Here is a 112,870-nt window from a genome sequence, read left to right on the forward strand (position 1 = left end):
TGCTATGGTCCTGAACCGGGTCCTGGTAAGTCCCGGTCTGTTCTCAAATCTGGCAGGAGGATTACAGTGGGAGGGAGTAAGAAACCCGCACTGTACATCTATTTTTTAGTTCCCAGAATGACAGGGACCCCCATGGTCACATCTATGCGTGACCTTATATTTCAACACTCTTTGAGGAGGCAACATCAGTGAATCCTGGGGCCTAACCGCCAGAAGCACCCCACCGCTCGGGAAAAGCACAGGCCCTAAAACTTAATGAAAGACGTGTGGCCTGAAACAAACATGAGCCATCTTCACCGTCTCACTTTAACATAGACATGTCTCTTACTTTACTAAGTCTCAAAATATATGGTTCCTTTGTACATACATACACAAACACTTTTAAACATAAATATCAAATTCAAGAAAATCAGATGGGTAGATAAATTTAGGAAGCAAACAGGATAGGATAGAAGGCCAATCACCAGATTTTACAAATGATCATCTGAAATCCTTCTCTGGACATTCAACTTGATATGTTATCCTAAATATCCCGTATCACATGGTCCGCAAGGTCTTCCTTTAGGATTCTGAAGCAATTAGTAGCCATACTTGTCGTTAAGATGGGTCCTGCCATCTCCACTTTGACCTACATCAGAGTATAAAAAAAGAAAGGAAGACATTCAATTTTCCAAGGTCAGGAGGGAAAAGAAAAGACATCAGTGGACCAAAAAGTAAGACACAGAGCACATAAAGGTTTCATTTGACTTTTTGCATACAATTTCAAAATATGGTCCTCTTTTCACTTTACCCTAACATTAGCAGACAAAAGAGCATATGTGAATTTCTATTAATTACTAATATATTAGAAACCCAATCCACAGAAAAATCAACCTGTGATAAGCATAGGGGAAACAAGAATCTTCTATATGGCCATAAGGATATATGTATGAATGTAAATGGCCACAATGTCTATAGAATTCGATTTATAATATCTTTAGCCCTAGCTGATTTGGCTCAGTGGATAGAGCATCAGCCTGCAGACTGAAAGATCCGGGTTCGATTCAGGTCAAGGGCACATGTCAGGGTTGCAGGCTCAATTCCCAGTGGGGGGGTGTGCAGGAGGCAGCCAATCAATGATACTCTCTTATCATTGATGCTTCTATCTCTCTCTCCCTCTCCCTTCCTTTCTGAAATCAGTAAAAAAAAAAAAAAAAAAAAAATGTTCATAGCCTCTGATCCAGCATGTAATTTTTATGAATATTTTTCTACACATGTAGCTCTGCACTTGTAAAATTACATGTTAGAGGTTACTTATTACAGAGTTGTTTGTAATGGCAAAAGAATGGAAACACAGCAAACATTCATTAAATAAATAAAGGTATATCCATACCATAAAAGAGAACTATGCAACCATACACACACACACCCCTATAAATAACTATGGAAGAGCCCCTATATAGCGATAAGTGCAAAAGAGCAAGGCACAGAATATGCTTCCAATTTTGTAAATTACATTGTTTGCCTTATCTGGAATAAGAAAAACATTTATATGAATAAGCATTCAAAGTGACATAATTAGAAAATATTTCATTGTAGGAAACCCCAAATAACACCCCTTTCTGCCTTATTTGGAAAACATCTCAACAACATTTTCTAATATAAGTTTTGTATAGTATGAAAAGAAAGGGTTGATTAAAAGGATAAACTTATTTCTATGATATCCTACTTGAGAAAAAAGGCGAATACTCTTATTTTATTCTTGTGTTATTATTTATTAAATATTGTATTATTTATTTGTATTAAATTATAAACCTACTTTTGTCCAGCCCTATATATTACATATTCATAAGTGTACATCACTAAATCTTAGAGGAAAAGAAAAGTAAAAACAATCTACCTTCAGGTGGGACCCACACACAGTAGTCTGGGTCATCTTCTGGATATGTGGAGGAAAGTGTTGGTGGAAGCTGGAAAGAAAAGATAGGTTTTTTTATTCAAATTTTTTTAACTCTTTAAAAAAATTTTTTTTAACTCTAAGAATTATTGTCCTATGCCTGTCAGAACATCCCCAGGTTATATGTTAGGTTTCTCTCTCCCTCTCCCTTTCTCTCTAAAATCAATTTTTTAAAAAAATATATTTATTTATTTATTTATTTATTTATTTTTAAGAGAGAACAGCCCAGCCGGAGTGGCTCAGTGGTTGAGCATCAATCTATAAACCAGGAGGTCACTGTTCGATTCCAGGTCTGGGCACATGCCCAGGTTGCGCGCTCAATCCCCACAAGGGACATGGAAGAGGCAGCTGATCAATGATTCTCTCTCTTCACTGATGTTTCTATCTCTCCCTCTCCCTTCCTCTCTGAAATCAATAAAAATCTATTTAAAAAAACAACAACAACAACAAAGAGAGAACAGTTCCCATTAATGATCTTGACATAAGTAATCAAAAAATGGGAGCATTCTCTCTCTGAAACTTGATTATTTTTTTCCCTGTAAAGCATCAACGAGCTGATTTCAGAGAGAGTGAAGTGATGTTTTTTAAAAGGGGCAGTTAACACGGGTCTCAGTTCTTTCCTGTAGAGAAAACTTTGGCATTTGCCTTTTGATCTAAGTACAGGAACAAATTAGCATAGCTGACTTGATGGTTATCCTTTGAAAGACCTGTTTGCAAGTTGGTCTTAGCTGGCATCTGGGAACTTGGATATCAGGAAGGTTCCTACTATCCTAACTGATAAGAGCGGCTCACTGTGCCTGAACTGTTAATAAAAACAACGTGATTGATGCTGAACACTTGCTTTCCTTCTGGGAGAATGGAATTTGGGTACATGCCAGTCATGAGGTGAGCCTATGTGATCTCAGTCCTTAATAAAAACCCTGGATACTGAGTCTCTAATGAGGTTTCCTGGTTAGCAACATTTCACAAATTGTCACAACTCGTTGTCAGGGGAATTAAACACATCCTGTGTGACTCCACTGGAAAAGGACCTTAGGAATTTTGTGCCCCAGACTTCACCCCGTGTGCCTTTCCCTTTGCTGACTGTGCTTGGCATATACTTTTGCTGCAGTAAATCACAGCTGTGAGTACAACCACATGCTGAGTCCTGTGAGGCTTCTTGTGAATTACCTAGCCTGAGGGTGGTCTTAAGGACCTCCCCACTCAACCCAGCAATCTCATTTCTGGGAACTTACTATATCCATACAAAATTATGTATATACAAGATTATTTATAGCACTGTTGTAATAAAAGACTGGAAACAACACAAGTGCCTGTCTACAGGGAGCTGGTTAAATAGAGTAGATTCATACAGTAGGAAGCTCTTGGTGTACTCATAAACAGTGATTTCCATGATAGGTTAAAAAACAAACAAGATGTAGCCCTGGCCGGTGTTTCTCAATGGTTAGAGTGTCGGCCTGCACACCAAAGGGTTGCAGGCTCGATTCCCAGTTAAGGGCACATACTTGGATTGCAGGTTCGATCCTCCGTTGGGGTGAGTGCAAGAGGCAGCCAAGTGATGTGTCTCTTTCACATCAGTTTCTCTCTCCTCTGTCTCTCTCTCCATCCCTCCCTCCTTTCCACTCTCTCTGAAAAACAATGGAAACAATATCCTCAGGTGAGGATTAACAACAACAAAATAAGATGCAGAATGCAGTACATTACATCCTACCTTCTGTGAAATAAAAGGAGGAAAATAAGAATATATTACTCAAGTGACTTTTTATGGCATACTAGGATATGAAGATTCACAAATTAATAAAAGCAATATGTGAGCAATTCTAAGGAGCAGGGTAGATGGAGATAAGAATAGAGAACTCAAAAAGTAAACGCTCAAAAATAAAAATAGAGCCCAGGCTTCTAGAAGTGGGGATATAAGGCAGTTGAGAACTCTGCTAAGACAGTCCCTTCAGATTCATTCGTTTGGATGTGGTCCATGACAAGGGGATTCATTTCTACTTCCAGAGAAGTGAAGATTATGACTAAAGCACTTACTTTGCCTGGACCAGGAGCTTTCTTTTTCTTCAATTCATCTCTATTTTTCCCATATTCATTCTTTGATACTAATTTAAGGAAAAGAAAAAAAAAAGGGGGCAATAGCTATTTCAAAATAAATAGAAAAAAACATTCTTTCCACAAGAGCATTATATTTATTGAAGAAAACATGTACCAATCAAATTCTCAAAAATTCCTTCTACTATTGTAAAGACTATATATTAAGATAATTTCCCCTTCACTAATAACCCTAGTTTTCAAATCCTAAAGCTATTCTACAAACTTGAATATAATCACTCCATTTGAATAGGTGAAGGAGAATGGAGCTGACTTTACTTACCACAGTTTAACCATTACAGTTAAAAGCAGTAGAAAAACAGAAAAAAGTCCTTTGACTAGGCCAAACTGTCAACCAATTTCTTTTAGTAGTTTTGGAATCACTCCCATGATAGGCACGCATTCAATTTGGGGAAAAGTAAAATTGTGGAGGGCTTTGCATGGCCCGAGGAAAAGAAAGACAAATAGGATGGTATCAAACATAAACCTCTCAGATATATTCCAGTTCTCTCCAGGGCCCGGCAGCAGCATCCACCCAGTGTCTTAAAGGCCATTCTCTGTGCTACCTCAGGCCAGCTGCCACCCCTCCGCTGTGAAGAGCAGCAAAGGAGTCGGCTGTGCTACTTGCCTGAGGGTTCCTCATGTGATGCAGCTGTTTCATTAATGTCTTGATCATCTTTATTCTGTTCCACTTGGCTGAGTTGAGACCTGTTTTCTATAAAACGCAAAACCAAAGCATATTGTTATTATTTAATTCCTGGTGGGAAACCAGGAAAACAAAAACAGAAGCAAGGAAAGCTAAATACACAATCATCCAGTTTTACTATCATTAGCTTCAACTAAAATTAAGTTTTCAATAAATGTGCCTCCAGATGTCTAACATAGAATCACCAATTTCCCACTTTAAAAACTGGCCACTTCTAAGATAAAACTTTTAGCAATACTTACCAAAGCCTTAAAAATGTACATATTCCTTGAAATGTACATATCCTAGAAATTCTACTTCCAGGAACATATTCAAAGAAAATAATCAGAGATGGAGAAACTAAGATGGCGGCATAGATAAACACCGGGAAATAGTCGCCTCCCACAACAATTGAAAATTAGCCCAAAGGACGGAGCAAACATCGTCCAAAACAACAGGAAGGCTGGCTGAGTGTAATTTCTACAACTAGAAGAAAAGAAAAGCACGCTGAGAGCCAGAGGAGCTGCGGAGGCTGAGTGCAGAGGTACGCGGCGGCTCGCGCGCACGGAAAGGGGGTGGCACCTGAGGACGCGGCTGTCTTTTTGAATCACAAGCTCCCGACTGCTCTGATCTCCGGTTCCGGGAAGTCTCTGGGGACCCAGGTCTCATACGGGCAGAGGCTGCTCTCTCAGGCGGCAGCGGGCGAACTTGGGGGCGGATTTTCCTCGGAGGTGCTTGCAGCCATTGCCGGGACACTGAGACGCGCGACTCCGGGCGCGGAGAATCAGCCATAGCTTCTTTCTCCGGCCTTTTGCCTCCCTGAGACCCCGCCCCACCCGGGCTGCGGCAGAGGCTTTTGCATGTGAATGCCCCAGAACTTTGCAACCTGATAATTACCTAACTTCAGCCGGGCCAGCCAGACCCGGAACTTCCAAGAGAAGGCCCAAGGCCCCGCAGCGGCTTGCATTGCTTCACAGCTGAGCCTCTTCGTAGTTCCTGCTGTGTGGCCTCAGGCAGGGGCTGAATTAGCACCTCCTTAGATCCAGGAGCCACTGTACCCAGTGGTCAGAGGGGGTCCATTCTCCCACTTCAGACACAGCTGCTTCCCACAGCCAATTGGCCTGGAGGTCAATTCCTCCCAGTGATCCTACAACAAGCGAGGCACCAAGAGTGCACCAAGAGTGTCCACCCCGGGTAACTGGGGAGGCTGAGCCACTGGGCCCTACAGGACACCTGGCGCGCAGGCCACTCTATCAACACAGGGAAGCAGCCAAAATGCGGAGACAAAGAAACAGGTCACAATTGGCAGAAACGGAGGAGGCCAGACGACTGGATATAGAGTTCAAGGCCACGTTTATAAGGTTTGTTAAGAATTTTATGGAAACCGCCGATAAATTTAATGAATCCCTCAAGGAGTATGGTGAGACCATGGAGGTCATGAAAAAGGACCAATTAGAAATTATGCATACACTGACTGAAATAAAGAATACTTTACAGAGCTCCAACAGCAGACAAGAGGATCCCAAGAATCAAGTCAAAGATTTGAAATGCAAAGAAACAAAAAATACCCAACCGAAAAAGAAAAAAGAAAAGAGATTCAAAAAATATGAAGATAGTGTAAGGAACCTCTGGGACAACTTCAAGCGTACCAACATCAGAATTATAGGGGTACCAGAAGAAAAGAGAGGGCAAGATATTGAAAACCTTTTTGAAGAAATAATGACAGAAAACTTCCCCCACCTGGTGAAAGAAATGGACTTACAAGTCCAGGAAGCGCAGAGAACCCCAAACAAAAGGAATCCAAAGAGGACCACACCAAGACACATCATAATTAAAATGCCAAGAGCAAAAGATAAAGAGAGAATCTTAAAAGCAGCAAGAGAAAGACAGTCAGTTACCTACAAGGGAGTACCCATCCGACTGTCAGCTGATTTCTCAACAGAAACCATGCAGGCCAGAAGAGAGTGGCAAGAAATATTCAAAGAGATGAATAGCAAGAACCTGCAACCAAGATTACTTTATCCAGCAAAGCTATCATTCAGAATGGAAGGTCAGATAAAGAGCTTCACGGATAAGAATAAGCTAAAGGAGTTCATCACCACCAAACCAGCATTATATGAAAAGCTGAAAGGTATTCTTTAAGAAGAGGAAGAAGAAAAAGGAACTCTTACCATTTGCCACAGCATGGATGGAACTGGAGAGCGGATAAATACCACAAGATCTCACTTATTTGTGGAATATAATGAACAACATAAACTGATGAACAAGGACTGATCCAGAGACGGAGAGGCATTGATTGGACTGTCGGGCCTTGGAGGGAAGGTAGGGGAGGGTGGGGGCAAGGGGGAAAGATCAACCAAAGGACTTATATGCAAGCATATAGGCCTAACCAATGGACACGGACAACGGGGGGGTGAGGGGGTGAGCGGGGAGAGGGGGGGTAGAGGGTACACATATGTAATATCTTAATCAATAAAAAATATTAAAAAAAAAAAAAAAAAAAAAAGAAAATAATCAGAGATGAGCACTAAGATTTTATTATATACAAGTATGTTTAAAATAGCCAAAATTAACAGATACCTTCCCTGTCTAACAACAGGGAGTTGATTAAATAAGTTACGGCACATGTATGTAATGGACCACTATGTCCCTTATTGAACCACATTTTTAAAGTATATTTTAAAACACAGGTTATAAAATAGCATGTACAATATGATCCCAATGTTGTTAAACAAACAAACAAATAAAAAGGCCTAAAGTAATTCTAACAGCTACAGATTTACTAATTAATGTATCTCATAAACCAAATTTAAAGTTTGCTATTTTTACACACACATATTTGCTTTGGTCCTTTAAACAAACAAAAATACAAAAGTACAATACTAACTTTTCCCCTTTCTGCTGTATGGATCAAAGACCAGAATTATAAAAAGTAAATATAAGAACCATTTTTGAAAAGCCTAAGCATTTTGCCAATAACTAAAGGAGAATGGAAAAAAAAAAAAAAAGATTTACCTCTCTCAGAGAAGGAAATGGTAATTTTTTAAACAACTGAAGGTGATTCAAGAGAAGGTCTCCATACCAGGCCTGGTGTTTTATGCAGACAAGACATGCACACACTCTCACACACATTTAATGCCAGTTCTTGGTTGTTTTTTCCCCCTTGCTCCCTATTTTCTGTGCAGACTCAATCCTGCTAAGCAGTTTGGCCATAAGGAAAATAACCCTGCAGTGGACCAGGATAAGAGGATACTAGAAAGATAAACAATCATCTTTCGGGATGGGATCATGGGCGTTTTCTATTTTCTTCTTTGGCCTTTCCTGTATGATTCAGTTTCTAAATGAGCATAAATGCCTTTTACAACTGAAGAAAATACTTTTAAAAACCAATCAATTCCCTTTTTCTTCAAACTTTGCTGTGGTGGGTAAATGCTATATGCAGGTTCTCTGCTAGGCACCATGGACAAAAAAATGAATGTCATGATGCTTCCTGAGAAGTATGTCCAGTGGGTATAATTATGCTTAGCATCTGCTTTGGGATGGGTGACAAATGAGTAAGGGGAGGCTTGTCTTGAGACCACCTGACCAGGACTCACCATCTACCATATTCCACTGCTCTCCAATCATATAGTGGCAACAGCTCAGGACTGACCACAGTAGCCAGAGTTTCAGATTCTATAGCTTTCAATTTTCCATAATTGAACAGACTGAACATACCTGCCCTTATTTTGCAATGAGGATAAAAAATGACTGGCAGTTAAAGCAAGCATGTTTACAAAATCAGTTGTATCACATATCACAAAGTATTGCAAAGTCAAAACGTGCACAGGCAAGAACTAGCTCTGCTTTTTCAAAGCTACCCACAATTAACTCAAATGCATTATATAAAGAAATACCTTACCATGCTGTTTTGTTTCTTTAGAACACGTGAGATCAATGGGAGGACTCATCTCCTGCACTGCTTCTTCTGGCCCTCTCCTCTGCTGTAGCCTACTGCTTCCAGCCTCCACTTTGCTCTCTTCCTGATCCTCCTTTTCTTTCTCTTCCTCCTCCTCTTCCTCCTCCTCCTCTTCCACTTCAGGCTCATCCTTCATTTTCATTAGAGCTGGTGGGAGTTCAGGACGCTTGGGGGGTAACTTCTGTAAGGGAAACAAAACCCTGAACAAGCTGTTCTACATAATGAGAAAGAAACAAATCTCTACAGAGTTAAGCTAAATGTGTAGAATGTCTAACCTCAATATGCTGATAAACCCTGCAGAAGTTTGCTGGAAGTGAGACTTTCACCTGAACTTTTATCCATCTATGAACCCTTAACGAGTATTTTTGTTAGTTTCTAGGTCAAAGAATATTAAGTATGAAACACTGGAAACAGCATGTAAAGAACTAAAGCATTGCCGAAACCGGTTTGGCTCAGTGGATAGAGCGTCGGCCTGTGGACTGAAGGGTCCCAGGTTCGATTCCGGTCAAGGGCATGTACCTGGGTTGCGGGCACATCCCCAGTAGGAGATGTGCAGAAGGCAGCTGATCGATGTTTCTCTCTCATCGATGTTTCTGACTCTCTATCCCTCTCCCTTCCTCTCTGTAAAAAATCAATAAGAGAAAAACAAAAAAAAAGAACTAAAGCATTTATTCCAGGTGAGTATCAGCTACAGGAATTCTGTCCTGTTACCCACTTATGATGTTAAAGGATCTTAATTCATTACAAAACCTTCTAGGGAGCAAATCAGACACACATTTCTAAGAAATAAATCAGTGATTCCAAAACAATCTTTTCATCTTAGATCTAACACAATTTCAAGGAAATAAGACATGTAAGTAAAATAGGTCCCGAGAAAGGCATTTCTTGAAGAATAAGGCCAACTATTCTTATATATATTTTGTTTTGTTTTGTTTTGTTTTTTTGAGAGGGGGGGAGGGGGAGAGAAGCACTGATGTGAGACAGAAACATCAATCGATTGCCTCCTGTATGTGTCCCGACCAGGGATCAAAACCACAAACTAGGTGTGTGTCCCGACCAGGAACTGAACCCCTACAACCTTTTGGTGTATGGGACAACACTCCAACCAACTGAGCCACCAGGTCAGGGCAAGAACTTTCAATAAAATTATTAGGAAAAGTAGATCACAGCTTAAGGAATAGAGAGAAGGTACCAAAGTATATGTTGGGTATATTATGTTTTAAACAAAGGATTTATTTCAGTAATCATCTAAGAAGAGCTTTTTAGTCAAGGTTTTTCTTCTAACTAAAGCCCATGTATCCTCCTCCCAACCCCCTCCCTCCCCACCCCACCCCACCCCACCCCTGACACACACAAGACAGAAAAGCTTCCATCTAAGATTGGGAAACCACATACTCACTCAGAACATATGGGTAGGACTTCAGACCTCTGCCACCAGAGGGCAGTTTTCCCTAACTGTTGGCTGAATTAGGTATCCCCAAGATTCATACGTTGAAGTCCCAATCCCCAATACCTCAGAATGTACCTATATTTGGAGATGAGATCTTTAAAGAGGTGACTAAGTAAAAATAAGGATGGAGCCCTAATCCAATATAAGAAGGGAGGTGCACATGCACAGAGGGATGACCATGTAAAGAGGCAGCAAGAAGGCAGCCTTCTATAAGCCAAGGAAAGAGGTCTCAGAGGAAGCCAACCAACCCTGCTGGCACCTTGATCTTAGACTCCTAGCCCCCAGAATTGTGATAAAATAAATTGCTGTTGGTTAAGCCACCCAGGCTGTGGTATTTTGTTATGGCAGCCCTAACACACTAAAACACAAGGTGTAGCTCTTTGGCTTGATGAAAACCTTTTAAAAGCTGAAACTACAAATAGGGATGGATGTACCTAAAACAAAAATATACATAAGTGAACTATTAGAGAATAGTAGAAAGATCACAAACTCAACAGACAGAAGACCTGAATCTGACTGCCAGTCCAATTACTTACTAATGATGTAATCTTATATGTAACCTCTCTGACCCAGTTTCCTCCTGGTGAGAGGTAATAATTCCCACACATCACAAGGTTTTGGAAGGACTGAATAAAGGAAAAACCACATGACAGAGCCAGGCGCATAGACTATGCTACTAACAAGTGTTAGCTGAGCCTGGAGAGAAGCATTTAATGCAGGAGACCCTTTCTTAAATGTAATAGTCATCACATATTAGTCCACTGGTATTCTAATTTATAAATCAGTTACATGTAAACTGATTGGCATAAACTGAAGAGAAAAAATCCAAGAGCCAAGACCTGGGAAAGATGTGATCATACCAAGTTCACAGCCCTTTTCCACATTACTATGAAAAAAAAAATATCTCATTCTATGAAATGAGTCATCTGAGCTTTGAAAAGAGAAAAATTAGCTCAGATAACTCAAAAGCTAGAAGTTTAACACCTTGACCCACAACTTACCCCTACTGTCCCAGTTTTTAATTTGAATTTGCTTCCTCCTTTCATGGCACCAAAGAGAGGCAATGTAAGCTTTTTAGCTTTGTTTTCAGCATCTATAGTGTGACTTTCAGTCCTAGAAATAAAGAATAATTATACAAATCTATTCCAGTGAGGCCAAGAATTTATCTAAAAACACAATGACACTGACAAAGAAACATTTAGCAAATCAAAAATTTCCACATATGAAAGAGGACTTCAGGCCAGCAGAGTCTGAATGGACAATGACACTACAGATAGTCAAATACAGAGCTATTAAGGACAAGAAGAGGCTCCGGCTCCTACCTTAGTCTAGTAATTTACACCATACTACATGATTTCATATTCATAAAGTGATGCTTACAGTGCAAAGGTCACTGGCAATGTGTAAGATGATCCCACCCCCACTAAGTGGCAGGAGATGGATCCATGGTGTAAAGCCCTATTTTCACCAACATCTGAACAGGGGACTCAAAGAACCTTACTTACCTGGAGTCCACACTTATAACCACACAACTCTGAGCACAGTTGATTAAAAAGAAAAAAAAAGTGTGTGTGCGTGCGCGTGTGTGTGGTGGGAGGCAGGATATCCTATGTAGTGAGTAATGACAAAAACATAATGAGACCCTACAATGATGAGTTTGTCAATGTTCTCATTGGCTTGACGACGTCATAAAAGCTAAGCCCACTAGGGTAAAGTTGAGGAAGGGCAAAATGAAGATACTGTAGAAAGTAGAAGAAAAAAATAGTCTCTCCCCACCCCCCGCCCCCCAAAGAATAGCAGCCTGGCCAGCATGGCTCAGTGGTTAAGCGTGGACCTATGAACCAGGTCACAGTTTGATTCCTGGTTGGGGCACATGCCAGGGCAGTGGGCTCAATCCCCAATGTGGGGCATGCAGGAAGCAGCCAATCAATGATTCTCTCTCATCATTGATGTTTCTCTCTCTCTCTCTCCCTCCCTCTCCTTTCCTCTCTAAAATCAGCAAGAATATATATTTTTTTAAAAAGAGGTGCCTCTCAATATGTAAATATTCATCTATGCAATGCACCCAGCATCAAGTGCACGTTTTGTACTCAGTGGTGAGTACGAAAAGAGAGAGGTACAGGAATAAACGCTGACAATCTAAAGCAGCACTGTTCAATACAGAATTTTCTGCATTGATGGGAATGTTCTATTTCTGTGCCATCCAATACAGTAGCCACTAGTCACATGTGCCTCTTGAGCACATGAAATTGCCTAGGGTGACTGAGAAAATGAAATTTGAATCTTACGTAATTTAAATATCATATGTGATTACTGGGTGCTGACTGGACAACACTGACCTAAAGGGAAAAAAACTTTCTGTAGTTAACTACCTTTGTAAGTGAATGAACCCATCTAGGCAACAACACCTTTGGAGATGCTCACCTGGTTTCTGTTTACTACGAGTTGCTTATTTCTAAAACAACCTAATCAACATTTTCAATATCTGTTGAGACCACATAGAATAAATCTTTTAAAAATATTGTCAAGTTGTAAGACTGGGATGGAGACTTGACTTGGGGTGGTGTACAGATTATGTGTTGTAAAAGTGTGCACCTGAAAACAGTGTCACCCCAATCAGTTCTATAAAAGGAAAAGAAAAAAAAAGATTGGATCTCTCTCTCTCTCTCTCTCTCTCTCTCTCTCTCTCTCTCTCTCTCTCACACACACACACACACACACACACACACACACTAGCCAACTTTGGGGAAAATTAATCTCGAAATCTTATTTATAAATTACTCAAAAATCTTCTGGATGTCTGCAAATGGATTTGGGTTAATCTCTTCTAATAATCTCCCCAAAATCAGTTCACAATAGAATCAACTTCAGGGGATTATGCTTTCTCCCCCTTTAAAGGAAGAAATTACCCATTTTTTAAAAGTATTTTTATTAAACTGTTATCAACTGGTTCTTAGGAATAAGAGATACAGGCATTAGCCCTGACTGGTTTGGCTCAGTGGATAGAGCATCAGCCTGCAGACTGAGGGGTCCTGGGTTCGATTCTGGTCAAGGGCATGTACCTTGGTTGTGGGCACATCCCCAGTAAGGGGTATGCAGGAGGCAGCTGATCGATATTTCTCTCTCATCGAGTTTCTAATTCTCTATCCCTCTCCCTTCCTCTCTGTAAAAAATCAATAAAATATATTTTTTAAAAAAGAGAGAGATACAGGCATTAAAATGACTATCTGTGTGAGCACACTATGCAATAAACAAATCATGTGTAATAGAATTGTAAACTTGAAACTTATGTAATGTTATTAACCAATATCAGCCCAATGAATTTAATTTAGAAAAAAAGAATTTAAATAGTCTGTATTCACCTGTGGTTTTAAAATCATAGATGGTATTACATTATAGTATTTGTATTTCTCTTATGAGTGAGGTTGAGCATCTTTTTATGTAATTAAGAGCTATTTGTATTTCTTTTTCAGTGGCTGTCAGTTGACAACCTTTGCCCATTTTTCTCTTGGGTGTATGGTTGTCTCTTTATCATTCATTAGTCTTTACACATTAGGGAAATGGGCCTTTTGCACACGTTGCTCTTTAAAAAGTTTACTCTGCACTAAAAGATGAAGTATAAAATTCAGAGCTTTCCAATGAAACAGATATTAATAGTTTCCTCTAAAAATCTGTAGGTGTCTAGAGTTCACAAATTAAATGAGTTTTTAGTTACTCTATGAAATGACTGCCTTCTGTGCTTTAAAGTGTTTCTTATATTCTATGTCTATTCAAAAATAATTATCTAAAAAGATAAAAATATAATTCAACATGTTATCTATGCAAACATGCTTATTTAAACTAGAGGCCTGGTGCATGAAATTCGTGCACTGGGGAGGTGGAGGGGGATCCCTCAGCCCGGCCTGCACACTCTCGCAGTCCAGGACCCCTCAGTGGATGTCCGCCTGCCGGCTTAGGCCTGATCCCCGGCAGGCAGACATCCCTTTCGCAGTCTAGGGCTCTCGCAGTCTGGGACCCCTCATTCCTTACTGTGGGAGAGGCTCCTGCCACCGCCACCGCACTTGCCAGCTGTGAGCCCGGCTTCTGGCTAAGCGGCGCTCCTTCTGTGGGAGCGCACTGACCACCAAGGGGCAGCTCCTGTGTTGAGCATCTGCCCCCTGGTGGTCAGTGCACATCATAGTGACTGGTCATTCTGGTAGTTCCACCGTAATGGTTGCTTAGGCTTTTATTATATAGACTAGAGGCCCGGTGCACAAAAATTTATGCACTCGGGGGTAGGGGGTCCCTCAGCCTGGCCTGTGCCCTTTCACAGTCTGGGACACCTCGGGGGTGACCACTTGCTGGCTTAGGCCTGCTCCCCAGGGTATTGGGCCAGGATGGCAATCAGACATCCCTCTGGCAGCCCGGCAGCCCTCGGGGGATGTCCACTTGCCAGCGGGGAGCAGGCCTACGCTGCAGTCAGACATCCTTAGCGCTGCTGAGGAGGCAGGAGAGGCTCCCACCACCACTGCTGTACTGGCAGCCATCAGCCTGGCTTGCGGCTGAGCAGAGCTCCCAATGTAAGAGCGCCCTGACCACCAGCGGGCAGCTCCTGCATTGAGCATCTGCCCCCTGGTGGTCAGTGTGTGTCATAGTGACCAGTCATTCCCAGTCTTTCTGCTGTTAGGGTCAGTTTGCATATTACCCTTTTACTATATAGGATAGAGGCCTGGTGCACGGGTGGGGGCCGGCTGGTTTGCCTTGAAGGGTGTCCCGCTTGGGTGCCTGGCCAGCCTGGATGAGGGGATGATGGCTGTTTGCAGCTGGTCACACCCCCTTCAGGGTGGGGGTCCCCACTGGGGTGCCTGGCCAGCCGTTTTCAGGCTGGCGGGCAACTGAAGCTCCCAACCTCTCCTTTTTTTCTTTCTTTTTTTTTTTTTATTCTGGGATTTATTTACCTTCTATGGCTGTCACTGGAGCTGAGAGCCGGCTCCAGCTCTGAGGCCCGGCTCCAGCTCTGAGGCTGTGGCTGGCTGAAAGCAGGTATCTGGGTTTGTTTACCTTCTATAATTGAAACATTGTTGCTGCCGAAACCGGTTTGACTCAGTGGATAGAGCGTCGGCCTGTGGACTGAAAGGTCCCAGGTTCGATTCCGGTCAAGGGCATGTACCTGGGTTGCAGGCACATCCCCAGTGGGAGATGTGCAGAAGGCAGCTGATCGATGTTTCTAACTATCTCTCTCCCTTCCTCTCTGTAAAAAAATCAATAAAATATATTAAAAAAAAAAAAAAGCCTTTAAAAGAAAAAAAAAAAAAGAAACATTGTTGCCATCACTGCTGCTCTAAGCTCTGAGGCCGAAGCTGGCTGAAAGCAGGTATCTGGAGCTTGTTTAGCTTCTATAATTGCACCTTTGTTGCTTAGAGTGTAGCTTAGAGCAGGGCGAGGCAGGCAGGGAACGTTGGCTTCCTCCGTCACTGGAGCAAGCAAGCCTCCTGTTTGCTTCAGCTGCCTGGCTGCCGGCCGCCATCTTGGTTGGCAGTTAATTTGCATATCTCGCTGATTAGCCAATGGGAAGGGTAGCGAAGTTATGGTTAATTACCATGTTTCTCTATTATTAGATAGGATTCCAAGTATATATCACTGTGAGCACTTTGTAAATTATATGAATGTCTAATCACTATGTTGTACACCTGAAACTAATATAATATTGCATATCAACTGTAATTGAAAAATAATTTTAGAAATTTTAAACACAAATAAATGAATAATGATTACAAAGAAAAAAATTTTTTAAATAAAACTTCAAGTATAACTAAGACTTACTTTTTTAGTTCTGGAATCTCTGCTGGCTTTACAATTTTTATCAACCCTTTCAGTCTCTGTTGTTCTTTCCTCAGTTCAAAAGTTCTCAGATGAAGTTTCTTCCGGGACACACCATCTAATGCACTCCCTGATTTCATTTCCGACATAAATGCATCTAAAGAGTCCTGAGATGCTGACTCAGATAGAGCTGTCAGGAAAGGGATAATGCATGTTTAGAAAGATGGTCGCAAATTTTTAAAATACAGCCAAAGTCACTAACATAGAGTTGGACAAATGACATTGATATTAGGAATAAGGAAACAGGTTATAGCTGAGAGGCTGTGAGACATCACCTTGCCTCATTCCCTTCATCTATTAAATAGAGAATTTACATTAAATAATGTATAATGTCCTTCCTAGCTCCTTAGAAAGGCTCCACATTCTGTACATCTTATTAACCAATGTAGTCCAGTGCCTACTATAATGCACTATATATGGTCAATACTCAATAAGTATTTGAGTCATTGCCTTACCTTTGCTTGAGGTTTTCAGTCTCTCAGAAATGTCAGAGAGTTCCCTTTCAGCATCATTCAACTTTGCAACCTGTGACGCCCAAAGTAACAGGGTTAGCAAATGTTTTTCTTCTTTCAAAATATGGTAGCTTCCTCCTCTTATTTTCACTATTGTTATAAGTTTTAAGAAGATTAATTCGAAGTCTGGTTAAATCTGTTCCTTACAGAGTTAACATTTTTCATTTGTTTATTTAATTCTAATTGAGCCCTAACCGGTTTGGCTCAGTGGATAGAGCGTCTGAAAGGTCCCAGGTTCGATTCCGGTCAAGGGCATGTACCTAGGTTGCATGCACATCCCCAGTAGGGGGTGTGCAGGAGGCAGCTGGTCAATGTTTCTCTCTCATCGATGTTTCTAACTCTCTATCCCTCTCCCTTCCTCTCTGTAAAAAAATCAATAAAATATATTTTTTTAAAAATTCTAATTGAATTAGTTCCTGAATTAAAGAACTCAGAATTAAACAGAATAAATGTATAGAACACAGACTTTATTTTAATCAAAATAAAAAGTTCAAGCTATCTGTTTTCAATAATAAATCAAAAGGATAGATGCTGGTCATGTTTTAAACTCTGAATACCACTTAATATAGTGAAAACACCTGCTACCTTATGATAATTTCATGAAGACTACACTGCTTAAAACTATTAAACATCAACAACAACAAATAAAAGACTATTATCAAATAATACTCCTCGAGCGTCCTACCATCGCGCGAGAAATAACTGCTCCTTGAGATTGTGCTGGCCATCAAAGGGAGAAACTAAGATGGCGGCATAGATAAACACCGGGAAATTGTCGCCTCACACAACAATTGAAAAATACCGCAAAGGATGGAGCAAACATCGTCCAGAACAACAGGAAGCCTGGCTGAGTGTAAATTCTACAACTAGAAGAAAAGAGGGGCACGCTGAGAGCCAGAGGAGCTGCGGAGGTGAAGTGCAGAGGTACGGCGGCGGCTCGCGCGCACGGAAAGGGGGTGGCACCTGAGGACGCGGCTGTCTTTTTGAATCACAAGCTCCCGACTGCTCTGAACTCCGGTTCCAGCAAGTCTCTGGGGACCCAGGACTCATACAGGGAGAAGCTGGTCTGTCAGGCGGCAGCGGGCGAACTTGAGGGCGGCTTTCCCTCAGAGGTGCTTGCAGCCGTTACCGGGACACTGAGACGTGCGACTCCGGGCGCGGAGAATCAGCCATAGCTTCTTTCTCCGCCCTTTTGACTCCCTGAGACCCCGCCCCACCCAGGCTGCGGCAGAGGCTTTTGCATGTGAATGTACCTAACTACAGCCCAGCCAGGCAGACCCGAACTTCCAAGAGAAGGCCCAGGGCCCCTCAGCGGCTTGCATTGCTTCACAGCTGAGCCTCTTCGTGGCTCCTGCTGTGTGGCCTCAGGCAGAGGCTGAATTAGCACCTCCTTAGATCCAGGAGTCACTGTGCCCAGTGGTCAGAGGGGGACCATTCTCCCACTTCAGACACGGCTGATTCCCACAGCCGGTTGGCCTGGCGGTCAATTCCTCCCAGTGATCCTACAACAACCAAGGCACCAAGAGTGCACCAAGAGTGTCCACCCCAGGTAACTGGGGAGACTGAGCCACTGGGCCCTACAGGACACCGGGCGCGCAGGGCCACTCTATCAACACAGGGAAGCAGCCAAAATGCGGAGACAAAGAAACAGGTCACGAATGGCAGAAATGGAGGAAAGCAAACGACTGGATATAGAGTTCAAGGCCACGTTTATAAGGTTTGTCAAGAATTTTATGGAAACCGCCGATAAATTTAATGAATCCCTCAATGAGTATAGTGAGACCATGGAGGACATGAAAAAGGACCAACTAGAAATTAAGCATACACTGACTGAAATAAAGAATAATTTACAGAGATCCAAAAGCAGATAAGAGGATCCCAAGAATCAAGTCAAAGATTTGAAATACAAAGAAACAAAAAATACCCAACCGAAAAAGAAAAAAGAAAAGAGATTCAAAAAATATGAAGATAGTGTAAGGAACCTCTGGGACAACTTCAAGCGTACCAACATCAGAATTATAGGGGTACCAGAAGGAGAGAGAGGGCAAGATATTGAAAACCTTTTTGAAGAAATAATGACAGAAAACTTCCCTCACCTGGTGAAAGAAATGGACTTACAAGTCCAGGAAGCGCAGAGAACCCCAAACAAAAGGAACCCAAAGAGGACCACACCAAGACACATCATAATTAAAATGCCAAGAGCAAAAGATAAAGAGAGAATCTTAAAAGCAGCAAGAGAAAGACAGTCAGTTACCTACAAGGGAGTACCCATTCGACTGTCAGCTGATTTCTCAACAGAAACCATGCAGGCCAGAAGAGAGTGGCAAGAAATATTCAAAGAGATGAATAGCAAGAACCTGCAACCAAGATTACTTTATCCAGCAAAGCTATCGTTCAGAATGGAAGGTCAGATAAAGAGCTTCACGGATAAGAAAAAGCTAAAGGAGTTCATTACCACCAAACCAGTATTATATGAAATGCTGAAAGGTTCTTTAAGAAGAGGAAGAAGAAAAAGGAACTCTTACCATTTGCCACAGCATGGATGGAACTGGAGAGCGGATAAATACCACAGGATCTCACTCATTTGTGGAATATAATGAACAACATAAACTGATGAACAAGGACTGATCCAGAGACGGAGAGGCTTTGATTGGACTGTCGGGCCTTTGAGGGAAGGTAGGGGAGGGTGGGGGCAAGGGGGAAAGATCAACCAAAGGACTTATATGCAAGCATATAGGCCTAACCAATGGACACGGACAACGGGGGGGTGAGGGCATGAGCGAAGGGGGGGGGGGGTAGAGGGTACACATATGTAACATCTTAATCAATAAAAAATAAAAAAAAATAAAAAAAAATAATACTCCTCAAAATTCCTTTCATGATTTTTGACTGCCAGAAACCTAAAGTCAGTTTCACCTCAGAATGTCCCAATTTGGAACTTTTTCCTTTTTCTTTTTTGTTTTGTGTGTGTGTGGGGGGGGAGGGGGGGGTGGAGTGTAACATCATATCCAAAGAATGTTCACTAACAGACCAATATTCACCTAGAGGTGGATAGAGACTCTAGCAGCAAGCCAAAGTTTTTCCCAACTTGCATAAGACTAGTTGTTTGTTGCCATCAAATTTGCAGATCACAAACATTATACTTCAATACCAGATTTCAATGCTACTGCTTTTGTGATTATAAAAATAATTTAAATATATTATTTTATTTAAAATATTAAACTACCACAGCTACTTCTATAAGTAAAACTTGCCAAGGATTCAAAGGTCTCTGGCTTCTCATCAATCTTCCCAGCCTTCTTCATTCGGTTCAGCCGTTTCTTCTCAACCAGGCCAGTCCGATCAAGAAATGTGTCATCATCACTGTCATAAAAGTCTTCATCTTCCCAGTTCTTTGCTTTCCTTTTCCGAGATACTAGAGGTAAATAAAATATATGGTAATAAAATAAGTTTTGAAAAAGAAAGAAGGCAAGTAGGTAAGCAGCTTAAAATATCACCACCTGCCCTAACTGGTTTGGTTCAGTGGATAGAGTGTCGGTCTGTGGACTGAAGGGTCCCAGGTTCGATTCCGGTCAAGGGGACATGCCCAGGTTGCGGGCTCGATCCCCAGTGGGGGGCGTGCAAGAGGCAGCAGATCAATGATTCTCTCTCATCATTGATGTGTCTCTCTCTCTCTCTCTGTCTCTCTCTCTCTCTGTCTCTCTCTCTCCCTCCCTTTCTCTATGAAATCAATAAAAATATATATATTTTTAAAGTACTTAATAAAAAAAATCACCATCAATTATTATCAGACAGGATTCAACAAAAGGCAAACTACATATGAAAGCAAAGGACTACACCTGGGAGACACTAAGCTAAGTGAAATAAAACCAGACACAAGACACGTATTGCGTGACTCCACTGATAGCAGGTACCTGTAATAGTCAAATTCATAGAGACAGGAAGTAGAACAGTGATTACCAGAGGCCAAGAGGGAAGTTAGTGTTTAACAGCTACAAAGATTCGATATGGGATGATGACAAAGTTCTGGAGATGGACAGTAGTGATGGTTGTACAACAATGTGAATATATTTAATGCCACTGAACTTTACACTTAAAAATGCTTAAAATGGTCAATTTTATGTTATGTATATCTTACCACAATAAAAAATTAAAACAAAGGGCTAATTTATTTAATAAGCAAAAGGCTCTAAAAAATCAGTGAGTAAAAAAGGGAAGTGATAAATGAGGAAAAGGCCAATAATCCAAAAGAATATTTGAAAAAGAATAACAGCAGTTCATGTTAAAAGAAATAAAATGATCAACAAACATTTAAAAAGATGTTAAACTTTTAAAAATTAATTTAATACAAATTAAATCAATGAAATACCACTTCTCACCTATTAGAGTAGAAAAAAACATTAAAAAGTAAATAACAATCTAATGAACAAAATAAACTGATGAACAAAATAGATACAGAGACATAGAAGCATCGAACAGACTGACTAATTTCAGAGGGAAGATGGGAGTGGGGTTGGGGCAGGGGGGAGATTAACCAAGGAATTTATAGGAATACTAGAGGCCTGATGCACAAAATTCATGCAAGAGTAGGCCATCCTTCCCCTGGCTGCCAGCACCGGCTTCCCTCTGGCACCTGGGACCTGGGCTTCCCTCCAGCCGCCAGCAGGCACCTGAGACCCGGGCTTCCCCTGCAGCCCCAGCTTCGTCCAGAAGGTTGTCTGCAAGGACGTCCGGTCTAACTAGAATATTATGCTTCTATTATTATAGACTAGAGGCCCAGTGCATGAATTTCTGCATGGGTGGGGTCCGCCGGCCCACCCTGATGGGGGCCCATTGGGCCGGGCCAGCGGGGGAGAGGGGCCACGGGCGGTTGGCCAGCCGGCCCCGCCCAAATTGGGGTGTTGGGGGTCGATTGGGAGATGGGCAGTCCAGGGGGTGGAGGGGGCCGATGGGGGCCCATATCAGGCTGCTGGGCTGCCACAGTGCGCTGTCATAACCACCACTGGTTCGGGTCGTTCTGGTCGTTCCACCGTTCTGGTCTCTGGGCTTTCATAGAGAGAGATATGCATAGCCAGGGACACAGACAATAGTGTGGGGAGGCCTGGGAGAGGAGGGTAGAGGGTGGAAGGGGATCAATGGGGAAAAAAACAAAGGGGACATCTGTAATACTTTCAACAATAAAGATACATTTTTAAGAAAAGAACCCCTTTCCAAAAAAATTTTAAGGTGTTGTAAAATTGTTTTATGGGGTGAAAAATGTTCATCATTACAGTAAATTAAAGGATTAAAGAAAAAGCATAATTCTATTACACAGAAAAAGTTTGAAGAAACAGTTTTGTCTGTAATACAGCAGGCCCGTGTATAAAGTTATTTTGTTTTAATGTTGATGAAAAAAAAGGTTAATAACAAAACAAACAACAAAAACGGTTAATAAGCAATTTGGCAAGAGTATGAGGAGATGGACTCTCAAACAGTATGCTGGGAATGTATACTGATATAAACTTTTTCATGTTCAATCTTACATCTGTCAACATTAAAAACATATTGATCCAGCCCTAGCTGGTTTGGCTCAGTAGATAGAGGATTGGCCTTCGGAATGAAGGGTCCCGGGTTTGATTCCAGTCAAGGGCACATGCTCATGTTGCAGGCTTAATCCCCAGTAGGGGGCATGCAGGAGGCAGCCAATCAATAATTCTCTCTCATCATTGATGTTTCTATCTCTCTCTCCCTCTCCCTCTCTGAAATCAATAAATATATTGATCCAACAATTCCACTTCTAGGAATTTATACTATGAAATCAAGCATCATTATTTCTAACTGAAAATGGAAAGCCCATCAACAAGGGACTATGGTAACTATTAGTTTTTTGTCTACTCTATACCATCTTACTTCCCTTGTTATGTTAAAATTTAGAAGTACCCCCTTTCCTGTAGAAAACTCTTTGACCAAACTATTCACTAAGAGTAAAGCTAGAATAATTATATTTTCAGAATGAAGGGTTTAATAGTTTACTTGCCGCATATCTTTTCTTTTTTCAGGAATCCACTAGGAGATGTCCACCAAAACAAGAGAGCAAACCAAGAAAAATGAAAAGATGTGAAATCCATTGAAGACTATCATCATCCATGCCCTCGACTGTTGTATCTTTTTAACCTGCCGAAACCACGGAAGGATGTGTCCCACTAAAACAAAGGAGTAAGCCAAGAAATCTGAGCATATGAGAATCAAGAAACAGAAATTCCAACCCCAGAGAGAGAGGAAGGGAGAGATAGAGACAGAGAGAAACATCGGTCAGTTGCCTCTCCTATGCATCCCAACTGGGGATCAAACCCGCAAGCTTTTTGGTGCCCAGGATGATGCTCCAACCAACTGAGCCACTTGGCCAGGTGCCAGTTTTTAAAATGAGATAAGCAATGTAATGATGTGGATAATTTCCACAATACATTCTTATGTTAAAAAAAAAATAAATCACAAAAGAATATAAATAATTTAATTGCATTTGTGTACAAGTGTTTGTTTTTTGTTAAAGGATCCAGTTCAAAACACACATCTGTATGCAGATAACATGTCTGAAAGAACATAAACAATGGCTACCTTAAGGTTTGAGGTAGAGAATTTTTTCTTCTCACTTCATTGAAGTCTGTACAATTTACATTTTCCCCCTAAAAAAAGGTTTTATCTTTTATGTTAAAATTCCCTTCCCTCTTTTTCTTTTCTTTTCTTTCTTTCTTTTCTTTTTTTTTTAACCATTTGCACACCATAAGCATCTATAGAGGCAAGCAGCAGACTTTTTAAATTCAAAATATCGTGGCAGTTAACTGGTTAAGAAAAAAGTGTTCCTACTCACCTGCCTCCTGCCGCAGCAATCCCAAAGTATCAAGGATTCGACAAGCTTCCAGTGAACACTGGATCATTGCTTCTTTTTTCTTTCCTAAGTGAATGGCCTCAGCCACCAGCTGTTTTCCAGTTGAATCATCCACGGGTAATCTGCATTGGTTTAGAGGAAATTATAGCACAGCACTAAGCTCTGATCCTCACACAAAATAATTAATATTTTATGGTAATAGTCATGTTTTTTAAGATGGCTTTTCAAACTCTCGGTTCATTTTGTTCTATCTTGCCAAGGTTAGATTTCGACTCTTTTCTTTCCACCTCTTACCCATTCCACACCATCCCTCAATAATATAAGTGTTACTAAACTATCAAGACCCCAAATCAGGAATAGCCTAAAATTAAAACTAAAGTTACTCTTTGAATTGTTATCTATAACCATAAATTAAACCTGAAATTGTCCATTTTCCAGAAATGGACATTAATGAGAAGAGAACATACCTCACCCTGCAGAGCCAGGTGCTATGTCCCTGCTCATCAAATTCATATTCTAATTCTTCTCCTTTGGGAGAAAGGAAGACAAGACAATTTTAACAGGATCTGAAAATTACTAGTTGATACAAAGGGAAAAGAGAACAAAAGTTAAATAAGAATATCAAGTTCCCCTACTACACTGAAAACTAAATTTCAAAAGCATTTCAGTCCTCATTCCTAGGGACTATTGTCTGATAATAAAGTTAGGATGAGCTTGAAGCACAAAAAAAGCAAACTCAAATCAAAACAATCAACTCTCACCCTGACTGGTTTGCTCAGTGGATAGAGCATCGGCCTGCAGACTGAAGGGTCTCAGGTTCGATTCCGGTCAAGGGCATGTACCTGGGTTGTGGGCACATCCCCAGTAGGAGGTGTGCAGGAGGCAGCTGATCAGTGTTTCTAACTCTATCCCTCTCCCTTCCTCTCTGTAAAAAATCAATAAAATATATTAAAAAAAAAACAAAAACAATCAACTCTCCATACATAGCGTTGTCCACTACATAATAGCTTTCACTTTTTTGTATAAATTGAAGACTTAAGTTGTTAAATTGTCACAATTGCCTGGTTTCTAGAAGTATAAATAGTAAGCACAGAATGTAACCAATTCATATCCTATCTAATAAAAGAGTAATATGTAAATTAACCATAACTCTGCAACAAAGATGGCGGCGCCCATAGTGGCCACGCTGCCAGCCATGCAGAGAGAGGGGAGGGGAGGGTCCTTGGGCCGGAGGCCAGGGCGAGGGATGTTAGTGTCATTGCAGGCCAGGCTAAGTGACCCGCCCCCCACCCCACCCCCAGTGCACAAATTTTGCACTCACACACACACATATACATCTATGCATACACACACTTAGATATTCTTCAACAAATCTCTAATGCAACAATCCTCTGTGGAATTATTTTTTAAATCCTATAAAATCAAAATCCATGCCAAGAATTACAAAAGATCAGGTGAATTACAAAGAAAAAATATTACAAGTTGGTTCAATCTCCTGCCATCAAAATGTAGGATCTTTTGAGAAGAATGAGGCAAGTCAGAAAAAAAGAACTTCCATTTTTCCAAGCTGAGAAAGACTAACAAGAACTTCACTATTTTCAAAATAAATGTGACACAACTGACCACAAGGGCAAGTACTGAACAAAGAAGACAGCAGATAAAATATGGCATTCTAGCCGAAACCGGTTTGGCTCAGTGGATAGAGCGTCAGCCTGCGGACTGAAAGGTCCCAGGTTCGATTCCGGTCAAGGGCATGTACCTGGGTTGCGGGCATATTCCGGTAGGGGATGTGCAAGAGGCAGCTGATCGATGTTTCTCTCTCACCGATGTTTCTGACTCTCTATCTCTCTCCCTTCCTCTCTGTAAAAAATCAATAAAATATATTTAAAAAAAAAAAAATATGGCATTCTAAATACCTAAAGATCCAGAAAACGACACTGCTATGGACACATTCTACCAGGAGGGTCAGAATCTGTTTACATACCTTCTCGGTCAAAAAAACCTTGGAGAGCCTTTTTTGGATCCTTTATATAAAAGGCCTCCCTTTCCTGCTGAAACTCTAAAACAATGGGATTCTCTTCAGCCTCATCTTCTACAGCATCTTCTCCTACAGAACATGGGAGAGAAAGAAAAGACAATCAGATATAAAAAGAGACCATCTGAATGACACTCACTATCCTTTCTTCATAAAGATACAGTTATCGGTGATGAAAAGAAGAGGTGGGGGGGCAAACAACCAAAAAAACCACCAGTGTGGACATCTTCAGATTTTCTAAATTGTGTGACAAGTTACAACTTGTTTTTGTGGCCCTTCCCCTCCCCCACCCCATCACTATGTTTTAAAAGCAAAATTACCTACCACATTTTCTATGAAAAAAAAAAAAAAATCTAAGCTCCAGGTCTCATACTTTGCCTCCAATATAATTTCCTAATACTTCTCATATCTGTCAAATAGTCTGGTCTATTCATTATTCCCTTAAAATCATCAAACCCTGCCCTGAACACCACTCAATGCTCAGCTTCCTAAGGGATACTTTTTCTTTCCTTCAAGTCACTACTCAAAACTCTTCTGCTTATAAACTTTCCCAAAGATCTAAGTCAGTGCTGCCCAACAGAAACATAATAGAAGCCATGTGTAAATCTAACATTTGTAGTAGCTATATTAAAAAAAAGGACATAGCCCGGCTGGCATGGCTCAGTGGCTGAGCATAGACATAGGAACCAGGAGGTCTCAGGTTCGATTCCCGGTCAGGGCACATCCGTGCAGGAGGCAGCCAATTGATGATTCTGTCTCATCATTGATGTTTCTATCTCTCTCTCCCTCTCCCTTCCTCTCTGAAATCAATAAAAGTATATTTTTAAAAAAGAGAGAAACAGGTGAAATTACTATCATGTTATCAATGTAAAAATATTATCAATGAGATAGTTTACATTCTTTTTTCATACTAAGTCTTTGATATCCAGTGCGTTTTTTGCATTTACAGCACATGATGATTTGGACTAGCCACCCTGAGTGTCCAGTAACCACACGCGACTAGTGGCTACCATGGACAGTGCAGGGCTAAGTCCCCAGTGATTGCTCTCTTCTCTGAACCCTTACTCCAGCATGGTTTCTAGATTTTATTTGGCATTTGCCACAGTAATTTCATATTTATCCTGTCCTCCCGACAGCATATTAAGGCCTTTTCTATCTTTTCATATTCCTAGCTCCTGAGTACCCATTCCTAGCTCCTCTGGCAAAGGGTCCAGCTCTCTCTAATGAGATATTTCACACTTCTGGATATTTACACAATGCACAAAATATTCAAGGTCATATCCTACATTGAATAATTTTCCATTTATGTGTTTAAATGTAGTTCCAGCCCTTTCAGTGATAAAGTTGATAATGAAAAAAATATTTTTAAATGGTAAAAACACCAAACTAATTGTATGCTAAGGAAGAGTTTCCAACAAGGGAGTGAACTTGTAAAACAAATGAAAAGAAACCCATAGTGTCCCTAATTCAATTGTTTTACTGCAGAAAAGTAAATGCATCTCTCTGGGTTTTGGTAACCTCGTGTGAAAATTGTATTTGTCCCATCTATCATGAAAACTTGCTTGATAAAAAAGGTCTGAGTGTGCCAAAACCGGTTTGGCTCAGTGGATAGAGCGTCGGCCTGAGGACTGAAAGGTCCCAGGTTCGATTCCGGTCAGGGGCATGTACCTGGGTTGCGGGCACATCCCCAGTGGGAGATGTGCAGGAGGCAGCTGATCGATGTTTCTCTCTCGTCGATGTTTCTAACTCTCTATCTCTCTCCCTTCCTCTCTGTAAAAAATCAATAAAATATATATTAAAAAAAAAAAAAAGGTCTGAGTGTAGTAATGCCTTTTAAATATTAACCTCAGAAGCGAGTTTGATGTCTTACCCATTCCCCAGGTGCAGCCCATTTCGTCATCTTGACCAGCAGTATTCCTCTTGCTTTCAATGGCATCCATCTCCTCGTCTTCATCTGAGTCTTCCCCTAGCATCTTCTTCTCCAACATCATTTGCTGCTTCTTGCGCAATTCCTTCAACTGCGTGACTGTCAGCTCGGACTCGGCCTCTCGGTCCTCCTCTGGTCCCTGGTGAACCACGCGAAGGGAGGCGTTTATTTAGAGTCCAGGTCGCTGACGCCCCTTCCAGGGAGATGGCCGTGCGCTCTGCTCCCTCCGCCTTAGCAATCGCCGAGTGGGGGAATCGCCTTCCTGGGCGAAGGCTTCAGGAGCTCGGGGACCCAGCCCGCTGCGCTCCGGGGGTTTCCATCCTGCGTTTCCCTACTTACCTGCAGGAGGAAGAGCCGGGTGCTGCAGCCGAAGCGAAGGACGTGCCCGACGTGGACCCGGCAGTAGGTGCGGGGCGGGATGCGGGCTTTGTTAAGGAAGGTGCCGTGGGTGCTCCCCAGGTCGTAGAGGTAGAAGCCGGGCCCCTGGCCGTCCGAGGGCCCGTCGGGGCCGCCCCCGTGCTGCAGCACGGCGTGGAAGCGAGACACCGACGGGTGCTCCAGGCACACGTCGCAGCTCGGCAGCCGCCCGAAAAGGCAGCGACTGATCCCTTTCAAGCCGCGGGTGCCGAGGATCGTGCCGCCCTTCAGGGTCTCGAGGCTGTAGGGGCCCGAGACGGGGCCGCCCCACGGCGGCTCTTGGTAAGGGGGGGCCCGGGCCGGGCCGTCGGGGGCAGGAGCCGCTGTGGGGGGCCGCGGCTTCTCCTCCGGAGGACTCCGCGTCTCCGCGCGATCCGGCCCAGCCGGGGGGTCGTCGGGGTCCCCGGAATCTGCGTCCGGCAGTGCCGCGGGCCCCTCCTTCACTTCCTCAGGGTTTGAAGGATTGGCAGCCGGGAACTTGCCCCGCACCGCCGGGGGCACCGGCTGGGCTGGCTTTTTGAAGTCGCCATTGAGTTCCTGTGAAGCCGTAGCCTCGGCCAGAGGGAGGCTGTCAGCCATCCTTCACCGGGTGCAGCCTCGAAAGCTGGTCCTGGGAAACCTCACCCTCGGTCCCTACGTTCCTCCCCGCGCCCCTCTCTGCCCCGCTCCCGGCGCTGCTCTTGGCCGCGGAGGTGCGGGTGCGCGAAGAGGTGCAGACGACAGGAAGGTCATAAATAGAAGGAAAGCAACAGAGGCGGTCGGGCGGCTGTCGGACGGGGACGCGTTTAGAGGTTGCACATCGGGTTCTAAAGACTTCCTAGGTCCCGGTTAGGAGCAGCGCTTCCGGCAGCCTCGGACCACTAACCCGTAAGCCAGCCTTCGGGGCCTGAAGTAATCCTGGCCGCAGCCCCGAAGTCGATCCGCTGCCCGGCCGCGCTCCCACGACGCGGCAGTGAATGGTGGCGCCTTCGGGCCTCCGTCCGGGACCAGCCCTCCGTCCGGGACCAGCCCTCCCTGTCTCCCACTCCCCCGCCATCAGGCGACTCCAGGACCCTGCGCTCTGTGCCTGCGCCGGCCGAAGAGCTCCCGCGGCATCGGGGCATTCCTGGGGCTTCTTTCGGTGAAGTTAGGGGGAAAGGGCGACTTTTTAATCACTTCGTTCATTCATTAATTCGTTCATCCTTTCATTCTTTGCAAAACGAGTTACTGAGGCAGCAGAGTGAAGTGGTTCCGAGCGCAGACCCCGAAGCCTGGCTTGGTTTCCCCCTTGGCCGTTTGTGACAGTGGGCAGGACAGGGGGCCTCAGCGTCCGCACATGAAACATGGGATGGTAGCAGTATCTCCCTCAGGGGGCGGTTGGGGAAATGGAATTAAACAATGAAGGCAAAGTCTGGCACATATAAGCACTCCGTAAATTGCAGATATTACCGCGAGCCAGACGCTGTACTAAGATCATGGTTTTGAGAGGTAGATGGGAGGATAACGGCAGTTGAGGTAAGTACCGGTGTAAATCCAGGGACACATGCTGTGGTCGCACCTGCAAAGGGCTGAGAGAATGTAATGGAGGGAGATGTACAGGGAGGTTAAGGAGGGCGGCGAGGGGAGCTGTGCTTGACAATGAGTACAAGTCCACCAGGGATGTCGCGGGACTTCCGGCAGAGAAATCCCTTAAAGGGTTAGATGTGGGGATTCGTGGCGTTCCCGGGAGACGGAGAAGTGTGCTATGGTTAGAACTGAGAGGGTCCTTTCCCCCCGGAGGCTCCGTGTCTGCGCCTCCAGAACAGCACTGCGCACGTATTTTCATACAGAAATGTCCTTTTTATGCTTCTCTCCCTCGCCTCAGGTCAGGGATTTCGCATTGGCCTTTGTCTCCTCCCGTAATGCCTGGCATTTGGTACATGTTTGTTGAACTTGAAGAGACATATGAGCAATGAACCTGGAAAGCTGGGTTGCAGACAGATTTTGAATTCTCTTGAATGGAAGGAAGGCCAAAGAATTCTGACTGCCTTTTTCCAATAGGCAGTGGGAAGCCATTAACCTGAGTTTTTAAAGAGCAAGTTTAGCAGCACTGGAGAATAAATTAGACACAGGGACAGCCTGGAGGGAGTACCAGTTAGGAGTCAACAGAAATGTCTCAGGTTCTTCCCATATGTATGTCAGAAATTGAACACGTTAAGGTTACTGTTAGGACATTTCCCCCCAGGACCAGTTAAAAGTTCCCGTACCCGACGCACAGAATGAGAGCCGCCTCTTCCTGTTTTTCACTCTACTCCCTTTTCTCCTGCTGATCCAGGACATACGTGTGATGATACTCTGAGAAATATTTCAGGTCTCATTTAAGTAACTGGGTTTGCAGTTTGTTCGGGATTGGGAGTGATGGTGATTCTAATGGTAAATTGGTGGAGTGAGGTGGAAAATAGAGCCCCAGTTGCTGTAATCCCAATTCCACCTTGTGGTTCATTCAGCCCAGTAGGTGCTCTCATCGGGTGTGATCTGATGACTGTCAGTAACAGTTGTGTTTCTCTCCGTTTCTGCAGGGAGCGCCTCTTCGGTCCTACAGTGTTGCTGACACTGACATTTTTCTGAGTGGTCTTGAACAGCCTACTTTTTATGTAAATAACAACTAGACTTCCTATTTTCCACTTCAGAAACCTATAAGCTATAGCTGCCAGAGAGTTTAAAAAACACTACTTTTAGGATCTCATCTACATTTAACTTGAAAGCTCTTCTTATTTAAAAATGTTGAGATACTGGGGAGAGATACCAATCTCATCAAGCCAGAGCAACAGAAGTTCCTTTGATTTGCTGCCTCGGGAGTTCCGCCTGGTGGAAGTCCATGACCCACCGCTGCACCAACCCTCCGCCAACAAGCCCAAGCCCCCTACGATGCTGGATATCCCCTCAGAGCCATGCAGCCTCACCATCCATACCATTCAGCTAATCCAGCACAACCGGCGCCTGCGCACCCTCATCGCTACAGCTCAGGCCCAGAACCAGCAACAGACGGAAGGTGTAAAGACTGAAGAGAGCGAACCTCTTCCCTCTTGCCCTGGGTCACCCCCTCTTCCTGATGACCTCCTGCCTTTAGATTGTAAGAATCCCAATGCACCATTCCAGGTTCGGCACAGTGACCCGGAAAGTGACTTTTATCGGTAAGTTCAGGGTTTACTACATCTTACTTTTCTCAAAACATCTTTCCAACAGCCGTGTTAAACATGCAATAGCTTTTCCATGAGGAAACTAAGAGTCACTGACTTGGCCAAAGTTGCTCAGGTAATTAATGGGAAGTCTAAAGCTTGAATCCTGATCTCCAAAGTTTGTATTTTTTTTTCTGATGCAACAAACATTTATTGAGTGCAAACTATGTACCATGCACTTTACTAGGAGCAAGGTGTGTAAAACAGGCCAGTGTGGATTTAGCTCAGTGTCCTCAAATTGAGATGCAGAGAGTTATTCTGGCATTATTATTCTGGGATTTTTAAATTATTTATTTTGATAACATAGTTTAAGGAATAATAATATAAAAACATTCTTGATCCTTGCTATTCCATATCTGGTTGAAGACCAGCAGCATCTGCTTCACCTGGGAGCTTGTTAGAAATGCAATGTCAGGCCCCACCTAGACTCACTAAATTTTAATCTTCATTTGAACAAGTCTCCAAGAGATTCATGCGTGTATTTAAGTTTGAGAAGTCTTGCTCCAGATCCTCTGAATGACTGACTTATAACCTAGTACTACTACTAGATGTCAGTGTGTATGTTTGCATTTGGTGCCAAATTACTACCTTTTTCTTTTCATTTTGAAATTTGCCAGACCTTCAGAAACATTTAAATAACAGTACAATGAACACCCAAGTACCCTTAACCTGGATTCACCAATTGTTAACATTATGCCATATTTACTTTCTCCCATATGTGTGTGTACACACAAATACATATACACACACTTTTTTATGCCAAATATTTTAAAGTTGCAAACATCACAGTATTTCATGTCTGAATTCTTCAACTTATCCTAAGAATAAGGACATTTTCCTGCATAATCCCAGTGTTGTTATTATACCAAAGTAAATGGATGCTAATTAAATGATATCATATAATAAGTCCATATTCAGATTCCACCAGTTATCCCCAAAATATCTTTTGTAGATAATTTTCCACAATCCAGGACCTAATAAAAGATTCATGTATTGCATTTTATTTTTTTAAGCGTTCAGGTCATTTGTTTTGTAGAATGTACCACTTACTGGATTTGCTGATATTTCCTCAAGATTAGATTCAGGTTAAATTTGTTTGGCAAAAGTCTACATAATATTGTATATCACTTATTGTATCTGCCTATTGATGATAATAGTACTATTTTAATTGTCACAAACTACTGAGAAAAGAACAGGAATAGACATAATACGTAAAAGTTGCAGTGTGCCAAATGGAGGCCGGATGATGTCACTGTGAAGTCTTGGGAATAGTGAATGTAGGAGGAATAACTATGTAATAACATGTATGGCACATATTCTTACAGAGATGTCCAACTTAAAAACACTTGCTCTGTAGCCATCAATGCCATTTTGAGGGCAATTTAGTGGTAACAAAATAATACCGTCCATCATATTAAATTGATGGTGTTATTTAGAATTTTGCAGTTTGTGTCAATTTTCTAACTTTAATTGTGAAGAAGAGCTATAAACATCCAAAGTTCATACCTAGTTTGTTTTATACATATTTAAGAAGCTGTCTAACAAAAATAATTTGGATCAGTTATGGGAGTGCCAAAAGAATTATTTTCCTTTGAAAATATATAGGTCCATATATTACTCAAGAGAAGCTATCTGTTTATTAGGCACTTCTGAGGCCTAAAGTGTTTGGCATAGATCTGGCCTGGGAAATGATGATGGAAACAGTAAATGGAAAGTTACTTGGCAGTTGGTTTTCTTATAATCCAACTATTGTGTGAATTGCAGTAGTTGCTACTGAGCAGATAATAGTAGTGGGTGGATAGTTCCTCCAGCACTCTTTGTACAGCAAATGGTGACACGTGCCAAGTACGGAGCAGGGAAGAATCATTTTCTGTATCCTATTTTTTATATTTTAACTACTTATTTACTTCCTTTGTTAAGGGGAGGCAGAGGATAGATAGGAAATCTCAGGAGACAGGTACATTATTACAGGATTGTTAGAAGTTATTTTTAGGAGATCAGACAGCTTTTGAAGTTTTTTCTTGGAGAGATTAAGATTTCTGCAATAGTGATTAAGTGCAATTTGTTGTATTATGAAGAACATGGGATCTGGAGTCAGAAGCTCCACATGACACTTATTAATAATACCCAGACAGCTTTTGGCAAGTGAGCCCCTCTGAACCTGTTTCCTCACCTGCCAAATAGGAATAGTAATATGGATGCTACCCATTTCACAGCATAGGAGAGGATAAAAATGCTGTGTACGCTGATATGTTTTGAGTTGCTTTTATAAAATTGAGTTGCTTTCCCAGTTTTACAAATGGACTGTTGCAGTTACATAAGAATCTCCTAACTGGGACTATAAATTTCTGAAAGGCCATATGTTGCCCAGCATGTGAGGAAACGATGTTCTAGTGAAATAACCTGAACACCATTGAGCAGTGTCTGAGCTCTACTGTTAAAGTCAATCAGATCCTAACAGTCATAAAAATTGAGCAATTGGTATAAGAAGGAAACTTCCTTTTTACTAGACACCCTTTTACACTGTTTCTTATAGGTATGTATCGCCTATTCAAGCTTTATGTAATTGGAGGAGCTCAGAGATAAGACTGTGGGTTGCTTAGACACGCCGCATCAAGCAGTAAAGGAAACTGGGGCCCTGACCGGTTTGGCTCAGTGGACAGAGCGTCGGCCTGCGGACTGAAAGGTCCCAGGTTCGATTCCGGTCAAGGGCATGTACCTTGGTTGCGGGCACATCCCCAGTAAGGGGTGTGCAGGAGGCAGCTGATCGATGTTTCTCTCTCATCGATGTTTCTAACTATCCCTTTCCCTTCCTCTCTGTAAAAAAAATCAATAAAATATATTTTTTTATAAAAAAAGAAAGAAAGAAAAAGCAAACTGGGCTGTGTAACTGCATAGAATTTTCCTGGAAAGCTGGGCCAGTGGTTTGATTGGAATTGTAAAACTTCTAGGGAGACAGGACAGGTCACCCTTTTGCAGGAGCACTCGTAACACTACTACCGTGTGTCTGCTTTCAGTGGGAAAGGGGAACCTGTGACTGAACTCAGCTGGCACTCCTGCCGGCAGCTCCTCTACCAGGCAGTGGCCACCATCCTGGCTCATGCAGGCTTCGAGTGTGCAAATGAAAGTGTCCTGGAGACCCTGACTGACGTGGCACATGAGTATTGCCTTAAGTTCACCAAGTTGCTGCGCTTTGCTGTGGATCGGGAGGCCCGACTGGGGCAGACGCCTTTTCCTGACGTCATGGAGCAGGTATTCCATGAAGTGGGCATTGGCAGTGTGCTCTCCCTCCAGAAGTTCTGGCAGCACCGCATCAAGGACTATCACAGTTACATGCTACAGGTGAGGCGACGCCCTGGGGAACGCAGTCTAGGGTGCTCAGCAGGATCCCACAATTGCTGTAGAATGCAGAGCACAGGATCTTGGAACAGAGGACATAACCTACTTTCCTCATGGCCCTAGATGAGATTCACTGGCCTCATCAATGACCTGGCCAAACAAAACAGTGAAGTGATACTGCCCACGGTGGGAAAGCAGGGAGAGACACCATTTTGGGTTAGAACCAGAAATATCTCCTCTCTTAACCACTGTGGCCTTATGCAAGCAATTTGATCACTGTTTCGGGTTTCCCCAAACCTAAAATATCGTAAAGAATTTTTAATGCTGTGTAAGCTGTATACATTTACATATACAACAAAAAGTCTTTGCCAAGTGGTCCAGAGTTCCTACACCATTCATTACCCACCTGGGGTAGATATGTTAACTGTTACTTTTTTTAAAATATATTTTATTGATTTTTTACAGAGAGGAAGGGAGAGGGAGAGAGAGTTAGAAACATTGATGAGAGAGAAACATTGATCAGCTGCCTCCTGCACACCCCCTACTGGGGATGTGCCCGCAACCAAAGTACATGCCCTTGACCGGAATCGAACCGGGGACCCTTCAGTCCGCAGGCCAACACTCTCCACTGAGCCAAACCAGTTAGGGCTTAACTGTTACTTTTATAGCCAAAAATGTGATCTTTTGTCCCATTTCTGATTTATCTCTATTTTTCTCCTTTATGTAACTTTCAATTAATGACACACACACACTCTCTGCAAACAAATTTTCTTTACATGTCTGTCATTTACAAATGCAAACTCAACATCTGAAGCAGATTCCTCCCATTGGCAGTGGGTGCTTTATTCATATTCTGTTGGCGTCTCCAACTTGTTTCCAACATTTCTTTGGAAAATTGTCTCTTGCTTGCCAACAGATCAGTAAGCAGCTTTCTGAAGAGTATGAAAGGATTGTCAATCCTGAGAAGGCCTCAGAGGACACGAAACCTGTAAAGATCAAGGAGGAACCTGTGAGTGACATCACCTTCCCGGTCAGCGAGGAACTGGAGGCTGACCTTGCTTCTGGAGACCAGTCACTGCCCATGGGAGTCCTCGGGGCTCAGAGCGAGCGCTTCCCGTCCAACCTGGAGGTTGAGGCTTCACCACAGGCTTCAGGTGAGAGAAATCAGCTTACACTTGATTCTGGGGTATCTACCCATCTCAGTACCTTTTACCTTATGGAACTATACTCTGAAGAACAAAAGCAGGAAAGGGCAGAAGGAAAAGTCTAAAGACAAGTACAGCTTCACTGCTCTAGAGATACCAACATTCTTCTCTTTGCCGTTAGAGAACAAGCATTTTTAAAATAATTCCTAGTTAGGATATGGATGTAATATATGTTGTCCTACTGTTTACAAGTTAATGACCCAGCTAGGTAGGCAGATGTCCCCTCCCTCCCTTAGTATCTGTGTTGGTCCTTCCGGTGCTTGTACTCAATTAAGACAACTTCCAGATAAATGAGGAGTGTTAATTGCTCAAGGATATTTGAGAGTCGGGCTTCCTTGCTAGAGTAACGCAACAAATTGGAACTAAAAGCGCTTGCAAGGGGCTACACAGGCAGCTGGCCCCTTCTTCCAGAAAGACTCCGCGATGACCTTACAAACCAGGATGACTTGATCCTTAAGTCAGTGAGACTGCAATTAGTCTAGACACTTGGTTCTTTTCTTTTTTTTTTAAATATATTTTATTGATTTTTTACAGAGAGGAAGGGAGAGAGATAGAGAGTTAGAAACATAGATGAGAGAGAAACATCGATCAGCTGCCTCCTGCACATCTCCTACTGGGGATGTACCCGCAACCCAGGTACATGCCCTTGACCGGAATCGAACCCGGGACCTTTCAGTCCACAGGCCGACGCTCTATCCACTGAGCCAAACCGGTTTCGGCGACACTTGGTTCTTTACAAATATAATTTGTCATTTCATCAATGCTCAAAGGAAGCAAACAGCGAATCCTCCAGTGTGGCATAAACAGAATTAGGCCGTATTTCTTACAACTGTGTGGCAGAGCCTTTCACCATGGAGAATGCCCACAGAACAGTATTGCTAGGACACACAGGGGCCCTTGTTGCAGACTTGGGGGCCATGTCTCTTTTCAGCAGTCCATGAACTGCTAGCATTGTGGAGTGATCATTAACTTTTCATAATGAGAGAGGACCAGGGACCCAAACAAAAGGCAGGAAAACAAGGCAGTCCCATTAAAGGAAGGGCAAGCAAACGTAACTGAGCAAGAGCCTGTGGTTGTGCCTGCCTTTGGGCCATGAGACAGGGAATCTTGCCACATGCATGCAGTTTTACTTCCCTGGTTCAGAAAAATGGGGGTGGATGAGGAAGGGTGAAGGAAGAAGTGCAAAGGAAGATCTTCAGAGTTGGTCTAACTTTTTGAAGCAGAGAATTATAACCATATTCTCCAGCCAATAGTCAGAATATAAGCTGAGCTCAAAGGCCATCAGTCTGCTCTGGGGAGGATATTTATTCTACTTTGTTCCAGCCTTGTCTTACCAGAACAGTAGGTCCTCGAGTTACATCAGAGATCCGTTCCTACAGCTCAAAGTAACGCGATTTTCGCCGTAAGTCGGAACCCACCTACATAAGCACCTACGTCACTCACATGGAGCACATACACAGCAGTAATGAAGTGAAACAGTAAAAAAAATTTAAAAGATAACAATTCCTGACCTTTACTTGTGGTAAATAATTAAAAAAACATAAAGCACATATGTACATATGTCAGAATGACAGAACTTTTTTTTTTTTTATAAATAAATGGGAGGTGACGTAACCACGAAACGATGAACATCTTGTCCGACGTGACCCGAGGACGGTCTGTAGTTATATGTCCTTCCATTTTTAGGTACAGAGGTAAATGCTTCCCCTCTTTGGAATCTGGCCCACGTGAAAATGGAGCCTCAAGAGAGCGAAGAAGGCAATGTCTCTGGGCACGGCGTGCTGGGCAGCGACGTCTTCGAGGAGCCCATGTCAGGCATGAGTGAAGCTGGAATCCCCCAGAGCCCGGATGACTCAGACAGCAGCTACGGCTCCCACTCCACTGATAGCCTCATGGGATCCTCCCCCGTTTTCAACCAGCGCTGCAAGAAGAGGATTAGGAAAATATAAAAGGAAAAGAGATTTCCTGTCCAAACCTACAAACCCAACAGAAAACCTGATATATTCAGATTTGTTTCCATAGCGATTTGACTCTTAAACACACTGGATTTTCCTGATTTCAGTGAAATTGGACTTAACCAAACAAGTTTGCATATTACTTTTGCATTCAGTTTTTGTAATTTTCCACAACAACCAAGCCACATTTTACAGGTATGTCATGATGCTGGGATGGTAATCAGGAGATCAGAGCACTGTCTTTGACGGCTGTCCTTGTGACTAGACCCGTTGCTTAGCTTCTCTAAGGCCATTTCTCTTGCACAACTGAGAATTGTACCACTTTGACCCATGTTGCAGGGCTGCTGTGAAGACTAAGATGCTATTAAACCTCAAAGTTGTGCTTGAATAAGATTCACAAGTAAATGTATGCTGGTATCAGATGTCAGTTTTTTTTAATTTACTTCATGTTTGGTTGTCATTGGGAATCCAGTACTAACACCTAGCAAGAAATCGCTAACCTCTGCACAACTTACCCATCTGGGAGTCTTTCTAAAACTTTTGTTGCCCATGAAGTCTCATAAAACCAAGTCTATGGTAACACAGCCTTTTTGCTTATCCAGACAGCCCTCTCCTGTCCCATCCACAGATTTTTTTCTTGTTTCTTTAGATTTGTTCCATCTATCCTCATCCTTATCTTTATTTCCACTAAGATTTTTAAAATATTTTTCTCTATGTACATTTATTTAATTGCCTCTTTCATTTTCTCCTTTGTGAATAAAACAAACAGGAACTGTCCAAAGATAGGTTTGTGTTTATTTGTTGCATATGCTTGGCCATCAGAGGTCAGCAGTCCCATTGCTTTGCCAGAATTCTACATCTGCAAATTGTGCTTCTACTAGATGGGTAGCCTCTAAAAAGAGGCTTTCTACTCTACATCATATCCTGAACTTTACTATTGTCACTCAGCCATTCCAGTACTGTCCTACTTAGCATCTGATAGTCTCAATCAGTATTTATTATGTAAATGATGCAGTATTGGAATAATTAGGAGTAATTAGCACACATGTGCTTTATGCCTTGGTAACAGGTGCCTGCGTGTTAAATTCTGCTGAAGTTTATGGATACAGATTACTAATCTTGTGCAATTTAGAGCACTCCTTTAATCAAGACCAAAATCAAGACATTATGCCTGCCCTTATGGAGTATATAGTATAGGCCATACAAGTTATTCTTTAAGGAAAAAGTATTCAAAGGCACTAAGGGGAAAACCATGTATGTTCAGAGTTTTGCTGTGCAAATGGTTTCCTCTTATAGATTCAAAATTTTAGACCAGTAGCTCCCACTAGGTACAGAATATTGAAATTAATACTTCATGGTTAAAAAAAAAAATGCTTTTATTTTTAGAATGTTTAAATTGGAGAAGAGGCACCAGATGGTCAAAGTTGGGGTCCTCTGATAAAGCAGGTCATATGGCTGATACCTGAGAGTCATCTGGCCTAGAATTGTCCCAGGTTGTTTGGGTTGTTAGATCAGTGGTTCAAACAGATAGCTGGGCCCCACCCCCAGTTTCTGATTCAGGTCTTCAGTGTTCCCTTCCTAACAATTTCCCTGGTGATGCTTATGCTTCTGGCCCAGAGACCACACTTCCAGAACCACTGGAGGACAGATTAGGCAGGGAAAAATTCCTCAGAAGAAATGCACTACATTTTGAGATACTGTGAAGAATGGAGGCAAGGTAAACCATGATTGTTATATATGGAATGTACACCTGACCCAAGTCCATGGCCTTCAGAAAATCACCAAGCATATTTTGCATTAAGTTCAAAGTAAAATGCAAACAGGGCCTGGCTCTATACCTGGTTACTAGGTGTAACCAGGAAAACTTCAGTAAACATCACCTTACTGAGTCAGGTTTGGACATGTGTCTTTAAACCTCTCTGATCAACAGAAGTGAAATTATTTATAATTATATAATTTTCTTATTTTAAATTCTGACAGGCAGGCTTATACCAAAGTTAAAATTAAAACCTCTATCCAAGTCACCATCAAAAACAGGATTCTTATTAATTATGTTTTGTCCACTTTCTTCAACAAACCTACAATGAGCTACCAAGCATTTCATATCAACATTGACTGGTTGCCAAGGAGACTCCACTGCCACTCTGTACAAGCTCATGTTTCTTATCTCCCATTCTGCTAAAAGGAGGGAAACTCATGGGTCAAGGGCAAGATGCTTGGGAAATAGAGGCTATAAATACAGCCTAATAATAGAGATCTGAAGTGAACAATATGTTCTCTCTTTCATCCGTTAGCAGCAAAAGTACTTGAGTTCAAATGATAAAACGTGAAGGTTTACAGGCAGAACACCAGCATCCAAGAACAGTCAGAAAATCCTTCCTTGCAAAATCCTAGGGAAAGGCCACGGGGAATCAACATCTACCTGCCAGGTCCAAATTTCTTCTATCCTTGGCTTCACTGGAGTCAGGAAATCTCCCTAATAAGAGAAACTCTGCTATTCTGTACAAAATTGTTCTTTATAGGAACCCCAATCAGAGGTAAGGATAGTTTCTTCACCGAGTTCCAAGCTTTTGGACACTAGGAACTATTTGTTTCTCTTCCAGTACTGTGCCATTGATTCTTGCATAAAGTTCTGGAACGCTGGCTCTTCATGACTTTCCTCCGTAACTGCAAGGAAAGAAAGGTCAATTCTTTTTAAACTCTCCCACTAGACAGGTAGGTGAGACCTGCTGCCACCCGTCCATCAGACACAGTACTGTTTCTAAGAAACTACGTGTTCACTTCTCCCAGTCAGGAAAAATCTCCCAGAGCATGCTTACCATGTGGCCCAAAATGCACAGTTTCTTTTATCTGTAAGTGGGGGAAACCCTCATAAAGTAACTAAAACGAGGTCCCACTTCTAAGTATTTTCATCCAAAGGAAATGAAAACGTATGTCCACACCAAGATCTATTAATGAATGTTAACAGCAGCTTTAGTTATTAGAGCTAAAATCTAGAAATAACCCAAATGTCAACCAGGTGGTGAATGCATAAACAAACTGTGATAGATCCATATAATGGAGTATTACTCAACTGTAAAAAACACTACTAATACATGCAACAAATCACAAAAGCATTATACTGATTGAAAAAAGTTGAATGCAAGTTAAATACTGTCATTCCAATTATAAGACAATCTGGAAAAGGCAAAATTATAGGAACAGAAATTAGATCAGTGATTGGGTATGCAGGAAGGGACTGAATAAAAATGGCTTGAGAGAACTTCGGGGGTAATGGAAGTGTTCTGTATATTGATTATGATGGTGGTTACAAGACTATGTGTGTTAAAACTCCTCAAGAGGCGCGTGTGCGCGCGTGCTCTCTTTCTCTTTCTCTTTCTCTCTCTCTCTCTCTCTCTCTCTCTCTCTCTCTCTCTCTCTCTGTCTCTCTCTCTCTCTCTCTGTCTCTCGCATGCCTGAGCTTTTCCCATCCTTTTCTTCTTCCCCAAAGGCACCTTACCTTTGCCTTTCTCTCTCCTAAGCTCCAAGGGCCCTCTTGGAGGGCCTCACTTCTACTACCTCTGTAACTTTCTAAATAAACTTTCTCTTATAATTTGGAAAAAAAAAATGTACAACTCACCAAACTAGAAACTTTTAAAAGGTGGGTTTTACTCTATAAATTATACTTCAATAAATCTGATTACATGAGGCACTTTACATGTTAGCATCCAGTGCATTGGAATAAAGAGAAGTTTGCTCTTGGTCATAGCGAGGATCTAAAAGGGCTGTTTCAAGAAATAGATTCTGTTCACATTCCATAAAACTATGCCAAGTTAACCCTTTTGGGTTTCCAGAGCCATTTTAACCTCAAAGTGTTACTTGCAGTCTCTTCTGACTAGTTCAGGTCTGCTGAGGCCTCCGTATATATTCTTAAAGCAATTACAATAAACAAAATCCTAGATTCCTCAGACTGAGTCAGGACCTAACTTGAGAAGACAGACTAATAAAAGGCCTGTAATCAGCTCAATATTAACCATTCAGCAGGAAGGCCAGGCACTCCCAATGCATGAGACTCTTTCCTGGTGCTATACCTTAACCATCTCCTCTCTCCCCAATTTTTTTTTTTTTTTGTTAATCCTCACCCGAGGATATTTTTTCCATTGATTTTTTTTTCTTTTTAGACAGAGTGAAAGGGAGGGGGAGAGAGTGAGAAACATCAATGTGAGAGACACATAGACTGGTTGCCTCCCATACACACCTAGACTGAGGCTGGGGGTCGAGCCTACAACCGAGGTGCATGCCCCTGACCAGAATCGAACTTGCAACCCTTCAATCTGCAGGACAATTCTCTAACCTCTGAGCAATTGGCTACGGCTCCTCTCCCCTATTACTGGATGCATATTCAAGACCTTCTCTTAACAAGAAGGTCCTGACCAAACTATATGAGGATAAGCAACTAGTCTGTTTTCATGAGCCACCTCTCACCTCTGTGGTCAATATCATCAGTGTCGCTGTCTGCTTCTTCATCTTCTTCATCCAAGGTTCCCCGAGTGAGGATCAAGTCAGAAGGGTCCCGCCCAGAAGGTAAGCTGTCTACAGAGAAAACACCAGCAGCATGTCATGAACACATGCCTCCTCCAAAAGGTGATTCTGAGTCGGTAAATAACTACAATTTTTAATTTGGATGGATGAAAGTAGTCATGATAAAATGCAAGATACTACTTCTCCCAAATGTATTGTTAATACCACATAACATTTCAAGTCTAATTCACAAAGTGCTTTCACTATTCTAATAAGAGGTCTTTTTATTGTTTAGGTTTTGTTTTTCTTTAATATATTTTTTATTGATTTCAGAGAGGAAGGGAGAGGAAGAGATAGAAACATCGATGATGAGAGAGAATCATTGATTGGCTGCCTCCTGCACACTCCCTTTTGGGGGTCGAGCCTGTAACCCGGGCATGTGCCCCTGACTGGAATCAAACTCAAGACCCTTCAGTCCACAGCCTGGCGTTCTAACCACTGAGCAAAACCAGCTAGGGCTGAAGATCTTATTTTTAAACTAAGGAAAATAATTCTCAAGTAGCTTGTCTTAGTAGAAATGTCATTCTTTATAAAAATATATATTTTTAATTGATTTCAGAGAGGAAGGGAGAGGGAGAGAGATAGAAACATCAATGATGAGAGAGAATCATTGATCGGCTGCCTCCCACATGCCCCACACTGGGGACCGAGCCCACAACCCAAGCATATGTCCTGACGGAGAATCCAACCATGACCCCCAGGCTCACAGGTCGAAGCTCAAACCCTAAGCCATGCCAGCCAGGCTCACTCATTTTTACTAGCTGACAGCTTGGAACAGACGATGGACTTTCTTATGCTCAAGACGTTCGAGCAGATCCAGGGTGCTGGTGAGTCAAGGGTCAGTGTGGAGCACCGAGGAAGCTTCCTGGTGGAAATTAAGTTCAGAAAGGGTCGGAAGAGAGCACCGTGTAAAATGACCCAGAGTAGAGGAACCAGGGTATTATTCAGAAATAAGATGGGTGGGGGGAGATTATGGAAAACTGAATATAATAATAGAGGCAAATTCCCTACTTAGGGAAACTCCATAGGGCTGAGCTCCAATAACCAGGAAGAAGTATAATCAGGTTATTCCTTGGCAGGGGATTCCGCCTACAGGGGTCTGTTTCTGTAAGAACCTGAAACCGTGCCAAGGAACCTGAAGCCATGGGAGGACATGCCCACTCTCTCTCCAGGTGCCTGAGAGGTCAAGCAGGATGGGCTGGGGAACAGGGCGTCAAAAAGCAGCAACCCCAAGGGCACAAAGCTCAAGCAGCCCGGCCCTGAGAAAGGGTGACGGCATGGTGTGCCAACTGTCCCTGCTTCATTCCGTGCCCAACTCAGAATTACACAACCGTACTTGTGATTTCCCCGAGTGACTGACTGAAACTCCTCCAACTTTTGGCAGGTTATCTAAGGACAGCAGACCCTTTGCAACAGATTTAACAGTTGCCACTTCGTGTATTCATGAGTGATTCCAAGGACCACAGCACATAGAAATTGATGTTGCTGAGGTGTGCAACCAGGACGGCATAGGCAAGTTCATGTAACTGGTCAACCCAGTCCGCTTCTCGCATCTCCTCCAAGCAGCTTTGCATGTTCTCTACGAGGAGTATAGCAATAGCTTTCCTGAATAGAACTTCACTCCTTTAAAGGCCAGCCCATCAGTAAGTGTGGATGGGTGGGAGTGTATACATTTAACTATGAGTACCAACCTAGAAATCCCTAGAGAATCAATGACAAAACTAACTCAAAAGTAGCAGAATAAAAAAACTAATGTACAAAAATTAAAAGTTTTGTACACACAAACATCATCAGAAGATATAATCGTTCAAAAAAACTATTTTCAACACTAAAAAGAAGAAAAAAATCCTTGAAATAAATTTAATAAGAAATATGCAAACCCCACATAAGGAAAACATCCCCCTCTTCTCTTTCCGCTCTTAAATATAAGTGTCTTCCTGCCGAGTAGAAATAACATATCCACTTTCAGTCCCTAACACCAAAGACCCTCCAATACCTGTCGCAGCTCCTGTGTCCAAGGCAACAGAGCCCATATCTTTCTGAAGGCGTTCTAGTTGTTCTTTCTGCTGCTGGCTCTGTGCACTGGCCTGTACATGTAGAGAAAGCTATCATTAGATTCAAAAAAGGGCCCCAAGTCAGATGTATCTTCTGACTGGAGATGACCAATTATACAAATGCCAGAGACTTCCTAAACACTGAGGCAGATAAGGGATGGCTGATATGGATAGAAACACTGAGCAGTATGGGCCCAGATTAGCAATTCAGGCTGGAGGGCTCTGGAGACTGAATCAGAAGTTCCAGGAACTGGACACAAAATACACCAAAAGACCGCTCAAGCAGATACAGGAGGAAGACTCGGTGATATGGAGCCCAGTGCGGCCAATGGGGACAGGACACCTGATCCGTTGAAATGAGAGTTGTGAGCCACCTCTCTTTTCCTAAACAAAACTCTACAACTAGCCTTTAAATGGACCTCGGAGTAGGGGCGGGGGTAGGGTGCAATAAGGGCTTAGCACATATAACAAGAAAATCAGATTAAAAAAAGTTTTTTTTAAAATATATTGATTTTAGAGGGAGAGGAATTGGCGGGGGCGGGGGGAAGACACATCAATTTGTTGGCATATCAGAACAACACTCTAACCAATTGAGTTTCCTTGCCAGGGCAGAAAAATCTGGCTTTTAAAACTTCAAATAAAGAAAAGTTAAATAACTTAAGGGGCCTTTCTACATCCAGAAAGCACACATAGACATTTATAAATTTAAATTAACAAGTATCTAAAAGACACACTGATGGCCAAAACTAAAGTATTAATGGCAGGAGGATAAGTGTATGGTTTAAGGTTGTTTTTTCAGTGGCCCTAAAACACACAAACAGCCTCCTCTCTTACCAGTGATTTCTTCAGACGTTCATATTCAGGACGATACTCCCTGAAAGAGAAACAATTTCTAAATTGCTGTGTTTAAAATATGTCCTGCCTGCCCACACATCCCTTCTGTTTTCCTAGGGATCTGAAAATAAAAAAAGGTCTTACTTAACTGAACGTCAGGCATAACAAGTGTAACTCACTGAAATGCTATCCCTATGGAATTAAAAGCCAGGGTACCGCCCTAGCCGGCTTGGCTCAGTGGATAAAGCATCAGTCTGTGGACTGAAGGGTCCCAAGTTCAATTCCGGCCAAGAGCACAAGCCTGGGTTTCGGCCTCGATCCCCAGTAGGGGGTGTGCAGGAGGCAGCCGATCAATGATTCTCTCATTGATGTTTCTATCTCTCTCTCCTTCTTCCTTCCTGTCCAAGGTACCTGTCCTCACCTGGGAAACTAGAAAAAAGAAAAATGTCTGACTGCTGAGCTGGAAAGATTAACTCTAGAGACAATGACGAATGAGCTTATTAGCATTCATATGGATAAACATTTGAGATGAGTAAAAGCGAGGACTGCTGGGTTCAGGAAGCCCAATATATATTAACTTTTAATTATGTGGTTTTAACAGGGCAACTATGAAAGGACACAAAGCAGTCTTTTCCTAAGGCTTTGATCACACACGATCACACACACACACAAAACCCTTATCTAATGTATCAAACTCAAAATAATGTGTCTGAAAACCACAATGTGTTTGTTAGGATCTTGTTATTTATGGGGCCACAGGAGCATGTGGGGATGCAGCAACTAACAGGCTACAGACCTAAGGAAAGTATCTGCATGCTCTGACTCCACTTTCCTTTAGGTAAATGGAATTCCAGTATTAATTATGACAAGTAATAACAATCATTTATTATGAAATGTGCTTACTATGTGTCAGCAATTGCACTGGGTGCTCCAGATGTTTTCTCAAATAATTCTCACAACAACCTTAGCAATACATGCTATTATCTCTGAACTACAACTGAGGAAACTTGCAGAAGTTATTCATTAAGTGGAGGAAACAGAAATCCAACTCTTAACTGTCTGACTCCAAAGCATTAAAGCTAATGGGGTCGTCCAATGTGGAAAACAGCCAAATCAAGTCCGCTGCCTATTTTTATAATAATGTTTTACTGGAACGCCACGTTCATTCATTTATAAACTGTCTATAGGTACTTTTTTGCTACAACGACAGAATTGAACAATTGCAACAGAGATCACAAAGTCCACAAAGTCTAAAATGATTATTATCTGGCTTTTCACAGAAAGTCTGGTGACTCCTGCCTGCTCTTACTCATTAAATACAGTGAAGATTTTATACTCCTATTTTTTAAAAACAGTTAATGGGGATTAGTTACCCCTAAGTGTGGTCAGTACACATACGCACGGCAAATGTAATATATATGCTATGAAAACCAAAATGCTTTGCCTGGCAAAACTGCTATCATATCAGCATTGTGGGTCATTAAGAATGTCATCAACAGAATTGTCCTTTGTTCTCACCTTTCATATTCTTCCGCAGCACTGGTGACTTGCACGAAGAGTTCATCTAAGCCTGTACCCAGAACAGCAGACACACCTACCACCTGACAAAAGCAACATTAATGCCACTGAGCAAAGAGATGTATATTTTTTAATGGTGAACATTATTTTGTTCAAATTTCATTAAAATCTTCACAAAAAAGTTCAGATACTTAAGTCTCTGGCAAAGAATAAAAGCTAAACCAGAAAGCAGCATGTCTACTAAAAAGTCATGGAAATAAGTCTAAGGCAAATAGAGAATTGAACAAGAAAGATAATTAGGGACAAACAAGTAGCAGGGCTTTTTATCTATTCTCTATCAAATCAAACCACTGTTCTCTATGAAAATTAGTATGTCACTGCCTTTACTTGGGCAATTAACATAGGCTCTGCCACTCACACCCACTTTTGCTTATACAAATCTTACCCTTCCTTCAAAGCATAATCTAAAGCTATATCCTCCAACATTTCTCATGTCAAGTGATCTTCCCTCTCACTACCATCAGGGCCAAATTCCAATCTTTCTTAATTCTGTTTTAATTCTGTGTGTAGCCTTCTCTTCTAATTAGACCATAAACTCTCTGAGGGTAAGGTCTCTATCTATTCATCTATAAACCTCCAGTATTTAATAAGTTAATGCTTTAAAATTTACTTTTCAAAAAGTAATGAATTTCCTTCCTAAGATGGTTCAAAGCCAGCCCTATTGGGTTAAGATGTTAACTGGGGAAACTGTCGGTATGAGCAGAAGAGAAAGTTTACCCTGAGTGAGCTGTAAAATTCATCTAACACCAAGCTCATCGAACGAGTCAGGTTACTGACATATGTAGTCTCTTGATTCAAGGCATCTTGGAAAGCCTCAAAATCTTGCATCCATTCCACTGCAAAGCTGTGATCAATGATGTCAGTCTGCAACAGAGAGAAGCCAACTATGAGAAACCAGAGATGAGTTTAGAGACCAAATAATGCCCCTCTCCCCCTTTTTTAATTAAGTAGTGATAATAACAAGCAATTATTCAGGGGTGAGGGGAGGTAGAAGAGGGTATGGGGTACAAATAGTGATGGAAGGAGACTTGACTTGGGGTGATGAACACACAATAGTGTACAGATGATGTATTATAGAATTGTACATCTGAAACGTATACAGTGTTATCAACCAATGTCACCCAATAAATTCAATAAAGAAAGAAAGCAATCATTCATATATTTTCTTCATCTGCTTTCCCCAGTTCCTCATCCACTACAACAAGCCATAAAGAACCAAGACTGCTGTATAGTGTTAATTAAATGAAGTTATATGTTCTCCTCACTATCCACTGCCAAGTCACCCTGACCACAGTGGATGCCAGCCCATTCCAGGCTCTAAAGTCAACTAGTCTGCTGTATCCTAGCTATCAGTCAACAGGGAAGTTTGGTCTTTTTGTTTCAGTTGCCACTTCCAATAGACTAGCAGTCCCATCTCCGCCCATTGTCTCGATTCTGAGGAATAATCCACACCCTACAAGTGAGGGGCTGCTCTATCTAGGCTGAAATAACTTGGGATGAAAGTCAGTGATAAATATTCAATCTGACTGAATCTTCTCCCTAGAAGTGCCCATGACTATTTCAGTTAAGCTTGAATCTACTCTCCTGCCTCTAAATAACATTTCCCACCTATTCCAAATCTTCCAATAACACAAAGTTCTGATGAAAAACAAATACAGGACTGAATCACAACAGAAGGATCCACTTACTTTATTCATGACCACAATGAAAGGAAGCTTGGTTTTGTACAAGATGCTGAAAAATCAAACATCAAAACATTATTAGTAAAAACACTGCAGCTCTTGTTTACCATGTCAGTCAGTTGGAATTGAGTAAAGGGGACTGAGTTCAGACTCGAAGTATAAGGTATCCATTCTTACAAGGCACAAGTCCTCCTCTCCCAAGAGAAAAACCACCCCCACCATCACAACAAACACACACACATAACTCTCTTTCTTTAAGAATGCTTTGCTACTGATTCTATTTTCTGTGTGTGTGTGTGTGTGTGTGTGTGTGTTTGGTTGCTTGTTTTTACCAAATAATTGTCTTTTAAACAACTAATATAAAAATGAGCAAATGGCCCTAGCTGGTTTGGCTCAGTGGATAGAGCATCAGCCTGTGGACTGAAGGGTCCCAGGTTCAATTCCGGACAAGGGCACATACCTGGGTTGTGTGTGGGCTTGATCCCCAGAAGGGGGCGTGCAGGAGGCAGCCAATCAATGTTTTTCTCTCATCATTGATGTTTCTATCTCTCTTTCCCTCTCCCTTCCTCTCTGAAATCAATAAAGATATTTTTTTTAAAAAATGAGCAAATGCTGTCAGTCATCAGATTTCTATTTGGACTAGGATTTCTTGCATCAAATAAGAGACATCCCTAATCATACTCAAAGGGGCAAATGTTGGTGATGGCTTTTCTGTACCCCCAAAAATCAAATTCTCTCAGCTTCAATAACAGCATGCCTTGCTCCTAGATCTAATGTATTCACATAACCTAGTGAGGCATGTCCTTCCTCTCCTAATCATCCCGCCGTTGGGGCAAACCTGTGTATTTTAGAATTATGGATAACCTTTTTACTCATAATCTCTCCCCATGTTATAATTTCCCATGTTATCATAATACAGAAAAGGAGCTCTGTTTTATTTAGACTTGGATTTCACTGAACTGGGAGCAACTACGAGAAGATTCATACTCACACACTATCTCTTTCTGTAGCAAGCAAGGAGGAAGATGAGAAGCTGCTGACAGAGAATGCCAAGAGCACATGTGCCTCTTTTCTCTTCTGACCCCTCCCCAACTCACAACCACTAAACTGAGTGGCAAACTTGAATGAGCACAAATCTAGGGATACGCACTCAGGACTCAAAGAAGAAGAGGAGGCCTCATACCCTGATGTAATATCATGCCCAGCAATAATCAATTACCTGCAGGCATAGAGCATGTTGGACATGAAGGTCACTGGGTTGGTACTTCTTGATGTGTCCATTACATAAATGACAATCGTTGGAAATGAGGATGCCTAAAGCCACAAAATAATCAAAGCCTTAGCCAGAGGGCTCATGATCTGTTCCCAGATTTTTCCTATCTTCTTTAGCAAGAGAGAACCACTTTACAGAGCTTCTATTACTCCCTTCTACATGAGGTCCCAGGCAATAAAAAAAGTCTAGCTCTCAGTAATACCTACAGTACCCACCAGGGCCTCTGTGATGATTGTCCCAGAAGCTGACCAGGTGAACACTTCAATCTGCCCAGGTGTGTCAATCAAGACATATCTGTGTCAAGAAAGACCATTAAAGAAGTATTACACTTGTACAATGCTGAAAATATCCCATTACACAAAACACCAAACTACTGGTTATCCAAGATTGGAATACCCTCTTCACATTGCCAAGTCTACCTTCCTCCCATTGTCTTTAAAATGCATACCACTTTCCCCCAGGCTTTGTTCAATGTCCAATATTCATGCTAATGGATAAGAGCAGCAGTGCAGCCTGAACCGGTTTGGCTCAGTGGATAGAGCGTTGGCCTGCGGACTGAAGGGTCCCAGGTTCGATTCTAGTCAAGGGCATGTACCTTGGTTGCAGGCACATCCCCAGTGGGGGGCGTGCAGGAGGCAGCTGATCGATGTTTCTCTCTCATCGATGATTCTAACTCTCTATCCCTCTCCCTTCCTCTCTGTAAAAAATCAATAGAGTATATTTTTTTTAAAAAAGAGCAGCAGTGCATAAATTACTGCAAATGATCACAGGGGACTGTGTGATAGTTATAGATACACATTGCATTAAAAATGAGATAAGAAAAACCAGAATATAAATCTCTTGAGAAACTATCCAGTTGCTTAGGGGCGGGGTGGGACAGGCAAGTGATAGCTAAAGAATACAGGGTTTCTTGTTGAGGTGATGAAAATGATCTAAAATTGCTGATAGCTGCACAATTCTGTGACTATACTAAAAGTCAGTGAATTGTACAGTTTAAATGGGAGAATTGCATGGAATGTGACTTACATCTCAATAAAGCTGTTTTAAAAATGAGCAAAGAATTTAAATAGACACTTCTACAATTATATACCAATGACCAATAAATAGATGAAATGATGCTCAATATCATTAATCCTTGAGGGAATACAAATCAAAACCACAATGCAATACCACCTCACACCCACACCCCACTAAGACAGTTATAATTAAAAAGAAAGATGTAACAAATATTGACAAGGACGTGGAGAAACTGGAACCCTCATGCACTGCTGGTGGGAATGTAAAATGGTGCAGCCAATAGGAGCTGGGGAAAAAGAAAGATTGCATTGTGTATGACATTTCTTTTGGGATAATAAAAATGTTCTGAAATTAGACAGTAGAAATCAATACACAATTTTATGAGTATACTAAACACCACTAAATTATATAAAGCAGTGAACTTTATGGTATATGAGTTTATATCACAAGAAAGATTTTTTAAAATATATTTTTATTGATTTCAAAGAGGAAGGGAGAGGGAGAGAGAAACATCAATGGAGAGAGAGAATCATTGATCAGCTGTCTCCTGCATGCCCCCTACAGGGGAGCAAGCACACAACCCGGGCATGTGCCCTTGACCAGAACTGAACCCAGGATCCTTCAGTCCACAGGCTGACACTCTATTCACTGAGCCAAACCAGCTGGGGCTCAAGAAAAATATTTTTTAAAACTACCTCTTTTATGATACTATTTCTGCAAAACACCTTATCCCTCCATTCTTCTACTTATGTATATATGCATAGAAACATGTGAAATGATAGTCACTGGTAGTAATAATAATGATAGTTATTTCTAGTGGGTCTAGTGGGTGATAGCTGCACCTTTTAAATTATGTATGGTTTGAATTGGTTTTTTTAAAATATATTTTTACTGATTTCAGAGAGAAAGGAAGAGGGAAGGAGAGAGAGACAGAAACAGCAATGATGAGAGAGAATCATGGATCAGCTGCCTCCTGCGGGGATCAAACCCACAACCTGGGCATGTGCCCTGATGGGGAATCGAAACATGATCTCCTGGTGCATGACCTCTGAACGATACCAACCAAGTTGAATTCTTTGTAAGGGTCATATATCTTTTTTTATAAAAATAATTATCTTTCTTTTTTTAAAAAAAGCAAACCTATTAAAAACCTATTAACAGTTAATCTATTAACAGTGGGTAATAATAAACAAATATTTTATTTTATATTTTGAAACTTTTAAAATTAAAAAACAATTATTCTCTCTGATTTATGTAAATTATATTCATTTAAGAGTTAGAAAGATGTTTCAGAGATTTTAATGCCAACAAATATGGTTTCCCAAAAGAAAACAAAGACAAAGTTTCAAAATATCTCCTAAGAAGCCATGGGCATATACCAAAGAGGCTGGGGATAGAATACTATTAAATTTAGCTCTACACTATATAGCATCTTAATGATTTTCTTGACTATCTTTTTTTTCATTTCTAATAGTTTCATCTAACCTCAACTCTTTCAAAACTTAATGCTAACCCAAAATCTTTCCAAAAAGCCTAGAAAAGTGTTAACTACAGAGTAATAAACAGGCGCTAAACTGAAATCACTTACTTAGACATGTTCTGGGCCTTCTCAATAAATTTCATCACCTAAAAGAAAAAGATGCCAATTACAACAGGAGCCGATTTCAGCATAAAATCACAGGCCCTCTCCAAGTGGCCTGCTTTATAGGTACCATCAACTATTGAATCTCTGTGTTCTCAATCTTAGGACACCAACTAATAAACCCACTGAACCACAGAAACACAGCCACAGCAGCAGCACTGCAGCACCCTGGAGCACAGGGCAAGGGTCTGAGAAGCGGATAACTGTCTGTCACAGGTTTAAAAAGCCCCACTGTTTTTCTGTTCCATGCCTGCTAGCTCATCTCTCCCCTCATCCCTTTACTCCATCCTCAGGGTAACACTATATGCCAATAACAGATCAAGAAACAAACACGGTCTCCTGTATTTGTTTTACTGGCTGTCCCAAATATTAAATATGAAGTGCTCATAAAACTGATCATCCTCTCATACTAGTAGCCTATTTCTCTGTTTACCAAAATGCCTATTTATTTTCTACTGGAGACCCGGTGCAAGAATTCATGCATGAGCGGGGTCCGGTCAGCCTGCCCCAGTCGGGGTGATCAGGCTGGGCTGGCCAGGGGAAGGGGACCGCCAGGGGAAGGAGATGCGGGAGGTTGGCTGGCCAGCCCTGCCCCTAATTGGGGTGGGGGGGCAATTAGGGGTAGGGGTAGCCAGGGGGAGGGGCCGAAGGCGGTTGGCAGGCCAGCCCCACCCCCTGTCCAACTCCCGGTCAAACTCCCAGTCGAGGGGACAATTTGCATATTAGCCTTTCATTATATAGGAGGATATTTATATCCCAGGTTAATTGCTCTTCTTTCCCAATGTTATCAAACTAAGGTATTTAAGAGCCACTAGTTTTTACAGTCATGCCTATAGGAGTGAAAACAGACAGACATACCTGATCAAATCTAGTAGCAAAGAGATTGAGTGAGGTCACTATGCCACCATTGGGTCCAAGTCCATATCTAGACAGTAAGTTGAGGATTTAAATTGTTTATAGATGAAATGAGATGATAAAGTTCATACCCAGGACATCACTCACACAAACATTATAATATTAGTGGTCCATTAATGAATATTGGCAAGCTAATCCTTGACTTAGTATGTACTACACAGCTGTAACTTCATAGGAAACATTCATCAAGGTCTTCTTCATTTATTTGTTGTTTTAAGGAGGGCCAGGCAAAATGAACAAACTAAAGGCACCAAAACATAATAGACAGATGCATCAGGCAGTGACAGCCTGCTAGCATTAGCTATTATGATCATCTATATAACACTCCTTGCTCTGATCCTCACTAATCAAGCAACTTGCTGATTATAATTAGTTTTCCTACCTAGACTTACCTAGAAGGAAAGTACACATTTCACATAGCAATGTACCAAGAGGTGATCCTACTCATTCCTGGGTTTCCCAGTTTGAAGAGGTGATGACCAATGGATGTAGCTTCCAAGGCAATGCTACTTTCTGGGTCCTAGGCACGCTACCAGCTAGCCTCTCATTATCTACGCCCTCTAATTACAACAGCCTGCCATCTGGGAATTTGGTAAAAAAACTAAAATCGCAAGCCCAAAGAATATTTCTAATCACCTACAATACTTTTTCCCAGCTTCATCTTTCATTTTCCTAATAAAGTGACTTTAAAGTAATCAAAATGATTTTGCTAGTATATTTCACAAGGAAACCCAAAAACTTTCCTTGAAAGCTGCAAAATACAGAGAGAGTCAACACCAAAGAAGACATAAAAAAAGATACTGTTTCATGACTTCTTTATACTTCACAGTGTCACGAATATCTGGGGAAAGAGGGTGAAGAATTAATTAGAATTTAACACATAAGAAACAATATAGCTTGAGGCTCTCCACCAATAATATCCTAAGCCAAGAGGTCTCTCAAGTCATCTCTGATCCCCTGAGGAAAAAAAATAAGTTTCCCTCTAAGCATGAGTTACTTTTCAAATTTGTTTTGTAATTTTTAAGCCAAGATCATTGAACTGTGATGAAAAAGAAGCAAAATTGTGAGGAAAAGAATAGAAGGGCAGAAGGTGTCCTGTACTTTCTCTACCAGCAAGAAATGAAAAGTAGCTTTTAGTATTCCCTTGTCAGCATTCTCTTCTACCAGCTTCACAATGGTTCTTGTCCTTACAAAGGATAGCTGTCAAGTCCCCCATGAAGAATGTTAGGTTACAACTTCTCAAGCTACGGTTGAGATGTTCTGAGATAGGGAGAAAAGTTTTATACACTTAAACACCTTGTCAGTAATCATATGAATAGAAAAAGGGCGCTAAATCAAGAAAAAACTGTTTATTTCTTCTTAACTGCTACTGATAACAAAGGTAATGCAGACATGATTTTTAAAAAGTAATTAATTTATCCAGTAATATCTAACTAAACCTATCTACCAGTCTATAAACCTACCCCATCAACTATTAGAATTCCACCCTTTAAGTGAGATGGGAGATTTTTTCCCCCCAAATCCTTTGCCATATATATATATGTGTGTGTGTGTGTGTGTGTGTGTGTGTGTGTGTGTATGTGTGTGTGTGTGTGTGTGTGTGTATCTCTCCAGCAAACCTTCGGCGCAGAGGACAATGCTCACCTAACTGAGCCACACTGGCCAGAGCACAATTTCTGCTTCTTAACATAAGGCCTTCCTTTGTTTGGGTTGTAAGCATCTTGACAGGATTAAGAAGAGATAAAAAGATTACCACAGTGAAAGTCTAGATCAGGAAGCCTAGATCCTATCAAGAAACATGACATTGGATCACATCCATTCTCACCTTTTTATAGTCACAGATTCCTATTAGGATAACTGGGAACCTCTCCCCAAAACAATGCACATATGCATACCTATGCACATTCTTCCATGTAACTTTGGGAGTGGAAGCAAGGTTCCTACAAATCATTAAGTGAAATACCACACAAAAACCATTATACTCTAACTAAACTTTGAGAAAAATCTATATATATATAAAACCCTAATATGCAAATAGACCGAAGGGTGGGACAACCAAACAATCAGTCACTATGACGTGCACTGACCACCAGGGGGCGCGCATGGAACATAAAGGGCCACGGCGCAATGGGGGAGGTGGGGGGGGCGGCGCCAGACCAAGGCGGGACGCCGGTCACTGTCATCTGGTGAGCTTCTGGTGATTACTGAAAATTCCTTGCTCCTACGCACTGCGGTCCTGCCGCGCTCACACCTGTGCTGGTGTCAGCCCTGCTTGCACCCGCTGCCAGCACCAGCCCAGATCACTTGGCACTGTCAGAAGGTGCGAGCGGCAACTGCCAGCCCCAATCACCCCTGAGGGCTTCTCCACCTCCCCCTGCTCCTGAGGGGCAATCAGGGCAGCAGCCGCAGCTCGAACTCACTGACAATGCCAGCCCTGCTCACACCTGCTCCTGGCGCCGGCCCCAATTGCTCCACATCGTCAGCACGTGTGAGTGGGGCCGGCACTGTCAGCGCATGGGAGCAGGGCTGCCGGCAGACAGGGAACCGGGGGCCAAGGCAGGAGGGGCTCGGTGGGGCATGGAGGATGGGCCAAGTCCTGCCTCTGTGCCCACCACAGCCTTGTGGTCCACAGTTCAAGGTGCACGAATTCGTGCACTGAGCCCCTAGTAAACTAAATAAAGAGGTGCATATATCAGAGCCGGCTGAAGGGTTTAGGGCCTAGAAGTGAGAAGCCACTTCATTTTCCCAAACAACAATAGCCTGATACCTCAGGGTCAGAAAGGAGAAATAACACTGAGTAGAAAGGAAACAAAGGGAAAGGAGTAAACAGAAAATGTGAATAAGGCAGAAGCCTGTTCAAGAATTCTAGCAAATCCATGGGAAATGAAAGTAGGTAGTTTAGAAAAAAATGAAAGCATTGAAAACTGGCAGGCTGGAGGGTTTCCATTCCAAGAAACTTTATACAAAATGGTAGTTTACTCACCAATATTGGCAGGAAAGGGAACTTCATGCACAGCTGGGTCGAGATTGATCACATAAGGTGGAGAGCCTTGGCTATGCAGATGTCCTGTGAGTCTCTACAGAGATGTGAGGTACGGGATGGAGACAGACAAAGAGGGCATGATAAGAGGACAAAGGACATTTCCCTCTATCTGAAATACTCACCTCCAACATTCAATTCTCAGTTGAAATGCAATTCTTTCTTTATTACCCATTTAACAGAGCCTCCTCTTCCCTCCATCACTTATTTACTTGCTTTGTGTGGGGTTTTTATCCTATCACCTCCAATAAACCAGTAGTTCCATGAATGCAGAACCTTGTCAACCTCATTTTCACTGTATCCCCATTGCCCATGTTAGACTCAAAATGATGACAATAACCAGGCAGCAAGTGCTCCGAAGAATGAAAGTTTTGCAGTTTCTTTTACTTATGCATTTGGAATTAAGGAGGAAGATGACATAAAGTTGGAGAAAGAAAGGCGGAAAGTGGATGGTTAATAAGATTAGATGCTCTCTTGAAAAAGAGGCATTTCAAAGGTGAGTTAACCCAGATGCGCACACACACACACAAACAAAAATGAACAGGACTTGCTTAGAGCACATGTAAACATTTTACCAAAGAAGTTATATGCTGGGGTGTGACTACCCACCAAGACCTGCCCAGTTAAGAATTTATGATCCATATTATCTCACTCATATGTGGAATCAAATGAACAAAATAGAAACAGGCTGATAGATAGAGAACAGGCTGACAACTGTCAGAGGAGAGGTAGGGTTGCAGTGCTGGGTGAAAAAGGTGAAGAGGTTAAACAAAGAACAGCACTCACAGGCACAGACAACAACTGGCGATTGCCAGAGGGGGAGAAGGGTGCGGGTTGGTAGAAGAGGGTAAAGGCGGGACAAATGGAGCAGGAAGGAGACCTGACTTGGGGTGAACACGATACAATATACAGATGATGTACTACAGACTGGACACCTGAAACCTATGTAATTTTATTAACCAATTGCACCCCAACCAATTCAATTAAAAACTAATTTCTGATCCAATCACCCTGTGAGGTTAGAAATAGAAACAGGCTCATAGATAGAGGACAGACTGACAACTGTCAGAGGAGAGGTGGGGTTGCAGTTATTACACTTATTACGGCACCCCTTTTCTGTTCACACAACAAATACCTAATTCTTTAGCCATCTATGCCGAAAGCCTGTGTGGTGGCACTCTGCACTATGAATCGCGTTACTTGTAAGTCAGCCTCTGCCTTCAAGTCAGCAATTTTGCCGGCAGGACAACCGCAGTACCAGGTGGTAAGCGGCACCCGGTACGCACTCCAGGCGCCTTGCTGAGCCCAGGCTCCGGTGCAACGTCTCCGAGGACCCCCGGAAGCCACGCGCCGGCCCTCCCGCGCCTCGGGAAGCCCTCCCCTCCCGTTTCCCGGCCTTCCACCGCCTCTCGCGCACACCTGCTTCGCCCGCGCCATGTACCTCACCTGTACGAAGGTGGTTTTCCCAGACCCCGCCATCCCCAACACCAACAGACACACTGGGGGCCGAGGACCCCCGGACGCCTGAGGCCCGGGTGCAGCCGCGGGCGCCGCCATCTTCCTCCTGGCTCCGCCCACTCGACCATCGAGACGTCACGTGGCTAGAGAGACTTCCGCCGCGGCGGCTGGGAGACAGAATGGGACTGGCTCCGACCGCTCAGAAGAGCATCCTCCGGTCCCGACCGGGCTCGGGAGGAGCCAACCGGGGGCCTTGTCGGGGGAGTGGAGGCGCTGGGAGGACTGGAGCGAGCGAACCGGAAGAAGAGCTTGCCGTCGCACGGCCTGGGTTCGCAGGAGAACCGGACGCGATGAGATCCCGAGAGCAGGGCTCACACGATGCAAAAAAAAGAGAGTGCGTTTCACTTCCGGCCCCCAAAGGAGCCAGGACTAGAGCCCGGAGAACCCACTGCTAAGGCTGAGGCGGGCGAGGGGTTAAGCCGCGAGGGGGGTGGGTGTGGGGGGACCGGCCTGGACTGGAGCGGGATGCGAACCTAGGGGTTGCCGGGCGGTGCAGAGGCCCGTTCAACCGAGACACTTGGCTCACGGGGACCCCGTCCCCGCCTGGCGACGCCCCTGACACTAGCCCTAGTCCCTCTCCGTGGTCTTACACCAACGCCCTGACACTAGTCCTAGTCCCTCTCGGTGGATTTACACCAACGCCCTGACACTAGCCCTAGTCCCTCTCGGTGGTCTTACACCAACGCCCTGACACAAGTCCTTGTCCCTCTCGGTGGTCTTACACCAACGCCCTGACACTAGCGCTAGTCCCTCTCGGTGGTCTTACACCAACGCCCTGACACAAGTCCTTGTCCCTCTCGGTGGTCTTACACCAACGCCCTGACACTAGTCCTAGTCCCTCTCGGTGGTCTTACACCAACGCCCTGACACTGGTCCTAGTCCCTCTCGGTGGTCTTACACCAACGCCCCGACACTAGCCCTAGTCCCTCTCCGTGGTCTTACACCAACGCCCTGACACTAGTCCTAGTCCCTCTCGGTGGTCTTACACCAACGCCCTGACACAAGTCCTTGTCCCTCTCGGTGGTCTTACACCAACGCCCTGACACTAGCGCTAGTCCCTCTCCGTGGTCTTACACCAACGCCCTGACACAAGTCCTTGTCCCTCTCGGTGGTCTTACACCAACGCCCCGACACTAGCCCTAGTCCCTCTCCGTGGTCTTACACCAACGCCCTGACACTAGTCCTAGTCCCTCTCGGTGGTCTTACACCAACGCCCTGACACAAGTCCTTGTCCCTCTCGGTGGTCTTACACCAACGCCCTGACACAAGTCCTTGTCCCTCTCGGTGGTCTTACACCAACGCCCTGACACAAGTCCTTGTCCCTCTCGGTGGTCTTACACCAACGCCCTGACACAAGTCCTTGTCCCTCTCGGTGGTCTTACACCAACGCCCTGACACTAGTCCTAGTCCCTCTCGGTGGTCTTACACCAACGCCCTGACACAAGTCCTTGTCCCTCTCGGTGGTCTTACACCAACGCCCTGACACTAGCGCTAGTCCCTCTCGGTGGTCTTACACCAACGCCCCGACACTAGCCCTAGTCCCTCTCGGTGGTCTTACACCAACGCCCCGACACTAGCCCTAGTCCCTCTCGGTGGTCTTACACCAACGCCCCGACACTAGCCCTAGTCCCTCTCGGTGGTCTTACACCAACGCCCTGACACTAGCCCTAGTCCCTCTCGGTGGTCTTACACCAACGCCCTGACACAAGTCCTTGTCCCTCTCGGTGGTCTTACACCAACGCCCTGACACTAGTCCTAGTCCCTCTCGGTGGTCTTACACCAACGCCCTGACACTAGTCCTAGTCCCTCTCGGTGGTCTTACACCAACGCCGGGGGGTGGACGCTAGGATTCCCGGAGCAAGTAGGTACTGAGGGGCGTTTCCCTGCACGGAAGCGTCCCTGGAAACCGAAAAGGTGATGCAAGAGCTGAGACATGTATTCCTGCTCCTTACCTCCGAGTCTGTTCTGGGCCCTTTGTAGCCAGCTGTTCACCAAGTCGTAGATAAATGTGGGTTTCACACCGACCCGGCTCTGCCACTTGCTAGCAGTGTAAATCGTGGCTAAGTTACTTAGATGCTCCAAACCTTTCTTCCCTTTAAAATTGAGCTATCTCATAGGGGTGGTAGTGAATGCATTTTGTAAATTTTAAACTACAGTCCTTCACCTTTACCCCTACCTGTATGCCCGGTGCCTCGCCGTAAGTGCTCAAAAATATTTTGTGTGAATTAAAGTACGATTGTGCAGTTTTTGTCTCCCAAATTTTCATTAAGAATTGATGGGGGAATGTTTCACTTGTTCTTCCTTCAAGTTTACTGAGGACTCTAACAGTACTAGTACCCCTAGTTAGTTGAATAATTTTTTTGAAGCCAGGGAAGACACACACACACACACACACACACACACACACACAGGCAGCGATGGGGCTTTTAAAAAGGACAATGATTAGCTGGTTTGGCTCAGTGGATAGTGGGCCTGTGGACTGAAGAATCCCAGGTTTGATTTCGGTCATGGGCACATGCCCAGGTTGCCGACTGGATCCCCATTCTCATCATTAATGTTTCTATCTCTCTCTTCCTCTCTGAAATCAATGTTTTTAAAATGGACAATGGAAATGATGAAGCCAAACAAGCAAATAAAAGAAGATCAAATCCAGCAAAACTGCTAATGCAGGAAAACAGGCAGCTAATCAATGAAAAGTTACATGTCCAGGCTGAAAATAAACTCTTGCTGGAATAACTGACCAACAAAACTGAGTATAGAAGGCAACTTCAGAAGCTGTGAAACAACTATGTACAAAAAAAAGTGGGGAGGTTGAACGAAGGAGACAAGAGTTAGCCTTCAAATATGCAGAGCAAACTGAGAGCTTAAAACAGCTCTTGGAGAAGGAAAAGAGTCAATCCAATTTGAAGCAGCAGTTGCTGGCAATGAGGGATATCACTATTAAAGGAGAAACAGGAAGAGAAAAAGCCCACGATGAGACAGGTGTAAAGGCACAGGAGATCCAGGCCCAGTTCCTTTAGGAAAAAAGCATTACTGGAGAAACAACTGAGTGAACCAGACAGAAGGCTGTTGGGAAAGAGAAAAAGTTTAAAAGGCAGGCCCAGGCCTTGGAGGTGGTGGCAGAGAGGCATACTTCTGAGTTCTACTGTGGCATCTGCAGAGAACCAGCAGTCACAGAAGGAATAACTGCAGCAATCTCAGCAATGCCAGGAGTCGCAGGTGCTCAAAGCCTGCTAAAAAGTCAGAAGCAACAGCTGCAGCAGGAACAGTGGTGTATGGAGAGCTTAAGGGAGGCAACTACTGCAACAGGGTGCCCCGAAAATCACCAGAACCCTTTCCCTGGGACCCCAAATCAAGGTTAATCCACAGTAATTCCTAAATATCACTGGTTAAGGACTAGAGAAGTATTCCTTAGGTGCTGCACAAACCTGGTTAGGAAGGCTTTTGGGTCTCGTTGCTATGGTAGAATATCCATCAAGACATGATAGTGTGGAGGATTAGATGCTCTTTTCCAGCCATACTACTAGATACTTGTGTGAACCAGCTTTCCTTAGATTTTTAATTAGCTCTTGTTAATAAGGATGTTCCTCAAACCTCCAGATAACCTAACACCATTTGCCAGACACTCATGTAAAACCAGGTTGAGAAAACCACCTTGAGGAAGTGAAAGGAAATAGTTGCATGATTTATTTCATCTAGCTGAGTCAGATTTCTTTATAGAAAAATCACCTTCAACCCTAACCGGTTTGGCTCAGTGGATAGAGTGTTGGCCTGCAGACTGAAGGGTCCCAGGTTTGATTCCGGGTCAAGGGCATGTACCTTGGTTGCGGGCACATCCCCAGTCGGGGGTGTGCAGGAGGCAGCTGATCGATGTTTCTCTCTCATTGATGTTTCTGACTCTATTCCTCTCTGTAAAAAATCAATAAAATATATTTAAAAAAGAAAAATCACCTTTCAGGATAGCATCTCAGATTGACTTTTCAGAATTTTCTCTTCTGTAAACAACCAATCTAAGTTTATCCTCGTTCCTTCTGGCCAACTCAGAACACAAAGGCAGTGTTTTTAAGGTTTTTTTTTAAGTTTGTGCCAATGACCAGGTAGTTCCTATAGTTTTCATGAGGGAAAAAGTACTCTAATAATAGCAAGATCAACACTTTGCAGAGTAACCTATTGTCTGATGCAGCCCTTAACAATTTTAGCTTTTGAGTGATTTGAGAAAATAAGGGAACATATATCAGCTTTTACTTTTGAAAATGTTTATTGTGAAGAAATACCTCAAGAATTAATGAGGTAGCAGAATGCCTCTGCTTGTTTTAGGAAAATGTTATCAAAGTTTTTAAATATTTGGATAACTTTTAAAGTCTCATGCCATCTATTTCCCTATCAACATCCCTAGCAAAATCCTAAGATGATAAGTAAAATTACTTAGTGTTAAATATAGTAAGTACTATATATATTTTCTTACTATATATGCACTTAATAATACATTAAATGCTTTATTATGTGCCATATATTTAGGCCTATTTAATAGAACTGGGAATAGTATTTTAAATTACTGTAGACATTTAGGATAGGTGTTTTTTTGTTGTGGGTTTTTTTGCACTTATGATGGTTAGATCAGTGATTTTTTTGAATGCTGAATCCTAATAAAACCTCATATTTTAACATTGCTCCCCTATGAGAAAATATAATCATCTCCAGAAATTATCAGTAATAAAAAAACTTAAAAATAATTTTCTTGAATTTAGTCTTATTTATATGTAAAATGGATTCCTTTAAATTGGTTAAACAAAGGTCTCTCCCTCAATGTACCGTTAACTTCTAGCTTTAATAATGTTTCTGTTAAGCATGTAGTTTCTTTGTTAAACAAGTTTTGTTGTTAAAAAATAAAAGCCTACTTGGATTATAATTTACCCACTGATTTTATTATTGTTCCAATGTTTTTTACTTCATCACTTTTCTCTCATTACTTTTGCTGTTGTATACTTACTATTATGTATGCAAATAATAAAATTGCAACTTTAATGCAGAAGACTTTAGATAGCATGCAGTACCTTAAACTGAATACTTCAATCCATGAGTTGAAAATACAGAATGATGGCACTTGAAAAGCATGGTATCCAAGATAAATTTGAAACCTTAGTCTCTCTGGATGCAAAAACCCTAGAAAAATATATACCCAGGCTGATGAGATATTAGACTCTTTACTCTTCTGCTCTTAATTCCCCTCCTGCCATTGCTGGCTCAATTATCTAACTCAGGAGTGGAGAACTTCTATCTCATCTCAGTTTAGTTTTAATTCCTATCAATCCAGGGGTGGGCAAACTTTTTGACTCAAGGGCCACAATGGGTTCTTAAACTGGACCGGAGGGCCGGAACAAAAGCATGGATGGAGTGTTTGTGTGAACTAATATAAATTCAAAGTAAACATCATTACATAAAAGGGTACGGTCTTTTTTTTTTTTTTTTTTTTAGTTTTATTCATTTCAAACTGGCCGGATCCGGCCCGCGGCCATAGTTTGCCCACGGCTGTCCCAGATAGTGAATCTGGTGTTCTGCTCTCACATCAATCTCTCTCCCTTTCTCTAAAATCAATTAAGAAGAACAAAGAGTGCCTATAAGGGCGTGGCATGAGATTAGGCAAGTTTCCTATACTTAATTCACTTTAATCTCAAATTATTCATTTTAGCCAGCAGATTTTTGAGGCTTAAGAACTGAGATAATTGCATTTGGTACTTATTTCAAACTCACTCCACTCCCTAGCCTTCTTATCCTATATGCTGTATCAGCAAGGAGTGAAATACAGACAGTCCTTGGGTTACGTCGGACTCGACATACGTCATTTCGTGGTTACGTCGCCATCTCCCATTTATTTTATAATAAAAAAAAAATGTTCCGTCATTTTGACGTATGTACATATGTGCTTTATGTTTTTTATTATTTATTTACCACAAGGTCAGGAATTGTTATCTTTTAAATTTTTTTTTACTGTTTCACTTCATTACTGCTGTGTATGTGCCCATGTGAGTGACGTAGGTGCTTATGTAGGTGGGTTCCGACTTACAGTGAAAATCGCGTTATGTTGCGCAGTAGGAACGGATCTCCGACATAACCCGAGGACCTACTGTAGCAGCTCGGAGTCAATGAACACTGGAAACATCAATCTAACAGTCATTTATTTCTTTTGTCATTGCCAAACATTTCCCAAGTCTTACCAGAAATTAATATAGCTTCTTCATTTCTTCTCCCTGACAATCCTCATCTACTGAAAGGGCTCTAAGAGCACAACTGCAAATGACAATGTACAGCGGATATACCATGTCCTTCACTTATTTCAAAACATCTAACAGCCCATTAGACATCAGCTAGGCATGAGGTACAGAAAAAGAATTTTTCTTTCCAACTCCAGGCAAATATCAGTATCTGGTGTCAAAGTCTCAGGATTAAAGACGATAGAACACACATAAAAGAGGAGAGACAGCAATATTCTCAGAAAATTCAGACAGAGGTTGACTAAAGGGAGGGATGAGGACTTAGTGGGGTGTAGACTAGCAAGTGAGGTCAAGTCCAGGAGAGAAGGAACGAGTGTCTTGGCTACCGATCTAGTGGCATTACCAGGAACACTAGGATTCTGTATCAAAAAATCAGGGGCAATCAACCTGGTTATTTCTCAATCCTTAGAACCAAGAGGGCAAAACAAACTTCAGGAGGGCACCAATTATAACGACAGATGAGGAGGCCTCAAGCCACAGGAAAGTTGAGGCAGTATTTATTGCTTCTTCTAGTTTCTTCTTTCCAGCCACTTCAATGTTTGGTACATACTAGTCCTAAGGCTGCATTTTTATGCCTGTGGGTCTAGTCAGTCACTGCTACTTGGGGCAGACAAAACACTTCCCAGTAGAATTAGTGTAGGGAAGTTCTAGCTTTTTCATCCTAAACCCAGTTCTTTCTTTCAATCCTAAAACCATATTGAGAACAACCTCCATAAAGTTTGTTTCCCAAAGAGGGTAATGTTATTCTAGCTTCTAGGCTTGTTATAGCACAAATACAAAATGATTAATCAGTATGGTTTTAAAAATTTAATGTGGAATTGTTTTATAAACTTGACGATGGAGACTACTAAATCAATAGAACTTCCAAGAACATTCTACACCCCAGGAAGAAAAGAACCACCAGTTTTCTTAGTCTTGTACAAGGCAAGAGGGGCCTATGGTTGGCCTTAAGAGGGAGCTCTTTGGGCAAGATAAGAGAAAAATAATAGACTCCAATGAGGAATAGCAGGAAAACCTACCAAAAAAGGGTTGGGGAAGGGAGGTTGTCAAAGTGAGTAAGTAGGGAAAGCAGTGAAATTTATACAGGAGGAAAGAGTTGAGAAAGTTGTAGCTTTTCACAAACTGAAAGAGGACATTTCTCTTCACGCAGCCCCATAACTCAGTCCTCCAGCACAGGTCCCCGTGACAAGAGCATCCATCCACTCTCCGAGGAGCGCTCTCACACTGACTGCCTATTTCCTTCCTCGTTTATGATTAGCCTTTGGGGGCTTCACTTTCTGGAACTGTGCTGGCACTGGTTCCTGCTCTGGTTCTTTACAGGAGGTCGACACTAGCAGTTCCTCGTTATTCCTCCTCTGATCCTTCCCTTCTCTAAGACTCAGCTCTGCTGGCTCAGGAAGCTCCATGCCTGCCTGCTGCCGCCTTCTCAGAGACCTCCTGCTCCGGTGCTGCTGTCTCCGCTTTTCTTCTTCTTGCTGCCGCTGCTTTATCTTCATCAGCTTTTCAAAGCTTTTGGTTGTTGCTGGGTTTACAACAAACCAATCCTACAAGGCAAAACAGAAACACTATCCAGTCAAAACATAGTGGAAAGCATAAAGAGGTGTGGGAAGAATTTAAAAAGGCATGGTTAGGGCAAAACACAGTTTTTTAGTTTTTTATTTTGAAAATTTACAAAGCTTCAGAAAAGTTATTAATTTAATGAACACCTAGATTTATCATTGTTCACCTCTCTCTCTTTTCCTTCCTTCCTTCCTTCCTTCCTTTTGCTGAACCATTTTGCAAGTTAGTTGCAGACATGTTACTTCATCCCTAAATACTTCAGCATGTATTTGCCTAAGAACAAGGGTGTTCTTCTGCATTACTACAATGATCACATTTTGAAATATTAACATGGACACATTGCTATTATTTAATATAGCTAATATTCAAAATTCCTCAATTGTCTCAATGTCCTTTATATTTGTTTCTATGCAGTATTTAATTTATTATTTTCTCTTAACATGTTTTTATTGATTTCAGAGAGGAAGGAAGAAAGAGATAGAAATATCAATGATGAGAGAGAATCATCAGCCAGCTGGGCTCCATGAGGTATTTTAAGTAGCATTAAAAACAGGTCGCTCAAAGACGTTAGAGCAGGGGTCCTCAAACTTTTTAAACAGGGGGCCAGTTCACTGTCCCTCAAACTGTTGGAGGGCCGGACTATAGTTTAAAAAAAAACTATGAACAAATTCCTATGCACACTGCACATATCTTATTTTGAAGTAAAAAAACAAAACGGGAACAAATACAATATTTGTATTTGCATGTGGCCCGCGGGCCGTAGTTTGAGGACCCCTGCGTTAGAGTATTAGAAGCCCAGCCGATGTGGCTCAGTGGTTGAGTGGCGACCTATGAACCAGGAGGTCATGGCTTGCTTCTGGGTCAGGGCACATGTCCAGGTTGCAGGCTCAATCCCGTGTGGGGCATGCAGGAGGCAGCCGATCAATGGTCCTTTCCCATCACTGGTGTTTCTATCTTTCTCTCCCTCTCCCTTCCTCTCTGAAATCAATAAAAAAAAAACAACTTCTTTTTAAAAAGAGTATTAGAAAATGGAAGTAGAGAGACTGCTGTTAAATAAGAAGGTGTAAATTCAGCCTGGTTCCCAAATGCCTGATTTAACTGGATTGAACTCCAATGTCTCTGGTAACCACTTTACTTTCCCTGACTGTCCTAGCCCACAAAACAGACACAAAATCCATCTCTCCTATGGTGTATGTATGGGAAAAGGAAATATGATTAGAAGAGAAAAACACTGTGAGAAAGCAGGACCCTCACCTCAGCATGGACAGAGTTGATGTGATACTTGACACCACTCTCTGACACAAATTCTTTCTGACATAGAAGACACTTGTATTTTCCAGCCACAAAGTTTCCCTGTTTTAAAGAAAAGAGTATTATTGGCAAACTCAGGAACACATACCTGGGCCACATGTAGGGACTGTTATTGATGAAAAGAAGGGATTCTACTTCAGCAAAGGTAAGAAGGAAGAAAATCCAAAACAGCAATATATTTAGGAAAAACAGCTCGGGCAGACTATCACCACTATGTACCTATCCTAACGCAATTCTCTACCAAAACCTCCCACCCCCTCAACACAACCCAAAATCCTCCTACTTTTATTATGTGACATGTCACATCTTTCTATCTTCTCTTGTTTGTTACTTCACTTCCAAGGTTCTCTTGGTTTCAAACCAAAATTATCAAACTTCTGAACATCACTATAGCCACCGAAGTATAATATACTCCATTGCTGCAAAGAGTGACTTAGAAATCCAGGATTAGGAGAGTATCATCCATAACAGAGTTTAAGGACTCAGAAACTAAGATCAAGACGACCAGCTCTTAAGCATTCCTGGACAGATCTGGTTTGGATGCCTACAACCCTCTTATTGCCTTGAACTGAGACTCCTCTCCCCTCCTGAAGCTGTTTCCATGATGTTCATTTTGTGTGAAGAGATACTTCTAAAAGGGATTGGAAAGTGGCACCAATCCCCATGGCTGGTGGGTTGTAGGGCACCTGGGTCAACATGGAAAGACTGTGAGGTGACCTTAACCTGACACCCAAGGATCCCACTTCCCACCTCCTGAGGCCAGTACAGTTCAGATGCATTTAAGGATCTTCACTAGTCCATTTAAGTGCATGTAAACTGACTCTAGAAAGTTTAAGGCCCAATTAGACAGGTCAGGTCCAGTGTGGTAGGGATTCAGAACTAATATATTTTTCTCCAAATTCTTCAATTGATATGACTTATGGCTATGTTGGCCTTTTCTGCACTTTGGACATAACCTGGCATCCCACCCAATAATAGACCAAGATTCTTTGGGACATAAAAAACTAAATCAGCCTCTGAAGAAAACAGGACAATTAGCTGTTCATCTAAACTGAGTTCTCTTCTAGTTCAGAAGTCATGTTAAGATAAATAGTTCAGAAAGTTACAAACCAAAGTACAAGAGCCCAGGTGAGCTTTAAGGCCAGATACACTACTGTAGACAGCCTCACAACCCTGAAAAAAAGAAGAAAAAACAACATGAGGACTATACAAAAGAGCATCCTTCTCTCAGCAATCTGGTTGTTCACTAGGACCAACCTTACGTTTATACCACAACCAAACAGGAAAAGAATTCACATGCAAGCCACAAAAGCAAGAAGGAAAACCAACAAGAGGTAAAAATAAATAAATAAAAAGATAAAGAGGTAAGCAAGTTGTTTACAAAAGCTTAACATATTCCTATCCCTGGTACTTTTTCTGATACTTAAAAACATAGAAAATTACACAGATTTTGTTAAAAATCTGCTTTCTTTAGTACAAACATCTTCTATTTCTTATATATCTACTCCTCTGCAAAGTACTGTATAGATAGGTAAGTTAGATTAAAGATGGCTGGAAATTCTCTGCCACTCTTCCCATCAAACAGTAGAGTCTGTTTATCCTCTCCTTGAATCTGGGTTAGCACTGTGATTCCTTTGACCAATAGAATGCCATGGAGAGATGCTGAACAAATTCTGCAACTAGGTCTTAAGAGATCTTCAGCTTCCACTTTCATATTCTTAGAATATGTACTCTGCTAGTAATCTAACTACCTGCTAGAGAGAGAGGCCATGTGGAGAGCCAAGCTCCAGATCAATTAGCTGCATAGAATCCATCTTGGACATTCAGGTCCCATCTGAGTTTCCAGCTGAATGCAACCTATGAGTGATCTTAGCTGATGCCATGTACAGCAGGAAAACTACCCCGGGCCTGACAAAATTATTACAGAATTGTGAACAAATAAAATAATTGATGTTAAGACTCTCAGGTTCAGGGAATTTGTCACAAAGGAATAAATAACTGAAACAACAGGAGATGCCTGATAAACATTTACTGAATAAATGAATGAGAAAGAACCACCTGGTTAGGACACTCAATACGATGGTACTTCTTGATATCTGACTTCCATTTATGTAGTACTTCCTGGCTGAAGGTAGGTAGCCCAGGGCGAGTGTATTTTAACTACAAGATAAGAAAGATTTTATTGAAGAATCCAACTTCCAAAACACCCCTAAAGTTTCAACCCAACTCTTCAAGTAATTCTGGAGTTCCACAAGTATATCTTCATATTAAAAAAAAACAAAATTGTAATATGTAAGACCTTTAAAGTTCCTGAAACTACCCTACCCAGTTTGGCTCAGGGGATAGAGTATCAGCCCGCAGACCAAAGGGTCCCCGGTTTGATTCTGGTCAAGGGTACATATCTCAGTTGCAGGCTCAATCCCCAGTGGAGGGGTGTGCAGAAGGCAGCCAATCAATTATTCTCTCTCATCATTGATGTTTCTATCTCTCTCTCCCTCTCCCTTCTTCTCTGAAATCAATAAAAATATATTTTTTAAAAAATGATAGGGGAATGTTAAAAAGAGCTTTTGATGGCCAAATCTGGGGCAATTTGAGCAGCAAAAGAAATAATAATAGCATTGAATAATAGGCCATTGAATAAAATAAATACCCATGAGTCTATACTCATATAAAACAAATTAGAAGAAAAGGACAGAGCTGTCTCTTAATAACTGTAGAAGAAATGATGGAAACAAAAAAAAAATCATTAAGCAAACACCACAGTAATAACTGCTGCAAGCATGAATCACTGATGGATGCTAAAGTAAGTGGGTAGAAGTATGATAAAACACAGGTTAATTGTGTAGTCTCAATCTCTCCACAAAATATTCACTAATTAGAAAGGGGAAAATTGTAATTTTGCCATGGAAAAAACTGGACAACACACCCTAATCAAGCGTTTAGCATTTACCTCAGTTAAATATAAACAACTACATATGAACTAACAAAGTGGAAACACATTAGGCAAGGACCAAGCAAAAATTAATTTGGGAATTTAGGTACCCACAGGAATGGTCCAAAATTAAGAGGCTCCTTAAAGGAGCTTCTGAAACATACTGTTTCTCTAAGACCTACATGATCAGAAACACTGGAGCTGGATCAAATGTACTTAATATCCAAGGATAAAGAAGCAAAATATGCCCTAGCCAGTTCTGGCTCAGTGGATAGAGCATCAGCCTGCAGACCAAAGGGTTCCAGGTTCAATTCCGGTCAAGGGCACATACCTTGGTTGCAGGCTCCTCCCCGGCCCCAGCCCTGGTCAGGGCTCGTGCAGGAGGCAACCAATTAATCTGTTTCTCTCACATCAATATTTCTCTCTGTCTTTCCCTCTCACTTCCACTCTCTCTAAAAATCAATGAAAAAATGTCCCTGGCAGAGGATTAAAAAATAAAATTAAAAAAAGAAGCAAAGCATTGTTTATCGTACACTCACTCAAGTGCATTTACTCTTCTTTATGTAACAAGCATAGTATCAGACATACTCCTTCAAAAGTAATCCAGGTTTCTACCTTACCTTCCGATCATCAGGTATCAGATCCTGAAGAACCTTCCTCTTAGGCCATTCCTTGGCCAGTTCCACAGAGGCCAGCTCCTGCAGGTGGTACACAGCTATCTTGGCAGAACGCCTCTGAACTCTGCCCCCACTCTTTGGCTCCAGGCTCATCTCTTTTAAGCACTCTGGCTGTCCTGACCCTGGAAAGACCTGTAAAAATGAAACATAGCAAAACACAAGCCTGAGAAGTGTCTTCCATAAGAGGTGATTAAAGGCTGTCCTTTATGCTCTCAATAGCAAAAGAGCTATTCATTAGCTTGTAATCACTATCATAAAGCTCCACCATTTTAATGTACATTTTACCTCACATTACAAAAATTAACTCAAAATGGATAAAAGCCCTGTGTAAACCATAAAACAACAAAACTTCTAGGAGAAACCAAGGGATAAATTTTTGGTGATCCCAAGTATAATTTTGTTAAAAGTATTTTTCAGTTACAATTAACATACAATATCATATTAGGGGTCTGATGGTTTATTGATGTGTCAACTTGGCTAGGCTGCAGTCATCAGTTATGCAAACACTAATCTAGGTGCTGATGTGAAAGTATTTTATAGATCTAATTAAAGTCCATAATCAGTTGACTTTAAGTAAGAGAGATGTGACGGAAGAAGAGGCAAGAGAGATTCAAAGAATGCGATAAACTCAATACTGTTGTTGAAAATGAAGGGTCCATGAGCCAAGGAATGTAGGTGGCTTTTAGAGCTGAGAACAACTCCTGGCCTACAGCAAGCAAGGAAATGGGGTCCTACACCTGCATGGAATGGAATTCTTAAACAACCTTACGGAGCCTAGAAACAGATTTTCCTCTCAAGCCTCAGAAAGGAATGGCCCTAATGAAACTTTGATTCCAGCCTGGCGAGGCTCTACACGGGGGAGCCAGCTTGCTGGGGTCCAACCCCAGCAGGTCCAGAGGTCCCCAAAGGTGTGGACGGAGTCGGCGAAGACTATCCACCCTCTTCCTACGGTGGAGTCCTATCCATCCCGATAGTGGGGATTACCTAGGTGTCCCTGTTCAGGCGCCATATGTCGGGGTCCAACCCCAGCAGGTCCAGGGGTTCCCAAAGGTGGGGACGGAGTTGGCGAAGAAAAAATGACACAAAGACAGCGTTCAGTTGATCAGCAGCCTAGCCAGGATCTCTAGCCAAGTTCTGGTCAGGATCTCCAGCGAAGTTCTGGTTAGGATCTCCAGCCAGGTTCTGTGTCCATGTTCCCTCGCTAGGTTCTCCAGCCAGGTTCTGTCCAGGTTCTCCAGCCAGGTTCAGTCACCAGGTTCTAGTCAGGTTCTGTCTCTAGGTTCTTCAGCCAGGTTCTCTCGCTAGGTTCTGTGTCCAGTTTCTGTCCAGGATCTTTTGCCATGTTCTCTCGCTAGGTTCTGTCTCTAGGTTCTGTGGCCAGTTTCTGTCCAGGATCTTTTGCCATGTTCTCTCCAGCAAAGTTCTTCTGTCTCTAGGTTCTGTGTAGGTTCTTGTCTAGGTTCTGTGTCCTGTTGTCTTGTTACATCTGTATTTATACCAGTTGATTCCAATCCTATCAATCTCTATTCCAAAGGTTAGGGCGTTTCTTATCTCCATTCCAGGGAGTAAAGATTATGTAGCTTAAGCATGATTGTTCATAGTTAAAGTGATTAATTACCCGCCTGGCACTTAGTTAAGGGGTTTTATTCCCTCCCTAACTTCAGGGGAAAATCCCTACCTGGGGAAACAACCTTTCTCAGAGAGGTGACCTTGGTTAAAACACATAGTGCCAAGAAGGTGAGCAAACATATTAAGAACAGTATGCCATATATGCCAGGTCCCTTGAAACAGCAAGGATGGACCAGATCCCGGCACCAGCTGAACCAACTGTACCTGGACTCCTGGCCTAATGAACTGTGAGATAATATAGTTGTATTATTTAAGCCATTAGTTTGTGGTGATACTTTTTACAGCAGCAACAGAAAATTATACATTGGGCTGGGCAAAAATATCTTAGATACAAAAACAAAAGCATTATCCATAAAAGAAAAAAAGATAAATTCTACTTGATCAAAATTAAGAAATCTGCTCTTTGAAGAACACTATAAAATATGAAAAGATGCTACAGAATGGGTGAAAATAATTGCAAAACACATCTGATAAAGGACTTGTGTCCAGAATATGTAAAAAACTCTGAATATGATCAAAACTTAATAGTAAGACAACAAAAACTCCAATAATAAAATGAACAAAGGATTTTAACAGACACTTCACAAATGAAGATACTTCACTAAAGATTGACATTGCCAATAAGTACATGAAAAGATAATCAACATCATTAAATCAGGGAAATGCAAAAGTAAACCACAGTAAAATACCACTACATACCTCAGAATGGATTTTTTAAATGAAACTGACAATTACAAGTGTTGAGGAGGATGCAAAGCAACTGGAATTCTCATCCTTTGCTGGTGAGAAGACAAAATGGCATAGCCACTTTGGAAAACAATTTGAAAGTTTCTTATAAAGTTAAACATACATTTATCATATGACCTAGTAATCCCATTCCTAAGTATTTACCCAAGAAAAGTTATTTTCATAAAATAACTTTTTAAAAAATCTTTATTGTTGAAATTATTACATAAGTCCTCTTTTTCCTCCTATTCACCCCTTCTAGTCCTACCCCACACCACCCCCTAGGCCTTCACCACCCTATTGTCTGTATCCATGGGTTATGCATACATGCATACAAGTTCTTCAAACCCACCCTCCCCCGCCTCCCCTCTGTTCCATGCTTCTAGGTCTCTGGATCTATTTTGTTCATCAGTTTATTTTGTTCATTTGATTCCACATGAGTGAGATCATGTGATATTATCTTTCTCTGACTGACTTATTTCACTTAGCATAATACTCTCCAGGTCCCTCCATGCTGTCTCAAAGGGTAAGAGATCCTTCTTTTTTATTGCTGCATAGTATTCCATGGTGTAAATGTACAACAGCTTTTTTATCCACTCATCTACTGATGGGCATTTAGGTTGTTTCCAGATCTTAGCTATTGTAAATTTCACTGCTATGAATATAGGGGTGTGTACAGTCTTTCTGATTGGTGTTTCAGAACTCTTAGGATATATTCCTAGTAGTGGGATCACTAGGTCAAATGGCAGTTCCATATTTAATTTTTTGAGGAAACTCCATACTGTTTTCCATAATGGCTGCACCAGCTTGCATTCCCACCAACAGTGTCATACAATAACTTTTTTTGTTTTTGTTTTTATTGATTTTAGAGGGAGGAGAAGAGGGAGAGAGAGAAACCTCTATAGGGTGCCTCCTATACTCCCCCCACTGGGTACCAAGGCCACAACTCAAGTATGTGCCCTGACGGGGAATTGAATCGGCAATCTTGGTGAATGGGACAACACTCAAACCACTGAGCAACACCAGCCACAGCTCATACAATAACTTTTAAGTAAATGTTTATGGCATTTTTATTCATAATTACCCACAAATGGAAATAACCAAACATTTTTCTACTGGTAAATGGATAACAAATTGTGAGACATCCATATAATGGAATCCTAGATACAAATTAAAAGGAATAAACTAATGATACATGCCAACATATAAATGAATCTCAAATGCATTATGCTAAGTGAAATTAGCCAGACTTCAAAGTTTGCATACTGCATGATTCCATTTACGTGATATTCTAAAACAGGCAAAACTATAAAGACAGAAAATAGATCAGTGATTGCCAAGGGTTGGGAATGGTGAGAAGAACTGATTACAAAGAGACATAAGGGAATTTGGGGGAGATTATCAAATTGTTCTATATCTTGATTATGGTGGTGGTTACATGACTATATGAAGTTGTCAAAACTTTTTTTTTTTTTTTAGACAACATTTTTATTTTTTTTTAAATATATTTTATTGATTTTTCACAGAGAGGAAGGGAGAGAGATAGAGAGTTAGAAACATCAATGAGAGAGAAACATCGATCAGCTGCCTCCTGCACATCTCCTACTGGGGATATGCCCGCAACCTAGGTGCATGCCCTTGACCGGAATTGAACCTGGGACCTTTCAGTCCGCAGGCCGACGCTCTATCCACTGAGCCAAACCGGTTTCGGCTTGTCAAAACTTTTATAACTGTACACCAAAAGGGTGAATATTAATTGCCATATGTAAATTATATCTTGAAATGTAACTCTTAAAACAAACATGAGGTGAGGGGAATGTAGAAATGTAATCAGAAAAAAAAGTCAAGACAAATAAATTGGAATACAGAAAACAGCCGGACAGATTCCCACAAAATTTCTAGCTAAGGGATTCAGAATGCCTTAAGCTTTAAAAAATAATAATGTGTTTACTTCTGCCTAGACAGTACAATGAACTTTGATTTCTCTAAGCTAAGAATATTCAAAAGGCAGAAATAAGAGAACAAAGGAAGAACAAGGAAAAGAGAACAAAAGCATTCATAATTAAATGAGGATACAAACGAGGAACCAAGAATGTATGGAAAGATGTAGGGCTAAACAGCTACCACAGAATATATCCCCAAACAGGGTCTGGAAAGTAATCAGTACTCACAGGCCCATGCTCTGACCTCAGGTGATACGCAAGTCCAGCCTTCGATCTATATGGCTTCCCACAGTGGTGACACTTCAAGATCATCTCCTCCAGCTCCGCAGCCTCTTTGCCACATTTTCTGACATGGTACAGATATCCCATGATGCTGGTGAAGCTACTAGAGCAACTCTGAACACAGGAGAGAAACAGAAACTATAATCTTATATCTTTTGACATGATCTCTAAATTTCTCCACAGCCACAGGCAGTCAACCACCACCATTCCACACAAATAGCCCTCTGATGTCACTAGACCCTCTCCAGCATTTCCCACTGGCACACCCCCGTCTTGTCCCTGGCCCGACGGCTGCTCTGTCTACCACCAAGCATCACATTCAATGTTCAGTCCACATTTAACAAACTAGAACTGTGCACCTCTTGTGTGTCAGAGCTTCCTCCTTAGTCTATGATCCAGTATCAAATACCCAGCAATATCAAAGTTCCTCACGGTGAGGTTACTAGGATCTCTTCATCACACCAAAGAAAGGGTGGCAAAGAACCCCCTTCAAACAAAGTATAAAGGGAAAAAAATAAATTTTTGGAGATGAGAAAGAAAATAAAGACCTATTCATGAGTTCAGGAGACCTGGAAAAGCGGGAGCCACTCTTATGCTGGAAGATGATACCGAACCAGGTCTACAAGGAAGGAGGAGGAGGAGAAATGGAAGAGAATAACAGGAAGACATGGACCTAAGGCTCCAGGCAGAAGGAGGTGCTGTCCTCGGGTTCTTACCTCACGCATGCACCTGAGCTTTCCCAGTCTCTTTAGAACTGTTCGGAGCCGTTCCCTCTCACTTGGCTCATCTATTTCATCTCCGGCCTTCAAAATGGGCTAGAAAGCAAGAGAAGCAAACAAGCAGATAATTCATGGAAAAGACAGATATAGAAAAAAATTATATCGTAGAAGAATCAAGGACTAGACTAGCACCTAAGCTGATGCCCATGAAGCCTATGTCATCTGACTCCTGGCTTTCTCTATCTCCTAGACCTAGACAGACAAGGAAGTGAATGTAATGAAAATTAGAGTTCTAAGCCTCTACCTCCCAGGGTATGAACCTTTGGGACTAACCTAAACACACAAATACCAATATATCCACCACAAAGGTTTCATTGTACATAGGTCTTCTATTGAAAGGGTCTTCTTACTCACACCCCTGTAAAGTCCCAAAGCCTTAGCCATCTCCACTGAGTTATCTATACTCATCTAAGACACCCAAACACCACGTAGGCTCATATAGGAAGAAGACACTCTTACCAAACTATTATGATTTGCCATGACGTGATACTTCATCCCTGCCAGTGAACGAAGTTGTTTCCCACAATGATGGCAAGTAAACATTTCCTACAGAGAAAAAATACTGCTCAGTGCCAGACTATTCAACAGAGAAAAAGAATGCCACGAAGTCCTATTCAAATGCTGTCCTCTGTATCTCCTTTATTTCCCAAACTCAACAGTCAATAAATCTCAAAATCCTACAAGCTCCATGTCACATCCTCAAGGAAAAAGAATTAAAGGCAATTCATTTCTTAAAAAATAGAAACTACCATTTACTGAGTGCCAATACTTGCCAAATAATGGGGTAGGGATTTAGCATGTATTATTTCTTTCTTATCCTCTAATAAACTACCCAAAGTAGTAATTATTTTATTTCTATTTTATAAATGAGGAAACTGAGTCTCACACATAAAAAGCTAAATGATACAACTAGTAAGTGGCTGAGTAAAGATTCAAACCCAAGTCTGCCACAGTCCAAAGCCTATGTTTTCCCTATGACCCAATGTTGCCTCTTCTCCATGGTAATCAACATACCCAACACAGAGCCAGATGTCTAAACTTTGGGTAAAAGATCATAATATAACAGTCATGAAATGCCACAAAATATCTAACCTGTTTGCAGTTTTCCATGTGTTTCTTTAAGCCCTCTATGGTCTTCCTCCCCACTGCCTGGCAGGTAGGACAAGAGACACTGCCTTTATCCACAATTTCTAAGTACCATTGCTCCTCTAAACTGCCTACAAAGAAGATAAAAGAACATAATATAGTCTGTGGTACTCTCCAGAAACAAAAAGCACAATTCCAGAACTTAGGAAAAGTATCACAAAATGGTTTTTCCCCTTCCTGGGGAACAGTCTCCTATTGTTTATAACTTCTAGAAATAATTTTTTTCAGACAAGTGAGGAGTTTCTGAAACTTCTACTCAATTCCCCATGATTAAAAAACATCGAAGAAACATCCAAATCACAATGGCTTAAAGAAGTAGGCAACATTTATTTTCCAGCTTTATTGAGATATAACTGACAACAGGCAACATTTTTCATAGCAGCATTTAATAATGGGATACTGAGATATGTAACAGCCAGTTTGCTGAGTGCTTCCTATGTCTGAGACTTTGTTAAATGTTTTCACCCCATTTAATTCTCACAGTTCTGACTGCCTTTATTATCCCTATTTAGAGTCAGGGAAATTGAAGCTTGCAGAAATTAAATTGAGGCAGATGAGAAAATTAATGAAGAGCCAAAACTTGAACAAGGGTCTGTCTGACCTTCAAACCCATGCTATTATTACCTGTGCCTTCTTAAAGAAATGCTTTTCTACATCATTTCTTTACCAACAATAACAACAAAAATCAGAATGAAAGAACTAGATCCCACAAAGCTTCCAACAGAACGCATACCTGCTGCATAAGCTGGTGGTTCCTTCCGAATACGACGAGCCTGGGATTTGGGATTAGGCTGAGTTTTAGGCCGTTGCTTCCTCCCTGACGCAAGACAGAAACTTGAAGCCCAACATATCACCTGTGCTAACCCCTCTCTAGTACCAAAATCTCTTCCCTCCTCTCCTCAACACCCTGTGCCCCAGTCCCTTAACCAACTGACTCCATAAATCATGACAGAAGGAAAATGAGGGTAAAATAAGGCAGGATGGAAGCCATGCCTTGCCTAAAAATTCAAAGGGTTCAAGAGTGTTTCAAGGGCCAAACCCTAAAGTCTCTCTCCCTCAGAGTAAAGCCCAGGTGCCCAAGGGAAAAAGAACTAGCCAAGTTACTCCATTACCATACAGCTTATGCTTCTTCTGAGGAAATGCTCGATAATCTTCATCTTCTTCCTGCCTGGGTTTCCTTTTTCCTTTGGTTGATACTCCACCTGACCCTGAAACATCATACACACGAGACCTAAGTAGGGTCTAGAAGTGAACATCTGGGCCTGCCTTCAAAACCTCACAAGGCCCTCAAGCAGTGGTTCTCAACCTTCCTCATGCAGCGACCCTTAATACAGCTCCACATGTTGTGACCCAACCATAAAATTATTTTCGTTGCTACTTTATAACTGTAATGTTGCTACTGTTATGAATCGTCATGTAAATATCTGATATGCAGGATGTGTTTTCATTGTTTGCGACCACAGGTTGAGAACCGCTCAAGGAAAAAAGCGTTAGCAAGCACAGGCCTCACACAAGTGCCTGTGACATTGTTAAAGAAGTTGGTATAGCCCTGACTGGTTTGGCTTGGTGGATGGAGCGTCGGCCTGCGGACTCAAGGGTCCCAGGTTCGATTCGGGTCAAGGGCATGTGCCTTCGTTGAGGGCACATCCCCAATAGGGGGTGTGCAAGAAGCAGCTGAATCGATGTTTCTCTCTCATCGATGTTTCTAGCTCTCTATCCCTCTCCCCTCCTCTCTGTAAAAAATCAATAAAATAGATTAAAAAAAAAAAGAAGTTGGTATACCTCTTTATTAACCTCCCCTTTCCTTTTGTATTGCTCTCTATCACAAGTGATGAATAGTTCCCTGTGAACAAGAGCCTCCAGGCAGCGCACTTTGTTTCATCTTGATCTGAGGGTAACACTGAGGCAGAAGTATTCAAAATAATGGGCTACTAAGGACCCTTGAGATTATGAATATCAAGAAAATACCAGCCCCTAAACCCTCAGCAGAGGATCAAACTAGAACAAGGGGAAAGAGGTTCAAATCATGCAGAGGAAAGATTGATATGTCCTAAAGGAGTAAGATCAGCAAATTTTATTCTATAAAACAGAGAGACCATTCACAAAGTTAACAGTATGTGATAGCCTTAAAAAAATTAATCACATTGCCAAAACCGGTTTGGCTCAGTGGATAGAGCGTCGGCCTGCGGACTGAAAGGTCCCAGGTTCGATTCCGGTCAAGGGCATGTACCTGGGTTGCGGGCACATCCCCAGTGGGGGATGTGTAGGAGGCAGCTGATCAATGTTTCTCTCTCATCGATGTTTCTAACTCTCTATCTCTCTCCCTTCCTCTCTGTAAAAAATCAATAAAATATATTTAAAAAAAAAAAAAAAAATTAATCACTAACAAGAAACACATATGTGGTACTTAATAATCGAAGGGCCACGTATAGCAGCTACCTCAAAATATAACTTTAGAGAATGCTCTGTCTTTGGAATAGGATACAGAGAATGAGTATGGCTCAGTGGTTGGACATTAACCCATGGACTAAGAGGTCACCGGTTCGATTTCTGGCCAGGGCACATGCCCAGATTGTGGGCTTGATCCCGAGTAAGGGGCAGGCAGGAGGCAGCCAATTGATGTTGATGTTTCTCTCTCATCAATGTTTCTCTCTCCCCCTCTCCCTTCCTCTCTAAAATCAATAAAAACATTTTTTAAAATTTATGAAAATGATACCTTCAACATGGGGAGTAGCAGCTGGCTTGATCCTTCTCATCTTCATACAGTAGGTAGATTTTCGGAAGGTTGCTGGAAAATCACTTACTGGTTCACATGACGAGGCAGATGATGAGCCACTTAAGGAATCATCGTGAGGAATAGTGTACTGGAAACTGTTATCCTTTATGGAGCACTTGGTCCTGCTACTAATATGACACAAAGATATATACCGTAAAGGAGGGTGTGGAATAAAGTTCCTATTAATTATTTTATATCATTAAGAAGATAACCAACTTGGTTACCTTTGTAAAAACAAAGAAGTCTGATAATAAAAACAATTTAGATTATAATCTTCAAACAATTACAACAGTTGATCTAACACAACATATACAACCAGTATTATACTTCATTACAACCAGAAAGAGTAAGCTGTTCACATAAATGAATACTCTGCAGCCTAAGAAGGCATTCCTTCCTAGATTCATCCAAGAAAACAAAGTAATCTAAAGTAATAGGGTATTCTGTGGCCAGAAGATCCCCTGGATCTGTAACCAGGTATGTCCAGGTCTCCTTATTTCTTAGAGGGTCAGTAACTAGGTAATATATCTGAGAATAAAGGAACAGAACAGTTTGTAGGCCCTAGTTTGATCCATGTGCCTTCTCCCTAAACCCTGTCAGAGCTACCCTATCTTACTTAGGCAACATGATACTTAGCTCCTATAGCTAAAGGAAGGGTGCTATCTTGTCTTAGTTAAGCTGGCTAAGAAATCTGATATACAGTTGGACCCAAATTCCCAAATCCAAGACAAGTCAGTATGTCATTAACAAACTTAATGATTAACTACAAAATATCTTCTAGGTGGCTCAGGATATGGTAGAACAACAGTTGTCAAGGTGTGAGGCCACTTTATTATTTTTTTTAATGTTTTTACTTATTTATTTATTTTCCATCTTTATTGTTGAAAGTATTACATATGTCCCCTTCCCCGTCTCCCCACGCCCTCCAGCCCACCACCACCCCCTGCCCCAGGCCTTCATCGCCCCACTGTCTGCATCCATGGATTAGGTACATATGCATACAAGGTCTTTGGCTGATTACTAAGTGTGAGGCCACTTTAGATTTATGGTTTAGAAAGGTCATTCTGGATGCTGTATGGAAGATGATACATGGAGGAAAAATGAATAAAGGAAGTTGTATGGATGAGATGATGAGGGCATGAACGATAAGGTTTTGTAGTAAAGATAAGCTGACATATTCAAGATAACACTTTAGAGGTATAGCTGGTAAGAATTAAAGATAGAAGTTTAAGGAGCAGGGAGTTGGAAGAAATATAGGTGACCATTCTTAAGAAACTATGTAAGTAAAATTGAGAGAAGTAATAAACCATTTCACACAGAGACATGAACATAACTAAAAAGCATACTATTTTTAAAAAATATATTTTATTGATTTTTTTTTTTACAGAGAGGAAGGGAGAGGGATAGAGAGTTGGAAATATCAATGAGAGAGAAACATCGATTAGCTGCCTCCTGCACACGCCCCACTGGGAATGTGCCCGCAACCAAGGTACATGCCCTTGACCGGAATCAAACCTGGGACCCCTGAGTCTGAAGGCTGACACTCTATCCACTGAGCCAAACCGGTCAGGGCTAAAAAGCATACTATTGAATGAAAAGACAAACAGAACAAGATCTATAGTACAATGTCAATTCAGTAAGTATAAAAAAAAAATACACATGTAAATATTACTAGCTATTTTGCAAGAATTCATAAATACTGGAGTGGGCAAAAGTAGGTTTATAGCCCTGGCTGGTGTGGCTCAGTTGATTGGGCTTCATCCTGGTTGGGCACATGCCTTGAGTTTTGGGCTTGATCCCTTGTAGGGGCTGTGCAGGAGGCAGCCGATGGATGATTCACTCTCACATTGATGTTTCTCTCTCTCTCTCTCTCTCTCTCTCTCTCTCTCTCTCTACCCCTCTCATTGATATTTCTCTCCCCCCCTCTAAATATCAATTTAAAAATCTAAAAAAAAAAATAGGTTTACAATTGTTTGAATGGAAAAATATAATAATTACTAAATAATTATCTACAATAATAAAAGCATAATATGCTAATTAGACCGGACGTCCTTCCGGACAAAGCCAGGCTACAAGGGAAGCCTGGGTCCCAGGTGCCTGCAAGGGGCCGGAGGAAAGCCCGGGTCCTGGGTGCTAGAGGGAAGCCGGTGCCAGCAGCCAGGGGAAGGAAGGCCTACTCTTGCACAAATTTCATCCATCGGGCCTCTAGTACAAAAATAAACTCTGTATTTTGCATACTCACAATTATAAACCTACTTTTGCCCACCCCTCTATTTAAGGGTATATATCAAACTTGTTAACATGGTTATCTATTGGGAGGAAAGGGATGGAAATGGAAATAAGAAAAAATAACAGGGACTGATAATGTCAAATGTTACAAAAAGGGCAGAATGATTTTCAGCTCTCTGCACATGAGCTCTAAGATTATCAATTTAATACAAAGAAGTCCTGGTTGTGGCATAGTGGCGTAAGCCCACCATTCCTGCTGATTATAACTAAGAACTCTGGACTCTGAAAAGCAAGTAAAATCACGTGGGTTGAGGAGAAGACTCAAAAAATGAGGGTGTGTTTCCCAGTTTTTCCCCCCTCACGTGTGGCTTTGCAACAAGGGTGGACCCCACTTGCAGAGCATCATGGCCAGTCTAAATTCCAATAGAATCTACATCTTTCTGGCCAGGAAACCAGGAAGAGGGATACCTATAGAGTGTGGGTGTGGTGAGGGGAGTCATAGAGAAGAGATAGGCAAAAAAGGGATCCCATAATTTTGGGTATGAATCCACACAAATCACAACTTAGCCTGAGCTATGTATGTCTGGAGCATACCCAAACCAGCTTTTGTAAAGGCTTAGAAAAGAGAAATAAGATTTGAACAAATATATAAGTCTCAGACCAACCCCTGAGCTACTAGTGTGAGATGGACCCAAACCAATGTATCAAAAGCTTTGAGAGCAAAATCAAGTTTTGAAACTCCCAAAAAAAAGTCTCAGACTAACCCATGAGCTATTTATGTACAAAACAGACCTAAACTCTCATAGCAAAGACTCAAAGAATGGAATTGATATTGAACCAATGCCCTCAAAAGGCAAAACAACTTATGGTCTGAACCTAAACAGGTTACCTACTAAAATAAAAACATTAACATTTCCCAGAAGATTCTGAAACGACCCAGAGTCTATATATATATCATTCACAATCTTGAGAATTCCAAAATTATGCAATATACAATCAGGAAAATGTGAGCAAATTCTCAAAGAAACAGATGATAAAGAGATGACAACCCCAAGATAATCTAGATGTTGGAACTATCATAGACTTTAAAACAACTATTATAACTATGCTCCATGAAATAAAGCACATTTGAAATGAGGGAAAAGGTACTGGATTTATCAGGGTGATTACTTTGTAAGTTATATGTCTAAGCACTATGTTGTACACTTGAAACTAATATAATGTTGTATGTCAATTGTAACCGAAAAATAAAATTTAAAAAAACACACAATGAAACAATATCATATACCCACTAAATTAGCTAAAATTAAAGACTTACTCTCATACACTGCTGGCAGGAATGTAAAACATTTCACCACTTTGGAAAACAAGTAATGTCTTGTGAAGTTAAACACACTCCTGACATATGACCCAACCATCTTAAATGCTAAATACCATCCTAGTAAATAAATACCATCTCAGATACTTATCAAGCGAAACGAAAACATTTTTCCACACAGAGACTTGCACAAGAATGTTCATAGCAGCTTTACTGTAATACCCCCAAACTGAAAATAACCCAAATATTCATCAAGGTAGGTGGCTAAATAAATTATGGTCTGTCCATAATGGAATTCTATTCAGTATGAGAAACTTACTTTCATTCAAAATCATTATTCTGAGTGAAAGAAATCATGCAAAAAGACAACATAATGTATAATTTCATTTATATAAAATCCTAGAACATGCAAACCACTGTACAGTGACAGAAAACAGGTCAGTGGTGTCTGGAACATAGAAATTCAGTAAATGTTATCTGAATGAATTAATCCCTTCCAATAAATACCTAGTTAACTATTTTTTGCATTAATATGTAAAAGCTTAGCACATTCAATATACAAAATACACCAGTCTGGAAGCCAAATAGTTTGAAAATACAAGGATGTCTTATAGTCATTTTTATTATTCCTTCCTATGTTCATCAACATATCCATGAGTACATAAATGGAGAGCTACACTGAGTCTCCCACCTTTCATTTTTATTATAATTCGTACTTTTGCCAGCTAAGTTTTTCTCTGGGTTTCCGACCTGCCCTGTCCAATCAGGTAGACATTAGCTACAGGTGGCTATTCAAATTTAAAATAATTCAAATGAAAAGCAACTTAAAATAGTTTCTCCCACTAGCCACATCTCAAGCGCTCAAAAGCCCTAGGTGGCTAGTAGCTACAGTACCGGGCAGGGCGGATACAGAAAATTTTCATCATCACAGATAGTTCTAATCACAAACGGACCCCAGAAAACCTCACTTACGTCTTCGTTCCCACGATCCTCGTGCTCCTCTGCTGCTTAAAGGATGTGGGTCCCGAAGTCTATCAAACGCAAGCACATGAGTGAATGCCGGGGACCTCTGAACCTTGACCACGAAAAGACAGTTCCCCCGAGCCCAGAAGACACGAAGCTCTCCCGGGGCAGCTACCTCAAACCGAAGGAGGCAGGGCTTTTTTTAGGAAAAGTGTGCCGTCCTATCTTCCTAGGGCAGGTGACAACACCAGAGCCTTCATCTTCCCCATTCTGAAAACCCTGTCTGGATAGAGGCTCTAAAGGGAGGAGAAAAGAGAGGACAATGGATATGGGAGGCATTGGATTATGTGAAAAGAATAGAAACCAATGGCAATGTGGCGACGCGCTGACTCCAAGGTGGGGAGGCACCGGCAGAGGAGGAGTGGGGAGAGAGAGGGGCACAGGTAGCTCTGACCTAGCGGGGTGGGGCCTGCGAGCGGCTCGGATAAAACCAACGGTGAGCTCGGGACAAAAGCGAGGCCCGCGGGCTCCACAGCGCTCCCGCGGAAGCATAACGGCCAAACCGGGAAACTCACGGCGGGTCCTGCACCGAGCCTGGAAGACATCACTCCCTCTCCGCGCCTAACAAATTCACCCCGGGGCTCCAGCCAGACCAACGCCACTTCTGCTCGCCTCGCCTCTCCCGGATGTGGAGCCTGCGCAGTCGGCGCCGCGCGACTCCGGCCCGCACGCCCACTTCCGCCGGGCGGCTTCCGAGGGGGCTTCTGCCGCCGCCGCGCGTCACGTGACGAGCCGCTCTCCAATGCCTCGGAGACCCCGCCCCAGGACTGCGTGGTGGGACCCCGGGGAGCAGTGGAGCCGTAACCTGGCCTCAGGACCCCCTCCCTCTCCGTCATGCCCACCCTCCATTCCCAGCACGACGAGTGGTCTTTCTAGATGCACAGGAGGTTAATTATTGCCCCTTTATTTATCGGAAATGGCAGACCCATTCCCCCGGGTAGAGAGGCATAGGCTCGTTCATTGCTGAGGATGCAAGAATTGGGGTCCGTTGGCTGAGCAGGAAAGAAGCCCGGAAAGGCGAGCTTGGTGAAGACTTGAGGGGATAAATGAATAATGGGGGCGGACATCTCATCTGCTTCCTTCAGGGCTCCCAATTTGCCCTGCTTGGGGGGGCTTTTTTGTGTGTGATCCCTAGGAGATATTTGAGTATCTCATGAAATCTTTAGGAAAAGTATGTCTGGGCCTCTCCCAACGCGAGCTGTGTCTGAGTCTCTCCTTGGGGCGCCTGTGCGTTCTCTCCGAGGGCCTCCCATGGGTTTTCTCAGATGGACTGTGTCTGCCCCTCTCAGCATGACTATGTCCTCTCCTCTCAGAGGGGCTGTGGTTTCTCCTCGCAGAGAGTCTGCGGCATCTCCGCTCAGAGGGACTGCGGCATCTCCGCTCCAAGGAGCTCGGATGGCTCATCTGAAAAGAACTTTGATGACTCCTCGCAGAGGGACTGGGATGTCTCCTCCGAGGTGGACTGAGATGGCTCCTCCCAGAGGGACTGCGATGTCTCCTCTGAGAGGGACTGTGATGGCTTCTCCGAGGTGGACTGAGATGGCTCCTCCCAGAGGGACTGTGATGGCTTCTCCGAGGTGGACTGAGATATCTCCTCCGAGACAGACTGCGATGGCTTCTCCCAGAGGGATTGCGATGTCTCCTCGGAGAGGGACTACTATGGCTTCTGTCAAAGAAATCACATGGGGCTCTTTCCCGATGGAAGCTGTGGTGGTTTGGTTTCCTAGGCATGAGTATCTCTTTCAAGTCACTGTAGGAGGTTCTCTTCTTAGGGGTTCCATGTAGGAGTCTCCCTTGGGCCTGAACTGGGATTCCTCTTTTGGACTCTGGGCTAGAGATTTCTTTTCCATACCAGTTTTCCTTAGGCCTGCTGCCACTCTCATTCTGAACAGCACCCAAAGGGTGTCTGATTGTGGTGATACTTCTTTGGGAAACTCTGCACCTGGGCAGTGGGGAAGGTGTGGATTGGAAAGAGCTATCTGTTTTTGGTGGTTGTGCTGAGCAGAACTGTTCTAATTCTTCCCAGGGCATGCTCTCCTGTTCAGTGGTTGGGTCTGTTGGCTTTAGCTTGACAACTGGCATCCTGTCTCTTTCGCTATCTCCTTGTGAACTATAGTCAGAGGCTTTTTGTTCTGGTTGGCAGTTTTTGCTCGACCACAAATGGTCCGCCCTTGTCCTGTCCTCAGGCTTTGGCCCAACAAATGCCATAATTCTGCGTGCGGTTTGGAATGCCTTTCTTAGTCCCTGAAAGAGCAGTTTAATGAATTTGGGTTGGGAGGGTTTCTTGGGGTGCCTTTTTAAAGAGGCAGTAGCTGCCTGAGATGCTCCATTCCTTTTCCCTTTCAACTGGGATGGTAATTTCCTAGAGAGACTCTGCATTATGGTTCTACTGTTTGTATAGGACTTTTTGTTTTGTGTTCTAAATCTCTTGTTGATTCTTTCCATTGGATTTTTTGAATCATGGGCATTTTTGCTTCTCACCTTAGTCCACTCTTCATCCTGATTGCTTTCAGAGTCACTCTCTGATAACGAGTGAACTTCAGTGAATTCATAGTGCCCAGGCTCTCTAATATCTGTCTGTCCTTCTAAGTCAGGGATAATGTGGACTTGCACAGAAGCAGGAGACTGGGAAGACTGAGACAGGAAATCTATGGTAGAAGCAGGATTCTTGGAAGCTTGATTACAGATTTTAGCTGCTGATCTAGGGCTCCTAGGTGTCAAGGGTCTGTCTCTTCTATAATACTTTGGAACTTGGGATCTTTTTCCAATTCGTAACCTAAAGCCAAGACGCAATCTGATCTCTCCATGGCCTTCAGGAGTGCTTACGAGGTGGAGCTGTGGATAGATAAGAAGATAAGGTCCAAAAGTAGTCTGTAATTTATGACAATTAAATCCTGAACATCGGCCACACTGTAGGCAGATAGGGTATTTTAGGACCAGACCTGAAGTGAGAGGTGGAGGTACATTGTGAGGTATTTGACTCCTTAACAGTTTTGCTGCTATTTTTAGCTGCAGATCTTTTAGCAATTGGAACTGTTCTGAGAGGTCAGCCTGGGCCTGGGAAAGAAAACTTGGCTCCAGTGGGTGTTGGGACTCAAAAATCCTTGTCTGTGAATCTCTCTGTGAGTTCTCACTCTCTTCCACTGGAACAGGACCTTTCACAGTGAAAAATATATTGAAGGAAGACTCTGACTCTACTGGGTCAGGAAGCTGACCCTCTGTATATGAAACAGGACTGTGCTGAATGGCTTCCTGGGGTATATCATTGAGCTTTGAGTTTGTTTTCTTTATTCTCACTCTAGTGCCAGAGTATTGCTGTATTATGGAGGACATAGAACCACGTGTCCATACCCTTAAGGCCATTCCTTTCTCATGACCATGGCATGAAGTATGTCTCTGAATGTAGTTTTTGACCATTGAAGCCTGAAAAATAGTGCCTCGACCCGTCTCTAGCAGACTCTGGGAAAATTCCATCAATTCAGCAGGAACCCCAAATAAATTCTGAATAGACTGACAGGTATCAGCAGTAGACCTTTCTGTTACAGATGGTTGAGAACAAAGCTTCCTTCCCATAGTGGTTCCCAAGACATTCCCCAACATTAGCATATTGGAGAGATACTTTCTAGGTAGTCTCTGCTTCCAGGAGTGACGCTCCCAGACATTCTGTTGTCTTCCCAGGACAGACCAGGTTAATCCTCTTCGAGCCCCTGATCCTGCCTGGAAGGTCTTAGATGGTGATCTCCAGCTTTGTGGTGGATGTTGGGAGAGGCCCTGGAGTGAGTTCTCTAACTCTGCTACCTGCCTCGGTTGAACCCTTTCCTGAAATACGGTATACACCCATGGGATCTCAGAATGGGAGGTTTCTACAGTGTTAGTTGTCTTCTCAGAGAGTTGGTTATGAAAGAAAAAGGGAAAAGTTGAAGCAGGATCTATAAAGGACTCTTTAGGCTGCAAAATATCTGTCCAAAGGTTTTTTATATCCAACGCTCTTGATACTTCTGTCATCTCAGAATCCCAAAGACCTAATTCAGATGTTGTTTTGGCAGAACTTGAGATGACCGAGTTTGAAGAGTTGTGTAGAAGCCTAGAGAAATAATTCCTTATTTGTAACTCTTCTCCTGATGTTAACCCCTCAGAGTCCCCCTTCTGATATACCTGTCTTAACTTCAAATCCTCAGATTCTATAACTTGAGGAGGCCTTATTTTTATCCCCATAGATTTCACAGCCTGATGCCCTTGTTCATGAGTCACATCCTCAAATGGAGATGTTGGCTGTGAGGTTAGTTCTGCAGATTTCACTTCAGTATTTGACTGTGGATTTAACTCCACAGATTTCACTTTTTGAAAACATGATTCTAGTGCAAACACCTCACATTTTAAGTCCTGCATCTCAGAGCCTGAAATCAAGTTCACAGAATTTGCACCACAAAGCAATGGCTCTTTGTTCGTCTTCACAGACTTTGTATCTTCAAACAGTGGCTCTGATTCATATAACACAGATTTTGTACCATTTAACTGAGGGTCCAAAACAGAGTGTCCAGCTTGTTGCTGTGACCCAAGGTGGTTCTGCAAAACTTGGCCTTCTGGAAACTTTATCCCTGGAGTTAATTTTGAAGATTTTACACCTTGCAAATGTGATCCAGGATTAAATAAAATAGACTTTGTGCCCTGAGATTCTGGCCCAGCGTTCAATTCAGAAGGCTTCGTGCCTTGTATCTGTGGCCCTGGATTAAACTTTATAGAGTTCATGCATTGAAGTTCTGACCCTGATTTCAATTTAGAAGAATTCACACCTTGCAGCTTTGGGCCAGAGTTGAACTCTGTTGTCATTATATCTGAAGTCAATTCAAAAGATTTTATACCTTGCAAGGGTGGCCCACAGTTACATCTAGTAGAATTTACACATTGTAATTTTGTCCCTGTATTCAACTCACAAGAATTTTCACACTGCATCTGTAGCCTAGGGTTGCATTCCAAAGGTGCTATGTCTAGGAACTTTGACCCAGTAATCAATTTAGATTTCAAACCTTGCCAATGTGGTCCAGGGTTGAACACCATAGATGTCTCACTTTGAATCTCTGGATTCAATTCAGAAGACTTCATACCTTGATGTTTTGAAACTGAAGTTAATTCAGAAGAGTTCACACCCTGAAAATATGGCTCAGGGTTGGACACCATAAATTTGACACTTTGAAGCTCTGGCCATGGATTTAAGTTATAAGATTTCTCATCTTTCCACTGCTTTCCAGCATTGAGCTCAGGAGATATCACACTGTGAACCTCTGATTCCAAGGCCAGTTCAGAGGGTTTTGCAACCTGAAATTTTGGGCCATCATTGACCTCTGTAGAGTTCATTATTTGAAGGTTTATCGACTCAGAGGATTCTGTACCTTGCAACTTTGCTCCAGAGTTGAATTCCATAGATTTCATACCTTGAAGGTGTGTGCCTCGTGTCAACATAGACAACATCCTATTGTGTAGGGCTGAGTTGAACCCCAAAGATTTAACATCTTGTACTTTTGTACCTGGAGTCGATTTAGAAGATTTCATATCTTGCCACATTGGTCTAGTGGTGAACTCCACATATTTTTCACTTTGAAGCTTTGTCTCTGGTGTTAACTCAGATGTCACAACTTGTGACTGTGGAACAAGTTTTAACTCAACAGATTTCAAATCTTGAAGCCTCCACTCTAGTGTCAAATCAGATTTCTCACCTTGTCCCTGTGGCCCAGGGTTGAACTTCAAAGGTTTCACCCCTTGAAGCTTCTTCCTCTGGGTTAAATCAGATGAGTTTCCACCCTGTAACTTTGGACCATGGTTGAACCTTAAGGTGTTCACATCTAGAAGCTTTGTCCCTTGAATTGACTCGGATTTTTTACTTTGTATCTGTGATTCAGAGTTAAAAAAAGATTTTACTTCTTGAGGCTTTGTCCCTGGGATCACTTCAGAAGATTTTGTACCTTGAAAATGTGGTCTAGAATTGGACCCCAAAGATTTCATATCTTGAAGCTTTATACCCATGACCAAGTCAGAACATTTTATATGTTGTAACTGTGGATCTGATTCCAACTCTACAAATTTTGTACCTGGAAACTTGCCCCCCAGGGTCAAGTCAGATTTCTCACCTTGTAACTTTGGGCTAGGTTTCAATTCTACAGATTTCATATCTTGAAGCTTTTTTTTTACCACTTCAGAAGATTTCATACTCCCCAAGTGTAGTCCAGACCTTAAATTCATACATTTTACATCTTTAAGTTTTATATCCATGAGCAACCTACAAGAGTCTATATCCTGCAACTGTGGGCCTGTGAATTCTCCTGATGGGGCTTTTTCAAGCTTTGTCCCCAGTATTTGCTTAGATTTCACAACTTGCATCTGGGGACCAGGGATTAATTTTTTATGTTTTACATCCTGAAGATTTGTCTTTGAGATCCCTTGAGAAGATTTCATACCTTGTAACAATGACCCAGGTTTGAAATCTGTATATTTGTCACCTTGAATCTTCGTCCCTATAGTTGATTTAGAAAAAGTTGTACCTTGCAACTGTGAGTTAGGATTTAACTCTGTAGATTTCATATCTTGGGACTTTATTTTAGGTGGAAACTTAGAAAATTTTAGACTTTGCCACTGTGACCCAGTGTTGAAATCCTCAGATTTCACACATTGAAGCTTTGTTTGAAGAGCCAACTCAGATGACTTTACACTTTTCAAGTGTAGTAGAGAGGTGGACTCTATAGTTTTACCACTTTGTGACCCTTGGTTTAATACCCTACATTTCACCTCCAGAAGCTGTGGTTCAAGACACTTTACACCTTGAAGCTGTGTTCCTGGGGATGACCATAATGGTTTCACTTCCTGAAGCTGTAAACAAGGTTTCAAATCAGAACCCTGAGGCTGATGTTCCTGGCATGATGCTAAAGATTGTATACCTTGAAGCTCTGGTTTTGAAGTCAATGTCGATGATGACTTCCTATCCCTTGACTGTATCACAGTTTTCCACTCTACTGGTTTGACACATTGAGATTGTAATTCAAGATTTACCAGAGATTTTATACCTTTAAACTCTAGTGCAGGTATCCACTCAACAGATTTTGTACTTCTAAGCTGTGGTTCTTGGCTTAGCTCTACACTTTTCATACCTTGATGCTGTGGCTCTGATGATGATGCCAAAAATTTCCCTTTTTGCAGTTGTGATCCTGGGGGCAACTCAAGGGTTTTCACATTCTGCAAATGTGGCTCAGAGTTGCACTCCATATACATTGCACCTTGAGTTTTGGGCCCTAGAGTCAACTCAGATGATTTCGCATCTCTTGACTGTATAAAAGATTTCAACTCTACAGATTTGACTTTTTGAGGTTGAGACCCAAGATTTAACCCTATAGATTTCACATTTTGGAACTCAGGTCCTGGTATCCATTGAATACATCTCATACATCCAGGCTGTGACTCCTGTTTTAAATCAACAGTTTTCACCCCTTGAAGCTGTAGTTCTGAAGTTAACATCAAAGGTTTCACTTGGTGCAACTGTGGTTCAAGTTTAAACTCTTTAGATTTTACATCTTGAATATTTGATTCTGGGGTCAATTCAAATGATTTCATTTCTTTCGACTGTAACTCAAAGTTGAGGTCTACTAATTTTCCATCTTTAAAGTTTAGCTCTGGATTTAACTCCAAAGACACCCCATCTTCTGACTTAGACCCTCTCTTAAATTGCTCTGAATTCACACATTGCTTCTCTGGTGATATTACAGATATCTCACCATTCTGTTCTGTCTCAGTACTTACATTCACATTTGATACCCCTTGAAACTGTTGCCTTGGTGCTGAATCCACAGATTTTACTCTTTGAAACTTTCGTATTCTGGTTATATCTACCTGCCTCTTTAGACTTCGGGTCAGCTTCACAGATTTTATACTTTGCAGTGGATCTGGAGTCTCCTCTAATGATTTTAAATTTTGAAGTTTTAAACATGGGGTAATTTCCAAAAATTTCATGTATTGCATTTGTGGCTCTGATGTCAATTCCTCAGGTTTTATACCCTGCCATTTAAGCCCTTGGAGCAATGGCCCTGGTACAAAAGGCACAGAATTCTCACCTTGCAACTGAACAGATTTTATACCTTGAAGCTTGGAATCTTGGTTGGTTTTTACAGATTTGATATCTATCTGTGGGCTTAAGGTTGTTTCCACAGATTTCTCACCTTCCAGCTGTGGACTTGGGCATCTCAGGCATTCTCCTGGAGTTAAGGCCACAGATTTCACATCTTCCAGCTCTGACTCTGAAATCAACAACTCAGACTTTAAACCTTGAAGTTCTGAACCTGGAGTCAGCTCCACTTGTTGCACACCTCCCACCTGTGGCCCAGGGGTTAGCACCATAGATTTGACATCTCCCGATTGTGGCTTTGGTGTTAATTGCATAGATTTCATATCTTCCAGCTGTGGCTCTTGGATTAGTGCCTCAGATTTTAAACCTTGAAACTTTGAGTTTGGGGTCCACTCCACAGTTGTTACATCTTGCCACTGTGCTACTTGGATAAATTCAGAAGATTCCACACTTTGTAACTGTGGTCCTCTGGTCAACTCAGAGAAGTTTAGACTTGGCAACTGATGCCCAGGAGTTAACTCCATAGATTTTGAATCTGCTATCTGTGGCTCTGAGAAAAATTTATGAGAAATGTCATTGTCAGAGCTTGGGGTATTTCCTAAAGATGATTGTATCAACCCCACAGATTCTTTGTTGTGGTGACAAATGTCAGAGGTCAACTTTGTTTCTGGTTCCTGATATCCTGGCTCTGAAATCATCCCTAAAGATTCTGAAGCTTGCCATGGAGTCAATACTTCAGGTTCTGTGGCTTGGTGATTTGATTTGGGGATCAACTTTACAGATTTTACTCCTGGAATGTGTATCCCTGGTGTCTGCCCTTCATATATCATACCTTCTACCTGTGTCTCAGGAATCAACCTCCTACATTTTACCACTTGAGGTTCCACATCTTGAAGCAATAGCAGTCGGTCTGTCTCATCAGATCTTACGTCTTGTAAGCATGGCTTTGGGGTCAACTTCACAGATTTCATATCCTCCTGTTGTAGTCCTGGGGTCAACTCCACAGTTTTTATACCTGGCAACCCTGATGGTAGGATCAAATGAACACATTCCATACCTTGCAACTGTGAACTGGAGGTCATATCTGTAGATTTCCTACTTTGCCACTGTGGTACTGGGGCTAACTCATCAGATTTTTCACTTTGCTGTTGTGGTCCGAGGGTCAATTGGATAGATTTCTCTCCTTGAAGCTGAGATCCTGGGTATGACTGTACAGATTTCCCACTTTGCAACTGTGGTATAGGGTTCGGCTTATCAGCTTTTACACTCTGCTGTTGATCTTCTATGGCCAGTTCTATAGAGTTCACAGTTGGAATCAGCTGTTCATATTTTACTATTTGTGGGATTGAACCTGTGGTTATATCTACAAATTTTATATTTTGTAACCCTGGTCCCATGGTCTGCTTCTCAGATTTTACATTTGGCAACTCTGAGGATAGCTTCATAGAATCTACAACTTGAAGTTTTGGCACTGACTTTGCCCCCATATTTTTCACACCTTGCAGCTGTGGTGTAATAGTCATTACTGTGGATTCTGTAACTTCATGTGCTGGTTTTTGACTCATTCCCATAGATTTTGTATCTTGACCCAGTGACTTTGGTATTGTCCCTAAAGATTCCATTATTTGGTGATGTGACTGTGTCAACTCTAAAGATTTCTTCCTTTGTAGCCATATGTCAGAGGTCAATTCTATAGTTTCTATAACTTGATGGCTTTGCCTTTGGCTCATCGCTGGATATTCCAGGATTTGATGCCTTGGGGTCAACCTCAAAGATTCTAAGTCTTGAGTTGACACTGGGGTTAATGTAATAGATTCTGTGCCTTGAGTATATGGTTGTCGAGTCATCGCCATGGAGTCTAGCACTTGAATACATGGCCCAGGAGTCAACTCCAGAGATTCCTTGACTTGAGATATTGGCTTTGAGGTCAAATCCTGGGATTCTACAACTTGTGACTGTGGTTCTATGATTATTTCAGTGGATGACCCCAACCTTGGGGTTGTCTTCAGAGAATGTATGGATTGAAGTGATGGCATCCCTACTGATTCCATGACTTTAGGTGGTAGGTTGGAAGGTACACTCACATACTCTCTAATTCCATGTGGATCAATAGTAGTAGGAGAACTAGAAAACATCAAATCATCTGGTTGAGTTGCCCTTAGGGTCAAATTTGAAATATGAGTCTGTGAATCTGGGGTACCATCTGGCTGTGCTGGTGGAATTATTCCCATGCAATCCATAGCTTGTAATAGTGCCACAGGAGTTATTTTTATGACATCTGTGAATGGATGCAATGGCCTGGGTATCATGTTCAATGATCTTTTGTTTTGACATATTGGTTCTGGAATAATTTTCACTGGTTTTATGGTTTGAGTTTGTGGCTTTGAAGTTATGCCTACTGATTCAATAACTTTATGCTGTGGCCCTGGGGTCATTTTCACCTTTTCCATTACTGTATGCTGTGGCCTTCTACCCATCTTTCTTGGTTGTATGACTTGATGGCCCAACAATGTGTTAATTTTCACTGACTCCTTAACTTGATATTGTAGCCTTGGGGTCATTTCCACTGATTCTGTTATATATGGGTGTGATTTTTTAATTTTCCCCATGGAATCCATGGCTTCAAGCAGTACTTCAGGAGTTACCTTCACATTATCTGTGACTTGATTCGGTAATCTTGAGGTCATCTTCTTTGATTCTATAACTTGATGCCGAGGCCTTGGGGTTACCTCTACAGGTTCAATTATATGATATGCTGGTTTTGATCTTACACTCGCTGTTTCTATTGGTTTCACAACTTCATTTGGCTGTGGAAACAAACCTACAGATTCTGTCAATCCTGAATGTGATTCTGGATTCATCCCCATTGAATCCATGACTTGAAGTAATGCCAATGGTGTTACCTTTATGCTATTTGTGACTTGATATGGTAGCTTTGGAGGCAACTCGACATTAGTCACTTGGGTCTCATGCTGCTGTATGCTTTTTTCTCCAAGACCTCTTACCCTCTGCTCTAAATTAAGCTCTAGCACAGGTTTTGGGTCCTTCTCCAGTACAGTGGTTTCCTTTTGAATTATGTCAACTCTTAAACTTTTGGGAGGTGGAATGCCCATTGATGTAACTACCAGCTTAGATCCAAGGACTTGGGGGCCACCACCAGGTTGTGACTGCTTACCTGGGATAAGTGACTGTGAAATTTTTGTTTCTGTTCTATTTAATACAGATTCCACTCCAGTGTTCACATGGCGCTGAAATGATGGAAGGTCTGGGGATTTATTGTTGATATTTTGCTCAGTGCTTTGATTAATGGGCATAGATAACTGGATTTGGGGTTTCTCTGGTTCAGGGATGCTTCCATGTACTTCAATTAAATAATTCAACATTGCCCATGATTCCCTCACAGGCAAAGGCACTGTTTGTTTCTGCAAAGTACAAACCTTCCAAGCCATATGTCCCTCTAACTCTCTCCTAGCCAAAGGAGAGAGCTGGGTTGAAGCCCACCCTGGGACTCGAGGTCTCTCTTTGAAAACAGAATTTGGCCAATGATCTGATGTCAAATGATTCTTCCTCCTTCCCTCATACTTCGTTTTCACTTGCTTGCAGAAATCTGAGGATTCAAAAATAGACTTGATTAAAGAGCTTTGAGGTCTTAAAGGTGAAAGAGCTGCCAAATTTGGAAAGATTTTTGATTTCTCAAGCCCTGAGAGCTGAAAAGGAGGCAGGGATGTGCTTTGATTCTTGAAAACAGGTGGTTGCTTTTTAGATAAAATAGGTAAACTGTGGCTCCGGGATTGCCAGGTTATTCCTTCAGAAAAGACAGAAGAGTGAGACAAATTGGAGTTGCTGCATGATGATCCAGAGGAGATGCAGGGCACAGTAGAATATGTTGTCATCTTACAGTCACAAAAGGGTAGAATAGGCTCCGGAGTCACACAAACACAGGAGGTGGAGGAAGAAATATCCTGCAGGTCAGGAAAATATGGTTCCATAAGAGCTGATCTAAGGAATAAAGAGAAAAGTTTCATTTTGCTTCAAAACAGAAAAAGGAAAAGTAGAAAGGGGGAAAAATAATGGCCATTTCAAATGCAAAATATTTTGGACTGAGGGAGAATAACAACAACAACAAAAGGTTAATTACTTATGGAAAGAATTCCTCCTCCAGGACAAAGGGAGACATTTGTCCCAGTCAGAAATGATCAATAGACCAGTGGTTCTTTAAATTCTATTAAACCCAGAACTTTCCCCTATTTCCAAAATATCCAACTAACTCACTCTCTTTTTCTTCTCCCTCTCTCCTTGTTCATCTTCCTTCCTCTCTCTCTTTCACTCCCTTCCTACCTCCCTCTTAAAAGCTCTACCACCTTCAATCCCCACTCCGAAACTACATTCCCTGACCTTGTTTTTTCCAGATGCTGGGAGATCTGTTGAAGACGGTGTATACATTCCTGGGTCCATTGCTCAGGGAAGCCTGAAAAGCTGGATGAAAAAGAGTATGTCAGTGTAATGGAAGTGACATAGGAAACCAATAAGAAGAGAGACTTAACTTAGAAAGGAGACAGCTACGATAGAGCGGGAAGAAAAACAGAGTCCCAGGTATCTTACTCTAACTTTTTACAGTTTATCAGTAGAAGAGGCTGAAGAGAGGAACAATAGACACAGTGAAGATGGATTTTACTCACTTGGTCAGATTAGTTTTAATGCAACCCATGCTGAGATTTTCTTCCCACTGTTGAGCTGGGAGTAGAGGTGAAGAATCTATTAATGTAACGACCATTGACATCACCTAGTCCAAACCCCTTATTTTGCAAATAAGGAAGCAAAAATGGAATCATGCCCAAGATCATAAAGCTAATTAGTGGTAGAGCTCAGGTTTAACCTAAGTCTCGAGTTTGTTTTTTAAACTATACTATGCTGCCTTCACTGTGTAGTATAGATGGAAGCCATTGGAAAGCAGGGATAATCATAATAATAGGACTTAGAGTGGAGGAAACAGAGATGATAATACATGTCTTTTCCTCCAAAAGAGTCTATCCAATGTCTATGGGAGAAAAAAAAGGTACAGAAACTTTCCACACCAAACTCTTGATAATTACCCCTTCTCCGTTCTCCAACCTCACCACGTTTCTTTACTGATACTTTGAGCATTGCACAAAATGAGATGTGGAAAGGAAGCCTGGGAAGAACTAAGGAGCCATTTGCATCTCTTTGGAAGTAGAGATGCTAGAGAGAATAAGCACATTACTTTCATTAACATTTCAACCTCCCGCCCTCCACCAGCTATTAAAGGCTAGAGTCTTAAAAAAAACAGTTGCCCTGTCATTAGCCTTGAGCTTAAGAATAAAGCATAAGAAAAAAAAAAAAAGAAGAAGAAGAAGAAAGCATAGGGTCTTTCTGACCTGTGAATGGCTGGATCTTTTCCAATCTATGCTGCTTTGAAGTCTAGAGAAGCACAAAAAGAAAGAAAAAAAGCAGGTAATATTCTAGGTTAGAGAATTAGACAGTGCATTTTATCGTATAGACACAAATACTGACATAATTTGCATCCATAATCACAGTAACAATTACCACCCCATTCATTTATTCATGAATCATTTATTGAGTACTTACTAAATTCTTGGTATTGTATGGGGTGCCAGGACTACAAAGATAAATATGATCCCTGTATTGTAGGAATTTACACTAATAAGGAAAACAGATAAAGAGATAAATTATAATCCTGTGTGGTAAATGCTGAAACAGAAATATAAGTGCTATGGAATACAAAGGACAGTCATTAACTACTTGGGAGAGAAAGGAAGAATTACTCAAGAAGTTGCCATTTATATTAGCATTTGGAGAAAAAGCAGAAGATTTTTAGGTAAAGAAAGAGCATTTCAGGCACGTGGGAACATCACCGAGATTAGGTCATGATTGTCAAGTGCACTTTTACTAAGTAGTGAGAGATGAAGCTGAAAGGTAGGAAGAAGCCAGATTATGCCAAGTATAGCATTTTTATTTGGTTTATAGAATTTCCCAACCAGTAGTTAGTAAACTCCTGGGTTTTTGCAAGGGTGTTCCCCATCATTTCAAAAGCAAAAATGACATTTGTTACCATTTCAAGTCCTAAAACAATTTTTTATTCCTTCCCTTTAAACTAGAACATCAGTCTCAGAGAGTATATTAAAAGAGCTTCCACAACAATTACTGAGGAATTCATCAATGTCCACATTATTCAATCACTCAGTTTATTACTCAGTTGAATACCCCTAGCACAGTGGTAGTTTTAACTTTTAAACAGTTTGGTTTTTTTAAAATATATTTTATTGATTTTTTACAGAGAGGAAGGGAGAGGGAGAGAGAATTAGAAACATCCATGAGAGAGAAACATCCATCAGCTGCCTCCTGCACACCCCCTACTGGGGATGTGCCTACAACCAAGGTACATGCCCTTGACCGGAATCGAACCTGGGACTCTTCAGTCCACAGGCCGACACTCTACCAAGGGTGGGCAAACTTTTTGACTCAAGGGCCACAATGGGTTCTTAAACTGGACCGGAGGGCCGGAACAAAAGCATGGATGGAGTGTTTGTGTGAACTAATATAAATTCAAAGTAAACATCATTACATAAAAGGGTACGGTCTTTCTTTTTTTTTAGTTTTATTCATTTCAAACAGGCCAAATCCGGCCCGCGGGCCGTAGTTTGCCCACGGCTGTGTCTAGCCACTGAGCCAAACTGGTCAGGGCACTTTTAAACAGTTTTAAATTGATTTTATACATATATTTTTTATGTCCATAATATGCCATTGATTAAAAACATCAAACAATAGGAAAACTGATGTGAAAATACAGGCTAATATATTTACAAATGATCTTTCTATATATTTATCTCAAAATGACCGCTACATATCACAGACCTAAATAATCCCCCACTACAAAAGCACTTGGAAATGCTGAATAAAATAAACAAATATCCTTTGAGCTTATGAAGCTTAACCTCTGGATAGGTGGGGGGAAAACTCACAACCTTCTCAAAGAATTTTATCCAATAGTCTATCCTCAGACTGGTTTGGAATACTAATTTATGCTCACTTTGTAGTCAGTAATCCTCAAAAGAAAAATAAAAGTCCTGGCAAAAGGCAAAAATAAATATAAAATCTTTTTGGAAATTGGAGAAGAGAAAGGAGAAGGAAAACAGTTTGAATAATTATACCTTAATAAATGAGAAATATTTGATGACATGGTTACATTCTTTTTTTTTTTTTAAATATCCTCACCCGAGGATATTTTTCCATTGATTCTTAGAGAGAGTGGAAGGAAGAGGGAGAAACGGAGAGAAACATTGATATGAGAGAGACACATCAATTGGTTGCCTCCTGCAGGCACCCCAACCAGGGCCAGAGAATCTGCAACCAAGGTACATGCCCTTGTTTGGAATTGAACTCTGGACCCTTCAGTCAGAGGGCTGATGCTCTATCCCCTGAGCCAGGCCAGCTAGGGCAAAATGGTTAAATTCTTAGTAAAAATGTAAAATACCAAAAGTAAGCAAAAAAAAAAAAAAATATATATATATATATATATATATATATATATATATATATATATATATATAATTTGAGTAGACCAATAAGTATTAAAGCAATCAAAATTAAAATCAAAGACATTCTCCATCAGACCTAATAAAAGAACTCAAGGTTTCTAAATATCAGAACTTATGAATATCTATAGCATTTCTCTACTGCAGCAAACAAAGTAGGAAAATATATAATTTTAAATAATAAAAGATATGTCCTTCATAATAGGAATAAAAATGATAGAGTATCAAGGTATTAAGTTAACCAAGACTACAGAAGACCTCTATGTAGAAAATTATGGAACTTTAATAAAAGACATAAAAGATGATCTGAATAAAAGGAGAAATATTCTAGACTCTTGGTTGAGATAATTTGAATTTATAAATATATCAGTATTCCCCAAATTAAATTATACTTTAATTCATTCCCAATATATATTTCAGTTGGAATGTTTCAAGAACTTGTTAAACTCCCTAAAATTATGTGGCAAAAAAAAAAGGCCCACTAATAGCTAAGTCAACCTTCAAAAGAAGGGCAAAGAAAGCACCTGCTGTAGCAAACACTAAAACACACTACAAATCTAAAGCAGTAAATACAGGAACAAACAAACCAATGGAACAGAATAGAGAACTCAAAGATGGACTCATGAATATGGTAAAGGGACTTACACAAATCAATGGGGGAAAGATTATTTAGCAAATAGTGATGAGAACACTGGCTAGCTATAAAGGGAAAAATAAAATTGGGGAACAGGGAAGATGGCGGCGATATAGGCAGACGCGTCCCAGGTCGTGTCCCGGAGCAAATGGAGTCAGCAGCTGAAACTAGTAACACCCACACCGAATTGGCGAAATTGCTCAGCTGGTGAGACGGTTTGCAGCCGAGAAGAGCAGAACTCCCCAGGAAAGGTAAAAAAAAACCAGGGATTTGGGCAGGAAAGTTTGCCAGACCTCTGAACCCAGAGAGTCGGAGGGAGACCGCGCGGCAGCCGCGTCCCTTGGGACAGGCACAGCCCCTGACGGGGGAAAGGAGAACCGCGGGATTCCTGGCGCCGCCGGGGGAATTGAGAGCTCAGTGCTGTGATCACAGAGGACTGAGCCTAAAGGGGGCAGCCTGAAGAGCTGACCAGACCATGCAGTCCCGGTAAGAGAAGAAGCTTACAGAAACCAAGCCTTCCCCGTTTCCGCGGCCGGCGTTTGTTTGATTGTTTTCACTGAATCCTGTTCATGGGACATTTCGGATACAGACACTCACCTGTGCTGAAGAGAGGGAGAGTGTGCGGAGGAGTGGAATCTGGGGAGAGACTGAGGAGAGAGGGGGAGCCGGGAGAGGTGGCAGCGAATTGAGTGCTGAGACACCCCCGAGCACAGGACTGGGGCAGCCATTCTCTCCGGAGAGTGAGACTCCTCCCCCCAGCCCCCAGGCAAGGAGCACAGCCACACCCAGATTCCACCCTGTACAAGATCAAGGATTAAAATAACCTGATCAGTCCCTGGGAGTTAACAGGGTCTGGCCTATAGAGGGATTTTCAATCCCAGCAACAACACAGCGCTGGTAACTAACTATTACGCAGCCAGCTCTGGGCAGTGAACTTCCACTGGACAGAAAGGCCCTACAGCCTCAGAGGCCAACCCCAAAACACTGCCACCCAGAGGCTGACCCACAAACTGACTCTTTGCTAAACACAAAATAAGGCAGTCTGGGAAACAAAAGCGGTCTGCTTTAAAATAAGGACTGTGGTTTACAACACAGAGGAACAGTGTATCGCAGGGAAATTCAACACTCTCCTGGATACCTGGCAGGTCTAAGGCGAGCCACACTGAAGAATAGAAGAACCAAGGGACCTTCACTACTGCAATTTTTTTTTCCACCTTTTAACTAAGAAACCAATTTTTTTTTCTTTTTTTTTTTTCTTTCTTCTTTTTTTTTTTTCTTTTTTTTTTTTTCCTTCTTTTTCCATCACCTGATTTTACCCTTTTAATTACTACCTTCTTATTTTTAACCAGTATTACTACTGCTACCATTTTACCATTTTTTAAAGTGCCATTTTATTTTCTCTTTATTTTATTTTGGGAGTAGTGTTCTCCATTCTATTTTCATCGTTATATTATTGGTTGTTTCTAGTTTGCATTCATCTCCAGGGAGCTGTTGCTGGAATTTGTTGGAATTAATGGCTGTTCTATAGGAGTATTCTCCTCATATAAAAAGTCTCTTCCCCTCTTCCACTTCATTCTCTCTTTTCGCTCTTTTTTTTTTTTCTTTTCTTTTCTTGCTTTTATTTTCCCCCCTTCTTTTTCCAAATTTCATTTTTGCACTCCTTTTTTTTTTGGTCCCTACTTTTCTTTTCTTTTTCTCTTTTATCTTTTTCTCTTTCTTCTTCCTTGTTCCCTAATTCTCTTAATTCGGGTGATCACCTTTATTTGGGGTTATTAATATCGTGAATATATTTGTGTATAGTGCCTGGTACGTGGTGCCTTGTTGTGTTGTATTTTGTGCCTTTAAATCAACGCAGCAGGTCCAAGCAACAGCAACCTCCTGAGCAACACACCCTCTGCCGAGGAACAGCAGCTGTACGTGAAACCTCGCCCACCAGCCAGAAGAGCCACCACAGCTGTGAACAGAACCCACCAGAGGAGCTGCTGCCAACTGAAGAGCAGCTGCTACCGCAACCGCCCGAAGAGCAACCACAGATCAAGGAGTCACTGCTACCAAGGGAGCAACCACTGAACGACTCAACGTCTAGATATGTCAGTGAGATCAAACATGGGTAGACAAAGAAACCCCCAAAGGAAAGAGAAGGAGGACTCTCCAGAAAAGCAGCTAAGTAATACAGAGGCATGCAACATGACAGAAAAAGAATTCAGAATAAGGGTCCTAGAGTGCATAAACCGGATGGAGGAAAAAATCGACAACCTCTGCAAGAAGCAAGACGAAACAGATGAAAAAATCGATAACATATGGAAGAAGCTAGAAGAAACAGATGAAAAAATCAACAACTTAAGTAAGACCCAAGAAGAAATGAAGAGTGATATAGCTGCAATGAAAAACTCCATTGAAAGTATCAACAGTAGACTAGGAGAAGCGGAGGACCGAATTAGTGAATTAGAAGACAAGGAAGCAAAACACACCCAAAATGTACTGCAATTGGAGAAAAAAATTAAAAGACAGGAGGAGAGCCTAAGGGAGCTTTGGGACAACATGAAACGAAACAACATACGAATAATAGGAGTACCAGAACAACAAAAGGATGAACAAGGATTAGAAAACCTATTAGAAGAAATAATATCAGAAAACTTCCCTGAGGTGGGGAAGAAAAAAGTCACACATGCCCAGAGAGTCCCAAACAAGGTGAACCCGAAAAGACCCACACCAAGACACATCATAATTACCATGGCAAATGTTCAGGACAAAGAGAGAATCTTACAGGCTGCAAGAGAGAGACGGAAAGTTACATACAAGGGCTCTCCCATTAGATTGTCAAATGATTTCTCAACAGAAACACATCAGGCCAGAAAAGAATGGACTGAAATTTACAAAGTGATGCAAAGCAAAGGACTGAATCCAAGAATACTCTATCCAGCAAGGCTATCATTCAAACTTGAAGGGGAAATAAGAAGCTTCACAGACAAAAAAAGGCTAAGGGAGTTTATCACCACCAAGCCAGCAATGCAAGGAATGCTAAAGGGACTGGTATAAAAATAAGAAATAAAAAGCTCAGAAAGAAAACAGCCACACAAAAACAGAAATGGCTACAAACAAGTACCTTTCAATAATAACTTTAAACGTAAACGGACTAAATGCTCCAAACAAAAGACATCGAGTGGCTGAATGGATAAAAAAACATGACCCATACATCTGCTGTCTACAAGAAACCCACCTCATTAGAAGGGACTCACACAGACTGAAAGTGAAAGGATGGAAAAATATCTTTCAGGCAAATGGAAAGGAAAAGAAAGCTGGGGTAGCAATACTTATATCGGACAAAATAGACCTCAAAGTGAAGGCCATAACAAGAGATAAGGAAGGCCACTTCATAATACTAAAGGGATCAATACAACAAGAAGATATAACTCTGGTAAACATATATGCACCCAATGCAGGAGCACCCAAATTCATAAAAAAACTCCTGGAAGATATCAAAGGAGAGATCGACAACAATACAATCATAGTCGGGGACTTTAATACACCACTGACAACACTGGATAAATCCTCTAGACAAACAATCAGCAAAGAAACGGCAATCCTAAATGACTCACTAGATCAGATGGACTTAATAGACATCTTCAGAACACTCCACCCCAAAGCCAGGGAATATACATTCTACTCAAATGCTCATAAGACATATTCAAAAATAGACCATATATTGGGTCACAAGCAAAGTATCCCCAAATTCAAGAAGATTGAAATCATAAAAAGCATCTTCACAGACCACGATGGCATAATATTAGAAATAAACTACAATAAAAACAACCAAAAATACTCAAACACCTGGAAGCTGAATAGCATGCTATTAAATATTGATTGGGTTACCAATGAGATCAAAGAAGAAATTAAAAACATTCTGGAAACTAATGACAATGAAAACACAACAATCCAAAACCTATGGGACACAATGAAAGCAGTCTTGAGAGGGAAGTTTATAGCTCTACAGGCCTATCTCAAAAAACAAGAAAACATGGTAGTAAATCATCTAACTCTACAACTCAAAGAATTAGAAAGAGAGCAACAAGAAAACCCCAGAGTGAGCAGAAGGAAGGAAATAATAAAGATTAGAGCAGAAATAAATGACATAGAGACCAAAAAAACAATACAGAAAATCAATGAAACCAAGAGCTGGTTCTTTGAAAGGATAAACAAGATTGACAAACCTCTAGCCAGACTCACCAAGAAGCAAAGAGAGAGGACCCAAATAAACAAAATCAGAAACGATAGAGGCGAAATAACAACAGACCCCACAGAAATACAAATGATCATTAAAAAATACTATGGACTGCTCTACTCCAACAAACTAGACAACCTGGAGGAAATGGACAAATTCCTAGAAAAATACAACATTCCAAAACTCAATCAGGAAGAATCTAAAAATCTCAACAGGCCAATAACTATGGAAGAAATTGAAGCAGTCATCAAAAAGCTTCCATCAAACAAAAGCCCAGGACCAGACGGCTTCACAGGGGAGTTTTACCAAACATTCAAGGAAGAACTAAAACCTATCCTCCTCAGACTACTACAAAAAATTCAAGAGGAAGGAACACTTCCAAGCTCATTCTATGAAGCCAGCATCACCCTAATACCAAAACCAGGTAAAGACAACACAATGAAAGAGAACTACAGGCCAATATCCCTCATGAACATAGATGCCAAAATCCTCAACAAAATCTTAGCAAATCGGATCCAGCAGTACATCAGAAAGATCATACACCATGACCAAGTAGGATTTATCCCAGGGATGCAAGGATGGTACAATATCCGCAAATCAATAAACGTGATACATCACATAAACAAACTGAAAGAAAAAAACCACATGGTCATATCAATTGATGCAGAAAAAGCATTTGACAAAATTCAACACCCATTTTTGATAAAAACTCTCAGCAAGGTGGGAGTAGAAGGATCATACCTTAACATAATAAAAGCCATATATGACAGGCCCACAGCCAACATCATACTCAATGGGCAAAAACTAACACCATTTCCCCTAAGAACAGGAACAAGACAGGAATGCCCCCTCTCACCACTCCTGTTCAACATAGTACTGGAAGTGTTAGCCATTGCAATTCGGCAAGAAGAAGAAATAAAAGGCATCCAAATTGGAAAAGAGGAAGTAAAACTGTCCTTATTTGCAGACGACATGATATTATACATACAAAACCCCAGAGACTCCATCCAAAAGCTACTAGACTTAATACATGAATTTGGCAATGTAGCAGGATACAAAATTAACCCCAAGAAATCTGAGGCATTTCTATACACCAGTAGTGAACTTTCAGAAAGAGAGATTATAAAAGCAATCCCGTTTACCATTGCACCAAAAAAATTAAGCTACCTAGGAATCAACTTAACTAAAGAGGTAAAAGACCTCTACTCAGAAAACTACAGGACGTTGAAAAAAGATATAGAGGAAGACATAAACAGATGGAAGAACATACCGTGTTCCTGGATTGGTAGAATCAACATCATTAAAATGTCCATACTACCCAAAGCAATCTATAAATTCAACGCACTTCCCATTAAAATACCAACGGCATACTTCAGAGATCTAGAACGAACTCTCCAAAAATTCATCTGGAATAAAAAAAGACCCCGAATAGCTGCAGCAATCCTGAAAAAGAACAAAGTAGGTGGGATCTCAATACCAGATATCAAGTTGTATTACAAAGCCACTGTTCTCAAAACTGCCTGGTACTGGCACAAGAATAGGCATATAGATCAATGGAATAGAATAGAGAGCCCAGAAATCGGCCCGAACCAATATGCTCAATTAATATTTGACAAAGGAGGCAAGAACATACAATGGAGCCAAGATAGTCTCTTCAATAAATGGTGTTGGGAAAATTGGACAGATATATGCAAGAAAATGAAACTAGACCACCAACTTACACCATACACAAAAATAAACTCAAAATGGATAAAGGACTTAAATGTACGACAGGAAACCATAAAAATTCTAGAAGAATCCAAAGGCAACAAAATCTCAGACATATGCCGAAGCAATTTCTTCACTGACACAGCTCCTAGGGCACTTGAAACTAAAGAGAAAATAAACAAATGGGACTTCATCAAAATAAAAAGCTTCTGCACAGCAAAAGAAACCATCAACAAAACAACAAGAAAACCCACTGTGTGGGAAAACATATTTGCCAATGTCATATCTGATAAGGGCCTAATCTCCAAAATTTATAGGGAACTCATACAACTCAACAAAAGGAAGATAAACAATCCAATCAAAAAGTGGGCAAAGGACCTAAATAGACACCTTTCAAAAGAGGACATTCAGAAAGCCAAGAGACATATGAAAACATGCTCAAAGTCACTAATCATCCGAGAGATGCAAATCAAAACAACAATGAGGTATCATCTCACACCTGTCAGACTGGCTATCATCAACAAATCAACAAACGACAAGTGCTGGAGAGGATGTGGAGAAAAAGGATCACTTGTGCACTGCTGGTGGGAATGCAGACTGGTGCAGCCACTATGGAAGACAGTATGGAGTTTCCTTAAAAAACTGAAAATGGAACTCCCATTTGACCCTGTGATCCCACTTCTAGGAATATATCCCAAGAAACCAGAAACACCAATCAGAAAGGATATATGCACCCCTATGTTCATAGCAGCACAATTCACCATAGCTAAGATCTGGAAACAGCCTAAGTGCCCATCAGTAGATGAATGGATTAGAAAACTGTGGTACATCTACACGATGGAATACTATGCTGCTGTAAAAAGGAAGGAACTCTTACCATTTGCAACGTCATGGATGGAACTGGAGAGCATTATGCTAAGTGAAATAAGCCAGTCAATGAAGGAAAAATACCACATGATCTCACTCATTCATGGATAATAGAGACCATTATAAACTTTTGAACAATAATAGATACAGAGGCAGAGCAGCCTCAAACAGATTGTCAAACTGCAGCAGGAAGGCAGGGGAGGGTTGGGGGGCAGGAGGTAGGGGGGTAAGAGATCAACTAAAGGACTTGTATGCATGCATATAAGCATAACCAATGGACATAAGACACTGGGGGATAGGGGAGGCTAGGGGACTGTCTAGGGCGGGGTGATAAAATGGACACATATGTAATACCCTTTGTAATACTTTAAGCAATAAAAAAAAAAATAAAATAAAATAAAATAAAATCATTAAAATGTAAAAAAATAAATAAATAAATAAATAAATAAATAAATAAAATTGGATCATTTCTTAATCCTAAATATACAGGTGGACTCCAAGTTGTATTAAAACTTAAAATGTGTGCCCTACCTCAGTGATCAGCAAACTCATTAGTAACAGTACGATTGAAATTTCTTTTGAGAGCCAAATTTTTTAAACTTAAACTATATATGTAGGTACATTGTTATTAACTTAATTAGGGTACTCCTAAGGCCTAGGAAGAGCCACACTCAAGGGGCCAAAGAGCCGCATGTGGCTCGCAAGCCGCAGTTTGCTGACCACTGCCCTAGCTAGTTTGGCTCAGTGGATAGAGCGTCAGCCTGCGGATCAAAGAGTCCCAGGTTTGATTCCAGTCAAGGGCACTACCTTGGTTGCAGGCTCCTCCCTGGCCTGTGCCCTGGTCGGGGCTTGTGCAGGAGGCAACCAATCGATGTGTCTCTCTCACATCAACATTTCTCTCTGTCTTTCCCTCTCTCTTCCACTCTCCCTAAAAATCAATGGAAAAATATCCTCAGTTGAGGATTAATAACAACAACAACAAAATTTTAGATGTGGCCTTGGCTGGTCCCACCAGTGGTTAGAGCGTTGGCCTACGCATCAAAGGACTGCAGGTTTGATTCCTAGGCAAGGGCATATTCCTGGGTTGTAAGTCAGACACATATGGAAGGCAACCAATTGATGTGTCTTTCACACTGATCTCTCTCTCTCTCTCTCTCTATCCCTCTCTCCATCTCACCTCCCTTCCGCTCTCTCTAAAAGTCAATGGAAAAAATATTCTTGGATAAGGATTAACAAAAAATTAAAATGTGGAAGGTAAGACTGGAATATCAAAAAAATAAATAAAGTAGGAGAAAATCTTTGTGACCTAGGGCACAGAACTTTTTTTTAACCTTTTTTTCTTTTTTTAATTTAAATTCTTTTTTTTTTTTAATATACTTTATTGATTTTTTACAGAGAGGAAGGGAAAGAGATACAGAGTCAGAAACATCGATCAGCTGCCTCCTGCACATCTCCCACTGGGGATGTGCCCGCAACCCAGGTACATGCCCTTGACCGGAATCGAACCCGGGACCCTTCAGTCCGCAGGCCGACGCTCTTTCCACTGAGCCAAACCGGTTTCGGCTAATTTAAATTCTTTATTGTTTAAAGTATTACATGAGTCTCCTTGTACATCCATTGACCTCTCCCTAGCTGCTCCCACCCCCCAGCACATGCCCTTACCCCCCTATTGTCTGTGTCCATTGGTTATCCTCATATGCATGCATACAAGTCCTTTGGTTGATCTCTTACCCCCTCACAACCCCCCTGCCTTCCCTCATAGGTTGGACAGTCTGCTTGATGCTTCTATGTCTCTGGTTATATTTTTGTTAATCAGTTTATGTTGTTCCACAGAAGAACTTTTTTTTTTTTTTTAAATAATTTTATGGTTGGGTCACAACATGAGGAACTGTATTTAAATATATTTTATTGATTTTTTACAGAGAGTAAAGGAGAAGGATAGAGAGTTAGAAACATCGGTGAGAGAGAAACATCAATCAGCTGCCTCCCCACTGGGGATATGCCCGCAACCAAGGTACATGCCCTTGATCAGAATCGAACCTGGGACCCTTCAGTCCACAGGCCGACGCTCTATCCACTGAGCCAAACAGGTCAGGGCCACAGAAGAACTTTTTAAAGAAAACTTCAAAAATACAAACCATAGCCCTAACCGGTTTGCTCAGTGGATAGAGCGTCGGCCTGCGAACTAAAGAGTCCCAGTGCCAGGAGCCGGTCCATCCTTGCTGTTTCAAGGGACCTGGCATATATGGCATACTGTTCTTAATATGTTTGCTCACCTTCTTGGCACTATGTGTTTTAACCAAGGTCACCTCTCTGAGAAAGGTTGTTTCCCCAGGTAGGGATTTTCCCCTGAAGTTAGGGAGGGAATAAAACCCCTTAACTAAGTGCCAGGCGGGTAATTAATCACTTTAACTACGAACAATCATGCTTAAGCTACATAATCTTTACTCCTTGGAATGGAGATAAGAAACGCCCTAACCTTTGGAATAGAGATTGATAGGATTGGAATCAACTGGTATAAATACAGATGTAACAAGACAACAGGACACAGAACCTAGACACAGAACCTAGAGACAGAAGAACTTTGCTGGAGAGAACATGGCAAAAGATCCTGGACAGAAACTGGCCACAGAACCTAGAGACAGAACCTAGCAAGAGAACCTGGCTGAAGAACCTAGAGACGGAACCTGGCTATAGAACATGGCAAGAGAACCTGACTAGAACCTGGTGACTGAACCTGGCTGGAGAACCTGGACAGAACCTTGCTGGAGAACCTAGCAAGGGAACATGGCTACAGAACCTGGCTGGAGAACCTAGCAAGAGAACATGGACACAGAACCTGGCTGGAGATCCTAACCAGAACTTCGCTGGAGATCCTGACCAGATCCTGGCTAGAGATCCTGGCTAGGCTGCTGATCAACTGAACGCTGTCTCCGTGTCATTCCTTCTTCGCTGACTCCATCCACACCTTTGGGGACCCCTGGACCTGCTGGGGTTGGACCCCAGCATCCCAGGTTAGATTCCGGTCAAGAGCATTTACCTTGGTTGAGGGCTCATCTCCAGTAGGGGGTGTGCAGGAGGCACCTGATCAATGTTTCTCTCTCGTTGATGTTTCTAACTCTGTCCCTCTCCCTTCCTCTCTGTAAAAAATCAATAAAATGTATTTTTTTAAAAATACAAACCATAAGGCAAATAAATATCCAGTAGAAGACCCTGCCACATTCAACTGGAACCTCATGACACTGAGAAGTTCAGAGAGCTAAAGGGAAGTCCTTGGGAAGTTGTAACCATAGGTTGACTTTCGTGTAATTTGTAGCTCAGGTTCACATCATCTACATGGTTCCCAAAAACTCTCAAACCATGAATTTAAAGTGGTCCTGGATTGATGCTGCCATAGTCAAAAGCAATTGAAATACTCTCTAAGGAAGATCTTTATCCTAGGCCTCAAAAAAAAATCCATGAGTATTATATTTTATTGAATGGATTATTTCTGCAGAAACAAACCTACAGAGATGCCAAGTATTGGAATCATCAGATCTAGATAGAGTAGAAAACAACAATGTATATTACATTTAAAGAAATAAAAGACAAGCTTAAATATATTTATAAGGAACAGAAAACCATAAAAAGTGATCTGATAAATTTGAAATAAAATCCAATGTTATTTCTAAAAATTAAGAATGCAGTGCTGATGCCGAAACCGGTTTGGCTCAGTGGATAGAGCGTCGGCCTGCGGACTGAAAGGTCCCAGGTTTGATTCCGGTCAAGGGCATGTACCTGGGTTGCGGGCACATCCCCAGTAGGAGATGTGCAGGAGGCAGCTGATCGATGTTTCTCTCTCATCGATGTTTCTAACTCTCTATCTCTCTCCCTTCCTCTCTGTAAAAAATCAATAAAATATATTTTAAAAAAAAAGAATTCAGTGCTGAAATTAAAACCTCAAAGGATGGATTTATCAGCATTAATAAAATACTTCTGAACAGAGAACTGGATAAGTATGCATATTGTAATTCTTGGAGTAACCACTGGAAAAATAGGAACGAAATACATAACTTTTAAGCTAGTAGAAGAGGGAAAATTGAGATAAAAATTTAATCTAGGATTTCTGTTTATAATAATTGTTTGAATCCTCCAAATGAAAACATCTAGAAAAGCTGGACACACAAAAATTTAAATATCTATTTGAAGTCATTGAAGAGCTTTCAAGGCATCAAGGACCATAGAAGCCCAAGAGCCCAGAGAAAAAAAGGAATTGTAGAGAAGTAAGCCCAGATTGCCCTCTCAAAGCATTTGCCAATTGTCATGCCAAGGCTAAGCAGCAAAACAAAGTGCTCAGGGGTTTTATGGAGATAGATGAATAAAAAATGACTAGGAGTAATAATAAATACAATATTTATTATATATCATATAATAAATATTTCAAACTTTCAATTGAGACTCCCCAAGGGTTATACCTAGGAATAGGAATATACCTGAAATAAACTAGGCTCAAAAACTGAAACTCATATGGTTTAAATAATTTTTTTAATTGAAGTTTATCCTCTGATAAATTTAATCCCTAATTGTATTAAGATGAGTTTCTCTACTCTAAATGACTTCTGGAAGCAAAAATAACTCTAATGCCCTAGCTGGTTTGGCTCAGTGGATAGAGTATCGGCCTGTGAACTGAAGGGTCCCAGGTTCTATTCCGGTCAAGGGCATATGCTCGGGTTGCAGGCTTGATCCCCAGTAGGGGGCGTGCAGGAGGCAGCCAATCTGTGATTCTCTCTCATCATTGATGTTTCTGTCTCTCTCTCCCTTCTCCCTTCCTCTCTGAAATCAATAAAAATATATTTTAAAAAAATAACTCTAATGTCTGGAGAAAAGTAACTTTACATATAACATACCTGGTATTCAATAAAAAATTGCCATGAATACTAAAATATAAGACTAAATGGTTGAAAACTAAGAGATAAACATGGGCAATAGAAACAAACTCACAGTCAATCAGTACAGACATTGTTAAAAGACATGTACTGTAGCCCTAGCTGGTTTGGCTCAGTGGACAGAGTGTCAGCCCACAAACTGAAGGGTCCAGGGTTCGATTCTGGTCTAAGGGCACTTACCTTGGTTGCTGAATCGATTCCCAGAAGGCAACCAATTAATATGTCTCTCTCACATCAATACTTCTCGCTCTCTCCCATAACCTTCCACTCTTTTTAAAAATTAATAGAAAAATATCCTTGGGTGAGGATTAACAACAACAAAAATCATATGTACTTTAAAATACATATCATTGCCCTACCAGCATGACCTATGAACCAGGAGGTCGATCACTGGTTTGATTCCCCATGATGGCACATGCCTCAGGTGGCGGGCTCGATCCCCAGTTTGGGGCCTACAGGAGGCAGTCGATCAGTGATTCTCTCTCATCATTGATGTTTCTATCTCTCTCTCCCTCTCCCTTCCTCTCTGAAATCAATAAAAATATTTAAAAATGATAATAATAATATTAAGGGGGAAAGCTGACATGATTATTTCAATTGATGTGGGAAAAGAACTTGATAAAATCTAATGCCCATTTATGATTTTAAAGACATGCAGCAAACTAGGATTAGAAGGGTACTTTCTCA

General features: G+C 41.7%; 5 protein-coding genes across 14 annotated transcripts; 1 reads left to right on the top strand and 4 right to left on the bottom strand.

Annotated features, from left to right (window-relative positions):
• Positions 1 to 301: 301 nt before the first annotated feature.
• Positions 302 to 28,757, bottom strand: SLC4A1AP (solute carrier family 4 member 1 adaptor protein). Its single transcript, XM_081100979.1, has 14 exons — positions 27,658 to 28,757; positions 27,262 to 27,457; positions 25,341 to 25,463; positions 23,824 to 23,884; positions 23,339 to 23,478; positions 19,746 to 19,906; positions 16,435 to 16,504; positions 15,923 to 16,109; positions 11,122 to 11,233; positions 8,614 to 8,851; positions 4,656 to 4,742; positions 3,971 to 4,038; positions 1,880 to 1,949; positions 302 to 628 (listed from the first exon to the last, which is right to left on the bottom strand). Exons 1-14 carry the CDS (start codon positions 28,312 to 28,314, stop codon positions 579 to 581), a joined length of 2,220 nt encoding a protein of 739 aa, XP_080957105.1. The 5' UTR covers positions 28,315 to 28,757; the 3' UTR covers positions 302 to 578.
• On the top strand, positions 28,424 to 38,212 carry SUPT7L (SPT7 like, STAGA complex subunit gamma). 2 transcript variants are annotated; one of them, XM_081100983.1, is made up of 5 exons: positions 28,570 to 28,855; positions 30,273 to 30,887; positions 33,950 to 34,274; positions 35,188 to 35,425; positions 37,163 to 38,212. In XM_081100983.1, the coding sequence occupies exons 2-5, from the start codon at positions 30,475 to 30,477 to the stop codon at positions 37,423 to 37,425; spliced, it is 1,239 nt and encodes a 412-aa protein (XP_080957109.1). In that variant the 5' UTR covers positions 28,570 to 28,855; positions 30,273 to 30,474; the 3' UTR covers positions 37,426 to 38,212. The 2 variants fall into 2 exon arrangements, with proteins under 2 accessions (XP_080957108.1, XP_080957109.1); XM_081100982.1 differs by having other exon boundaries at positions 28,424 to 30,887.
• Positions 36,961 to 57,613, bottom strand: GPN1 (GPN-loop GTPase 1). 3 transcript variants are annotated; one of them, XR_013996508.1, is made up of 15 exons: positions 57,473 to 57,613; positions 55,970 to 56,063; positions 53,788 to 53,827; positions 52,930 to 52,996; positions 52,018 to 52,055; positions 49,628 to 49,706; positions 49,359 to 49,453; positions 48,146 to 48,191; positions 47,175 to 47,321; positions 46,398 to 46,480; positions 44,880 to 44,919; positions 43,988 to 44,078; positions 41,896 to 42,003; positions 39,854 to 40,098; positions 36,961 to 37,397 (listed from the first exon to the last, which is right to left on the bottom strand). XR_013996508.1 is itself a non-coding variant. In XM_081100980.1 (15 exons), exons 1-14 carry the CDS (start codon positions 57,581 to 57,583, stop codon positions 40,016 to 40,018), a joined length of 1,122 nt encoding a protein of 373 aa, XP_080957106.1. In that variant the 5' UTR covers positions 57,584 to 57,607; the 3' UTR covers positions 36,961 to 37,397; positions 39,988 to 40,015. The 3 variants fall into 3 exon arrangements, 2 of the variants coding, with proteins under 2 accessions (XP_080957106.1, XP_080957107.1); XM_081100980.1 differs by having other exon boundaries at positions 39,988 to 40,098; positions 57,473 to 57,607; XM_081100981.1 differs by lacking the exons at positions 49,359 to 49,453; positions 49,628 to 49,706 and having other exon boundaries at positions 39,988 to 40,098; positions 57,473 to 57,600.
• Positions 57,614 to 63,703: 6,090 nt separating this feature from the next.
• On the bottom strand, positions 63,704 to 84,777 carry ZNF512 (zinc finger protein 512). Of its 7 annotated transcripts, XM_081101487.1 has the most exons (15): positions 84,663 to 84,777; positions 84,263 to 84,383; positions 84,097 to 84,155; positions 79,518 to 79,705; positions 77,914 to 78,009; positions 77,535 to 77,618; positions 76,748 to 76,872; positions 76,115 to 76,201; positions 75,593 to 75,691; positions 74,823 to 74,990; positions 70,240 to 70,428; positions 68,746 to 68,847; positions 67,798 to 67,860; positions 66,631 to 66,729; positions 63,704 to 65,360 (listed from the first exon to the last, which is right to left on the bottom strand). In XM_081101487.1, exons 4-15 carry the CDS (start codon positions 79,561 to 79,563, stop codon positions 65,049 to 65,051), a joined length of 1,470 nt encoding a protein of 489 aa, XP_080957613.1. In that variant the 5' UTR covers positions 79,564 to 79,705; positions 84,097 to 84,155; positions 84,263 to 84,383; positions 84,663 to 84,777; the 3' UTR covers positions 63,704 to 65,048. The 7 variants fall into 7 exon arrangements, with proteins under 7 accessions (XP_080957613.1, XP_080957615.1, XP_080957609.1 ...); XM_081101489.1 differs by lacking the exon at positions 84,263 to 84,383 and having other exon boundaries at positions 84,663 to 84,766; XM_081101483.1 differs by lacking the exons at positions 77,535 to 77,618; positions 84,263 to 84,383 and having other exon boundaries at positions 84,663 to 84,771.
• Positions 84,778 to 85,036: 259 nt separating this feature from the next.
• SPATA31H1 (SPATA31 subfamily H member 1) lies at positions 85,037 to 96,724 on the bottom strand. The gene is made up of 3 exons (XM_081100795.1): positions 96,650 to 96,724; positions 90,556 to 96,253; positions 85,037 to 88,662 (listed from the first exon to the last, which is right to left on the bottom strand). Exons 2-3 carry the CDS (start codon positions 96,241 to 96,243, stop codon positions 85,279 to 85,281), a joined length of 9,072 nt encoding a protein of 3,023 aa, XP_080956921.1. The 5' UTR covers positions 96,244 to 96,253; positions 96,650 to 96,724; the 3' UTR covers positions 85,037 to 85,278.
• Between the last annotated feature and the right edge of the window lie 16,146 nt (positions 96,725 to 112,870).

This window comes from Myotis nattereri (genome assembly GCF_964212035.1).
Source record: "Myotis nattereri genome assembly, chromosome: 10".
Lineage (NCBI taxonomy): Eukaryota > Metazoa > Chordata > Mammalia > Chiroptera > Vespertilionidae > Myotis > Myotis nattereri.

Bases quoted from the DNA above. Each gene is read 5' to 3' on its own strand.
- ZNF512 (XM_081101489.1), bottom strand. From the start codon at position 84,692: ATGTCTTCCAGGCTCGGTGCAGGACCCGCC. The intron at 76,202-76,747 runs GTTAGATATTTT...TTTTCTCTGTAG, and splicing joins ACATGGAAAACTGCAAACAG to GAAATGTTTACTTGCCATCA. The intron at 75,692-76,114 runs GTAAGAGTGTCT...CTTGCTTTCTAG, and splicing joins TGGCAAATCATAATAGTTTG to CCCATTTTGAAGGCCGGAGA.
- SPATA31H1 (XM_081100795.1), bottom strand. From the start codon at position 96,243: ATGGAACCATATTTTCCTGACCTGCAGGATATTTCTTCCTCCACCTCC. The intron at 88,663-90,555 runs GTAAAACATAAA...TTGGACCCTCAG, and splicing joins CAAAGACAAATCTTCAGGAT to TTAAATGGTACAAAATCTGT.
- SLC4A1AP (XM_081100979.1), bottom strand. From the start codon at position 28,314: ATGGCTGACAGCCTCCCTCTGGCCGAGGCTACGGCTTCACAGGAACTC. The intron at 1,950-3,970 runs GTAAGTGCTTTA...TTTTCTTTCCAG, and splicing joins AAGCTCCTGGTCCAGGCAAA to CTTCCACCAACACTTTCCTC. The intron at 629-1,879 runs GTAGATTGTTTT...ACTCTGATGTAG, and splicing joins TGTGTGGGTCCCACCTGAAG to GTCAAAGTGGAGATGGCAGG.
- GPN1 (XM_081100980.1), bottom strand. From the start codon at position 57,583: ATGGCGGCGCCCGCGGCTGCACCCGGGCCTCAGGCGTCCGGGGGTCCT. The intron at 47,322-48,145 runs GTAAGTGGATCC...TCTCTGTTGCAG, and splicing joins TCATTGTGGTCATGAATAAA to ACTGACATCATTGATCACAG. The intron at 40,099-41,895 runs GTGAGAGGTGGC...CTTTCCTTGCAG, and splicing joins TGATGATATTGACCACAGAG to TTACGGAGGAAAGTCATGAA.
- SUPT7L (XM_081100982.1), top strand. From the start codon at position 30,475: ATGTTGAGATACTGGGGAGAGATACCAATCTCATCAAGCCAGAGCAAC. The intron at 30,888-33,949 runs GTAAGTTCAGGG...GTCTGCTTTCAG, and splicing joins CCGGAAAGTGACTTTTATCG to TGGGAAAGGGGAACCTGTGA. The intron at 34,275-35,187 runs GTGAGGCGACGC...GCTTGCCAACAG, and splicing joins ATCACAGTTACATGCTACAG to ATCAGTAAGCAGCTTTCTGA.